Here is a 144,179-nt window from a genome sequence, read left to right on the forward strand (position 1 = left end):
TAGATATTTAGTTTGAATAACTGTTTCTCTCCTTGTTATATGCCTCTTTGGTGTCTGACTACCTGATTGTCCAGAACCACCGTTATGGCCTCAGTATGCTTCAGACAAAGTGCTAGTCGGATCATCTCCACACCATTTTCTTTTTTTTTTATACACATTTTACAAAACTTATGTTTTCTTTTTCATTCAGATACAAGTGCCCATTTTAGTTTTTCTCAGGCTCTAATAAAAATGCTTTTGGGGTGAAGTTTTGGATCCGTTACACCCAATCAGGAGGTTTATGAGTTTAAGAGACTCAACAAAGTCACTTTAGCAGTTTGGAAATTCTTAAGTGGAGGATTTGGATCTCATGAGGATGAGCCTGTTGCATATTTAAAGAAAAAGAAAAGCAGGGCTGATCAGGGTGTGAGGTTCTGAGGTGTATCAGAGTATGGGACATGCTTGATCTGAGGCCATTTAAAGTGCACAGCACTGGGAGAGGTGTTGAACCTCTCACAGTAACATAGAAGCCTTCCTTACTCATTAATTACTCAACTCCATGGTACGGTTGTTGCTGGATTTACAGTTCTGCATGCCTCTCATCTTTCCAAACTCGTTGAAATATTTTCACTACTTGACACAGTCTTGAAGCATATTGAGACCTTGAAGTAGATCGCATCCACAGGGCTTTCACAAGTTTCACTTATGTCAGTGCTGGTTTTAAAAAGTGCATACAAATAAACTGGCAGTTTACCATTTAACCAGTCTTCACAGTCTTTCCTCGCTTTTTTTCATGTCCTTCCCCGCACTTCTGTTCACACCTTTCATATTTTGTACTTTCACATCACCACAAGCACCGGAGCTTTCAGTTTTCTTGCATAAGTGAAAAACCGGATCCGTTCTCTTCAAAATCATCTGTTGCATCTCAAGATCAGCCCTCTCTGGAGCTGAGAAAAACATTAAAATGCTGCACAGGTCTAAATCACACCGGCTCATCTTGTCGGATGCAGGGTGTGATTAATCTGATCTGGTGAATCGGTCAGACGGGGTTTTGCGCCGGTGCCACCGCAGCCTCCACGGACATGTCGGAGTCCACCTGTGCCTCTGGAGACGGGACGGGGGCTGGGGAAACCGGGACCTCCACGGTTTCGTGCCTGCCGTTGCTCATGGTGCTGTGCAAGTTTTTCTCTGGGCAGTTCTGCACGGTGATGATGCGGTTGAAGGCCTTGAGGCGGCGCCAGAGCTGCAGGTAGACTTTACACTGGATGTACATGAAGATGAGGCCGCCTGTAAAGCCAATGCCCACCACGATAAGCTTGGTCCAGAAGGGCCACTCGATTATACCTGTGGACAGACACACACACACACACACACACACAGCTGCTGTCAGTAAGCCTGCAGGACGTTTGAGGCGTCACGATGGTGGTGTGTGCAGAGCTGTGCTTACCCTGCTCCGAATAGAACTTCTGAAGTGAAACTCTCCATAACTCGTCTGCAATCAAGAGTGAGTGTAATTTCTCTTTATTCTTTTAATCTCTTCATTAAAATGCTGTACTCTCTCTTGAACATAATGTAGCTATGTGTCCTGTTTTTAATCTCATTTTTTTTAAACGTTATCACAACACACCACACAGAACACATCAGCCCTGAGGAGTCTGTTCTCACTTCATTAATGAAAAACAATATTAGTCTTATGTGTAAAACTACTCTATAAAAGGTACTTGAGAGTTTATGAACCTGTTTCAGTTTTCATTTCTAGATAAATGGTACCGTACTTAAAACCACAGATTTCTTATTAAAAAAAGTAATCAAAAAATTGTTTGTTCATTTAGGAAAATGATCAAAGACTATGTGGGCTTTTGCTTCCTGTATCTGGTGCGTCAGTTGCAGAATGATGCTGGTGAATGCATCAGACACAGCGCCGCCCTCCTGCTCTTTCCCAATAAGAATCTATCGTTTTCTGCTTCTTTTTTTTTGTAGTTTTGCATGATTTGGCCCATTACCGTAATCAAAAATCCTGCATTACTGAAACTGTCTTCTTCTACTCAACTCCTCCTCCCACTAGTTTCAGTTGACAACCCTGTAATACCCAAATAGTTTTCTGAAGTTTGGAACTTTTTGCATGCAAGGTTTCAGTTGGCGTTGTTCGTTGTTGTGGTATTGAGGTCAGAGGCAGTGAATGTTTAAATTTGCACATCTTAACAGGTGGTTTCTGAGTTTCTCCTAAAGACCAACACTGCAGCTTTTATCTGGATTTAAATGTTCATGTTTCATATTATGAATAAGGAATTTTACACAAATAAATGAACATTTGCAGATCCACACTGATCCGACAGATCTCACATGAAAACACAGGTAACTGACAGCTTCTACAATGCTATTAAAATGTAAGTGGTTAACCTTTAAAAACCTTTGTTAACGAGAAGCAGACGTGACTTAGGGTTGGTGAGTTCAAATATGCCACGTGCTGTCAAACACCTTAATTACAACCATTTATTTTCATATTTAGCAAGTCCAAATACGTGAGAAGTCTGAAGTCATTGAGGTTACATTTGAAATATTTCAAAGGTGTGACTGAATTTTGTGAATGCAGTGAGCATGCTTAATCAAAATGACCACCGTAACAGTAAAATTACAGACTTCGATTTCTCTCCAATTCTTCAAAAACACCTCAGATATAGAAAATTGTTTCTTTAAATTCTGTGCAGGATATATATAATGTGCAGAGGGACACCTGACAGACACCAATGGAGATTTACAGTACCAGTAAAAAGTTCATGGACTTTTTTTTCTTTTCCTTTTGGTTCATTCTGAATGTCAAACTTTCGTCTGGTACTGTATTACTGCACGCTACAATCACGTTTTACTGGATTTGGAAGAAACAAGAAAACAAGAAGCACAGCACAGAAGTAAAACATCCAGAGTCAGACAGGTGTGAAGATCAACAGGTGAACCCTGTGGGGTTCTGGCCACCAGTTTTAGTGGTAATCGAGTTTTAGTGGTAATGAATCATCAGTAAGGAGGTGAAAATGCATATTTAGGGCCCGAGCACTTGCAGTGCGAAGGCCCTATTGTATCTGTAGGAATTCTTCTTCTTCTTCTTCTTCTTCTTATTGTTCTGACAAAATGAAGGCCTTTTTGCCCCCCTAAACATGCCCAAAAAGTCACCAAATTTTGCATGCAAGTCAGGCCTGGCGAAAAATTTGATATTTAATGGTTTGGATTTAATGGGCGTGGCAAAATGGCTCAACAGCTCCCCCTTGAAAACTTTGTGCCTCAAGCCCGACAATGCGGTTTGTCGTACATGCACGAAAATCGGTACACACCTGTATCATGGCGCAACTTAAAGAAAAGTCTCTGGGCGTCATGTCGAGAAACCGAACAGGAAGTCGGCCATTTTGAATTAATCGTGTAATTTTGGCGAAATTTATGCATTCCTTCGGCAATTAATACGGCCCGAACCGTAACGTGCACCCAGGTGTGTTATACCTCTAAATGTGCGTCTCCATCTTGCGACTACGCGCATTACTTTTCTCTTTCAAAAGTGTTACCGTGCCGACGCTAGACGCCAAAAAGCGCGCCTCCCCTTCATCTGATTGATCTCCAAAAGTCACCAAATTTTGCATGCAAGCCAGGCCTGGTGATAAATTTGATATTTCATGGTTTGCATTATTGGGCGTTGCCTAACGGCTCAACAGCGCCCCCTAGAATACTTTTCTCTGCCATAACTTTTGAATGGTTTGACATAAAGAGTCGTGGGTGGTGTCATGGGACTCGGTATTGAGTCCTTGACCATAATTGGTGAAAATTAGCCCCGCCCCTTCTCCTGATTGGTTGTCCCTATTTCCTGCTATAACATTTGAATGTTTTGACATAGAGAGTCGTGGGTGGTGTCATGGGACTCTGTAATGAGTCCATGAGCTTCTTTGGCCTTAATTAGCCCCGCCCCTTCTTCTGATTGGTTGTCCCTTTTTTCTGCTATAACTTTTGAATGGTTTGACATAGATAGTCGTGGGTGGTGTCATTTCTGATATGCTTATGGGGGGCGGTGGCCGTGAGTGCGAGGGCCAGTTCATCGCTGCTTGCAGCTTTAATTGTGTTTGGAATTGGTTCTATTTGAATACCGTGTAGCCTCAGATTCAACGCAAGCTATAATTCTCTTATTGTTAACCCCATCCCTCCGTATCCACCTATTGCTGTTCAGGGTCACGGGTTCCTCTGGAGGTTAGGAAAGGCAGGGGAACACTAAGTGATTACTTATTTCCATCTATACTTTAGCAACGTATATTCCCTTTAAGGAGTCATAAGGTGTTACTGAATTAAACTAAAAATTAACATGTAACATTGAAGTTTCATCAAACCTTTTACATGTCTGCCACAAAGATTAGAAGCTGCCATATACTTCTTCAAAATACAGCTGCAGAGTGGCAGAAATAGACCTTAGGATCTAGTGTTTCTCATCTATAAATTCAAACTTGTGCTCTATGCTCCCATAGTAGGAATTCAATGACCAATTCAACAACCAAAACCTTTTTTTTTTTAGCTGTTGATATATTAACTCTCTGATTAAGCTTTATTGTTTGTTTAATACGGTAAGAAATCGCATCAAACGTGGTGAGTGTGAAGGAAACCCCACAGGGTAACACTGAACTGCCCGTCTTTCTGCTGCTTCACTAAAAACTAAAGGTCTCAGACTTCACTCTGCATGTTTCTGCTACGGTATGTGAGTAGGAGACGTAGGAAAGTACTCACCGTTCCTCCCAAGTCTGAGCTCTTCAGTCGTTCTCCTCACCAGAATGTAAACAGACCACAACATACACACTATTGCTATCAGGTGAAACAACACTGAACAGAAGATCTTTCTCCTTTCACTCTTGGTCATGTGCAGCTCCTCCCACTGCAAGATGGAGAGATGGAGGCAGGACAGATGGAAGGAGAGAAAGAAATTGTGTTCATAAGTGTAGTTTGAAACTGTTGTCTTGATGTTAACAAATGGGCATCGTTACGAGGATCTGCATACCGTGTTTAAAGGTTTGAGCCTCGTCTCCATGATGAAGTCAAACTTGCAGAGTTCACAGCAGCGAGTGTCTGAGGACTTGATCCACTGGTTGAGGCAGTCCTGATGGACAAAGCTCAGGCTTCCTGTGCAGTGACATGGTGTTATTAGAGGGCAGTCGTCATCCCCCTCGCAGTGGCAAATCCTTAATGAAAAACACAGGAGAGATGTATATTGATAAGAGAAAAGAAATAATGGGGAGAATTTTCTGTTTTCATTCTTCCTGTTTTGTATTTGCCTTTCTGCCAGTTATTCCTCTACGTCAGTGATTCCCAACCTGTGGGCCGCGGCCCCCTGGTGGGCCGCGAAGGTATTGCAAGTGGGCCGCCAAATCATTTCCAAAAAAGTATGATTTTTGTGGGGGGGAATATAATTATATAAAAATATACAGAATCATTTTTTAAATGTTAAAACTCAGTTATGTTTAAAATGATATTAAAAATGATTAAATATTATTTTCATTATTTTGTTTTGTTTTCCTTCAAGTATTAGATATGTGACAAGCAAATGAGCGATAGGAACTTTTGTTGTTATCGGTCGGACCACTTTGCAGCGGGACTGCATTGCACTTGACTTACTTACGTTTGATGCTGATACCTTTCAATAAAAAAGTGCTCTGAGAACGCATTATATGGCCTTTGTATTTATTGGGTCGGAGGTGGGCCGCGAATATTTTTGAGACATAAAAGTGGGCCCTGAGTTGGAAAAGGTTGGGAACCACTGCTCTACGTGATTGGTGCTCACACACTAACCTGCAGACCTCCAGCTCAGAGTCCTCTGAGCAGTGTCGCAATGAGGTCCCATTCATACCGCAGTGTTTCTGTGGTGTGGGCACTGACATGTCCCCACCACCAGACCCCCTCTCCTGGTATCTCTTAGTGATGAGCTCCTCGCCATCTTCTGCCAGTGAGGAGCTGCCTCTTGGGCTCCTTGACTTGTGGCTCTGCTTCTCTTTCTCTCTGCTCCGTGATCTCTCCCTCTCTGACACACGGCCTTCTCTCTTCATTGAACTCGTGATCTGGTGCCGCTTCTTAAGGCCGTTGCTGTCTTCCATCAGATGCTGATTCTCCTTCCCTTCATCCGAGCCTACTGACTGCAGCTCCATTAACTCGGCTTTGTCTTCTCCTTTACGGCAGTTTGTTGCATCTCTCTCTCTGCTGCTCACGCTGCGCCGGCGGGCTCTTCGAGCTTTCTCTTTGCTCCAGCTACGGGAGCCACGGCCCGCTTCTTCCTCGGTGGAGGAGTCGGAGTGGGGGGCGCCGGAGCAGCGGAGGCGGGGAGCGAGCTCCCTGCGGTTCCTGAAGGAACGCTCTCTCTTCTCGCCCAGCTCGGCGCGCTCAGAGCTGGGGCTGCGGTCACTCTGCTCCTGTCGGCCGTTGGCCTCCACGCAGTCCACGGTGGTGCAGCTGCTCCTCTTACGCCGGTGACGCCTCTTCACCTGCTTTTTCTGGGCCTGAGCCGACGAGCTCACCGCTGTGCTGGCGACCGTCATTGCAGGGTTATTGCGTGTGTGCTTGTTGTGTTTGCGGGACTCAGAAGCATCTCCCTCTAACCGGGTCTGCTGGCCAGAACTAAACACACACAGACACATGCAGATGGTCATGAGTAAAGATGGGTTAAAAAAAAAAAGATGGAAAACACATGAAGAAAAAAAAAACTACTGTATATCTTTTTACTCATGTTTCCAAATGCCCATCTATGTCATCTAGTCCTGTAACACAATAGTAAATAAAACCTGCACTACTTTCCTCTACTGCGATGTAAAGAATTTCAGTTAGCAAAGTTGTAATCCTTGTTATACATCACATTTTCTTCTGACTTATGGAAATGTTGTGATTAAAGAGATCTATTTCCTGTTTCAACATTTAAAAATAATATATAAATGTGAAAAACCTCTACACTTCATCCAATTATACTTTATATTGTAAGCAATTTATAGTGTCAATCATTACTAATCCAAAAGAAATGACTGTTCCAAAACAGAAGATAAAAGACACGGAAAATGAGTCAATGACACAAATGATGAGGAATTATGGGATGAACTGAAATGCCAAATGGCAGCTGAGGCACTCACACACTTATTATTGTCCGCTCTTCTGTCTGATAGTTTTTCAGCTCTGTGGACTGAGCCTGTCAATCAAGTCGCTAATAAGTTGGAGGATTTCAATTCTGCATCACCGTGGACACCAAAGACTTTCAGCATCCATTTGAAGTTTGTTATGCCCTGAAGGTGCGGCAGGCGATACTAATTCAGTCTCCAACGCACTGGAGAGGAGACTAAACTCTGCATACTAATTCAACAGAGACAACACTGACCGTTTTTACTTTACAAACACCACAGTTTCTTCTGCTTCAACTGTGTTCCTTGCAGAGAGCCGTCTTACCTACATATGTCCTGAACCGATGGGGTTATCGACGTCCTTGAGGCCGTGGCATGTGCAGCTGTGGTGTTGCTCGCCTGAAACAACCAACATCCTCAGTTTAGCTCCAGTGCTCCCAGGCAAATACAAAAATATGTCAAGAGTGTCCAGTATAACCATAGAATTTGAATATTTTATTTAAATGTGCTGTATCTGCTGTGGTTGTTGTTTGATTCAAGCATGAACATTTCCTTCTTGGGCTGAAGTAGATCCCCAACACACTGGGAGGATTTTTATGAAAGACTTCACAGTGTATTATACTGTACACAGAAACAACTAAAACTCAAAGGGTTTGCAGCACTCCCCCGATATGTAGTATTTACATAAAAAATACTGTAAATACTATAAAGTATCATTTATTTATCATTTCCACAATAATGATCATTTGTTTTTCATACATGTAGTTTCCTCCAATGCACCCGCATTCAAGAACCAGTGAAGATGATGATTTGTGTTAAAAAGCTTTTTTTTGTCCAAGTGTTCATTTTTTCATCAATTTTTTCATCTATCAGCATAAGGGAAAAAATAGAGTTTTATTTCTCTCTGCATGATAAATAAAGATGATGTATATTGCAAGAAAGTAGTCTCTCCTTTTAGCTCAGCTTTGGTTTCAAGCATTTCCTAAAAAGGTTTGTGACTAATTAGGTGCCGATGTTACTGATAGATGCCATTTTCTGTTAAGAACTGAGTTAAAAGCTCTGATATATTCTGTATATTTGATGCAAAAAATGTCGATCAGTAAAGCGTAACTCATGAATGTGGTGCGTGTAACACTCAGAGAAACCTTCCTCTACTGTGTATTCATGATTTGCATGCGTTTGTTTCACCCTGACACATGGGATCCTTCTTGGAAAAGTGAATCACAATATCCACAATATAAACGTTTCCCTGAATCTTGGCTCTGTGAATATTTGACAGTTACCTTGGAGATGTTGCTGTGTCGGCTCCCCGAGCGCCCAGGTGCCTTCCTGCCCTGCTGTGAGAAAGAGAGACAGAAAATCATTAGTCAAAAAACACAGAGGCAAATGCGATGTTTTAAATTCACGGGGAGGTTGTACACACCCAGGTTTTAAAATCATCAGTTTCTCTACCAGACACAAAATATAATTAAATTAAATATATTATTGAAAAAAAAAACAAGTATTTCCCTGTACTTATGTCAACCAAAGTTGAGGACTCTTTAATCTCATAAGCTTTTAGTCCAAATCAGCAGCATAAAGCAATGGAACAATTTAAAATGTCAAGAGTCAGGGGTGATCTTTTCAAATGTCACAATTAGTAAGATATTCTCATTGTAAGAAGATTGTTTAATTTTCAATCTGCTGCCAGTTTCACCCTTTTAAATGAAAATGCTGCTGTTACCTTTCAATTGAGATTTCCAGCTGTCCAACATCTATGACATCAGTAAAATATGAGAAATGTGGGTTCATTTTATACGTTTAACTTTATTTCAAACTAAAGACAAACTATGGATGCCAATGTTCTGAGTCTGATATGAAAGAAATGTTACTGAAACTGTTCTACAGTTTCTGAGTTGAGTGATCCTGCTGTATTTACTATTTAAAATACCGAGTTAGAGGTAGCATGACCTTGCTATTTCACTGTGACCTAAGCCAAAGCTTGCAATCCTATAATCTGGCTGTCCCGCTACATGGGCATGATGCTGCCCTGCAATGTGTTGCTATTTTAAGCCAACTTAAGGCACTTTTCTTGAGAACTTCCCAGAGTGCCGATCATCTCAATTCAACTGCCAGGCCTTGATCTCTACCGTTATTGTCTTGTCTCAGTTCTTTCCTGCAGCACTTTACATATTCTCAGTTAAAGGTGATGAAGTTTGGACGTATTGAGTGATGTGGCAAGTTATTTCTAACTAATGTTTGAACACTACTGAGTCAAAACATTCGTCAAAGGTTTTCAAATTCTTCTCAACCAGTCCAAGTGACATTGATGTTTTATTGCATGAGCAGTCTTGTTTTAATCCATCATTTTCTGTGTTCTCTGGTTGCTGTTTTTGTATAATGCCATCAAGCAAATACTGAAAAATATCAATTCACTTTGTCTTCAAGAAAAATATTTCTTTTGAAATTGGTATTTCTTTTGTCCATGTGTACCAACAAATCAAGTTTAGTTACTGGATTCAAATAAGTGAAATAACTCATGTTTTCAACCCTGAAATACATGAGTTGATGGTGCTTATGGTGGCTGAGGGGATTTGGTCCCCACAGTGTGAAGTAGTTTCCTTCTCTACTCTGGTCTTTAAACGTTAACGTATTAAAATCTCTTAGCATCTGTCTGAACATAGAATATTGAAATTTGATCTTATGTAGTTTTAAAAGTTCAAAGTCTATTCCTCTATAAATGAGAATTTGGAACTGGTTTAATAGGAAACTGGTTGAATACTGTTCAAATTATTTTATCTACATCAATACCGTTGGCTTTTATGCCCGTCACATAGTTGATGGTACTAGGGTGGTTGGATTATTCAAGCCTTTCTCCCAGTACTGTGTATTCACTCACTGTTGCAATGCATTATTGATATTCCTCTTAACAACCAATCAGAGAGGAGTGTGAATAAACCCCTTACACACAGACACTCACCATCAACAAACATCCAAGAAATAAAAGCTAAATGCTGTAACAGTTTATTCCCAGGATGCACATAGTTGTCGATGCTTTTCTTTTAACTAGGGTTTGAGGGTTTGAGAAGCTGCAACATCCCAACTTTCACTCATATATTGGATCTAAATGGGTTAAATGGCCAGAATGATCAAACGTGGGCAGATTGATGGTTAATCCTGTTGAAAATAATGTGGCGATGGACAGTACAAGTCTCCAGTCCATTACAAGGTTGACAGATTGAGAGGAAAAGACAAGCAACAATACATCATTAATTTACAAAAACCAATCAACTAAACAACAATACTTTTGGACTGTTGGAGGAGGCTGCAGGATGTGCAAACACGAGAGGTCTTTCCCTTGGATTGAATGAGAACGCTTTTTGCTGTGAGATGATCACGCTAACCAACACCTGTTCAGAACAACAGTATGCAAAAAAACTTTTGCTGTTTGTTACGAAAGATTTACTTTATAAAAAGAACACAAACACAACTCTTAAGACTTTGATATCAATACAGAGAGAAAATGAATGGTGTTCTGGATGAACAAGTTGCAGCAGTGCATAATACATATTTTTATTCCTGTTTGTATTCATAGCATATATACAGATATATATTTTTACATTTGGCAATTAGTATTTACACATAGCAACTGCAGCAAATACAACAACAAACAATATGAATGTTTAAATTTGACACAATTAAGCTTGAAACCTTTAATCTAGTTAAAGAATATGTAAAAAACTTTGTAGCTTTTCTATTTAAACACTGGCGTGTCAGAGGTGTATGGACTTGCATAAAATCACAGTTGCCAGAACACTCTGTGCAAATGGTTAAATAAACAAGAGTGCGTCTCACAAGCAGGAGACTGGATCATCTAAGCTGATCAAGGGATTTTCTGATAGCCACATTTAAATCAGTAGTCATGGTTGGAGTGGAACCAAATGCTCCTCTCAGCCGCCTCCTCCAGGTGTCAGGGGAGGTGGACACATGTACTCAGTCTTGGGCGCACGTTTGTGTGGAGTTTAGTCCTGCAGGACTGATCCACTACTCATCATGAATCAAGAAACTACTAATCCATCAAACCGGCAACGCTAAAACCTTCACCGTTTACAACAAAGTTTTATTTGTGGTTAAAATGATTATTGCAAAAAGATTATTGCATGGGCTCATAAAAAAATAAGTGCAAATATTTTTTCCATTCTTGACTGTTTGAGCATTTTAAATTAAACAAGGCTGAGCTGTCAGCTGGTTGAGAGATTGAGCTTCCACAAACACATAAACCCAAACACATCCCAACCAGCAGCAGCTGCACGTTCACAGGTTTGTCTTTCAAGCTCTAAAACTGTAATTTTATGTCACGTGTGAGAAGTGAGTGTTTGACATGGCCTCATTTATTTGGAGATGAGAGAATTGTTCGTGATATTTCTCTGATGTGCAGAACTCTCGGTCCAAAAGAAGCACAGAATCTGTCAGCTTTGTATGCAGAGAAGCTCGCTCAGATACATCTGAACAGCTTTAGACAAAAGAAAGCAGGAGACGTGGCCAGATTTCACATAAGGGCTTTGAATTAAGCAAATAAATAAGTAAAGCTGATCACAGAGTGCTTCACGATAAAATACAGCAATGTGAATAAAAATATAACAATAAAAAAACGTACAAAAAAAAGAAACATCTGTACATGACACCTAACAGGGCCCTTGTCCTCTGTTGCAACTGATCAGCTAATAACGAAATATTTATATGATTTAAAACACTTGGTAACAAAGCAAAGGCCAACTTACTTTAAATGCATTTTTATTCAGACCTGACACCTTCTCAATGAGACAAAATCAAAAATAAAATGTAATATGTTCAAGCAGCCCACAACCTGTTGCCAGCAGGGGTTTGATTTCATATCTCAGGGCAGCGGTTACAAGTTGGCCTTTTCCATTTTGTTCAACTTCCCCTCGTCTCAACATGTATGATGTTGCAACGTCAGAGATGTGTGGTAAACCCTGGCCACCGAGAGGATTTCATTTCAGCACCTTCACTGGAAATGATGATGAAAATGCTTAAGAAAGGATCAAACTGCTCAACCCCTTTTTAAGTGTAAGAACTGAACACCTGCAGTTGCCATTTTTGAAGTACAAGAAAAACTTAACCAAAATTAAACGAAACATCACCAAAACAACATGCAGTCAAGTCCATCCTGAATGAGGCCCAAACTATAGTTTGGTGCAAAGTTCTTACTGCCTGAGTCTCTGCTCCTCTGCTCATAGTCTGATTCTGAGAGACGGCAGAGACTCTAGTGTGCCTGTGCGAGCACATGTGCATGTTTCTGCAGAGGGGATTAAGGACGTGCCGTGGACTGAGGGATGTATTTTGGTTTTGTACTCTGGCTTACGACCAGAAGCACCTAGAGCCATAATTAGAAGAGCAACCATGAGGAGGCAACTGCATACGTCCTATTTTATTCAGATTTGCTTATCTTCTAAGATAACATTTCTTCCAAGCCACGAAATAACAACAACTTAGTGAAGTTATACGGACTCATTACTGCTGAGGAAGGTTGTGCAGCTGTACCAGGTTGGATTTACAACCTGTAGCTCTTTGCTGCATGCTTTCCCCTCTCATTCCTGTCTCATAACTCTCAATACAGGACACGAAATCCAGAAAATCTTTTACTTAAAAAGGCCTTGAGATATTTATGACATCAAAAGTGTCTTAAAAAGTGTGTTAGGTCACACCATGTACCAAAGTGGACAAATGAAAATGAATGAAAAAAAAGAAATCATCCCCAGTCATGCTCAGGGCCAAAATATTCAAAGTTGCTGTACAAGCAGGAAAAGAAGGACAATGCAACACAGAGGATACTGAAAAACCAATAAATAGTTTTCAGACAAACATAAACACAGATCTGTTGCAGAGAGTACGCCTGTCTGAATAAACGAGTTTTGGAGGTAGAGAATCTGAGTTTTTGATTTGTGGTGGGAAGGTGCTCCATTGAACTAACCAACCTAAAGATCTAACGTGATATGACATCAGTTCCATGACAATGACATGACAATGACTGTCAGGAAATGGATAGAGAGAGGGGAAGACATGCAGTGAAGAGGGACTTGAACCTGCGCTGCCTGCACGAGGAAAACAGCTTTTGTAAATGGCGCCCGCTCAACCCATTGAAGAATCCAGGGCCCCTCATATTTGTATTGTTAACATGAGTATTATTATTCACTTTTTTTCTACATTATTTTATCTTCATCACCAATTTAGATTCCTTGCTTGCACAAACTTTAGATATGAAGGTATGAAAGGCACCTCAATTTTGGAAGATGCTAACGGTAAAATGACAGACCATAAAGCCTGCAGTATTTGTGATATTGATTATAGGTATGAATTAAATTAGCTTGACTTGAGTTAACCATATAGTATTTATAAACTATAAGCTTTACTGCTTTGCCTCGTGGACTTGAATTAAGCATTTAATTGTTGTCATGTTAGCCTTCGGCAGCAATACCCTTCTGTAAATATGCAGAATTTTAAGTCTGTGCAAACAACTTTTATGTAAACCTTCTTCACTTATAAATCTGAAACAGAAAAAAGCATCTTTAGGTGGCATTGCACAAAGGAACTTCTGCAATTTTTAGCTCAGAAGTTCCCCGTGTTGGCGTATCGATGAAGTTCCATTGACAACATTGTCCAAGATGTTCTCTCGTTTGGTCGTGCTCTCATCTTTTCTTCCACCATTAGTCCCTTGAGTCCCTTGTGCCGACCATACACCAGGCAACTCTGAACAAACTTTAGAAAGATTTTTAAAACAAAACAAAAAAGAAAACACTAACAGAACACTCCTTCAGGGCTAAAGACTTTTATAAAGCAAGAGTTTTAAATCACAGACTTAAATTTAGTAATCTTGCAAGGTCACTATTTACACAACTAGTACCAGATGTCTTTGTGAAACAAAGGACAACAAAGCTCCTAATTGGTCACTCACGGTGATTGCGTAATGAAACGACACAGTTTGCATGGCAAGACTTGAAGACATGCAATCACTTCAGAAATCATTGATTTTGTTGTAATGCCAAGATGCAGAAAAGATTCCCTCTGGTTGCCATCTTAAGGAACGAAGGAAACTCCTCCAGATTTTCTTCCAACTATGGAAATTTGTCTTCAACCTTAAAATCACTTGTAGAACTGTTAAGTATAAGGCTGGCATAAGACAACCCAACAGTGTGAGTTTCGTCATTGCCAAAAAAAAACCAACAACATTATGCAGAAACAACTAGGATGGGAGCACAGTTACTTTGGGTGTTTTTTGCCAATAACATTACACTTTTAAAGTTTTACATCACTTTCCAAAAGTCATTTAATATTCCTCCAAATAAAATCTTTGGTTTGCGTTTTGAGTAAGGCCTCTCTGTTTAGAGTTTATACAAACAGCTGCTGGGACAGTGTGGGGTTCAGGTCCTGTCCCGGGAGACTTTGGCTTCTGGTGGGATTAATTCAGCCAACTCTACCCACTACACCACCACCAATCCCTGCCTCTATTTGATTTGATTGGACAGCAAGCATAGCGTTGCCTAAGACTACTGTATATCTGTTTGATACATTTTTGGTTGCATTTTGTCTCCGTGTATTGTCTGTCAACATTAGTGGTAAAATAAAGGCAAAATAAAGGATTTACTTGTAAATTATTTATCAAAATGTATGGTCTTTTTTTCCCATAATGTAGACGTAGAGGGAACTAAGGAACCATGAAACCTGCCGAGACATTATTTATGCTTCTCTGTAGTATGTACATTGTCAGGTGGCCTGTTTTTTTTAGTTTTTTTGTTTTTTTTTAATACTGTGATCATTTTATTTGGTTGACCAGAAAAATAATAGTTTGGACACAACAATTATAGTTAAACTAGAGGGTCATTTCTTTTGTCTTTTTTAAGTGGTCATGAACTATACTTTATGATTTGGCTTGCTTCCAAAATGAATTTTTAGAGATTACAGGAAGTATTTCAAGCATTTAGTTATAATAGCCTACCTCTGGGTAGCCATAAAAAAATGGGTGAATGAACAGCTAAAAGGTCATCAAACCAGTTCCTTGCTACAACTATATCACAAAACACATAAACTGATTCAAGTCCAGCTCAAACCTTCATCAGTTGCTGTTTGAATTGCAGTATAAATATTAACCTGGAAACAACCATCCCACCATTTCCATAATTCTTGGAACCATATTGATTTGAAGAACCCAACTTTTTATTTTTTCAGTGCCATGATGATCTCGTGTCTCATACTGGCATCTACATTTAATCCTCTCTGCTGACAAAGTAGAGCAGCTCAACGCCTGGTGAAGTTATACAGTATGAAGTGAAGCAAAGTTGCGAGATGTGAAGCTGAGATAGACTGTGATGTGACTGAACACACCAAACTTTAACGCTCAATGAGAAATCAGTGATAAAGGATTGGCAAGCACATCCATAATAAACGTGATGGAGCAGGAAATGCTGTCAGCTGGCTCTCAAAGCTGATACAGAGACACTCATACAGGTGCACTGATGCAGCCTGTCCTGCAGCGCAGACATCCACACATATATATTCATATATAAATATGCACAGAGCAATCATTTTATCTGCAGAGGTTTGAGACCAGAATTATATGCTGAGAAACTCACCTCATTCTTGTCTTTGGAGCGAGGCGTGCTCTTGACATTGGTAGCCGCTTCCCTTGCCGGAACCACAGTTATCTGCTGCACTGGCATGTTGCTGTTTCCAAGCAACGTCTCTGTGCTACTCCCGCAGCATTCCCGCCACGCTGCTCCCTCCTGTCCACCAATCTGCGTCCCTGCCTGGAATCCGCTGTCCCATCCACAAGCTGTTCTTAGAGAAATAAGATGTCTCTCCTGGATTGTTCTTCTTTATCAGCCCAATCCAGATCTTCAATAGCAGCAGAGATGGAACGGGATCAGGTCACCGTAGCAACAAGACGACAGCTCTGTAGATGGAGGGGTGTGAGGTAGTCATAGCGACTGGGAAACTACTCAACAGTGCGCACCACTTCCTCCCTTTTCCTCCCCTTCCACCGACTTCCTGCTGAGAGATAAGAGAGGAAGAGTTGAGATGGGTGGAGCAGTAAACATGTTAGGGAAAAGGTGCGTTGTTGTGACATGCGTGTCTGTATGTGTGGATCTGTCCTGGGGGGGTGGAGCCAGGATTTTGCACTTGCTGTATAAGAAGCACAAGGTCCACGAGGATTAGGGCTTAGACTAACCCCAATCTCCTCTTCTGACCAGTGGTGTAGCTAATAAGCTTACACAACTTGTGCACATGTACAGTGCTCACTCAATCTGGTGTGAAATGATGTGTTAATACAAGTGAAGCCAGCTCCTTTACTCTGTCATGTTAAAGCAGAAATAAAGGCACTTTACTCGTCTCAGTTGACACTTGACATGATGTGAAAAACAAACCAAAACCATAAACAGCCACAGTAGTGTGCGTGTGTGTGTGGTCAGGGTGTAATCCTATTTTAAAGTGTCTCAGGTCATGAGGCTTACGATTGATATAAATGGAAAAAGTATATGCTAATTTAAAAGTACTCTTCTATATTTAAAATTACCTTCATGTTCACTTTGATTTTCATGTTATTTAAATTGGCATCAAATGCGTCAAACTGTGTCTCCATTCTTATCTCATACCTGTTGGATTTCCTGAAATCCATGTCACGCTGACACTTCTTATGCAGAGTTCACCAGAAATAAACACCATAAATCATATCAAAAGTATAGTAATCATGTTACGTTGACTTTAGTTAGGCTTTTTTAATGAGAGCTGAGGAGTATGGGCTGAGTACTTGCAAAGACCCTTTGTTTCCAGCAACAACTTTAGTTCTGTAAGCCACCACTAAGAGAAGTGGTCAGATAGCTGTCCTAGATTTCCTCGCCCTCCCACATCCTTTTCACACATGCAAACAAGCATCTGAACTTAAACATCATGCCAATGCCATTTAACACAAACAAAATGAGGAACTCAGAGAACACTTTTTTTATGATAGATTTTTGTGGCAAGCGTAGTTAGTTCTTTAACATTTACTGGGAGGATATGTGCGTATGTATGATGGTGTACATAAATCAATAGGAGTTTTCACAAACAAGTTCTATTGCAAAGAATAGTCATCAGATCATATCACAGGATTTCTTGCAGCAAACAACAAAGTAACTGTTTTGAGTGGAGACTTCTGTTTCTTTCTAATTCTCAATTCTCATTCTCACACACACAAAAACACACACGGCCTATTTATAATTAGAGTTAACTTGAGCTCATCTAAATGCAAGAGAAGATAAATAAGTCAGCCCTCTCTCAGTTTCTTCCTCCCCGTAACTGTGAATAGAGTAGAAAGATGAAAAAGAGAGAGAGACAGGCACACACATCAAACACAGTGTGTGTCATGGTACATGACACTGTTGTGTGATAGCTGGTGTGTAAACGCTCCTGTAACAGACTGGGTGAGTTTTTAATTCTGATTTTGTTTAAGTGTGTGATGATATCTGATCTTTGTGAAGCAAGTTTTTTTTTTTTTTTCTTTTTTTTTTTTAAATGATTTTACTTCCACTGTACAGATCTGGCAGTGGATTTAAGAGAGATGGTTTCTCTAACAACGGAGCTTGAGCTGTTGACGATTGTGTTTTCCATCCTGGTCTTCACCCTCTTCACACTCACCGGGATGATCAAAGAGGAATATCCACACTGGAATGGTACGGATGTTAAAACATGCAAACAAAATCAACCGGGTTTTTGTTTTAATTATTAATTCCATTTGCACAAATGCTTGCTGCAATAATATGTTATCTATCACCGGTACAACATGATATAACATTATCTGGCTCCATCTGTTCCTGTAAAATCTGCACAGGACAGTCAGCATTTATAATGTCTTGTCAGATGTGCAAGTTCGCTATGTCATGTGAACTACTGAAGCTGATATCTTCATGTCTCTCCTTCTGATCTCTGAGTTTGCAGGAAAGCAAAGAAACCAAATAATTCCTTGCAACTTTAGCTCAGAAGTTCCAGCACATTAAAAGTTTACAATTTTGACTGATCAGACCTGAGGACATGTTTCCACTTTGCTTTAATCCGTCTTAAATTTCTCAGAACCTAAGAAGGCAGCTGTTTTTTGGAACATGTTTCTTTTCTCTTTTTTCATAATCTGGTTTTAACTCATGTTCGAGCATGCATCGACAAAGTAAAAATAATTCACTTAGAATATATCTCAGAAAAGAAAAGTGGGCCATAATTCCTCCACAACAATACAAGAAACTGGTCACACTAAACGCTACTGTTTCAATAACTCCAGTAGCAGAAACAACACATCATCAGTAAGGTTTCACTAACCCATCTCACACCAACCTAAACCCAGAGCACCTTCCTTTAATGGGTAAATGGTCTAAGGACTGCTGGGTTCTGCATGATAGGAAGAGACAAAAAAGATGGGTCAAAAAGGGACACCAGCAATAACCTGTTGCCTACTGCTAAAGTTTCTTCTACAGAATACTGAATACAACTTATTCAATTCATTTAATGATTGAGCAGATGGAAGCAAGGAAGTATTCATTACCTTTGTGATAGCTGGCACAACAAACGGAGCTATGGCTTGGAGACGTCTCGTATGGGATCCAGTTGACATGCAGGCTACAACTGGGGACTTTAGATACTTTACTGCCACAAAACTCTAATATGTTTTTCATTTGATGAAGCATCCTTTCTGATGGCGTGGTGCAATATATCATAGTGTTTTTGATCCTCCAAGGTTGTACTAACCTAATCTAAGTCCTAACAACAACACATGCATATAATTGTATTATTTAATTCTCAGTTTAAAGTTTTAAAATGTTGTCTTTTTATAATTAAATTAAGTACGTTAAGGACTTCCGTATCATAACACGTTTATAAAATTATCTCTACAGTGTGGCCACTTTTAGGGATATTAGCTTGTATAAGGAGAGAGGAAACATAAAAACTGTTTGGATTAACCTAAATTGGAACAAAATACTGTACAGTGAGAAAATATTCTCCTTTTCAAAACTTTCTCCATCAACGTGGTTTGTTTAAAAGCCAGATGTTTTATAATTCAAACTTAAATGATAGAAAGGCAGTCATTATTCATTTGAACCACTTTGTAATTACTGCCTAGACCTAACCTTTCCAAGTTCTGTGTTTAAGCTACGACACAAACTAGTTTCCACAGTGAAGAAATACTTACAATGTACAGTATACCCCAGGTATAGTAAATTATTTTTTTCAGTATATTCTACCTTTGTTGATATTCGAAGTACTCATCAATAGTTTTTGGTTTTTAAATTACATTTTAGTGATATTAAAAAACTCCTTGCTTTTAATCTTTACAAAAAATCTCTGAGAGCCATAAATAATTCACTAAACTGCCTGGGCGTGCATTGGTAATAATGATAAGCTTACTTATTTATTTATTTTTACATTTTATGAAAAAATAATTTGTAAAAAAAAAAAAAAAACTAACTTAATAACTAGCTATGTAACTAGTAATCACACCCATTAATATTGTTGTAAAAATATTTTACACTGTACATACATTTAAAATAATAGACTGTTCTTTTTAAATCAGGTCAGGTAATTGTTTGGGAGATAAATTCATTGACAAAACCCAAAACAAATGACTTTCTGTACTTTTTTCCTCTGCAGAGATGAATGTGAAACCACAGAGTGAGGAGGTGACGGTGTGAGGGGCCTGAGAACTGAGGCGGAAACCTCAGAAGATAACGAAATGTTTTTACTGTTCAGTTCCTCAGAAGCACACATTATCAACAGCCTTGAGTCTGACTGTAAGGTTTTATCAGTTCCTAGAACAAAGCCTGTCAGAGTGACCTCTGAACATGCCTGTGTGTGTGTGTGAGTGTGTGTGTGTTTGTGTGCTTTGTTAGAGGATCTAAGGAGTGGCCTACGTTATGTACTGTAAAAAAAAAAAAATCATTAAAGGATCACCTGCTTCCACAAACCAATACAAAACAGTCTCTCATTCCTGCTGTTGATCCTTGTTTGAATGTGAAGACAGGAATAAAAAAAAAAAGAGCTCTTGGAACAGGAACCGATTGTGCAAATCTTCTACCAGTAAGTCCCAAAAACGAACTTATTTTCTTTATATTTTTGTTGAAAATAAAAGTGAGACACGATATCTGTCTCACTTTTCTGTTTCTGAGGAGACTGTTCAAAATCTGGATCAGAACGAAAACGTCAGCTGCTATTAGAGTAATCACTCAAATGATGGTAAAGAAATAAGTTGTGTGTCTTAGTCAGAGACCATGAGATAAGTTTGTGTGGATGTATCTACAGCAGGAAGAAAATGTGTCAATATTCAGCCATCTATGTTATGCGATAATTATTTAAAACTACACAGTCAAACATGATGCTTGTTTGGGGGATTACTTAAAATAAAAATAGTCAAAGGATCACACAGTTATTTACCCTATGCCGTTTCTCTGCAGTCTGGGACCTCCTTTCACTTGATGATTGCCTTCTTTTCCTTAAAATGTCTATATAAAAATTCACATCATAATTAAATGAAACATTTTGGTAGAATATTTAGATTGTCAAGTAGTTCTGAAAATTACAATTCAAGCTAAAAGAGACATTTTTATTCAGTGATGTCAAGTTTCCAGGAAGTTCTCAAAAGCATGAGCCTTCAAACGCTTCATTGATTTCAGTAGTATTCTATTCATGTGAGCCAATTCCTCCAGGTCCATCCAAAACACCACGATAGTAGGCTACTACACATTTCGTGGAGTGACTGCTCAAGTCGCATGAACTGGATAGAATATTAAAATGTTTCAGGGTTCAGTGCAGTCACTAATGAAATACTATTGCTCATTAACCTATTTCCAAGCCATGGACAGTTATTCAGTTTTTCTTACATTGGAGAATGGAGATCTTTTAAAAAAAAGTTTTTACACTAAACTATACCGGATTGACCGGCATTATTTCCAAATTTGACGGCAGGATACTAAACTAACAGGATTAAATACATGGTTACACAACGGCCTCTGGTGGGGAAGTTTGGTACTGCATCTTCCTAAAGCGTTCCTATGGTTCATATAACGCAAACAAAAGCATAATAATAATAATAATAATAATAATAATAATAATAATAATAATAATAATAATAATAATAATAATAATAATAATAATAATAACCTTTTTTAAATATTTTTTGAAACTGTAGAAATTGAAGTTAGAATTGAAAAATGTAAAAAAATAAATAAAAAAATTGAAAGAATAGCTGCATTCAAATTTGCATCTAAACTATATGTAAAATGCACTGCATTTAAACTGTTTATCTGTAAAGGTTTCCAAACAAGTCATCTCAACAATCGCTGTGTTTGTACAGACATGGATTCATGTAGTTTCCTTACATGGCCAGGGCAAAATGGGCATTAAGTAAGAAAGTAAGCATAAATGTACAAACACATTTATAAAAGTTGATTTGACAGTTTTCATTCATCAATAAAACAAGGGAATACAAAAGTATGATATGAACAGTGGTCACAATCAAATCGAATTAAATTTCATAATGATTGAGAGGCGATGATATTTTATAATTAGAGTTTGTTGTGAATTTTGCATCTTAATGCGGGACATATTTTAACACGTGCTGCTGTTGTGTAGTTGTGTAGATGGAAGTGCCATTCACTGGCTTTGAGCTGACGTTCATCATCATAGCCTTTGTCATTTTCACCCTTTTCGGTCTGGCCTCATTCTGCTTCCAGGAACAGGGCACCCAGCCAGGTACAGTCATCGTCTGTCATCACATACACAGCGACAAATGTCAGCTTCTGTAATGCACCTTATTTTTTTCTTTCTTTTTCAGAAGAAACCATCAATGAAGTTAAACCACAAACATGTTACAGGAAACACAGGGTGATCAGCAAAAAAACTGGACGAAAACAATAGAAACAAAAAAATCTTATCAGGTGAATGAAACAGAAAAATCATGCTCCAATGAATGATGTTGAAGCCTCATTGTTTTATTTTGTGCAATAGCTGACTTTATGAACAGGAATTGTGTTCATATGCATTTAGTCTATTCTGACATAAAAAGGATAAGGCTATTGACAGATATATGTTCGGAAGGAACAGATTTCCATTCAGTAAAAGTACAAACTCTGAGGTATTTATTGTTGACTTCAGATTTTAAATGTTCTGTTTTCTGTAGCTGTTCAAAAAGTTATTGATTGTCTGATCTGATCTTGCTGACCTGCTGCTTCAGGCGACCACAAATTTCCTTTTTGTAGCATCATGAAACATTTGCTCTTTAGCCCCTTGTGCAGTTTCGACTCAAATAAGACTGAAAAAGGACCAGGGCTGATGGATCGACAAAATGAAGCTCAAATATGCCCAAAAACTTGACAGATATTGTTAGTTCGGCGTTCTTTTCTTTTTAGAACTGCTTTGTTGCTGAAGAACCAAATGGATCCACACGCTGCTCTTCAAAACAACCAGACGACAGCCCGTGTGGCCAGAGAAGCCGCTATGTCTGAGTTAGGATTTAACAAACTAAGTGACTTTTGGCCTCTGGAGCCTTTGCGGGCTGGCATCCCAGGGGGGTGAGGGGCTGCTCTCTGTTGAGTCTGCCCCTCGACCCCTGAGCCCTCCGTCATCCCTCTGCAGTCACCCACCAAGCTAATGACAGAGAGGAACAGAAGCTCTATATGAAAGTACATCAGCTGTTCGACCCTAATTTTTAAAATAAATTGAAGAAAGAAATCCTGATCGATTGTGTTGTGACTCTGCTTATGTGATGTGTTCTGATGGCCCATACCCTTCATGTGTATTTGCTGTTCATTTTTTTAATTGTCCATTGGGGTCTGCATTGGACGATTGGAGATAAAGGGTCTTAAGAGTAATTAAACCCTGGCTGGCTGTGGCGCAAATTAACACTGACGACCTTTTGGCATGACAACAGACCTGCTATCAATCTAACGATGGACAGCTAACTGGCCCATCAGATTACAATCAACACGTGCACACATACACATGCATAGAGACAGCAGGACTACACCCAACAGCCTTCAGACACTGCGGTGCATTTAATCTCCAGTACTTTAGTGAGTCAGTTTGAAGGAGTTCTTCCATTCACAGCGTAAAGGATGGCCGTGGCTGCATAATATGACTGACAACTTCATACGCACGTACTCGTACAGTCTAATGGTAAAGTTAAAATACTTGGATAATCTATTCCAAGGAAGGTGATCTGGAGGCTTTTAATGGCAAACACCTTTCCATAAAACCATTTTCTTGGTCCACTATCTGTACAAATATTTGCATAAGTTAAGTGCGCAGGTATATGCAGTAATGTTCACCTGAGTGGAAAAATAACAATGATTTTATGAGGCACTGTTCTGCTCAGCAAGTTTTATCACAGAGGAAGTTCCTTATCTAAAGATCCTGGTTAGGTGATGATTGAAGACATATAGAAGAAGGTGAAAATCCAGGAGAAAAGCAGAGGTTCGGGTTTCAATTGCAGCCGTAGATATCACAACTTCTGTGAAGCTCACAGCTCCTGGGACATGAACACAAAGGGCATTTCTGCACCTAACTACTCCTTCAGTAGAATCCTCCATAATGATGAGAAAAAAAAAAATTTGTAAAAGAAAATGAAGAAACAAGAGCAACAATTTAGACAGAAGGCCCTTGTGATCATCAGGTAAATCTGAACACAGTGCCTGTTGAGTTCATCTAATCTAAAGAGAGAAAGTCTTGAAGGGCGGTTTGATCACGGTGAGGAGTCAGATTAAAAATGTACAGCTGGTACATCTGAGTATTTTTCTTGTCAAGTTTAAAGTTGCAACTGATGATTATATACGTCTAACAATAATGTTATAGTTATCTCTTCAAATCTTCTATTAGCTGCCGACTCTGTTAAGTGTCAAATAACTGTGGAAACCACTATTGAAGTTTTCTTTTCATAAAGGTGATCGAAAACGTTCTATGAAGTCACAACATTTCCAACAGTGCAACACAAACAAATCCACAAATGGTCTGTCTAATTAGAAATGCTAAAAAAAAAAAACTAGAACTTTGACAAATATCAGAAAATGTTGTGGTTGCCATGGATCAGTGGGCGGAATCATTTGCCGAGCCCCTTCGCGTGCTGAAGTCTCTTTGAACAGAACACTGTACCCCACATTGCCTCAAACTGCAAAAAAAATGCAGTGTTCAAGAGGTCACAAGCCAGTGTTCTCATTGTCCACATAAATAAGAGGGAGTTGTGTCAGGAACGGCATCTGACGTGAAAAACCAATACCAAATCAACACGTGGAACATGATGATCCGCTGTGGCAATCCCTAAAGGGAAAAGTCGAAAAATGTTGCTTACCATAAGTGAAGTTTATTTCACCACAACTCTGCAAAGCCTAAAGAATTTCAACTTTCAATACTGGCACCTGCATGCATGCACACACGCAAATACACACACTCCCAGTTGGTACTTTTCCAATTTGATTTTGAGAATTACAGAACGGTTCAGGTCATTTCATGTAACAAAAACATCTGCAAACTGACAGAGTGCTGCTTTTCTGTTTGACATCGTTATAAAACGGTTTCCCAGCAGGGTTTGCATCGTTAAGGTCATGTCGCCTTGGACTCACCTGGCCAATTTTCATGGTTTATTGACATTTTACAAAGTAACCAACAAGGTGGATATACACTCACTGGTCACTTTATTGGGTACTTTGTCAGGTACACCTGGTAGACCTAATGAAGGGGCTGGTGAGCGTATTCTTTTTTAAGTGCTGAAAATGTCCTACAACTAAACATCCAAAGCTAAATCCCAGGATAGGAAAAGGTTCTTTTTAAATAATGAAGTTGGGTTCCTTTGCAGCTCTGCCAAAGTTGTGAAGCTGTTTATTGAGCGGTTGCCCTGTGTGTGTATGAGTGCGTGTGTTTCTCTCATTGGGGATTGTTTGAGCGGCCTGGGTAATCCTTGTAAAGACGTAAAATCAGCAGGAAGAGCAAATATTACAACATGCTCTAATCAGTCACACAGAAAACCTGGTGAGAGAATTTGGTACAACTCCTTTTTTTTCTTCTTCTATTTTGAAGAGCAGACAGAGAAAAATGGAGAGACACAGCGGAGCAGAGGTCTGGCAGCAGATAGTGGGCAGTGAATACAGCATGGCTGTGAATGACAATTGAGACCAAATTAGCATATTCAAATTGGGAAAATAAAAGTTTTTAAAAGACAATAGCCACTGCTATGCAAAGAGCAGCTCACCAAGTAACACACTACATACCTCAACGGAGTGTTTGCAGCAGGATGAATGTGTGTGTACGCGAATGTGTTCGTCTGCGCTCTGGCCAAATCCATGAGGAATCTCTGTCGTCTCAAGCAGCATTTTTGCAAACACCATAAAGCAATAAAGGAGTTTTTTAAGGGCATGATGACACTGATGTATAAACACACCACTAGAATGAAAATAAAACTTGAAACAACTTTACTCCGGCCTCTTTCGACTGGTTTTAAGAGCAAAGAAAGACGATGGTGCAGATGTCTGTTCAAAGTCACAGACTATTTCGAGCCCTGTGTTCCATTAGTGTCCTGCTGCTTCTCTAATCCTCATTCACATGTAATGGCTGACATTTCATCTTAATGTGTTAATTCATTAGCTGCGTGCTGAATGGAGAATCTCAGTCCACAGAGACAGCCGTAAGCAGACACACTAATGAGCCCCCCACACCAAGCGGCAACCGCAGACCTAATGCCAAGTGAAGTGGGTTACCCATCAGCTGAACCTGGGTGACGTGCAGAGAAAAGCTTTGTTTGGATTTTAATATAGTAATAAAAGTGAAAATGCAACATTCTTATACGGACACTGATAATAATTATACTAATGAGAATTTTTAAAAAATTAAAAAGTTGGTGTCTCTCTTAAAGAAAAAAAAGTTTTCCCCTTTAAATATCTAAAAAAGAAATAACGGACAAGCTGTTCACAATAACTTAGATCTATAAATCTATAAATATATTTGATGAAACATAACCTGGTGAACACAAGTAACACTTCAAATTCTTAGTCAAAAATAATCAGTCCTAAAATGTATTGAGCTCATCTCCCGGCACCACTGAGGCGGACCAAATAAAATTAGAATAAGGCACTCCAGTTTCTGACTCCACGCCCAATTTGGAAGACAATTATAAGGGATATTCTTTAGAAAAGTCCAGAAACTCAAAGCAAATAAACTATAGGCTACTCTTCCAAGACGACGACAGCTCAACAAGCAGACAATCGGAGACAGTAGATGGCATCCCAGCCAGACATTCAGACTTCTTGGGCTGGTTCAGCGCATCTCTGGATTTCATTGTCAGGACTGCTGCCCCCTGAATGCTTGATGCAAACACAAACACACCCCACCCTCACAGCAACACCCACAAGCCCCAGATGTGTGCCCTGCTCAGTGTGGTGGTGGGGGTGAACTGAGGGGAGAGAGCTGGCTCACCAAGGACCTGCTTCTTCCAGTCACAGCTTCCTAAACTTGTGCTCGTATGTTTCAGCTAATAAATCAATTCCTCTGCCTCTTCTTTTTCAGGAAATCGCTACACTGGTTTCCAGTGAGTCAAATAATAGAGTTTAAAGTCCTACTGCTGGTCTACAAAGCACTGAATGGTCTTGGACCAAAATACATGGTTGATCTGTTAGTTCCTATGAAGCTCCCAGACCCCTGAGATTCATCTGGATCTGGTTTGTTGTGGTTCCCAAGAACCAGAACCAAGCAAGATGAGGCAGCGTTCAGTTATTCTGCTCCTCACCGGTGGAACAAACTTCCTGTAGACCTGAGGTCTGCTCACACTGTCAGCTCCTTTAAATCAGGACTAAAAACACCACTGTTTACTGAAGCGTACTCTTAAATTAAATACTTACCTGCTGTACTCTACTGCCCTTACTTTTTAACAACTTATACTTATTATTTTACCTCTTTTCTAATCATTTGATTTGTTATTTACTGTTTAATGTCTGCCTCACTCTGCTGCACCTCTCATCTTTTGTATTTTTTGTATAATTTGCTTTGTAAAATGGTAAAATTGTAAATAGGTTATTTTATTTTATTTTATTCATAGCTGTCCTTTTTTTTCTTTTTCCCTACCTCAAACTGCTGCACCTTAGATGTTTATTCTGTACATATGTCAAAAATACCACATTTGTTTATTTACTGCGAAAGAGCAAAATTACCAGAGTCAAATTCCTTGTTGGACAATGTTCGAACCTGGCCAATAAAGCTGATTCTGATTCAGATTTTGATTCTGATGTGTCTTGCTGCTTTTAATGTTGATGTAAAGCACTATGAATTACCGTGTGTTGAATTGTGCTATACAAATAAACTTGCCTTTCCCTGCCTTTAGATTTTTAAGTCACTTACAGATGTATACACATGTGCACAAAATATGAAACAGGAGTGTGTTTGCGAGGATCAGTTAGGGTGCAGGGCTTCCTGTCACTAGAATAACCCTCTACATGTGGGGTCAATATGTGCAGTCCTGAAGTGTGTGTGTGTGTGTGTGTGTGTGTGTGTGTGTGTGTGTGTGTGTGTGTGTGTGTGTGTGTGTGTGTGTGTGTGTGGTGGGAGGATCACAAGCCCCCCAGCTCTTAAAAGGCGATGTAAAGGAGATGAGGGGGAGAGTTTACCTTCGTCACTTTGCTCACAGAGACGGAGGACAATCACACTTTCTCTCCACCGACTATCTGGAAACAAGAGGCGCTTCTACTTCTAGTGAACTGGACTGACTGCAAAAAAAACAAACAAAACAAAAACAGGACGAAACACACCGAGCATCAGCAGTCCGACCCGGATCAAAACGCGGAGGACTTGTCCGCCCTGTAGAAAGAGATCTTTCCTCTCCATCCCGTGCTGCTGCGGCCATGAGGGTGTTCAGCCTGCTGTACCTGCTGCTGCTGCTGCTGCTGGCTGCGGCCGTGGCTCCGCTCTCAGCCCGGCCAGGTAAGCCTCCAAAAACCTCACCGTCCACGGAGCTGAACCTAATAAGGAAACTCTGAGGTCCTACTATTAAAGTCATTTTTTTTTAACTTTTAACTATGGGACTAAAGCCTGAATTATGGTTCCGCGTTAAATCGACGCAGAGCCTACCCTTCCCCATCAGTGTAACCATGGAAATGAGATCATTCTTTTTTTTTAGCCACACTTTATTCGCGTGAAACGTTTCTAACGGTTCCAGACTTTCAAAAAAATAATTAAACGTGGTTTAAAAAAAAAAAAAAACTAAGCCAGTTAAATGTTTCACATTTTTCTTTATATAAAATAAACACGTGTCAATGACCGCGGGAGGTAAAGTTCCCAAAGTCTATAACTTTCTCTCGCACATGCTGTAACCTACGTGTTGTACAAAATTAAACACGAAAAAAGTTAAAAAGAAATATTGGGAGTACTTTGCAATTTTTTTTAACACGTTGCACCCCTGCGGTAGTCTCGTCGTGTCCAGAAGCGAGCTATTTTATTTGAATTTATTTTGTTTTTTTTGTTTGTTAGTTTCGTTTTAATTCGACTTTTTTCTCTTTTTTTACCTGCATATATATTAATGGTTAATACCAAGTTTGGTAAAAAACTAAAGCATATAAATGCATTTTAATATATGATTAATTTAATAGGCTATATAACACATATTGGCTTTTTTTGTTAGTTTTGTTTTAATCCTCCTTTTTTTCTCTTTTTGAAATGCTATATTAATGGTTAATACCAAGTTTGGCAAAAAAAAAAAAAACCTAAAGCATATATATGCATTTTAATATATAATCAATTTAATATAACATATAATGGCTTTTTATTTTTGTGTTTTGTTTTAATTATCCTTTTTTTCTTCTTTTTTGTCTTCATATATATTAATGGTTAATACCAAGTTTGGTAAAAAAAAAACAAAAAAAAAAAAACTAAAGCATATATATGCATTTTAATATATAATCAATTTAATATCATATAATGGCTTTCTTTTTTTTGTTAGTTTTGTTTTAATTCTCCTTTTTTTCTTCTTTTTTGTCTTCATATATATTAATGGTTAATAGTTACCAAGTTTGGTAAAAAATAAATAAAAAAAACTAAAGCATTTTAATATATAATCAATTGAATATACAATGGCTTTTTTTATTTTTAATTCTCCTAAAACCAGACTGGGTGGTGGTCATCTGCAAGACAAACAGCTGTTGTTGGAGAGGGGAGGGTTGAGGTCGTGATGGATTTCATGTAGTGATGGGGAGCAGTGATGGAGGGAGGAAGGGAAGGGAAGGCAGGCCTCGCAGCGCCGCCGGGGATCGCACAGCGGCCACAGGGACAGCCTTTGTCCCCGGCTGCAAGGCACACCGGCGGGCTTTTGTTAATCACGGTGTTAAACGCCATGCAAATACCCGAGGTTTATTAACATGACATGGACCAGCAGTGCCAAGTGTAAAAAAAAAAAAAAAAAAAAAAAAGCCTACCTTCAGGCGTGGGGGGCAGTTTCTTTTTGCAGGGGGCGAAGGCGGTGGGAAGGGGGTGTCATAAAGTCATCTGGCAGTTTATCTCTTCCTGGGCTTTGCTGGCAGCCTCCCCACTAAACTCCAAGTGGATTTATTAGAGACGTTAAAAATAATCACGTGTAAGGTCTGCGTTCCCAGGTTTGTGCAGCTGTTTGTAAATAGCTTTCAATAATACGATTTTTAAAGTGGTCAAGAGGGGTTAAACGATGTCTGTAATTATATCACAGGAGACAGAGCTTTTTGTTTTTTAAATATCTCAGAGTTACATGCATGTCTATCTGGGAACATACATCTTGCTTGGAAGAACTTCTGCATGCATTTCAAAAAGAGAAAAAAAAGGAGAATTAAAACAAAACTACCGGTAACAAAAAAAGCCAATATGTGTTATATAGCCTATTAAATTAATCATATATTAAAATGCATTTATTTGCTTTAGTTTTTTACCAAACTTAGTATTAACCATTAATATATATGCAGGTAAAAAAAGAGAGAAAAAAGTAGAATTAAAACAAAACTAACAAAAAAAAATAAAATAAAATATAAATAAATATATATATATATATATATATTTTTTTTTTTACAGAAGCATGAATTCACAGTTGACATACTAAGTCGCAACAATGTTATGTATATTTTGGAAGATTTAATATTCTAATAAAAAAACGCCATCTCCTTTCAGATTTCTTGAATTTGAGGAGAAAATACCACAGACACCACTGCCTACAAAGACGCTGCGTACCTCTCCACTCAAGAGTACCCTTCCCCTAAGGTAAGCTGTGTGTGCACAGACTTGTTTATGTGCAGCAGGTTATGAGTGAACTGCAGGAGGCTTTGCAGGTGGCAGTTAAGAGGGTGCATGTGATGGGTGACAGCAGTGTAGGTTCATTTAGAACAGGGGTGCAGGTGGGAAAAGGTTAAGACATAAATCTCAGTAATGATGAACAGGAAAGGCTTTAGCGCCAGTGTGGGGGTGTCTGAACAGAAATGTGGGTGAGGATCTTCTGTTGGTTCCTGGGTAGTTCTAAAAAAATAAAATAAGTGGTTGAACTCATCATGGCAGGATACTAAAACACTGTTTTTCCATTACAGTAACGAGGATGTCCTGGTGGAGAAAAAATACGGATATGGACTACCGTGTATGGCACAGATACGATGGATGGATTGCAGTGCCAAGAACTAGATGGACACTGAAGCAGAAACAGCGTGCCACCCAAAGACTATTATGTGAATGTAGCTGCTCCTACACGCATCCTGCCAAAAAGCTACCAGTACCTGTTCAAAAATCAACCCCAGCTTAAGGTTTTGGATTAACAACTACAAAAAAAAAAACAACTATTCAATGTTACTGCAGTCCAAATGGGCTTAGAGCTTGCAGGCTCTGTCCCATAATGTTCTTATATTCAACATTTGACAGACCAAAGAGATGGAATATCTTCCTACAAAGTGTTTATAATGTATGTGTGCACTTCAAATGTTTATAAAATTAACTTTTTAATAAAACTGTACAGATGTAGTCTTGCTGAAATTGATTGTCTATTTGGTGAAAACCTTGATATTTAGTCACATTTTTGTACTGAAGAGAAAAGAAAGACTACATGTGCAGCTTGGAAGCATAATTTTAATCAGGGATCCCAGGAGTCGTTGCCTGGGTTTCTGGCCGAAGCCTCGCGGGAAAGGAGTCAAAAGCTGAACTACCTGTTGAATTACGGACACCAGAAGCACAACAGGAGTACATATCCAGAACTCAAATATTAACACCAGCTACAATGTCTGTATTATTTGCACCCTTTTCTGGGGATATCAAAGTATATTATGATAGATAATTACTTCTCAAATCTCAACAGTAGCTGATTACCTGGGTTTGCATGAATATTCTCAGCTTGAAAAAGCTTGAATTAAATTCAACAAAGGATAACAATTTCAATGATTTTATTCGGACCTAATCACAAATACACAAAACCCATGATAGAACAGGTCAAAAAAGAAGGAAAAAAAAACAAACTTTGAGAAAATAACATACAGACAGATAAAACAGCAGGATTTAACCCCACTCATCTGACCCAGGATAAGTGATAACCTCACTTTCCTCCGTGCAGTCAATCTTACCTCGGTTTCTTTCAAATCAACAAAAGCGGCAGCGCACATGGGTCACCGGAGGTCATAACACAGTGATAAAAACCCTCACCTCTGATCTGTGACCCACGACTCCTCCCCTCTACTTCCAGTTCTCTCCCATGTTCTCCACTTTCAGATCACTCTTGTGTTATCTGTTCATCTGAGGTGAGGGTGCCTCAAAGAGGAGCCGGCTCAGTCTGTGTGTACAGGTGCATCTGCTTACTTTAGTCTTTCATCCAGTGTGTCATGCAGCATCAGTCCTCCCTTAAACTCACAGATGTTTAGCGAGAGCGGTAAACCGATGAGGCTCTTTCTCTAAAGTGTCATCGGGTTGGTGGGGAGACGGAGGACGTGCTGTGATTAATGCTGAGCAGTGAGGTTGAGCAGCCTCTTACTCAGTAATGTGTTGTGCTGTTTTAGGTACTCTATCAGGTCAGCCTGCTTCTCCACCACTTCTTCCAGACTAGATCCCCCTCTGGAACACAAATAATAGTGAAACCGTTTAGAGAGAAACATACTGTAAAACAACAACACAATCACGACACGAGGTAACCCCAAAATGTGTTAAATTGGTCTGACATCTGGTCAGCATTAAGGCCATAGATTATGATAATCGTCATGCTCATTGAACTATTAAGTCACCTTTTGTACACTATGAATCAATACAATGCCATCCTGCATAATGCAATGCCACACAGGAGAAAGAAGATAGGTGTTTCTTTCAATTTGTCTCTTGCAATACAATGCTTGTTCAATATTTGTTGTTGGAAAACAAAAGGAAGCTGTAGCACATCTGGAGAACAGTAGCAGGAGGAGGGTTCTGTCCCAAAGGCTCAAACAGTGTTGGATCATCAAGTTGTATTTTACATTAAAGTGCCAAAGAGTTTCTCACATAACCAATTTCTACTGAATCCTTTGACAATTGGTCACCAATTTCAGATTTCCTTGGATACAAAATATTTGACCGGCTAAGATAGTCTTAATGAGGAAATTATAAGTATTCCAAGTGAAACTAGTTTTGGCGAGGACTCATAAAACCAAAAGAAATGCACCAAATTTATGTTTAAAATTAACGCTGACAAAACTAACATAACATGTCAAACAGTAACTATGGATTGGGTGAGTGCTAAATGTGTGTACCTAAATCCAGTTTCAGTTGGTAGGCTTGTCACACTGTAGTTGTGTGAAAGTTCTTCTTGGCTCACGTCTGGTGCGGCCCGTTGGCTGTTGAACTGCATTACCTTGACTAGAAACACACACAGACACATAACCCTACTTTACAAACCCAGAAATAAAAGACAGCTTGGTTAGCTGGTGGCACATAAAGACATACAGACGCTATGGAGTAGTTAGTGAGACGCAGCAACATATTTGCAGTTTTATTGTTTTCCATCCCTCTCTCTCTCTCTCTTAAACCCACACAAACTGTTATATCCTGCACTTAGTGCTTATGGGCTGCCATATCCTGCACTCAAGGCTCTAATTCTAACACCCTAAACATACACCTTTACACAAGGGGAAGGGCTAGCACTGAAGCGTGGGTGTGGTGTAGCAATAAGAGCACTAGGAGTCAAAATTCATGTTGGCGATGTGAATGGTGATAAGGGTGCAGACTTTGGATGTGTGAAGAAGGACAGATGGAGTCGTTGGCTAAGTATTGATAAGAGTCTTGTGTCATTAGCCAGAGGAAATTGTCAGGGAGGTTCTAAAAAGCCCGGCCTTTACCTTTCTACAGTTCACCACTGAGGCATCCACACACACATTCCAAAGAAATGCTGCACATTCCTGCATAATGAGACACTAAATCTGTGTGTTTTTGTGTGTGTGAGAGTAAATAAAGCAATAGCAAGCAAGTACGTGTGAGAAAGAAACATTCCTGAAAAGCAGTTCAATCATAAGAAAAAAACTGTCAAAAAGGTGATAGAAGAGTTTGTTGGATTAAAAAAGCTGAAAAAGCTAATTTTCTGAGTTTATTACATCTTAAACTGACTCAAAAATACTTTAAAGAAAAAAAACAAACATCACAGAGAGTAATAATTCAATGTAAATATTTTAAAACTTTACTACATTATTATTTTCTTCACAGTTCTTTTTCTTTAAATTATCAGTGAGAAAAATAACATTATTATTCAACATATGGAAAGAATATATTTCAGCCAGCAGGAAACATCCTATAAGCATTAAGAAGTAATTAATTTATTATAACACATTTATAACTCATGATAAATGATGTGCCATCTACCAAAATGACTGATAAAGGAAAGATAAATAAAATACAACACATCCTTAATGAACAATGTAGGTGTGTTTTTTCTGATGCTGGCAGAATATTTAGAAACAAAATATTGTAATATTGTATTTATCATTTTCTTGTCTTTTAATTTGAAAAGACAAACAGCAATGCTGAGTGTATCAAAATTAGGTTATGTGTAAATGTTTACATTCCCTGATCCCATGATTTCAACTATATCCAAGTTTCTCAGTTCATGTTTACTCTAATTTGACCTTTGCTTGTTTAATCCCAAAGTAATTTACACTACAACCATTTTTATTTTTGCTGTTTGAATATACGTAATTCAAATGTAATGTAATTTTGTTCACTACCATAGGTCTGCTGTTACCAGCTGAACCAAAGAGTTATCTGTTGCTCTGGTGAGTGGCGTAATAAGTCAACTGGAAAAACACATTTTTTTTAAAAGCTGACAGAGGGCACTAACAGCACCTATCCAGGCGGTATGTGACATACTTTGATCAGTAAATGTATTCTCTTTATATTGGGGAAAGAACAAAGTTCAATTAAACAGTACAGTCAAACCATAGGTGTAGCTTTCTTTAAAGACTGCAACGTCATCCTGCTCCCTCCACCAGTTTCCAGCTCGGACAAGGTTTTGGTGCTGGTGTACATACAGACTCAACCTTTGTCTAATTCAATGACAAACTACCAAGGAAGTGGTTTTCAGAAATGAGATCTGAGCTGTAGGTTTTTTTGTTCCCTTTTCTTGATTCTGAACAGAAGGTTTATTTGATTGTATACTTCCAGTAGCACGAGTGCTGAGGGTTTCCCCCACATTCACAGCAGCCCTGAAACTTTCTAGAGAATCTGCATCGTAAAAAAACACAAATGTTCCCTTCACTTGTTCCAGAAGAGCAAAGTTTACTGTGCAAAGTTTAGTCTGCCAGATCCCCGAGCTGTTTTAACACATGAACAACAGAGATTTTTCAGGGCAATACGGGGAGAATTAAGTCCAGACCTTCATTGCAGCTGTGGCCATACATGCCCTTGAGAGCAGAAGAATTCCAGTCAGAGATGTTCTAACAAGTAATACTATGAGGTGCCTGGATCAAGAGCACAGAAGGGAGGACATGATGAAAAAGGAGCACTATTTAAATCACAGATTTTGTTGTCTCACAATACTATTTATAGATTAAGGTTCGCTTGATATCTCTAACTATGTTTCGTTGTGTCACAGATTATGTCCTACAGTGGAGCTTGGGAGTATAGAAATAACTGGGAGATAGAAAAAAAACCCATCTCAATCCAGTTTAGTTTTTTGGGACGGTTTACGGCTTACTGTTTTTCTCATGGTGTACCGTATGCATCAAGATGTTTTGATTATCTGGAGTTTTTGTTTTGTCTTTTTTAAATTCCCACCTCATTCAGGATAGCATGTTGTACTTTTGATGTGATCTTTTCCAAGAAGAGAATAGTTATCTTGTCACTGTAGAGGTGCTTTTGCATCCTCCTGACTTTCTGTGATGCTTCTCCTGAAGTCCTGCAACAGTAGTTTTAATCCAGGGATGGTTCACACCAACCAGTCTCTGTCCCAAGACAGACTTTGACACTTTACTTGTAAGCAGCCTGACTGTAGAGAAGAAAGGCTTGCAAATTAACTAAAGAAGAGAAAATTTACATGCATTTGACTGGATTTGTCCACTTTTTGCTGTTGTTTGTTCTGAATACATATTTTACAGTTATTCAGTTTGAGATATTTGTGATATTTCTGAAACAAATGTATATCTATAAATGCAAATAAGGTTAGTCATGATAAGTCTATAAAGAACAGAGTTAAAATGGATCGATGTACTAGAATTAATGGAGGGCTCATAGGATAGGAGTAGTGTAAAGGAAGTGAAACATTTCACACTTTCCTGTGACAGACTCTCACATGGCTGGACAGACGGTGCTCAGACTTGCTACCGTCTCATCAGGGAGGCGGCAACCAAAAAGTGCATGTTTCCAGGTGATAATAGTGGAGCTGCAGAGGTGATAACAGCTAATGGCACTACATATTAAGCAGTGCTTGCAATGATATTTAGGAACCGGAGGAAAACTGATCCCAGGGACCACACATCTAGTCTTTTGTGGGGGGTGGGGTAGGGAAAAAGAAAAGCAGTGTTGCTCTTTTTTATGAGAACTCTATACAAACCGTATTATGAGTACTTGAATACTCAAAATGATATGAGATCTTTATAAACACACTTAACATAAAAAAAATCTTAACATAAAAAAAAAAATTAAGTCATTAATACCTCACGTGTACCTCAAAATTATTTTCAGAGTTACATAGATGCACACAGTAATGTGCTACTTATGTACAGGCAGCTATAGCTCATAAAGACAGATGGTCTCTCAGCTTACAAGCCATGGAAAAAGATACAGAATGACTTGCTTTGGCTGTTGAATGTGTGGTACCACAGCCACAACTCTGATACGGGTCATAAACAGTTCTGAATGTGCTAAGAGTTCACAAAGTAAGAAAACCCAGTTCACTTAGGCCCCATCCATAAGAAGACTAGCTCAGGCCTAAACTCTAAAGTGTTTAATAAAAGCAGCGTATCATCCATACGAAGCCAGCGTTTTGGGGGTCTGTAAAAGGTCATTTAGTAGAAAGTTTTGAAGACGCCGTTTACGTGGCGTCGTTGTTACTGCCTCTCCGCAACTTTTCTGAAACGCTTGTGTCATGCACGTCAGTTGTACTTCTCTGTTAACAGATTTCTGCGCAAGTTTAAATACACACAAAGTACTAGTACATAACTAGGCTACTTACTCTTTGGTCTGGCTTTTATGTAGCATCACATTTTATAGTTTTAGTTTTATTCCGTTTAAACATTTTTAAAGGTATCTGTTTTATTTATTTATCTATCTCTTATAATGTTTTTACTATTTTTATTGTTGTGGACTGATTATTTTTTTTTAGCCTTAATCCTTGAACCTTTATCTCTTTATAAATTTTATATATTTTATATTGTATGTCAGGGTGCATTGGTCTCCCAGTTTTTATCTTTTTGGTCTCCCAGTTTTTATTTGTTTATTATGCTTATTTTTCAATCAAAATGTCAAAGCACCTTGTATTTCATGTACTTGGACGAAAGGTGCTATATAAATAAAATTTGATTGATAGTATTTGATTCAACACAAAAGAAGTTTAGGGCATATTTTGCAGTTGTCACATTACAATAGTTTAAAATTATCAGCTTTGGGATTAAGAAAAACATTTAATGCTTGAATGAGAATTATGTTTGTTCAGAAGAGAAAATAACAAAAACATTTTAGTGTACAAATAATGCTGTGATTCCTAGTCCATTATTGAGGTCCTGCAAAAAAAATATAAACCAGAGAAAGCAAATAGTAAAAAATGACAACACGTTATTAAGACTTATATTTTCATGTTTGTAAGTAATGTGACTTGAAACAAACATGACATCAGTCATTATTCACTTCTCTCATGTCCTTTATCAGGGTTTGTGAGGGATCTAGGTATCGGCATGTGTGTGTGTTTCTGTGTGTGTGTTAATAATGTGCCCTGCAGTGCTTACACTAGGTTCTAGCCAGGCGCTGTGTAAGAAAGAGATGTATTTTAAGTTGACCCTTTGAAGACCATGCCGTGGCTTTGATGTGCATGGAGCTCTACAGAGGGAGTGCATTCATGTTAAAATGAGAGAGAAAGAAACATATAGAAAACCTCAAAGACTCACACACACACACACAAGCACAGACACATGCACACACACATTTACAATCAGCATGCACTTCAAAGAGCAGTTGAACGAGGCCTTCCTGTATGGACTTCATAGCTGCAGGCACTATATGTCCCCGTGTCTCCCTTCTAAAAAGTATCTTCTTTTCATGACCTCCCTGATGTCACCTTGACTCAGCATCTGAGAGTATGTGGGTGCATGACTGTGCTTAGTTTGCACTGCAAGGCGTCGCTCGGTTTGCGTCGTGCCTGACTGCTCTGATCTGAGCAGGAATGCAACAAGCGAACAGGGATGCCCCCCTCATACACTGGATCACCAGCACTGTAAACATGGGGACAATGCATGCGTCTTTCCCCCGTGAAGGGGGATGAGGGCTACCCCTTGGCTAAGTTAAATCCTACTGCTTCTTATCTCTTCTCCTTGGCCCCTTGGTATCTCCACCTGCAATCTGTGCCCCTCAGCTGCCAAACACACCTTTAATATAGATTTCCTTTCAATACAGATTCCACAATATCAATATCCTCTGAGGCAGCATTTTTAACAGCAGGTTGTATTTATGCAGAGAGAAAAGATGATGCATTTTTGGCTATACAAATTTGGTTAATGTGAATAATATTTGTTTACCATCATTTGCAGACTTAATGTGATAGTACTTTTGAATGTCACGCTTTAAAGGGACATATTTTGGTTTATATTTAATTGAAAAAGGGTTGAATGCCCCACAATATATTAAAATAATGGCATAAAGGCACATAGTTTCTTAAAGTGCCCAACTAATTCCAGTAGGTTTAAACTTGTTTATTAATTTCCCATACCTGCTTGATTCCTATTTAGGGTCACAGGGGATTCAAGCAAGCAGTCATTAGACGAGAAGTAGATAGACCCTGGAAAAACAACCAGCCCATCACTAGATAACAGGTTCTAAACCAAGTTTGTAGTCCGAAGGTCAATTTTCTGCCTTACTCGGCATACTGAGGATTTATCAACCAATCCCACAAAAATGGGAAACAGCTGATGAATAAATAAAAAAACTTTACAAAGATGAATTTAGAGAAAATAAGCAGATGAATGCAACAAAATGTGCTTTTATACATTTTTCCTTTTGCCAATATTTGAATGGATTATAACTTGAAAAACTACACATATTGAAAGGATGTGATTTTTATGCTTTCTACAGGAAATAAAAATGTCTCGTCTCTGGTGTTAAATGTAGGTTATAGTAAAAACCATATCAGCAGCATCATTTAAGACTGATAATAGAAATTCTAGTAAATCTTTTCTGACACTTTGGCTTTGTTGAACAGCAGAATGCAGACTGAACTTCACTGAAATGCCAATAGTATTTAAAATGTTAATGACATTTAATTATATTCACTATAAACCAATATTCCATTCAATTAAATGCTTTTTCAGATTGTTCATTTCAAAATAGCTGATGTGAATGGAGGGCGGTGCCAATTAACTAACCAATTCTAGAGCTTTTTTGGGAGCGCGTGAATTCCCCTTCTTCTATTTTTACAGAAGACATATACATATGTGAATATAAAGAGCATTCTCCCAACTGTTTAACAGACATTTTAAGGGTTTTCTGGAAGTAGAAGGAAAAATGAAGATCAATTATTTGTTATAAGGTTATTTCAGAGCTAATGCTGGTAAAACCTTCAGATTAATTAAAGAACGAGTCAGTTTTTCTTTAAACTCATCCTAACTCGTGACATTTGCTGTTATCAAACGATAGCATGAAAACTAGAGCTAACTGGCTTGTAAGCACTGAGGCATCAGCTTCATTCAGGAACATATGAAAGGTGTGTTAAGACCAATTAGCGTTTTATTTATGTCATAAGTGGTTTATGATAACTGAATTTGTGGTGGACTTCACACTTCCCTTAATCCACAACTCAAAGCTTTTTTAATAGATTCAAACATCCATAATCTATAGATATGACAGCAAAACTGTATCCGATAAATCATTGTGTTAAATAATTTGCCATGTGCAATTTTTTAAATTTAAAATAACACACACTTTTTAGAATTTCACCGCAAAGATGTTTGCTTGGAAGACATAAATACACATTACAAGTTTTTGGGTAGCTTCTGGTTATTGATTTTTTGTAATCTTTGAAGAATCCCAAACTGTCAAATGAATCTGTCCCTTTCCCACAGTCTCATTCATGCTATGACTTAAACGAAAAAAAGAGTAAAAGGAGTTTATGGGTTTTATATGAGCATTTCAAAAGAAGTGTTTTTTCCAGATAATGCATGTTACTTTACGTCAGTTTCCACAAAGCAAATCAACCAAAGCTCCACTGACTCAAGCAAAACTTAACCGATTCGTTCTTGAGCTCTAAGAACTTGGGGAGGAAAGACAATAGACACACAGATAGCCATGGGTATCATCCAGCAAAGTCTGCATGGTGTTTGTGTCAGAAGCAAAGAATCAGCAGATAAGCAGAGAGAGGGAGGATGGACAGGGAGCTGAATGGTTGATTGTCATGCTGTCGAGTCTGAAAAGGGCAGGGCTGGTATTGTGATGCAAATATTCTCAGACAGAGAGTGGGGGGTATAGTGTGTGTGTGTGTGTGTGTTTTTTGGGGGGAGAATACAAGGTGTGTCTCTCCATCTGATATTACAGCAATCATGCCCAGAAAAATTAAACAATCGGTTAATTTGCAATACTGGAAAAACCAGCACATGTGGCTTGCAAACTGGAGAACATTAACCAAATGGAAAACTGTCTCATAAGGGCCCTTTCAGGCCCCGTTTACACATAGCCGGGTATTTACAAAAACTGATATTTCCCCCTCTACGTTTTGAAAAATTCCATCGTTTACACGAGATCGTTTTCAAAATCTCTTCGTTTACACAAATCTGCATAAATAGGCTGTTAACGTCATGGCAGCCAATCAGAATCCTGGAAAAACATCAACAAATGACACGTGACGTGTAACTTCCAGTTAAGGCTGATTTATGGTTCCGCGTTACACCAACGCAGAGCCTACGGCGTAGGGTACGCGGCGACGCACACCGTACGGCGCGCATCGCAGCGTACCCTACGCCGTAGGCTCTGCGTCGATTTAACGCGGGACCATAATTCAGGCTTTACTTCCAAGACGGAACGAGAGTCTTTCGTTTGGAGTGACAGAGAAGTGGAGTTACTTTTAAGTGTGACTTTAGAATATAAAACAGGTAAAATACAACTAAATCTCCGGTTTCCTCTGTTTAGACGCAAACGTGAAAACTGAGTTTTTGAAAATCTCCACTTTGGCCGGAGTTTTCAGAAATGATCGTTTTTGGTGACTTTGAGCTCCGTTTTCGTGTAAACGAACGGCCAAAACGCATGAAAACGCCTCAGTTTTTGCTCCGTGTAAACGGGGCCTCAGAGATGCACTAATTTCTAATAACTTGGATGTAACTAAACATTCATGTCTAAATGACCTCTCTACTTCTTTGTAAGATTTTACAAAATTAACTAGGCTATGTTGGCCCTAGTAGCATATATGCATCACTTTTAGCACAACACAGGTTTGAACCAAATTGGTATATTAATAAACAAACATGGGGGTGGAGGTTAATTTGACATGTGATCCGTTCAGGGGAATCTGACACCTTGCATTATGACATACAACATAATAGCAATATTCAGTATTTTATGCACTGCAGTGCCAAATGCTTTCATTTCCACAAAATTTATGTCAGATGAACAAGACAAAACTTTTGTTTTCCAGAGTTTTTGAGCGGCATATGAAGCTGAAGTGTCTGCTCTTTGTGTGGTTATATTTTCACCTGCTTCCATCCACCACTGATTTTACCCAATACAGCATGCTTCTTGGGCTTATATAAAGTCTTGTAGCAAGAAGAGGGTTTCAAGTATTTGTTGACTGAAGTTTTCTGTTACAGATGAAGTAGAGAAGATCAAATATTGCCCAAGTTACTGTTACTGTAATGTAATTAAATGTTCACAAATAAGATGCCAGTTAGACACTTGTTGCTGCATCACTACAACATCATTACAATATACTCTACTATTGTATAATATATCAATTCAGCTTGAATAACACGCGTCTTACACATATGGTAGAATAGTGCCTGTAGAAACAGTTACTCTGATCATGAGCACTACATTTAAAGCCTACAAACTGTTGGTCAATAAAAAGAAAATGAACGTGAATTCAGTGTGATTATCTTTCAAAATGCTTTGAATTTTGAAAGCAATTGTCTTTTTTGTAACTATTTGCTTCAGTTTGTTGTCCTTTTTTTTTCTTCTTTGCATAACTAATTAATTTTCTTTCTGGTTTTTTTTTTTTGTTAATCTGGTGAGGGTCCCTTACTGAAAGAAGAGTAATTGGCAAGAAACGGCATGCATACTGATAGTGTAGGAGGAGATAATATGTGCCTTGATGAGATGGCAACAATGGATCGATCAGATGTTTTGCATTTCATTGAATTTGTCTTTGTGAAGCTTTTAGTGGGGATAAACTTGTACATATCTGTGCAGTTCTTTAAAAGTATATCCTATATCTACCCTAGAGCCATAAGATCATTAAATACTCTAAATATACTACTAAGGTAAAAATAAGTGATATCATTTACCTGTGTAAAACAACAGACATGGCACAGCTACCAAGAGCTCCAACCCCAGAACACTGAGCAGCATATAGGTGTGTACAGTCTGTGGTAATCTTGTGCCCATAAGAACCAGCAGAAAGACATTTCCTGTTCACAGAAGGAAACAAATAAAGAAAAGATAAATAAATCAATCTTTACTGCCACCTTGTGGAGAATACAAACATTTACTGAGCAACAACTTGAAATACGGTATCCTGAAGTGTGCTGTCCTACCTGCAGAGTGTATGGTGAGCGGCAGCTGTTTCAATCTCTGTGTCTGTCTGTAAAATTGCAGATATCCTCGGCTCCGGACTTGATTGTGGTGGTGCTGCACGCAGCCAGTGAACAATAGCACCAGCACCCACAAACACACTTTCCCAAAGACGATGGCACTGCTGCCATCCACGTTACCCAAAACCTTCATGCATACCTCCTCCTGGCCGAGCTTCAGCACACACAGCACAGCCACACAAATAGACAGCACGACATAGAGAATCTTAAAAGAAAGAGAGCAAAGAAAGTGACACAAATGCATAGTTATTTTAGTACAGACCACGAGGATATGATCTTGATAATGCTATGTACAGACAAAATAAAAAGACTGTGGTGTGAGTTACCAGATTTTTGAAAATCATTACAACAATATGTTTGCATATCATACATGCAGAAGAGACAGGAGGCCAGCTTGGTAGGATGTTGGTACAGTCTGAAACTCTCTCCTGATAACTGAATGGAGGGCGTCAGATGAGATCAGCGGTCCATCTACCAAAGAGTCTTCCTCAGTGCTCCGGGTCATATCTACCGATGGACCGTCCTGTCAAAATGACCACATTATCACAGTGAGCTGGATTTTGACCTTTTCCCCCCTTTAGAATTAAAATAGAATAGAAAGCCTTTATTATCAATGTACAGGTACAGTGAAATTAGGCAGCAGCTCCGTCAAAGTGCACACATGCAAAGACTATGTAAACAAGGAAACATAAATGTATATATATATACACAAACTATAAACAAGAGTGAATGGGAGGATAAAAAATGTACATGGATGGGTGGGGGGATATTGCACTTAAATGGATGGAAGAATAATATCGCCATTGAAAGGATGGGAGTATTGCACATAGATAGTAGAATATTGGGACATTGTGGATAGAAGGTAGAAAATATTGCACAGAAAATGGAATTTAAATTGAAAACGTGCACCAGCCCCACCACCCAACTTGTTATCTCTGTGTATGTGTGTGTGGTTTGGTGGTATGGAGGGGGGGCCACCACCACCACCTTCCCAAAATCATTGCAAATCACTAGTTAACAACAGAATAAGTAGCTGAGACTAAAGATGTAGAGATGTCTAGAGTAGGGTTGCCAACCGTCCCTTGAAAGACGGAATCGTCCCGTATTTATAAACTAAAGTACTCGTCCCGTATTGAGCTGAAAAGGGACGCACTTTGTCCCGTATTACTGTGAGAGTCGAAAAATAGTCAGAAAATGCCGAAGGAAAATGGCATTGAGCTGTTGAGTTCATAAGTTTTTTTTTCTGTTTTACTACAACTGTAGCCTACAGTCATGGCTTTTGAGGTTTTCTACAGACTTTCTTTTTGCACTAAAAATGTGCACTATTACAGAATGGAGGTTCTGTTTTCTTTCTATTGTTTTATATTAATTTATACATTTTTAAGTTAAGCAGGACAGGTTTCTGTTTAAGAAAGATACTTATTTTATTCAGTTGATTTTGTTAATTTGTACTAAAGTGAATTGCTGGATAATAATTTGTTTTCCATGTGTTCATGGCATTAAAAAATATGCATCTAATTCAATTCTGGTTCGAGTCAAATAGTTAAAAAATCGTTTCACTCACAAAAATAAGGGGCGAAAAAAATTCACCAAACCAGGAAGGGTGAAGGCAATCGTGTTGTTCGGCCCTGCAGATGAGGTGTCCCTTATTTATTTTTCAGGGAGTTGGCAACCCTAGTCTAGAGTAAAGTACGTGTAATTATCAATATCCTGTTGCTACTGTACATCCTAGTTGAGCAATGGTAATTATTTAGTGTCCTGTTTAACTATCACCTGTTAAACATGACCTCAGGGGAACAGCAATGGTAAATGGTAAATGGCTTACACTTATATAGCGCTTTCCAGCTGTATTCCTACAGCCCCAAAGCGCTTTACACTGCAAACATTCACCCACACATGCACACATTCACACACCGGTCGTCGGCGGAGCTGCCATAGACAACGGCGCTGGCCTGACAACCGGGAGCAACCGGGGGATTCAGTGTCTTGCCCAAGGACACTTTGGTGGACACAGGTGGAACTAGGGTTCGAACCACTGACCTTCAGGTTCATGGGCGAACGCTCTACCAACTGAGCCACCTTCCCACAATGTTTAAGACAACAACAGTAAGAACAAATACAAAGGGCAGATGTTTATCCGTTTTAGGAGTAAAACTGTGGAACTCAATAGATAACAACCATAAATTAGCAAACTCAATAAAAGCATACAAGATATTATTCAAAGCAAAGGTAATGGACACATATACAGGACTGTCTCAGAAAATTTGAATATTGTGATAAAGTTCTTTATTTTCTGTAATGCAATTAAAAAAACAAAAATGTCATACATTCTGGATTCATTACAAATCAACTATTGCAATATTGCAAGCCTTTTATTATTTTAATATTGCTGATCATGGCTTACAGCTTAAGAAAACTCAAATATCCTATCTCAAAAAATTAGAATATTCTGGGAATCTAAATCTTAAACTGTAAGCCATGATCAGCAATATTAAAATAATAAAAGGCTTGCAATATTTCAGTTGGTTTGTAATGAATCCAGAATGTATGACATTTTTGTTTTTGTAATTGCATTACAGAAAATCACAATATTCTAATTTTCTGAGACAGTCCTGTATAGAAGCACAATAAGCAAACGAAGAAGAATGTACACATGCATGAGATGAAATGACAACCTACTGTACATTTGTTTTGTCGGTTTCTTTAGCATCTTTTCACTTTCTGTTTTCAGAGCTATCATTATTATTATTATTATCATTATTATTACTATTATTACAGCTATTATTATTATTATTATTATTATAATTATTACTATTATTATTATGTGTAGCCTCATGATACTTCATTTGTTCTTTTTGTATATTCTATTATGTTAAAAGGTGGGCAAGATAAGCTTTATGCTTCAAGTCCAGACCTTTTTGGTCAAAATAATCACAATGTTGACCAGGGAAAAACCTGTGGGTGTTTGTTATCTTGTTTGTTGATTTTTATGCTTGTGATTGACCGAAATAAATAATAACTAACTAACTAACTAACACAAATGCTGTCACACGGGGTTAAGAGTACAAACTGCTATTTGTACAGAATCCAGCAAATATGAACAGCTATATTAACAAACAGGCCAAATATAGCCCAAGTATATAGCCTAAAATAAGTACAGATCACATTACAGATCCATTTAGAGGTGATATTTTGCTAATGCGAGCTTCTGAAGAAGAAAACAGAGCGATGCTAATAATGTAGAGCGTTAATCGTCTTTATCGCTACAGGTGATGTTTCTGTTTTTAGCCGATCCAGCGGCTAGCTTGTGTAGCCGTTGGCATGGTAACTGGTTAAGGTTGAACGACGGGTACGTACTGCAAACAGCGTCGGCCCCTCTGAGTCCATTCCCTTCTGCGGGTCTTATCGCCACACGGAACAAAAATAAAACATATACAACCTCTTTTTCTTTCCTTTTTTTTCTTCCTTTATTTTTTTTTTTACATCCTGTAAAAGTGCGGGAAAATTTCCGGTTCGTTTTATGGACTTCCCCCGTTTTCTGTTAATAGTTGGTTCCTAGCTCGATGGTTCCGGGGTAACAGGAGAACAGGCGACACGTCCATTTCTTCACTGATTTATCAGATTCTGAACGACAATTTCTAATCTTTCGCCCCATTGTTGCCATGCCTCTGAATTAAATGTACAAGACGTTTCTTCTGGGGTCATAATTTGGAGAATTTCATTGGTCACGAATGAGTAATGTGAGAAAGTGGAGACCAAATTTGAGTTATCAATCCAATCATTTTCTCCACTTCCTTTTTAAGGATTGCAGGGAACCGGCTAATCTCTCCCTCTACTACAATTTAGAGTTATCACTCAACCTCACAAGTATGTAATTTGTTTAATGGGAGGAGGCTTTATAATGCTGAGCAAGCCCTTCTTTTTTATACTCAGAAAAACCTATAAGCTGCACTAGAGTTGTTAGAGATTGCATGGGGATAAAGACAAAATATAATAAACATGTATTTCTTATGCTTATCTTTACTTTTCTTAAAATATAGGGTCATAACGTTGTTATCAATTTTAATTCACCAGGTTTAATTAAACAAGTAAATGAAAAAACCCATTTAAAATGTTTTATTGATAAACATACAGTTACTATAAAATACAACAAACTGAGCTCTGCTTTCTTGGGAGATGAAGATGCTTGTCAGGCGTCTGAACAGAGACAAAGCAAAACAAAGGAAAGTAATTCTCTGACGAGGCAACACTTGTGATAGAGGCAGATGAAGAGGTTTTAGGACACTAAATTGTCATAAAATGAAATAATTAAAAAGGGAAGCAGCAATCAATTTGTGTTCATTGGTTTAGTTCATAGGAGGAGTTGGAAGAGGACACAAGGTTATTAGGAAATGCTTGTTCATTTAACTTTTTCTTTTGCTGGTATGTAACTGTGCTTCAAGTCAAATCACACACTGCATTCATATCTATACATGTACATGGTCATAAAAGACAAACATACATTCATCGCACGTAAACAAGAACACACACACACACACACATAATGTGCCTAGACCCAAAGGTCAGAGTAAGCGTAAAATCCTCACCCCCTTGCATTCATTACATAAGGCACTGATATGCAGACAGTCTAAGAGAGGAAAGAAAAGCTAGAACATCCTAAGAGGAAAAATAATTAAAATCTAAAGAGTGAGTAATATTACTAAATAACATGCATTCTTATTCCTGTAAAATTAAATATTAAGAAAAACTGTGAGTTAGAGTCCCAAAACAAAGAAATAATCATAAAAACTTGCAACATAAAAGACAGATCAACTTCCACTGTTGAAAAAGAAAGAACTCACTGTCCATCTGAGCAATACTCACAATAACTTATATAATAACTTTTTTCATGCAAAACTGTAAACACAAAGCCAAAAAGGAAGTTTACAATGTGTAAGGCATTAAAAAGGTCAAGCTACTTCAGTTTATCCCACCTGAACCACTTTGTATCATACTTAGAGAGTGCAGAAGCAGAAGAAGCAACATGTTTAGCTCATGACGGAGAAGATCATGGGATGGATGTGCAAAGGCTTAAACATGGTGTTTTCTCGATTATATCCATGCAGCACATATCCAAAAGACTTGTATACATGTGTTTAGTTAAGAAGTACATCAACTGTACTGTGTGAGTAAGTCCACGTGTCAGTCCAGTTGGTCTGTCAGGAACAATAATCTAAGCTGTTTTGTGCATTTCTGCAAAACAAAGAACAATTCTAAGATTCTGAAAATTCCAAGATTTTTCCAGATTTTCCAGTATGTGACGCCAGGTTCTACAATTGTTCTCTGTCCGATATTCCCCCTAGATGGTAAGGATCCGGTGGCGAAAAAAGATCATCATAGTGTGGTGGGCTGACCTCTGCCTGCAAACAAACAAAATACATTCTGTTTTCAACACCAAAACCCTTTGATCTTAATTGTAAAAACATACAATTATAGTAAAAGTAGTGGTGTATTCTTACATCTGTTGTAAGAGGAAACACGTCTAACAGCCTGTTTTTTATGTGTTCTCACCCCGAGATGCAATGTAGCACTCATGACAGCTCAGCAGTCCGTTGCGGATCCGTACGTCTGTCCCTGCCGATGCGTCACCCAGCTGCCCTTTGCACACGCCACACTGAGGACAGAAATACAAACATAAGAGCCAACAGTTTTTAGAAATTGAACAAGTATCTTTATTAACTAATTTTTTCTCCCATGATCTATACATGTACTTCCTCATGGGTAAATATGATGTACCAAATGTTTGCACATCCACATGTTGAATGATGCCTTTGTGAAGATTTTCCAAATGATTGTACGCATGTGCTGCTATAAAACCGCACCTTGAAACACTGCATGTGGAAAAACAGTCCCAGAGTATCAATGATCATTGCAGCTCCTTTTCCCAGAGGTTGCGAGCAGCCTGAACACAGTCGCTTTCCACTAACACACCTGCACAAAGACGCGCAGAGAACAGTTACTCCAATAAAAGCACTGCCTTCCCATATGAATACACCTATTGATTTCTAGTAAGCTATCAGATACTTATTTGTTTATACCACATGTGTGCTCACATCCTTACCTGCTAGGTGACGGAGGCTGAGTTGCTGGCAGGGAGGACTGTGGTTTACTTGTTACACCGTCATGTGATCCGGACCTGAGTTACATAATTAATTAAGGAGGTGATATTAGAAACAGTATTTGGTGAATTCATGAGTGTATTTATAAGATATATCAGTGTTTAACTGTAAAACAATGTAATATTTCCTTTCGTATATGGGTGCACGTTTATGTTAAAATGTGCTTCATACATAATTTATTTGGGCAGCTGTTCTTGCTATGCTGCTGATCAAAAGATGTGGTTTTTTGGTTGAAAATAAAGCTGTTTTTTTTTTCTCAAGGGAAAACATGTTGTTGAATCTCACTAAGACTATTCTGCTTTTTTAGTTCGTCAGAAGGGCTCAGAAATGATTACCTGTATAGCAGAAACATTTTTTAGGGTATAAAACATGTTAACAGCTTTAACAGCTATTTATTTTCTATTAAAATTGTGACCTTACGGCAGCACATAACAGCACTGATTTACACACACCTTTTAACAGTTTCTGTTTGGATCTGTTCAAGGTTGCGATCCAGGGAGGCTGTTTTCCACAGTTCAGACTTTTTTGAAGGTTCGCCATCACATGAAGAATCTGGAAAAAGTAGCGTGTAAAATGATGAGTGAGACGTGCATAAACACATATGGGCACCTTCACCGTATCACTGAGGGCATTTGTATCACGCTCACCCTGGAAGAAATGCAACTTTGATGAATGCTGGCCCTCGCTGCCTGTGGAGGTTTTTTGTCCGTTCTGCTGCGGCGGCACACTTCCTCCTCTTGTGTCATTGGTTTCTGGGGCAGACGTAGCAGTCGCTGTGTGTCCTGACTGCTGGTGCAACAAACCAGTGGGACTGAGGGGTGCGACGGTCTCCTCTAGAATCCGCCTCTCCTGGAAGAAGTACCATAGTTACCAAAAAACAAGGAGAAAAATGTACCGTAAGATAAACAAACCAGGAATCACTGATTTTTTTATTTTTATTTATTTTTTATTTTATTAATCGGAGCTTGTTGTACCTCTTCATTGTGCTTCCTCTCCTCCTCCGCCACCTCCAGCTGTGCTTTCTCCCACTCCTTCTTCAGCTTCTCTTGTTCTTTTTGGTATTGTTCCTGAGGAGAAATTCAACTTCAATTTAACCACTACACACATACAAACACTATTACACACAAAAAATACACCCATAGATACACACACATCCAGTAAGTGGCTCCTGTTTTCTGCAAAGCATTCGCGGAGCCATGCACATACAGACAGTACCTGTAGGAGGCGTTCCTGCTCCTGTTGCCACCTTTCCAAGCGTGTACGCTCCTCATTGGGGTCCCAGACCCAGTGATTAACACGTTTAGCCAAGTTCAACATGGGGGTCTCAATCTACCCAGACCCAACCAACAATCACACAAACACACATATATACGGACCAAAAGGGACAGAAAGAAAGGAAAGGTGAAGATACATGTCTGACTACAGCAAGTACAGTGACCACTGAAGACAAGAGGGTCAAAGGAGGATCAAAATTGAGGGATGAAGTAGAAGCACAGAGAAGGAACTGGAGTTGCTCTGAGATACTCACAGTCACACTGCTCTCCTCAAGTCCCTCTGTGGAACAGGACACACACACACAAACACGTTAAAAACAATTACAACTACTAAGACACAGAATACAGAGTATATCCAGAGAATTAAACTAAATGTTTTTACCCGTGACGGTGGGGGAATAGACTTGCATACTGCTGGGAGACGCAGCTGGCTGAGTATTTTCCTGCTCCACTGGTGCCCCGAACAACCCAGCGCTCTCGGCCTAAAGGTTGAATTTTTAACAAAATTGAAGAGACTTTTGAAACTGAATGTGCTCTCAGGATGTCTTTGAATATTTTAACAAAATTAAATGAAGTACAAATCCGACTTTTCTGCTGATCCTTTAAATTCAATGTTTGCGCTACAAGCAGGCGCTGGTTTCTGCCCATGTAAATGTCTAGTAAAATGCACTAGAAGAAGGACGTAACTTGCTTTACATAAAAGATCCATTACAGGATAGGAATTCAAGATTGAGGTCAGGTCCACGTTGCTCATCCATAGAGGATTTTTCAAAAAGGTTCTCTACTTGAAATATCAATTTAAAATTTGTTGGGGATTGCTAAATGCAAATAAAATAGGCCAGATGTTTCCAAGATCATAGATTGAAGTTTCATTGCAATATTTTAATTTAGTGATTGCTTGCAATTAGGAGACACTAACCAGAGACTCACTGTGATGGAGTATTCTTGAAAAACATACTTTTTTCTGTCTTTCAACCCACATTGATATTTAGATACAGATTTAGTACAGATTTTAGAGTACAGACATTACAACCACCAGATTTGATGACGTACTTGGATTCAAGTCTATACTGGCTAAAAAACATATTCAGAAATCTACAAATCAGCTAATTTGATAGGAATGTAAACAAAGTGCAGTCTTGTTGTTTTTTTTAAACAAGCCACATCTACTATTACCTGTTTAGTGCTCTGGATATCCGGGTGAAGTGGCTCCACACAGGTCTGAGTGAGTTCTGTCACAATGGTGGTTTTGATGATGCAGTTGCGTCCTCCAATCAGAGAGCTGATGGCAGAAGCAGAGGATGGTGTAGATGTATCAGTCTGTGGAGATGCCACCTGCTCTGCAGTCTGTGGACTTCCCACAGCCTCCTCTGGAGGAGGATCTTCTTCCACCTGCTTGGAGGAAACAACTTCCTGAGGGGAGGTAGGCGGCGAGGAAGCAGTGAAGTCCTCGGTTGCCTCTCCGTTCACTCGCACCAACCCATCCATCTGAACAGCAGACAAAAGCTACATGTTACTTTTACCCCCAAGTAATATCTATAAATAGAATACAATAGTTTAATGAAAAAGTTAAGGATTATATCATTCGTTCATACATAAAAATTGGTACATGGTGCACACATTATAGATTATAAATATGAGTCATCTATACAGGATATACAGTATACAGGCTTAACCCTTTAGGGCCTGACATATTAAATAACAAAAATTTAAATCAAAAAGATTTCTAATTTAACAATTTCAAAGTAAATATTTTTCTTATCATTATGAATCCATGGATAAGGAATTTTTTTTTTTAAATAATTCTTTGGTTTGTTTAAAACCTTTTTTTCTTTTTTGATTGTGGGGGTGCTACAGAGATTTCAGAAATTCTGGGGTTCAGTAAAAAGAACATCCGCATTCATGTATTCAATATGGGAAAAGGAGGCAGGTCTATATTGTCAAGACATATTAATGTTTATTAAGGTAAAAAATTATTCCAAATGTTCTTTATATTGCTGTTAACTCTTGTTTTACAGCAGCTTCATATTAAATGTGCCTACAATAGCAATGATACTTGTGGTGATACATACATTATATACTCATAAATCCTTATTGGCTTATAAATACACTAAAATGTGCCATAAATCCTAAACTGCCAATTTAATAATATAAATTAATCTATATTCAAGAAAATACATTCTAAATTGGTATACTATTTGTTCAACGATGTGAACAAAAAGGAAAGATCAGGTTTTTAGGGAGAGTTTGGTCTAAAGTTGTGGGTTAGCCTTTTCTATCTATGGGTTCTTACTAAAGTGAAACCCTATCCCTCCCTGGCAAAAGTAATTTGTTTTTGTCACGTCTCAGTTGGTTTAAACCCATATTTTCTGCGACGCCTGCAATTGGCTCAGAACACAGCAGCTCATCTTTTTACTGGCACCAAGAAGCGTGATCACATATAACATAATAACTTCAGCATCCCTCCATCAGCTCCCCATCTGATTCCAAACAGAGTTTTATTGTCTAATTTGATTGTCTTATTTTAATGTTTGAAATGGATTGGCACCTTCTTATTGGACAGATCTTTTACACATCCACGCACCAGTAAGGGCCCTGCCGTCAACCGGTCAGTTGCTTCTAGCTGATCAAGATTAAAACATGGAGGCAGTGGCAACCTCAAGGCTGTAGAATGGCTTGCAATTTCATATTCACACTGCTCAAACCTTAGATATGTTCAAGTCACCGTTAAAAAAAGACATACAGTATTCTCTTTGGTTTTCAATTCTGAGTAAAGTATGACACAGACCTTTTGATTTATTGTTTTATTGTTTATTGTGCTATATACTTAAATTTGACCTTGACCTTAAATTCTTAGATTAGGTACAGATGGTGACAACATTTATTTTTGTCTTCTTCGTTTTTCCGACTTGCTAAGACCTTCTGGACAATTGTCTTAAATAGTAAGGGCTTCCCACTCTCCTTTCTCGCGTACCTACTCAAAAGTTTAAAATTCAATCACAATACTTGGTACCTGGCACACAAACTACAGAACATAATTATGAGTCATCGATCCAGAAAAAGATATCTCTATTTGTTTGTATTAAATATGAGGAAATGGGTCAAATGTAGAGAATTACTTCTAAGTCAGTTGTAGATTAAAATCATTGTTTATGTATTTATCATAAGTACGTTTTTTGAAAAATACGAAGACTTGAACGGGTTTCTCATGTAATGTGTTCCCAAAATGTATGAGAAAAAAACGAAAAGCATTTTAGTAAATTACTGTCATGTTAAGTTAAGATGGTTAAAGTACAACTGAGTACACATAAGTAAGTTAAACCCAACTCCTATGAACATAAGCACAAATGATGAGGTCGAATAATAACTATAATATTCTAGTCTGTTGCGACGGATGTGGAGGCCTACCTTGATGGGTTTATGTCCAGAGGCCGTGCTGCTGGGCTGGCAGTAGGGCTTGGCCACCAGCAGGGGGACAGGTCTGGTAGGTGCAGGTGCAGGTGAAGATGCAGGTGCAGATGCAGATGCAGGTGCATGTGCAGGTGCAGGTGCAGGTGCAGATGCAGGTGCAGATGCGGGTGCAGGTGCAGGTGCAGGTGCAGGTGCAGGTGCAGGTGCAGATGCAGATGCAGATGCAGATGCAGGTGCAGATGCAGGTGCAGGTGCAGGTGCAGGTACAGGTGCAAGTGCATGTGCAGGTGCAGATGCGGGTGCATGTGCAGGTGCAGGTGTAAGTGGAGAAGAAGAGAGCATGTGTGCGGGCTGTGTCGGCAGAGGATCCGTTTGTTCATCCTGAGATGAAGTATGTTTGATCTGGGGCTGTGCTTCCTCTGTAATTGGTTGTTTCTGCTTTGTAGCTGGAGACTCTGTTGGTCGGGCTGGTGGTTCATGCAGCTGTGGGGACTGAGGCGGTATGTCCTGAGAGTTTGTGTCTGCAGAAAGTGGGCTGTTTGATGCTGTAGAGCTAGTGGTGACGGTGAACGACCCCTCTTGTTCTTGAGATGATGCCTCTGTCTCTGTGTCGTCAGGTTTTGTGCATTTCTCATTTATTTCAACAGTTAATTCTGGTTTGTGCAGGTGCTCCATCACCTCTGAGTGATTAATGGGTGACGCTGGTTTGTGCTCCTGTTCTACCAAGTTCAGCTCTTGTTTGGGTTTTAAGGTTGATCTGGGTAGCTTTAGGCTGTCCAGTGTTGCATCGCTGATGGTGAAGCGGAGAGCGTAACGCTGCAAAACCACGGCTGCCTCCTCTGGAGTTGCTGCATTCCTGTAAGCCTCACACAACTCAGCTTCTCTGCGCTCCCTTGAAAAAATGAACATAGGTAAAAACAATGAGGCGTGACAACAGCATTTGTCAAAACCACCTTATTTCACTGAATATTATGTTTGAGGACAAATTTAAAAACACTAAAAAGAGGTTCTTCTCACGCTAAAGACAACATCAGAAACATCCTTACTTGTCTTCCACAATCTCTTTGTAAGTTTTAATGCTTTTCCTTTTATTTCCGTCGCCTCCCTCCTCCTTCATCCATTTCTCTATTTTCTTCCTCTCCTCCTCTTTTTTGATTAGCTCCTGTGATGCACTGCGGCGTCGACTCTTCCAACGCGCCAAGTCCTGTCACAGATTCACAGAATTAATTTGGGTTAATTCAGTTACATCAATGGACCATGAACAATGTCCTACTTTACTTCGATACTATAAAGTCCCTTACATCCTGCCAGTGATCCTCCTCTTCTTGGAAACTGTTGTACTGCTCGAGCATTCGTTCATATCTGGATTGGCTCAGTGATGGCAAGTTTCCGGCCTCTTCCTCATTAACCATGTCACTCATACTCACACTCCTACAATGTAAGAAGCCATAAATATGTTGGTTGTTTTTTTTCAAATTTTTCAACTCAGTTTTTCATCAAATCAGTCACTAATGCTTGTAACATAAAATTTCAAACATGCATCTGCCATAAAAAAAACAACATGATGCATCACTAAAACGCAGCAGAACAAAAATAATAAGAAAGCAATTTGACATCTAACAATGGTTTCTTGGCAAACATATTTTTTAAGATAAGATGAGACAACATACATCTTCTACATAGGTAGTAAATGTATATATTAGTTGTGTATATGCTCCATTGCTGGTCCTTTACTTTAAAAGGGAAGTTGGGAAACACAGGAGGTCAAAAGATTCTTGTAGAGACGCCTGTTAGTATTTCAACGATGAAGTTAAAAGAGAAAAAGCAGCACACAAGATAAACTTCACAATGAAATGTTTGATGTTATGACATGACGAACAGCGATGTGCATCATGTTGGCATGTATGCAGTTCTGACACGGTTTTGGACTGAACTCTTGAAATATGGCGTGCAGAGCACATATTCGTCGTCATGCAGAAGCTCTTACAGATTCAGTTGTAAACACTTACTCGTTGTCTAAGAGAAAAGCAACTCGGCGGCTCACCCTACAACAACAGCAGATTATAGAGTGAAGACAGGTACTGGCGGACTTCACACATGAGGTGTAGTCACTCACGGGTATTTACAGATATCAGGATTACAGGTTAATTCAAAAGACACTGGGAGATACTGTCCTGTTTAGGGGTTAAAAGAGAAGGAAAGTAGTGAAGAAACATGCAAAAGTGGCATCTCACATCCTTGGAGGTAGTTCATCCTCCAGCCCAAAGGGTTTCTTTTGTGGTTTTTCATTAACATCCCTCTTTTTCTCCTCCACCTCAGCTTTCTCCTCCAGTCTCTGCCCCTCCAACTCTGGCCCTTCTCCACTCATCTGGAGGGAAGGAGCAGGACTGGGTTGAGATATGAGTGAAGGACAAGAGGGGGGTTCAGGCCCCCCGCTGACATCAGTGTCAGGTAGAGTCCCCAGATCTCCCTTTTCTTGCTTGTCCTCCTCTCGTCTGTCCCTCATCCTGGGACATGTGGGACTGGTTAGGGCTTTGGGGGTCGGGGCTTGATGTTCTGCTGCCATGGTTACAATGTTGCTGAAACAACGATCCAGTGACAAGGCCAGAATTAACGGGAAATATGCTTAAAGAGTAAATAAAACCACTTTAATGTATTAAAGACTGCAGCTGAACTGCTCTGCTCTGAGGGCAAGGGACACTCGGAGAGCCTCAGCAGAATCAGTTCACTTAAATTTAAAAAAATAAATTCTTACACGTTTTATGGTAGCTAATTTTGAAGATTTCTTTTTTTCCAAGTTTTTGAGAAGTCATAGATCTTTAATGTCTGTCTCATCATCACTACGGTAAAGGTGGTTGGCGACTAAGTACAAAATACAGTTTATTTTGAACTCTGAAGAGAGACTTTCATTCTGTCGTTTTAGTTCATATTTATTTCAACACTTGCAAAAATAAGGATACCATAAACCACCCAAAACATATTTTCATAGTAATGTCTTTGAGAAAGTTCTTGTTGTGTAATAACCTTTTTCTGAGTACTTTTAGTACATTTTCAATTCAACAAGCAAAAATGTGTTTGTCAATTCAGCAAATATGGGGGCTTTAGGAGAGTTTCTTTCCCCTAAAATTAGTACCAAATTACTTATCTCCATAAAATGTTTGGGGCAATCATTGAATGCTTACATATCTGTTAAAGTGTCTGTTTTGTGTGTTTTTCATTAACACTTCAGAGTAAACCAGCAGCAGTTGATTTGTACATAAAATGCAACGATAACACCCAGCTGTTTCATACTCAAACAGAACGTAACAACCAATATCATTCCCAAGCAAGCTAAAGATAAACATCATATATAAAAAGAAAAGAATAAATAATAAAAATAAAGATTAGTCCAAACAAAGCACAAGTCGAGCCAAATTATGTGGGAAACAGAGCTGCAAAGTTCTGACTAAAACAATTATAAATGTATCAGTCCTTTTGCAGAATTGAAGCCACATCAGGGATCAAGTCATAGATATTAACACATGCCAACAGAGAACCTAAACCACACAAGACTGTCACATCAGGACCAACTCAAAAACACCAAAAAACATCCTGAGGTTAGTGCCTCAAGTCATTTAAAGTACTCATGATCACAAATCCTCTAGTCTGTGTTAATTGTGGTAGTTGAGTCACAGCACACCCTTGGCTTCATTCCAGCACAATAAATACCTGGCTCTGTCCAGCCTCTCTGTGAGTTTAGGTCTGCTCTGTAGCGGCTTCGTGGCAGACGTTGGGCTGACGTTACATTTGACCGACCCCGGTACAGGGAGAAACTGATTGAAGGACTGATTTGTTTTGACCACGGTTGATTTTTGGAACAATCTGGTCCTTCGAGCCATCATGTCATCTTTCTCCAGGTCAGGCACAGACTCATCTTGATCAGAATCATTTCCATCATAGTCAGCCTCGGTGTGAGAAGTTGCCTTCATCACTGTGAACTCACGTTCTTGCTGAGGTGTTTCCACAGGAACTTTGGGATGCAGATGCTCCGCTCTGAGGCAAAAAAGGTCTACAAATGAAACAACTAAAAGCCAAGCAGAACAATCTCAGAAGAAGCAAACATGGCATGGATTCAGTGACTCCTGAACCGCGTCAGACACAGTGACGTTCAAATCTCAGCCCACCTGAAGCCCAAATTCTTGCTTCTGTCTGCCTGCACGTTCTTTTTGTTCCGCGGAGCAGCGTCAACGGTGACTTCACCTAGTGTGCAGCGCTTGGTGCCAGGCAGAGGCAAGAAACGGTTGTAAGTGGATGGAGCAGAGCTTTGTTTGTGGAAAACTCCTGTCCTCCTCGCCATCATGTCGTCCTTCTGAAGATCTGGGACTCTCTCCTCTTCGTCTTCCTCATCCTCCTCCATTCTTCGTTCATATTCAGCGAGCCGGGCATCTAGCTCAGCGACGGTAGGGGTGGCCTCAGGCGTCCAGGGTTGAAGGTGCGCAGAAGTAGAGGAAGACTGATTGGGCTCAGCTTCATCTATGTGGCTGTTGTAGTATTGCGTAAAGCACAAACCACAGCAACAAAGATGTTCAATACTTCTAAATCATTGCTAAAACTGTTGCAAAATCCAGGTGAACATACAGAACAGCAGAGTACAGAAGTAAAGGACATTCCAAAAAGGTAAAAAAAAACATTACATTTGTGTTTCTTCAAACTAGGGCTGGGCGATTTTGGACAAAAATAAAATCCAGATTTTTTTCTCTGAAAACCCGATTTTCGATTTCGATTTTTTTGGTAAAACTACAAAAGACTATGGAATAAATTGTTTAAAATATTTTATCTTTATTTTTAAAGAAAAATAGCAAACAAATTTCCCTATTGGGAATGAAGTGCAATTGAAAGATACTGTTAATCCTCCTTGAGTTTAATAAAGTGACAACATTTACAATTTTCTTGACCAAACAAAGATGACTAGACGAGCTCTGTCTGTAATGCAGCCAGCTGCAAAAAAGGAAAATCGATTTTCCGATTTTCCTTTTTTAACATCGATTTTGATTCTATAAATCCGATTTAGATTTAAAATTGATTAATCGCACAGCCCTACTTCAAACTCTAAGTGAGGGAAAACTGAAACAAACTACATAAATGCACCAATGGTGCACTCATTAAGCTCAAGCTGAATATCAGAAGCTTAAAACAATGTTTAAGACAATGATGTACATTTGAGAGGCATTTTATGGATCTTTTTAATAGCTAGAAGAGAATAGCAGCAAATAAGAAGAGGGCGGGGGGCATTTTATGTACATTGTAGATTTCAAAGGAAAGCTGATATTTGAGTTTTAATAAAATCCACACACATATTAAATGTAACACTGGTTAACATTGGTTATGGAGGTGTGGCTATGATATCTTCTGAACTGAATCCTTTCTTGTTGATGCTCTCTGGTAAACTATGCTGGTTAACTTATTTAGCTCTGTATTGATGCAGGTTTGTGTACCAGCAAATCAGTACAACGGATAAGTGAATTGAATCTGCCTAAAATAATAACTCAAATCAGAGTAATAAGGGTTTGAAAAGTAAAAGAAACTGCAGACAAATGCAATTCAGATGACTGTCTCAATAAGCGCTGCCGTGGAAAAGGGCCTATTGGTCGTCAGGGCAGTCCAGACTCAGAGTAACAAGGGCAACTTTGGGTTTGAGCCACCGATGTAAGCCGTCTTGTATTTGGCCTCGTCCATACCTGCGTTCCCGCTCTGAAAGCTGGGAGCCCAGGCCAATGGTAGGCATGGCTACCGTTGCCTTGGAAAGGAGTCGTCTAAGCAACTTTGTCTCCTCCCCTTCACTTGACATGACTGTGTCTACAGGCTGCTGGATCTCAGTCACACCACCAAAGGTCACAACTTTGCTGTGACCTCGTCCAGCCTTTGCTGATCCGCCGCGAGGGCTTCCATAATTTTTCTCCAGACAAGCCTGACACATAGTTGCTGGTCTATCCTCACTGTAAATGCAGTCTCACCCATTTAGACAGGCCCACAAACACACATACGGACACAAACAACAACCAGCAAAAGAGCAAAGGGGAAAAAAGAAACAAGGTGGAAAACAAATCATGAACAGGAAGATCAGACTGTGAAGACAAAGGAAGGATGATGTTAGAATGTCGGGTCAGACGGGAAGTATGGATGGACAGAAAGAGGACAAAGCATGCTGTTGTGTATTTGGATCACTTCAGCACACAGAAACACACTTAGCATTTTATCTTCTCTTCTGTAGGTAGCCACATTTTCCTACTCAGTGCTGCTCCTCTGGGAACACAAAACACTCTTTATCCTTTCCCTCATGGCCTAATGACATCAGCATAGAGAAAAGAAAAGAAAGCCGAAGCAGCACCCACAGCCAACAGTCGTCCTTTTTCTTTTTTTTCCTGGTCACACACAAACACACTGTCTCATACACATCGGCCAATTCCCTGCTCTGTTTCAATGCCAGTCAAAGGAGAATAGAGACGGCTGAATCGCACAATAATGAGGAGAAAAGAAACAAGAGATGAGAACACGAGAATACCGCAAAGAGGTAAAACTGAAGCATTTATCTCCAGTAGAGGGAGATGTAAAGACCATTTATTTACAAGGAACACAGCTATTTTGTCAACCGAATAATTGTTTAAGAAACAAAGTTCTTCTTCCTCTTATATTTGAATGATTTTTTGTTTCTTTGTTCATCTATGACTAAACTGAATAGGTTTGTTTTGTGGAAAAACATTTACCTTGAGATTTGAAAGTATAATGCGTAGAATTTTTTTTTTTAAATGAGAGCAAATAACCAAATGATTAATGGATCAAGAAAAAGATAAACAGATTACTAAATTCCTAAGCTGCAGATGCAACTACTCCTGCAGACGGAATAATCTGTTTATTCATTCCCAATTATAAAAGACAAGAAAATATAAGTAATATCTTTATTTGTTGTTGTTCATGCTCTGACTGGGTCATCATAAAAAACAGAAAGTACAGATTTAACAGCTTTACCTAAATATAAATGAAATTAAATGCTCTCATAAGTGGGACTAAAAATGTTCACAAAACAGTATGCTTTATTTAATCTACAAACTAAGAAAAAATATTGCATTTATTCCTCGCTTAAGTGTTTCCTTTTTTAAATTGCTTATTAAACATTATTTTTATTATTCAATCAATGTATTATATAGCTTGTATGATGGAAAAATGTAAATTGGGTCTTACAAAAGCTCGAGCAAACATTTTAACACTCAACAAAATAATGCTGGGGTTAATAAATGACTGGGTGTTTGACTTATTGGTGTGCTTATGTTTGTCCAATTAAAACAAGTTCTATGTAACAATAATATCTGTTCTGTACAATAACTGCACCATAACCTGCTAAATTATTGCTTTAACATTAATTAATTTTCCTCTCTATTGTTATCATTCTGTCTCTATATCACTGTAATCTGTGATCAAAATCACTGAATATTCACTCATTCCCATATAATTCTTGAATAAGCATCCCATTCAGCGCTCAACCATATGAATTACAAACTGAAAAACAAGTTACACAAATAGGTCTTACCGAACTCTTAAAAACAGATATTCCCTGCTTCTTGCCAAAAAGAAAGAATTCCTCTAAGTGGTTTGGTGTAAATCTCCCTATTATGCCATTCTGCATCACAAAACTGTTACAAAAAAAAGCTGTCATGTTTCCACCAATTTATGAATTATAGTGGTGTATTGAGGATTCAACAAGTAGCCAGTCTGGAGAGTGTTTTAAAAGATGAAAAATATTTTAAATGAATAAATGAAGACCTTTAGGTTGTAACTTTGCATGGAAAACCTCTGTGTAGATTAATGACCCTTGTGTGTAGTGACTGCAAGACATCTAAACACACCACACACCAGCTTACAGCAGCGTTAAATGCATTGTACTGCATGGGTGCTCAGAGTGTGAGTGTGAGTGTGAGTGTGTGTCGGGGCACCTTGGTTCAGTCATCTTGAGTCTCTCCCACTTCTGCACATCTGCCTGGCTCATGCTGGATGAAACAATGTTCATTGGTCCATCCCTCTGAGAGAAGGGCCTACTCTCAGCCCGCCTATGAGCCAGGTCATCCCTCTGTTTATTAGGTATAACCTTTGCCTCCTCTCCCTCACTCTCTTCTTTCACATCTTCCTTCAGAAAGGGGTTGTCTCTGCGAGTAAGGATGTTAGGGACGTCTTCCTTTACACTGTCCAATCACAGAGCCGGAACAGAGGCATCATGTGGCACATGTTACCCATTAAAGCAGAGACCAAAGACATGATAAGCCACAAGCCAATGAGAAAATGAGAAATTTAGAATCAGTAAGAGGTGTTGGGATGAAAAAAATTAAATCAAATCAAATCAAATGAACAACGCTAACCTGATATCTTTCTCCCGCAGTGTTTGCTGGGAGGCTTGTCTGATTCCCTCCCAGCGCTCCCGGTCTTTGTTGCTGCACACAGGAGATGGAACAAACTGATGCACATTGGGAACAACAGGCCGGTGATGAGCTCGCCTGGATGCCAGATCATCTCTGTGAACATCTGGAACTTTCCGTTTCTCTGCTTCCTCTTCACCATCAGAGGAATCCCACGCAGATTTATGCGAGTTTAGAAAGTCATTATCGCAGCGAAGGATGATATTCGGGGATGGTGACCTCACTTCCTTTTCCTCTACTGCGGGACTGCTGGGACTGAAGATGGATGGATGGTGTCGCAAGGTCATTTCAGAGAAGATTACAAATCCACCGTACCATTTTTTTAAACAGAAACAGCAACGTGCAGGTTTGACTTGACGTGTGGCTTAAAATATAGGCAGCTTAGTCTGACTGGTCAGTCAACATTTTCCGTCAGATGCTTTGTTAAATCTTTAAGAAAGTCTGCAAATTTCACACAATCCAAAGCAGATACTTAGTTAGGGGACAGCACTGTTCATTTAACCTCTATCACAAGACTCATAACCTTTTGTACACATCTCTTTCCCATTTTACCAGCAATAAATCAGTCTGCTTCCAGCCTCAACACATGCCAAGATGCTATGACCCAAAAGTCACCACAAAGATGAAATACGACTTCACTCAGCACAAGTGTCACTCCGCAGCAGTGTAAGTGGAGCAGAAACTATAAACTTGCCAACACAACTTGCTGTTAGAGAATGCAAACAATGGGGAAGAACCACTGCTTGAGCAGCACCAGCTCTCATGCCTGCCCTCCCTGACCTGCTATAGCGAACAGCAGCAGGAAGAACTTTGATTCCCGCCTTCTCCAACTTCTGCAACCTCCTCTGCGCCAACAGTTCCTGGGTGTCCACCTCCTCTTCCTGTTTTAGTTTTTCACCATTGTTCTCGACTGCCCAAGTGACAGTCTTGAGAGTTTTCTGGTGCAGTCCAGGGTTTTTGCTTTGTTCTGGATTGGCTTGAGAGTGACTGGGGAACGGCGTATGAAGGCAGGAAAAGATCAGGGATGAAGAATGTTATGTTTCTGTACATCCATGTTTGTGTTCTTACCGTTTTTCTTTTTCTTTCACACAACCCTTTCAGCTCAGTTTTGGATTTTGTGTTTAGGTCTTAAAAACTTAGGGGCCATGTACATTTTAAAGACTGCTTAAGAGCGTGTTGGTCATTACCTCCGCTGTTCTAGCTCTTCTGTATGTTTTTTTCTCCGTGGGGTCGGGATGTAAGCGCTGGCGTTGGTTCGATTAGGGAGGAACTGGTTGAAGGGAATGGAGCTTCTTGATTCACCGCTGGCAGTCCGTCTCGCCAACATGTCATCCTTCCGCACATCTGGCTTCCTGCCGGCGGCATCAGCCTCAGAGTCGCTTCCTCGCCCTGCAGTTCGTGTCAGATAGGAAAATGTGTCCTCATCTCAGCAGAACCGTACCACCTAACACTAGTTACTGCTCTCTCTATTTACCCAAATAGTAACATTGTTTGGATACACTGACCTTCAAAATAAAATAAGGATTAGTACCAATTTTTAGTATAAGTAAAATCAAATGCCATTATCAAAGTAAAAGAGCATTAAGAAACAGATCACATGTAAATACAATTTTCAAATTTTTCCAGTTGTCAAAACAAATAGCTCAATATTTATTTATTTTTTTTTTAATAAAAATTTCAACTTCTAATTGCACTTTTCTTCCTGTCGCTATGTCAAGACTTTGAATTAAACAGGTCTCAACGTCATATTTTTTATGACCCAGTTAAAAATGATGAAAGTAGTCGATGAGTAGTTAACTTTATTTCCAAAGAGACAAGTGAAGGTGAGATTATAATCCATGTTCACATTGTTTTGACAATGGTGGCCCACTTCCTTTGTGACCTGCAGGGAACGTAGAGAATGAGGCTATTCCTAGCTCTGTGACAGCATTTGTCTCGTCGTCCTGCTGGACTTTTATCATACTCTGAGCATAAAAGACACAAACAGGATGCCTCTGATAACCTTCCACATAAACACAAAGTGACATTTAACAGCCGGGATGCTGAAGTCACTATGCGTTTCCCTGCTCCAAATCTCTAATGATTGATATTTAAGTCAGAAGTTGCTGCTTATAAGGCACAGCACACACACACACACACACACACACACACACACACACACACACACACACACACACACACACACACACACACACACACACACACACACACACACACACACACACACACACACACAGGCCATGATCTTCAGCTGTTGTCTAAACACAGCCTCATGCTAAAAAAACTACAGTCTGTCTGTTTATGGGTGGGCCTTTTTTTAAAGGACCAGTCCAAAACTCTTGAAAATTATTTTTCAAATCTTTAAAGCGATATTACTACAACCTCATTCCCGTTAAAGCGGCATAAGGCATGAAAGCGTAGATGAGCAGTAGGCAGCTGGCTTGGCTCCTCTCGTTAAAATAAATAGAACCAACCGTCAATGTTGCTTCGATTCACCACATCAGGAGAAGGACTTTGCTGTGAGCGCGAGCCAAACGAATCCAGACTGAAAAATAAGAAAATAGACAAATCTAAATAAAAACACATCAGAATACATATTGAAGTTTTGAGACCGGAAACTTAGGTCACATGTGTGGGGCATTTCTATGAACATAAAAAGTTTGGCTTTCTGTCAACAGCTAAAATGAGTTTCCTGTGAGTGGTTTTAAATACCCTCGAGTGTGCAACCACATATAAAACGGGTGCCCATGTGTTGCCGGACGTCTCTCACCTGTCTAGGGAGTTGTCTCTAGTATGTCTCGGTGGAGAAAGAGATTCACTCCTCTCCGAGTCCCAACAGTCATAGCCGCTGTCTCTCACACTGCGGATCAGTGTAGTGTCCCCTCCCTCCTCAGTCTCCTACACGAGAAGCACATCAGACAACAGGATGACATGCAAAACACTGCTGCATGTGAGGGATTTGCACCCTCACTTGCAGCTTTGGGATAGTGTCCAGAAGAGAGTTCGGAGCTAAAGCACATGTGTGAAAATAATATCACAGCGTTCACTCACCACCTTCATTTGAGCAAGAAGCCCTTCAAACTCTTTTAGGTTGAGTGTAGGACCACTGTAAGATGCACAGCCATTGGCGGCCTTCCCAAGCCAGAACACCGTGTTTAACACCTGACAGACAGAGATATAAGGTTTGGTTTGTATTCATACGTGTTAAAAATACTACCAGTGAGGATCATGCAAACAAAATTATAATAATAGTTGGAACAACAACTCACATTTTTTAGTTTGCGGTTGCAGTCAGAGTCTCTAATAAAAGGAAAGCAAGTCATTTTATTTGCCATATCCCTTTGATGTAGACATATATTGAAATAAAAAAACAGATACAGTCACACATGGGGGCTCATTTACTTGAGGTTAGCTCGCATGGACGTGTCTTGTAAGTCCCCTGGATCAAAGAGCTGGGAGCCCTTCAGGCCCAACTCCTCGCAGCCTCGCAGGAAGACTGACAGGTTGTCCTAGAGGAAATAGCAGACACCACAGAGCGTCAGCTTGCACGTTCACTGAGCTTCATGTTTCATTGAAGGCAAGTTTCTTACCAGCCCAGCAATGGGAGTGGGCAGTCTGTTGATTTTCTTAACCAGCCCGGGTTTGATGGCACTCAACAGCCTGCATAGAGCGAGGGGAGGAAAATCAGACAACTCCTCTGGAGTTCATGCGTGTTGCTGCCAGTTCATACATCAGAAACATAAGTGGAAAGATGTCACCGACTTACTCGCATAACAGGATGCCGTTCTCCAATGCACTACGGAAGTCTTTGTCGCCAAAGCTCTTCCCTGTTACAGCCTGAGGAAGGAGGACAGGAAGAGACCAATGTAAAAGCAGGTTGAGGAGAAGTAGGCCAGGCGGCTATCAAATGTCAGCTGCATATTTTTCTAACACCCAACGCGAAGTCTAAAAGCCCAGAGATGTTCTGTGTTACCAGTGACTGTTAACAAAAACTGAGAGCAGAGATTATTTGGCATTTGCTGAGTTAAAACTATAAATCAAAATATTTGTAATTCATTTTTAGATGTGGTTGGTCTTCTTTATCCCATGGAAAAAAATAGAGCCATGTACTGCATGGACTGGAATTGTGTGTCTTTTAAAAGACACACAATTCAATGTTATCTACAAAAAAACGTCACTACAGACAATCATTTAACAGACTCATTAAACAAAAATGGCAAAGGTACTTCTCATTCCTTCTGCCTTGGTGACTGTGACGTAATGTTAATAGTATTGAATGTCACACTAAATTAGCAGTGTCCAATAATGTTACAAGACACAGACAGGCTGCTCTGTGTCCTCATTCCTGTTTATTCAAAATGTTACAATAAATCATAAAAATAGCCTAAATCCTAAAACTTGAACTGCAATTTGGATTCTTTCCTATAAACACAGGGGAGGCAGAGGGAATCACTCACAAACTCATACACATTAACACACGCACACAAAGAGTGAGATATTTCAGAAGCTGTTGTGTAACCAGCAGCTAAAGATTAAGGGAAAATGAGAGAGGGTTGACTGATGCTGTTTAGACGCCTAATCCAGATTAGCAGAGATTACTGTTAGCACCCAAACTGGTAACCCCTGGCCCACAGACCCGGATTCTCCTGCTCAAATACATCTGTGGTGACGTGTCTATGGGTTTTTAAGTGGATGATGCAAATTAGTGAGAGAGCAGGGCGAGGTGAAGGCCATCATACAGCATCATCTTATGATATCTTACAATAGAAATGTTCATACAATGAGAGACGTGGTTTAAATGACCAGTATTTGAGTACTAAAATATCTGCATTTATGCTGTTTACTGAAGGATGTGTATTCTGCAACCAGTCAACAGTTTATTTACTGAAAAGTAGTACTTGTGATCAAAACCAGTTTTACTGCAGACAAAGTGAAGAGGCTAAGATTTTTTATGCATGCATGTTTGTACAACCTCACCCATCTATGCATTATTTAAAACTATACTGTATATAAAATAAAGAATAATAATGTTTATTTATTCATAAAATAATGAGGTTTGTGACTTCAAGGTAAAAAGGGTCTGCTGGAAGCTATGCAGTATTATTACATCACACATCATTTTGCAGATCTTGAATCACTGCAAAGGGCAAATGTCAGGTGACTCATTATTTTAGTGCATATTGCTCTAACTGGTGATTTACACACACATACACACAAACACTACCAGTGCATCTGTAGCAACAAAAAAGAAGTCTGTTTTCTGTTACACAACAGAAGACCAGATGTTTCCTAGTTGCATCCCCTTCATTCTCTTGTCTGTCATCACACACACACACACACACACACACACACACACACACACACACACACACACACACACACACACACACACACACACACACACACACACACACACACATAAACAAAGTTTGTACGCCTATCTCTGTGAGAACTCTAGACATCTATACGCCATGCCGAAGACTTATCACTAAAGCCGTATCTGGGGGGAAAAAAAGATTCTGGAAAAAACGTCCTAATGTTCCAGAAAAGTACTAACCAGAGTTCAAATTGGTATTTTCTCAGTATTAAACAGAGTCCAGGTCTTTTTTTTTTATCCCGGATGTTTCCCATTTTCTATCAGCGCCCCGGCTGGCCAGAGGGGGCATGTATAGCCCAGGACTGTGTGCATGTTTTTGTGAGGATAGCTCACATTAGCTACACGGGGAGAACATGCAAACTCCACACAGAAAGGCCCCTTCGCCAACCCCACCCAGGGTGTGGGCACTGAAGTCATGGGGGAACTAACACGCACTTCAGCGCCCACAGTGTCCCCGGCGGGAATCGAACCCAGGACCTTCTTGCTGTGAGACGGCTGCACTACCAGCTGCCACCGTACCCCCAGACTCCAGGTCTTTGAAACATTTATAGTGCGATCATGCATAATTTACTCTGAAGAGCACTGTATTGAGGTGAGAGCAGGACTAGTGTCTTGTGTTGGTGGTGTATGCGCAACATGCCAGACACAGACATTGAGAGAGGTGGAGGTTAATGACTAGTTATGTGTCCTAAAACTGAAACATAACATTTAAACTTGGTGAGGGTGTGCATGTTTTCGATACAGAGGTCATGAACATGTGCAGGAAAAATATATAATCATGAATGCAAGTGTTGAAACGAGGAATCTTTTGTTTGTATGAAGAAATGTCTGCTATAAACCCCAGTTCAAGAAGTTGGGGGTATTTCAATGCCAGTAATGGTAATTTGAGAGGCGTCTTTCCACCTTCGTGGCAGATTGCTGTGCCCAGCTGGGTGAATGGCAGCAGGAGCTACCATTTAAACACAGATGTGAGGATGTGTGTAGTCATGTCTCAATGTAGCAGCAAATCCAGCTTCAGAAGTATTTACAAAAACAAACTTGTGAAATATTGCACATAAAAGCAATACTTGATCTCAGCAGCTAAAAACATAAACAAAATACAAACGAATGGAACAACAATGAAACTTAGGGTTTATGGAGTCAATATGCTACCAAAGAATTATGACATGATTTTGAAAAGGGTGCAAAACCTCTGACTGGCTATTAGTTAACTAAGGTGTTAAGTTTTAACAACCTCAGGCGATGCAACACCTGACTGGTGAGGAGATTCTGACAAAATAAGGAATCAGTACTGACTGCGTATAAATGAAAAACTGCAAGCTAAGTACATTTTGTATTTGTATTAGTTTAAGTTTTGGTATTTTATTGTATTTCTATCATTATTTTATCAGTATGGCATGTAGTGTTGTGCTATAAGTAACCATTTTTTAACAACTTTAAGAGAATGGCAAGAATATGAAGGTACAAAATCAGAAAACAGAAGAAAAAGAAACGCAAGAAATAAAGTGAACGCTGGCATTGTAAAAATAAAGATGAAGATTGTAAGTTTAGTTGAAGGAAAAAACAAGACTTTTAAAGCCCAGATGTCAGGTGAATGAACTACAGAAATGATCATGATAAATGCCAGTGTATTTTAAAGTATTTAAATATTTTTTTTAATTTTCCCTCTATAATTACTCTTTTCATTGCTTAGTTTTTAAAACACAAAAGACATGATATATAATCAAAACGGGACGCGACCAGGTTGTTAACTAGATTGGCAGTACTATTAGGTGAAAGGTATGAACGGAGAGGGGAGATGCTGTGCAGGTGGAAATCATCATCGAGGATGACAAGAAGACTCTTCACACTGGAAGAAGGGTAAAGTAAGGAGTTGTCAATGGAAATAGAGAAATTATACATTTTTTAAAAAGGGTGGATTTCGGGCCATTGAGTCAAAATTCAGTTTTATTACTGTTACGTTTTGGAGATGGAGGGAGAACCCAGATGTGATATTCTGTAAACATCCGAGAGGGAAGTAGGTGGGAGAATGAAGTTGGTTTGGTGGACAGAGAGCTGGGTATCATCCACGTGGAAATGGAAATAATTTTGGAACAAAAAGGCAGATTCAAAATTCGATGAAGATCATCTCATCAAGAAAGAGCCAGTATAGCAGAACCAGAACATGCCACTCTAGAAACTGATAATGTCGTCACTCCTCAGATTCCACGTCAACGTCTTTTTACCCAAGCATGAAGGGGGAGAGTCATCATGCTGGAGTCAGGATTTATAAAACTTTGAAACTTGCTAGACTGTACTTCCAATACAACAAGTCTTAAAATTATTTTCATTATCTTGCTAAACTCTATTTGATAAGATCGGCGGTGCTGAGTTGGTCGAGGGGAACAAGTGGTGAGAAGGCTTTGGAGTGTGTCACCATTATGCCACCACAGCCCTGCCACTCAGTCTGGGTTTTGAGGGTTTGGTAGCACTCACACATACTCTTGCTAATCAGTAAGTTAGAAAACAGCCTAACTTCACATCCACACTGCCAAACACGGTTGGGGTTTAGGGATCTGAGGATACTTGGCACTGACACACACACACACACACACACACACACACACACACACACACACACACACACACACACACGCACACACACACACACACACACACACACACAGTTTTAGGACACTTTTAGGACAAAATGCACACAACGGACCACTAAATTCACTTGGGTTATTAAAGTCTCATTCTAAAATAATCTCAATTATTTTAATGGATATGTTCATCCTTTGTTTCATGAGCTGGGAGCATTTATTGTGAAGAATATGCAGACATTTCTATTATTATGATTTTGTGCAGACATGGTATTACTGTAAAATCATGTTTCATTGATCAGATCACAAGTGGACAGCTAAAGGTGCATGTGTGAATGCATCATGGACACACTCGTGGTGGGGGGTCAAAATATGCCACTTATGTTGACATATCAAATCAGTTCTTGATAACAAGTGAGGGATCAGGTGTAATAGTAATTTATGAAGTTTAAGGCTGACGGTGGTTTTCAAAACTAGACCTATTCAGGACTCTGCAAGCAGAATCAATGTGAAGTAAAATCAAATAATGTGGTCTCTCGGATGCACTTTCGTGCAACGTGGGAGTAGAGGGACCAAGTATTAACTTGTGACTGGATCATCCACAACATGTTAATGTCAGCTATAGAAAAGAGACACTGAACATGAACAAGAAGACGCAACATTTACACAATACAGTCCGATGTGTTTTTATTAAACTATTAAAATATTTTATTGACAATCGCTTATCTGCAGCCCTGTCTTTATTCAGCAAAACCCATATAGAGAACAGCGCACAAAAAAAGAGCTAAAATTGAGATAAGGACGGAGATAAAACTGTAATCCGGATGAAGTGTGGAGTAATCTAGATTAGAGTAATTAACCACAATTAAATCAACAACACTATAAAAACAGTACACCCTTTATATTATTAGCCATGCAAAACAGATATTTAAAAAACACTTCCTGGATGTACTTCCTAGTTCAAGTTCTTTTATGGCTAAAAATATTTTAAAATGGTACTTGTATTATGCTTTTCCAGCGGAGTACAGCATATAAATCACACATAAATCTACAGGATTAGGAGCGGGCATAGCATTATTATCACTGCAAGATAGGGATTTGTTGCCATAAAATATATTGTTTAAAAATGGTATCTTTGACCTAACTGTCGAACCAGAAAGTCTGGATCATGCCTGGATCATGCCACATTGCCCCACATTTACATCCTGAAATGTAGTATAGTATAAATGTAGTATAGTTAATGTACTCAGTCAATACACAGCTCATTGATAAACATATGCACAAATCACAACTATTGTGCACAATTCACAAAAAAAAAAAAAAAACACACAGTGTGTTCAACTTTGTTTGCAGTTAACCGCAACAACCCAAAATCTTTCAGGCATTAAAACCATGTTTGCCAACAGCAAGTCTTTGTCATCTTTGGTTCACACTCTTTCATTCGGCACTTGATGCATGGGAAATCCACAACCCTTTCCTTCACACTCTCCCTCATACAGACACAGCTGGCTGTCTGGGACTATAGGAGTTAATCCGCCTTGGACAGCTGTGACATCTGGCATGCACACACACACACACACACACACACACACACACACACACACACACACACACACACACACACACACACACACACACACACACACACACACACACACACACACACACACACATACACACACTTATTTAGCCACATATATTATGGTGTTAATTCTGTATGTACAAGTCATAACTCTTGCCATGTGCTGTATGTCAGTAAGCGCAGGGGTCAAGTACTAACCTTGAATCTAACTTTGTGTTTCTCTGTGCGTAAATCAATCAGCTGAATGTCACTTTTAAAGAACCTTGGACTGCGTGCATCACCTTGAAGTGCAGCCTAATCCCAGCCTCGTCTTGTCTATTTACAGAGTTCTGTCTGTGCCAGTCTAATTTCCTGTGCAGGTCAGTAGATGATATATAGCCCGCTCTACTGCCCCCTTGAAAGCAGTGACACCAGAGAGCCTGACCGTGTTATGTTCCCATAGTGACCGGTGTCACCCAACCGGGGCGTGTCTGGGGTGTGTGCGAATCCTGGACTGCTGACTGGCATGTGTGAGTGTGCATACACTTTGCATACTTTACAGACAGGGCGACCACACACTGGGGCCTACATGGTGCAGCTCGGTTAACCCTGAATCATCCCCCACCTGTGACAGCATATAAATACAATGCTGGAAACAGCCTCGGCCTGACCTGCCTGAAAATAACTAGAGAATTAGGAAGCAGGAAGACGACAAAACAAAGACACAGCAGGGGAGAATAACATTTAGATGACGGCATTAGCCCAGACTAGACAGTGCTCAATTTTGATAGGAGACATTGGTACTTTTTTGTGCAGACTGAAATCTGCCCATGACACATAGGCCAAAACTACCAAGCATATAATATATACAGGTCTCTCTTGAAAACAAAACCCCACATCTCAATGAGCCCAAACTTTAGAATGAAAGAAATAATAATAATAATAATAATAATAATAAAATGAAACATGTCTACTTGTGGATTAGAAAAAATACTATAGTATACTTTTCTGTAGATTCTGATTTCCAATCTTTTTAAAAGTCTAATCTGTCCAGCTATTTTTAGCTGATTACAATTTTCTTGCTTAAATCAACAGCCTACATTAAAGGGGACCTATTATGGCATCTAATACCTATTTCAAACAGGCCCTGAATTTCTTAAAAACAAGCTTTTGATTGTTTTTGCTAAATAAATTAGAAATCCAGCCTCTGAGCCATGTCTTTATCTTCCCATTCTCTAACCTCATTATCTATGCAGGATTCTGAGTGGGCGGGACTATGATAATGAGGCACTGTGCTGATTGGCTGCCTGAATAACGCGATACTCCGGCGGAGTTGTTGTTGTTCCGGCCAGAGTTATTTGTGGGCGTGGTTTCACGCATCGGAGGCCAACCGATGCAAATCGCTCCCGTCGTTACGTAACGACGGGCGCAGAATCTGAACGGCTCGTAGAAGATAATCAACAATGAAAGGTAGCAGAGGTTGAAGGCTGTAAACTTTACTTGCTTTGTTTTTAGACTCTTAACCCTTGTTAGCTTCATGACATCCACCTTACTGAGCATGCTCAGTAGGGTGATACTGTTATACGAGTTGGATTAAGTTCGGTGTTTCAAATATTTTTGTTTGTAGTTTTTCCATGAACAAATGTTTTGCCTTACTGATGGTGGGGGGTTCTGAGTATTCAGAAGCTTTTAGGTTGATGCAAAATAAATACATAAATAAAATAAAAATGTTCAAGGCATTGCATATGATCCATGTAGGGAATTTAAACAAAAGAAAAAACTAAGGAAAACAGCCAATATCCGGAACAAACACTGGTCGACACCAGTCACAGTCGATCAGATAGAAATTGACCAATTCTAATAAATTGACGCACCTCTTGCTAAAAATAAGGCAAAAATAGAAAATGTGTCAATGTATGTTAATATCACAGTTTTACCTTAAATTTTAATTAAGCTCCATTAAGACATATTTTTAGGCGGTGAAACTTGCAATCAGTGGCTGTGAGCATTAACTGATTGTCAACACCCACTTCATTCTTTCCCTGTTGGCAGAATCACATATTATACAGAGTACATTTGAGCCAACAGAAGGACAAGCACCAGTACCTATGACCTACTCAGATTAACCTCTGAACCTTGCACGCCTGTCTTTGATGTGTGAGGAGAAAACAGACACAGGTACATGGATAGCACACAAACTGGACACAAAAAGCCCCCGGTCAATCAGCAGCTTAACCCAGAACCTTTTTGCTGAGATGGGTCAATGCTTATCCACTGGACAAAGTGCTGTGTTGTGTTAACTAAAAAGTGATTCTGGTAAAAAGGTCAATACATCCCTAACCTGTTTATTATTTTTAGTCCTTTCTTCCTTGTGGTGAGTACAAATAGTTGAAATCACATTTAATCTCTGACTCAATTTCAGGATTATCTATATAGAAGTTACTGATGAAAAACATTACTGGTTTCCAAGCCCTTGGAAAAGATTAAGCAATCAATATTTGTCCCGTTCCATTTTCGTTTTTTTAAGTTTCACATCTTTAATTGTTCCACCCTGTCAAAGTACTACCCCGTGTCATTTTAAAAGGTTTCAGATGTTGGCACATTTATGAAGAAGCGAGTAACAATTGCATTTTTGTTCTGTTCCATCTAAAGTGGGTGGTCAATTGTTGTACTTGACCCCCACTGCATCATACTTGGCAGATATAGTTGAGCATTTTCAACACACTGAGCTCATGTTCAAAATAAAGGTGTCACTTATTCTATTATTCAGAGTTTAAGTGGAGACTTTAAAAAAAAGACTGACAGAGTTTTGATTGATCAATCTGTGGCTTGATGATAGGGACAATAAGTCTAACTGAACTCAAAAATCCATTGTGCTTCTGCAGTCGTGGAGCCATTACTGACCGTCTCAGCAGGGGGATCTTTCCAAGTTGAATTTAAAAAGACTAGTTGTTGGATCATTCCATCTGGGGCCTATGGAGTTTGCACATTGTCCATGTGCTTGCATGTGTCTTTGTCCTTCTCATAGGTCATTGGTCTGGTTTCCTCCCATAGTCCAAAAAATACCAGACATGCATGTCAGCTAAACTGGTGATTCTGCATTGTCCATGAGAGTGAGCGTGGTTGGTTGTCTGTATATAACCCTGTGATGGACTGGTGAGCTATAGGGTGTACTCCCGCCTTTCGCTTGAAGAGAGCAGCAGCTCCAGCAGATCGCCATGATCCTAAATAGGAATAAGCGGGTATAGATAATGGATGGTATTAATTGCATGCCCATTCTCCATCTTTCCAGTAATTTCTGCATCTCTACCAGCGCTTGTAGTGAAATGGTTAAGGACGCCACAACCAGAGTTTGTGGGACTCTGGTTAAAACACAAAAAATGTGAGAAGGTACAGCCAAAACACCAGGAAACTGGACCATATTACACCGGTCATGAAATCGCTATACTGGCTTCCAGTGACTCAAAGGGCAAATCCCAATGTTCACCCTACTCACTACCACTAGCCCTCACCCACTAATACTAGCCCTCACTCACTACCACTAGCCCTCACTCACTACCACTAGCCCTCACTCACTACCACTAGCCCTCACTCACTACCACTAGCCCTCACTCACTACCACTAGCCCTCAATCACTACCACTAGCCCTCACTCACTACCACTAGCCCTCACCCACTACCACTTCACCCTCAAAATGAAGCCACAAGGGGTAGGGCCCTTGTAATCTTCCCTAGGGATTGGGACACCACTTGCTACTTCACTGCGTGGTCACGTTCGGGTACGTAAGCGACTGCGTAGTTACGTTTGCACATACGTCACACCATATCAGGAAGCCGAGAGCTAAGAGCAAGCTAGAAGCTGTTTTAATTTCCGCTGTAGCGCTATTAATATGCCACTTTATTAAGTTTTAATATTTTTTCAGGTGTAAAAGTAACCGTTAAGATCCCCAACCTGGGCTCAGTTTATCCAAATAACGCCTGTTAAGAAATTTGCTCTGATGTTTTCGGGGATGACAAGAGCCACCGGCTCGGGAGCAGCAGCAGCTCACGGCCAGAGTACAGACATGATCGCTGGGTCAACCTACGCCGTCGTCCGTGGGAGAAAGTAATCCAACGAACTGACCTGCAGCTCTGTGGCTGAAATAAATCATTTAGGAAGATAAATGTTGGTTTAATAGATGAAATCTAACAGTTGTAGCTGCCACATTAGTTTGTCTGAATATAAAGTGAAGCAATAAAAAATATAATATAATATATTATAAAGTGATAATAATATAAAGTGAATATAAAGTGAAATTTTCTCTGGCCCTCCAGAAGTTGCAAAGTTTTTTTAGATCTCGCCAGAATAAAGGCTGATTTATGGTTCCGCGTTAAATCGACGCAGAGCCTACGGCATAGGGTACGGCGTAGGGTACGGCGTAGGGTACGGCGTAGGGTACGGCGTAGGGTACGGCGTAGGGTACAGTGTAGGGTACGGCGTAGGGTACGGCGTAGGGTACGGCGTAGGGTACGGCGTAGGGTACAGTGTAGGGTACGGCGTAGGGTACGGCGTAGGGTACGGCGTAGGGTACGGCGTAGGGTACGGCGTAGGGTACAGTGTAGGGTACGGCGTAGGGTACGGCGTAGGGTACGGCGTAGGGTACGGCGTAGGGTACGGCGTAGGGTACGGCGTAGGGTACAGTGTAGGGTACGGCGTAGGGTACGGTGAAGGGTACGGCATAGGGTGCGCCTCGCCGCGTAACCATGCCGTAGGCTTTGCGTTGGTGTAACGCTGAACCATAAATCAGCCTTTATTCTGGCGAGATCTGAAAAAACAACGCAACAATGCGAGTGATTATGTAAATTCACTGAGTGAATATTATGAAAGTAAAATATATATTTCTCGCTAGAAATGTAATCAAAACGCATTTTTATGCAGAAACTAACTCAAAATATTGATTTTATTCACTAAAAATGAGAAATGTCCGCCATGTTTTTTTGTTTGATTCAGTCTGCAAATGATGACGTAAAGCATTCTGGGAAATTTTCTCTAGCCCTCGGTCAGCAAGTCAGCATCTGAAATCCCTCGCTCTTAAGGGCTAGATTCATACCCCCTACCCCTCGTTATGCCCATTACCCCTACATGCAAAGAGGAATTGGGACACCACTACCCTAACGGGAACGCGCAAAATTTAGGGGTAGGGCTGAAAAGTAGGGCTAGGGGGTGTATTGGGACTGGCCCAAAGGACAGAGTTTAAAATCTTACTGCTGGTCTACAAAGCACTGAATGGTCTTGGACCAAAATACATGCTTGATCTGTTAGTTCCCTATGAAGCTCCCAGACCCCTGAGGTTCATCTGGATCTGGTTTGTTGTGTGTCCCAAGAACAAGAACCAAGCAAGGTGAGGCAGCGTTCAGTTATTCTGCTCCTCACCGGTGGAACAAACTTCCTGTAGACCTGAGGTCTGCTCCAACTGTCAGCTCCTTTAAATCAGGCCTAAAAACATTACTGTTTACTGAACTATTCCTAAATTAAATACTTACCTGCTGTACTCTACTGCCCTTACTTTTTAACAACTTGTGCTTTTTATTATTTTATCATTTTATGTGTCATTTACTGTTTAATTGTGTCTTGCCGCTTTTAATGTTGATGCAAAAGCACTTTGAATGACCTTATGTTGAATTGTGCTATACAAATAAACGTCCATTCAAAGTCATTTTCTCTTTTATACCCACAGGGCTTTATTTCTACAAGACTCTAGTTGGCAGGTAGCTGGGCTGAGGCCCTGATGAGAGAGAAAAAATAGGTCATAATAACGCAGCTCCTCGGGCAAATCATGATTCACCACTCCGGCTTATGGAGGGGGCGTTTTAGCCCAGCAGATGATGCTGGCAGGCAGCAGCGATGCAGCAAACCACGAAACATAATCTCCTCCGATGCCATCAAATGCTGGTACAGTGTTGCGTGAAAGCTGGCCCGGTTTCATAACCATGGCAACCGGAATCCCCTCGCGTCCGAACCAGGGGGCGTTCCTCCTCCAAACGAGTGAAGGCTGATTTATGGTTCCGCGTCACACCAACGCAGAGCCTACGGCGTAGGGTACCGCGGCGACGCGCACCGTGCGCCGTACCCTACGGCGTAAGCTCTGCGTCGATTTAACGCGGACCATAATTCAGTAACGCATCAGTGCTAAACAAACCTATATAGTGCACTATTGCTCTTTAAATGAGTTAAAACACAACACAATGTTGGCTTGTGTATATATAGATATACACATAGGTATGTATGGGTGTATGCGTATGTATGGCTATATATATAGGATATGTGTGTAGGCCTGTGTGTGTGTGTGTGTGTGTGTGTGTGTGTGTGTGTGTGTGTGTGTGTGTGTGTGTGTGTGTGTGTGTGTGTTTGTGTGTGTGTGATTATGTGTGTAAGTAGATATATACATAGATATAGAGCAGTCGATGAGACAGTATAGTGTAAATAAGTATATTTATATAAATATTTATATGGGCATGTGTGTACAAATATATAGAAACATTCAACTATGTGTGTGTATGTATGTATGTATGTATGTATGTATGTATGTGAGTATAATTACAGTATATAACAATAATAATAATAATAATAATAATCATACTGTTATTTAGCAGTTTTAGTGTGTGAGTATTTATAAATACGGGTTAAATGATTAGTGAAAGGGGGTAGGATTAAATAAGTTTACACTTCTTCCTACTACTTTTTTGCACATGTAAATTAATATATCAAGTGCTAAAGGATGGAATTCTTTGTTTTGTTTTCTTAAACTTCTCTTGAAGTGTGTTTTTTTACATGTACAAAAATAAATCAAATCAAACATGAAAACTTTTCTCCGTTGTCCCACACGGTAACCCAAGCCTGCATCGTCCCGCGAACAGGTGACGGTGCGCCGGCCCGGCGGGGTGAGCCCGGGTATTTATATCTGTGGCCACAGTGAGAAAGTATGGCCCATTTCTGCCCCCCTCCCGGGTGCTGGAGCCAGCAGGGCCCCGGAGTCTCTAACCGGACTCACCTCTATCCATTTCTGCGCCTCCTGGCAGGCTGGTTCTGGCTGACTGGGCTCCAGCGAGGACGCACTCGAGACATTTCCACATGCAGTCGGGCTCGCCATCTCTGACCTAGACCAAAGTCAGACGGTGGTGATACGTGATAAACGAACCCGTCCTCCAGTCCAGTTATCTCTCCCCCCTTCCTCCGCTTCTTTCAGTCCCGCAACTCCACGCGCTGCCCGTGCGTCACGCAGCGCCAGGCGGCTCCAACTGCGGCGCTGCAACACGAACTAGGCGCTAAAAATACAAACTCCTGCTCTACTAGCAGATCTGCAGGAGGCTGAGGCTCCTCTCCTCCTCGGTCATCGCTGCTGCTGTTTCTGCTGCTGCCGCCGCCGCGCGTTTCTGCAGGCGTGAACGCGCAGGCAGGAATCTCTGAGGGGGAGGCTGAGAGAGACAGGAGCGGATGGACGAGGGGGAGGGGGCCGCTGCTGAAGATGTGCAGTTATGTCACAGTTCTCACGGATCACCGGCCTGTGCAGGTGCGAGCCTACGGCATGCTACTCTATGGAGGTACAGTAGATGTGTCTTAATTATTCAATCAAAAAAAAGATTGCTTCAATCAAAAAATATATTTTAACTAAAAAAAAATTTCACTCAATTTCACAATATTTGAGACTCAAAAAATGCATTTGAACACTGTTTTTCTTTGATTGGAAATGTTTTCTTTGATAGAAAGTGATTTTTTTTGTTTGAAGCAACTTTTTTGATTGAAGTAGTGTTTTTTTGTGCTTGGGCCATATTATGGGTAGGACATTTGTTTCTTTATCATTTAATCAAAAAAGAAGTTGCTTCAAAAAGAAAAAAATATTTTCAATAAAAAAAAAATCACTTCAATAAAAAACTTTTTCAAAGAAAAAAAATGTTTGAATGAAAAAAAAAAAAAGGAAATTTAAGTCTTTTTTTTGATTGAATCATTTTGACAAACATCCTGCAGTGGGCAGATGCTTCCCCATTGGTCAGCCCAGAGTCAGACATGTTCAACGCAGAGCCTACGGCGTACGGTACGCGGCAACGCGCAACCCTACGCCGTAAGCTCTGCGTCGATTTAACGCGGAACCATAATTCAGGCTTGAGAGACAGGAGCGGATGGACGAGGGGGAGGGGGCCGCTGCTGAAGATGTGCAGTTATGTCACAGTTCTCACGGATCACCGGCCTGTGCAGGTGCGAGCCTACGGCCTGCAACTCTATGGAGGAAGATTTGTGTCTTAATTATTCAATCAAAAAAAAGATTGCTTCAATCAAAAAATATATTTTCAATTAAAAAAAATTTAACTTGCTTTTATTTCACCCAATTTCACAATATTTGAGACTCAGATGCATTTGCATTTGCATTTGAACACTGTTTTTCTTTGATTGGAAATGTTTTCTTTGATAGAAGTGAATTTTCTTTTTGTTTGAAGCAACTTTTTTGAAGCCAATAGGATCAAAGATACGAGCTGATGTCTGCAGCACATTTCTCTTTGTGTTTTTTTTGCTCTTCAAAATGTCCAACAGTCCTTTCATATCAAACACAAAGTCATCCTTCTCTGGTCTCCACACTAACCCCAACACTTTCAGCACATTTCCAACATTGTCTGTCTCGCTTGCATGCTCCACTCCATTTTCTTTCCACTTGGCTCTCAGGTCCGGTGAATTTGTCACCCATTTACACAGGTTCATGCCCGCATGGGACAGGATCTCTTTTGCTGTCTTGGTGACTGAAAAGGCATCATCCACATCCCTTGAGCTGGAGATAAAATCATCAACGTAGAGCGACTCTCTCAGCGCCTCCACTGTCCTCGGCTGCTCCGTTTCATACTGCTTGATGTGTTTTCTTATTGTCGCAGCTAACAGGAAGGGGCTGGGTGAGACTCCAAATACCACCCTACTCATTCTCATGATGCGCAGCTCATTTTCACAGTCTTTGGCTGGAGGTCCATGTAGCCACAGGAACCTAACAGCATCTTTATCCTTTTCTGCCAGAGCTATCTGCAGGAAAGCCTTGGTAATATCTGCAGTAAAGGCTATCTGGTGGAGTCTGAATTTGATTAGCACATCTAGCAGATTTGGGTTCAGGTTTGGCCCGGTCAGTAAACAGTCATTTAGGGATGGGCAGCCCTCCTCGTGTGATGATGCATCAAAAACTACTCTCAGTTTAGTAGTTACCTTATCCTCTCGAAGGACAGCATGATGCGGCATGTAGTATTCCACTGTGTCAGGTGTCTCTGCCGCTGAAGTGCCCTCTGGTACGTCCTCACAGATGCCTTGCTGCAGGTAATCCTGTATGACATCATTGTACCTCATGTACAGAGTTGCATCCGTCTTGAATTTCCTCTTGAGGCTTTCAAACCGTCTTTTTGCGACTCTGAAGTTGTCTGGAAGATGCGATCTGTCAGGTCGCCACGGTAACTCAACTTGATAGCGGCCATCTTTGTGTGTGGTAGTCTGTTCAAAGCTCTGAAGAGCCTCGGTTTCGTCTGGGCTCTGAATTTGCTCATTAACAATGCCCAGTGACTCCACCTCCCAGAAGGCATGTAGCTGTTTTGCGATCTGGGTGTCCTCACTTAAGCTGATGTGCATGCAGGTGGCGTTGGTGACACTGGATGTTGAGACTGGCCCTTGCAAAACCCAGCCAAAGATGCTTTCTATGGCTACTAGTGTCTCTGTGATTCTATGGACCTTGCCGGACACTGTCTTCCAGTAATAGTCTGCTCCAATTAATACTGACAGTTCTGGATCATCAGCACTTTCTAGTGGAAAATCAGCAAGCTGCAGACCATTTCTCTTTAACTCCTCTTGCATGGGTAAGCCTGGGATCTTTATTACAGCACTGCACACTTGAGGGGTTTCCACAGCTTCGATTTCAACTTTTTGCTGCGTGTTCCACACATTTTCCAGTGAAACTCGCACAATATTGCGCTGTGCCTTTACAGGAGTTGTAGATCCAAATACATGTAGCTGCAGTGTCTCTTGTCTCACCACTGGCAGTCTTAGTGCTTTCACTACACCTTCATGAATGAAGCTTCTCTGGCTGCCTCCATCTAACAGACAGCGCACGATTTTTCTCCCTGCTGGGCCCTCTGTCCATGCCTTAACTGTCTGGAGCAGTACTGTGTTCTGAACATTAGCTTTCAGTTTTACTGTGCTGGACACAGAGGATACCACAGCGTCTGTACTGCCACTATCAGCATCTGCTTTAGCTTCACCTTGTTCACAAACTGACTGGTGATGTCTGCGACTACACAGTGCACATGAAACCCCCTTAGCTTTGCAGAATTTAGCTATGTGTTTTGGGCCTAGGCACACGTAGCATCTTCCCAGTTTTCTCAGTTTCTCCTTACGAGCGGCTACAGAGTTGTCTGGACAATGTTCTGGTTTGTGGTTAGCACTGTCACAATATACACATGTCTGAGGACCAGTACTCATTGTGTGCAATGCAGCTGCTGAGGGCATACTCCATTTTTTAGGTCTGGTTTCACTGAAAGATGCTGGCTTGCTGAATGACCTATTATTTGGCGGAATGTCCCTTTGATCGTTACCTGGTCTGGTAAGCTGAAGTGCTCTCTCTCTGCTTTGGACTTCATTTTGCAGGAACTGGATGAGCTCAAGCACTTTCCATTCACCGCTGGGGTCTGAATTGCGCGTGTAGGCTAATGCAATGTCGTCTGGTATGAGCTGCAGTAGTACTGGGCATAGCAGGCAGCCATATGTGTCACTGTAAACCCCTAAGGATTCCAGACTGCGGATCTGTATTTCACATTCATCGTACAGGTGCCTGAGTGCTACAATATCTGAAGACCTTTTCACAGGTGTCAGGTTCAGCAGTTTGGACATGTGTGCACTGACTACAATGTCTTTTCTCCCAAAGCGGGTTTGAAGCATCTTTATTGCTGCATCATAGTTGCCATCTGTCATAGTTAGTCCTGCAATAGCTCTTGCTGCTGCTCCAGTCAAATAGGATTTCAGGTAAGTGAATTTCTCCTTCTTACACAGTGTGTCGTTGTTATGAATAGCCGTTTCATATTGTGACCAGAACTCTTGCCACTGGCTAACTTCTCCACCATATTTCTCTATCACGAGCTTTGGTAGCTTAACAGTCTGTTGATTTAGTGATCTGACTGAGCTTAAACTTGCATTGCTCACCCGCAGACTCACAGTCTCCCGTTCTTTCTGAATAAGCCTGGTGGCACGAGATTTCCATGTGAGAATGCGTTCCTGATAGTCCTGAGCGGCTGCAACTTCTGCTTCTAGGTCATCCAAAGGCATTTCATCCTCAATGCCTTTATCCAAGTCTGTTAAACTCTCTTCTTTTGTTGATAATACTGAAAGCATTTCACAAAGCTTCTCACAGTCTGGTGGATCCTTGTTAACCTCCTCTTCAAGGCGAGTTAACAACTTTGTTGTCGAGGAGCGGATTGTCCTCCGCTTCAGCTTCATCCGTTGACAGCGTTCGGTCATTTCTGCCGTTAGCATTAGCTACAGTTAGCTTCACACTCCAACTTCGTCTAAAGTCTCTGAATTATCTTGACTTTCCCGGGTTTCGGCACCAAAATGTTGTGGAGCAGAAGCTTCTTATAAATGTTGAGAACGTGTGGCTTTAAAAACGGACATTTATTATCCTAAAACAAGTTGTTTACAAAGAAAAACGGGAGAAAACCGATCTTTCTCCGTCAAATCAGCTGTTCGCTGTCAGCTGTCAGTTAGAGTCTAAAGCTACCGGTTGACACACGTTAGACCACTTCCTGTAGACTTCAAAATAAAAGCGAAACCGGAAATAGCGTATTTTCAGTACAATCCATTTAAACGTTTATGTTCATGTTCACTTTACTGTAAATAGCTGTAAATAAACTGTAAATACTAAATGTAAATAAACTGTAAATAATGTAAATAGTTGCATCTTACACATTTTAACTTCTAACATTTTAACATTTAACAGCTCTAAGTAAACAGGAATTATCTGTTTAAATCCCTAAAATTAAAACAATTCACAACAGGTGCGAGCCTACGGCCTGCAACTCTATGGAGGAAGATTTGTGTCTTAATTATTCAATCAAAAAAAAGATTGCTTCAATCAAAAAATATATTTTCAATTAAAAAAAATTTAACTTGCTTTTATTTCACCCAATTTCACAATATTTGAGACTCAGATGCATTTGCATTTGCATTTGAACACTGTTTTTCTTTGATTGGAAATGTTTTCTTTGATAGAAGTGAATTTTCTTTTTGTTTGAAGCAACTTTTTTGATTGAAGTAGTGTTTTTTTGTGCTTGGGCCATATTATGGGTAGGACATTTGTGTCTTTATCATTTAATCAAAAAAGAAGTTGCTTCAAAAAGAAAAAAACATTTTCAATAAAAAAAAATCACTTCAATAAAAAACTTTTTCAAAGAAAAAAAATGTTTGAATGAAAGAAAAAGAAAATTTAAGTCTTTTTTTTTTTTTATTGAATCATTTTGACAAACATCCCGCAGTGGGCGGATGCTTCCCCATTGGTCAGCCCAGAGTCAGACATGTTTGATGTCACAGGGCGTGGTGTTGAGGACCCAAACGCAAGGAGAGAGAGGGAGGCTGGAGGTTTTGGAGTTCTCAAAAAACAGAAGGATTTATTCCACAAAAAAGCCAAACTAAAATGCTGCAGAGCAGGATCAAAAACAACTCACGTATACAGGGATCGAAAAAACCAGGAGTACATGGAGGGAACAAACAGTACGGACCGACAGGCAACAAAGGAATGACAAGACCAGATATACACAGGGGATAACGAGACACGACGAGACAGGTGCAGACACAATCAGGGCAAAGGGGAAACAGGAGGGACAGAACTGAAACTCAAACTGGGGGAAAGTGTCAAACCCTGACAGTACCCCCCCCTCAAGGGACAGATCCCAGATGTCCCAACAGTCCACACCCAAGGCAGGCGGAGGGGGCCCGGAGGAGGGCCCAAACCATACACGGCCAAAGTTCCGGGGGCCGTCCTCGGGACCGAGCAGACCGGCGAGGCTGTTCGGGGGGTCGCCCTTGGGGCGTAACAGGCGGATCCGGGGGTAGGTCTCGGGGCTTGGTAAGCTGGTCAGGGGGTCGGTCTGGGAGCTTGGCAGGCTGGTCTGGGGGTCAGTCTGGGACTGCAGCAGGCTGGTCAGGGGGTCGGTCTGGGACTGCGGCAGGCTGGTCAGGGGGTCGGTCTGGGACTGCGGCAGGCTGGTCAGGGGGTCGGTCTGGGACTGCGGCAGGCTGGTCAGGGGGTCGGTCTGGGGGCTTGACCGATCCATCCAGGATCGCCTCAGGAACTGGGGCCGACAGGATGCGGGGAGCCGGAACAGGGGCAGACAGGATGCGGGGCGCCGGAACAGGGGCAGACAGGATGCGGGGCGCCGGAACAGGGGCAGACAGGATGCGGGGCGCCGGAACAGGGGCAGACAGGATGCGGGGCGCCGGAACAGGGGCAGACAGGCTGCGGGGCGCCGGAACAGGGGCAGACAGGCTGCGGGGCGCCGGAACAGGGGCAGACAGGCTGCGGGGCGCCGGAACAGGGGCAGACAGGCTGCGGGGCGCCGGAACAGGGGCAGACAGGATGCGGGGCGCCGGAACAGGGGCAGACAGGATGCGGGGCGCCGGAACAGGGGCAGACAGGATGCGGGGCGCCGGAACAGGGGCAGACAGGATGCGGGGCGCCGGAACAGGGGCAGACAGGATGCGGGGAGCCGGCGTCGGGGGGCAGAGGATCCCCGGAGCTGCCAGAGTGGGGACCCAGGTCCGTGGCGCTGGCTGCGGGGGTACCTGGGTCCGAGGCGCAGGCTGCGGGGGTACCCGGGTCCGAGGCGCAGGCTGCGGGGGTACCCGGGTCCGAGGCGCAGGCTGCGGGGGTACCCGGGTCCGAGGCGCAGGCTGTGGGGGGTCCGGGACCATCACCGGAGCAGGGGCCGATGCACTCTCTCCTGCTGGGTCCATGCTGGTCGGTCCGTTCTGTCACAGGGCGTGGTGTTGAGGACCCAAACGCAAGGAGAGAGAGGGAGGCTGGAGGTTTTGGAGTTCTCAAAAAACAGAAGGATTTATTCCACAAAAAAGCCAAACTAAAATGCTGCAGAGCAGGATCAAAAACAACTCACGTATACAGGGATCGAAAAAACCAGGAGTACATGGAGGGAACAAACAGTACGGACCGACAGGCAACAAAGGAATGACAAGACCAGATATACACAGGGGATAACGAGACACGACGAGACAGGTGCAGACACAATCAGGGCAAAGGGGAAACAGGAGGGACAGAACTGAAACTCAAACTGGGGGAAAGTGTCAAACCCTGACATTTGAGGATGGACGATGGACAAAAATGATAGCTATGCGATACTTATAATAAAAATGGAAATGGAGAACAGAGGAAGGGAAGAGGAGAGAAGGGTGAGAGGCACCGCCCAGTGGATCATGTCGGTGCCCCCCTGCAGCATAGGCCTATAGCAGCATATCTACCACAAGGCCGATTTTCCTTTTTTTAACATCGTCTTGATTAATAAATCCGATTTAGATTTAAAATCGATTAATCGCACAGCCCTAGCAGAACGCCCGCCCTCCAAATCTACATTTGGAACTATGAGTAAACCTGCACCCTGAGAACGGAGAGCTCTGCCAGGAACATAAGGCACTATCAGGGGCCTCATCTATAAATCTTGCTTGCGCAGAAAAAGCGCCTGAAAGTTGCGGAAGCCGCCATCTACGCAAAGCCTCGGATCTAAAAAGAAAAAACTAACCGAAAAATCTGCTTATCTTTACGGCAACTACGACCCTCCCGTAAGAATTTACTTAAGACACGGGGAACTGGCGACGCAGGCTGTGAGGTGGTGAAATGAAGCCAGACTCATGTCATACTCTTAATGTCATCACATATCACAAAATATATCAGACTTATAATAAAATAGCGCTGATCGTGTTCCTCTGTGTTTGAAACACAGCGTCAGTCAGGACTCTGCTGCTGCTGCTGCAACCTCCTCTTCACCCACCGCTTTAGGATAGAACAAATGAGGGGTTCCATAGAGCGTTTAGGGGCTCCACGGAGCCCCTCATTTCTTCCCTAAAGGGACACAGATTTTTTTTATATATAAGAGTTCTACGCGCGCGTGAAACCTTTAGGTGCGGGTGTAAGCCTAAATTAGGGTCCTGCGTTAAAACGATGCAGAGCCTACGGCGTAGGGTATGCGGCGACACGCACCTACGCCGTAGGCTCTGCGTTGGTGATGCGGAACCATAAACCTTCCCTGAGCAGCTCTGAGGGGAGACGGGAGGGCAGGAGGGGGAGCGGGGGGTGAAGCGGGGCTGCCGGGCCCTTCGCACAGGGTGTGATTTGCAGTTAATGGCTGATCCTACCGTTAGTTTTTAAACTATAAAAATTGGGGGGGGGACAAAAACATGATTTTGAAAAGACGGGGGGACATGCCCCCCCGTTGCGCCGGGGCACTCACAGCGTTCCGCGCAGAGCCGGATTAAACAAATGGACTACACTAGGCAGCCTGTGATTTTTGGGCCCCCCTCCATCGATGTTATTTATGAAATCTTAAACTTACCAAAGTTACTAATAAAACTTAATTCACATTTTACATAGCAAAGTCATAGTCAAGTTGGTTCTTTGTATTCCAAAATAAGTCATGTGTTTATATTAAACAGTCTATCAGACTATTTTTAGATTTTTATTATTTATACGTTATTACAATGCTCTATTAAATGCTATTAAATTATCCTTATCTTATCGATTGTGAGCATTTTGCAGAAAATCTTAATTAAATGTGTTGATTAAATTGAATAGTTAAATAAGAAGTAAAATCTACAAAGACCAATACAATTTGCAGTAAGACAAAGTGTGCCGTAGTATGTACCGTATGTCTGTATGTGTATATGTATGTGTATGCGTATGCAGAACCGTTTGAGAGATTTGCGAGGCCCTGTGGGAAATAGCCAGGGGGGCCCTTGGGCGAAATTTTGGGGTTTTTCGGGTCGGATCGGGTGTCTATATGCGCAATTTTAACTCTCCAATTAGCAAAATACTGGATACCTTCCCCTGCCTCATCATCATCTGGGCTTGCCTCGATGCGGGGCCCCATGGCTGCTTGAGACCCGGGCGGATCGGTGATTTTTGTAACAAATTTATCGTGCCTTTCAGAGAGGCATTAAACTCTTCCATTTTCTTTTGTTTTTTTCTTTTTTCATCCCCTGATGGAAATTTCCTGAATCTGTCTCGTTCTCTTGACATTGTGTGACAGTTTGTTCCAACTCCACCCGTCTGGATCAGACTAGCTTGTGTCCGCGCTTGGTCTGATCAGTTGTATTGAACAACAGACACGCGTCATCATTGCACATATATTTATTGATATGCACAGACTAGTACACATTTAGGTCTGTAATGGAACGTGACTGTTGATATTTATAAGGAAAAAAAAATAAAAAATTGGGGGAAAAAAAACGGCCCATAGCGCCAGGCCCCTTGGGGCGCCAGGCCCCTTGGGGCGCCAGGCCCCGTGCGGTCGCACGGTTCGCACATCCCTTGCGTATGTATGCGTATATATATATGTATGTATACTAAATATAGTAATAATGCACATATATATATATATGCCTTAGGTTTTTACCGGCATGTTATCAACCATTAATATGTGTGCAGACAAAAAAAAAAAAAAAAAAAAAAAAAAATTTTTTTTTTTTTTTTTTTTTGTCCCTCTGTCTGGGCCCCCCCCCTGTCGGGCCCTAGGCACGTGCCTAGTCTGCCTTTGCGTTAATCCGGCTCTGGTTCCGCGCAGCAACGGCGTGCTGCCACACACTCACTGTATTTTATACTATTTATTTTTCTACTTTTACTGTGACCACAAAATGTCGTTTTCCTGTCCTCCACCTCATCCACAACATCTCGATCTCAGTGAAATTCAGTGGCACCGTGGCTCGACACGTTCATTCTGACGCCAAACAGGCTGCAGGAAGCCACTGCGCATGCTCATTCATATGCAGAAACATACCATTTTTGGTATGAAGTGGGCGTGTAGAGGGCAGGATATGAGGCGGATTCAGCTGCGCAGCCTTCCAGCTGGATTGTGATTTATAAAAGAGAACATTGCGTGGAAGTCTGCGTGCACGCGGTTTTATAGATCCAGATTTTTTTTTGCGCCCACCCTTTTCTGCTTTTGGGTGTACGTGCACTTTTAGTATGAATTCTACGCCCTACATTTTAAATGAGGCCCCAGGTCTTGCAAATAATGCAGAGCTAAGCCATTTTGGGCTTTATACACAAGTTTAAAAAAAAAATAAAAATTGGATTCTGAATTTTACAGGTAGCCAATGGAGCGACGGTAACACTGGAGAGACGTGGTCTCTCCTGCTGGTTTGAGTTTGTATGTACATTATCCAAAAATTCCAGCACAAGAATGGATATTCTCAGCCAGGTCCATAACAAGAGATTAAAGGACTAAGTGAAGTTATTCTCATCGTAAATATTTTTTCATCATTTGAACTATCTACTATTTTCCAAAAAATGTGTTCACGTAATCCATCAGTGTATGGATGTTCAGACGTATCTGTTGAAATACTAAATCCTCACTGATCACATTCAAAACAAAAGTTATGTGGGAATTTAAGTAAATTTTTCTTCAACATTGCATGTTACACTAAAAAGGGTATTAAAAAAAAAAATCTGATCCCTAATAAAATCTTTAAATACAAAGTTAGATCAAATGTACACATTACACTGTCAATATTAATCTAACAGAAATTAGGCCAAGATGCAAAAGCCATGTGCAAATACTAAGGGATTAAGCAGATTAACCACATTTTCAATTTGTTTGGGAACAGTATTGTGTTAACCACTTTTTCACCTCGTGAATGAAAAGGCTGACTTGGGTGTCAGCAAAAAGAGACTTACGGACGGACTTTATAAAAAAAAAAAAATATATTAAAAAAAAAGGGTTTAAATGGCAGATGAAAAAGTATAATCTAATCCGCACTTATGATCCTTTGTCAAAATGATTTGATCAAATATTTTAGCGCCTTTAATTTGTGATGTCTTTGAAGACAAAAAGTAAAAGCACAAACAAACTCAAAATTAAAGCAATTTGTTCACACCCAGGCATGCTTGTTCAATGACAAATAAAGAACTTATCGTGAAATGAATTACACATTAAAAACGCTGACATTAAGTGAAATAAAAAAAAAAAAAACCACACCTACACAGATTTTTTTCCTGATAGAGACATGTTTACAGCTTTATTGAATTCCCATAGCTGTACTACCACAACTACAGCAACACAGGATTTGGAAAGTGCACAAAGGTAAACAGATTAAACACAGATTTGATGCAGTAGTCACGCTGCACAACACAACATACAAAAGCTCTTCATTTGAATGACTATTCCTTTCTTAGCTAGATGTTCTGTATCATCTGCGAACAATATCCAAGCCATTTGTGGATCGTTACCTGACCAGCCATTTTCAAATAAAGTGCATTTTTAAATATCCGAGAACAGTGACCCAAAAGAAAAATGATGCTGTATTACTTCAAACAAGTAAACCTCGCTTTTTTTTTTCCAGAGAAATGTAAAAGTATCACAGAAGAAAACAAAACATTTGAACATCCTGTAAAACAATGGTTAAATTATTCCTACAGATACATTTGCAAGGAATCTCAGATGTCAAAGACACCCACAAAGCAACTGAGGGTAGGCAGAAAAATCAAGACAGAACATTTCCTTTAAATAGTTTTGCTCCACTTTTGTCTTCCCCTTGTTTACTTAAAAAGGCATTCAAGTGGTCTTAGTGTGATATATGCACAAATATTAGAAATAAAAAACATGTGCAGATGAAAGCTGACCATAGGTTGTTTTAAAGCTGAACGTTACACAAAAACAGTTGACAGGCTTGTACTGATAAGTGCTAGCAGAACAACGGGCTTGGGTTTGGGTTGAACGAGCGTGTGCTAATAGAGAATGCTCTGCTCATTAGCTGAGAGAGCTAATTGTGTCTTTTGTAGTGCACAGTGTCTGCAGATGTATGTATACACAGATTCCTGTGGGGACCTGTTGAATGTGTGCCATGTGAATGTCCCGGAGCAATTTTGGTTTACAATTTAACTGATCTGGAGTCTTGCAGCACATTTAACTCTGGCAAAGAGCCACAGCAGAGAAACGGACTTCACCTTTCTCCCTCTGCATGAATCCATGGCAAACTGCAGCTGCATCCTGCAAGTGATTAACAGAAAAGAACTATCAACACAGGTTTATTCTAAAATATCCTATACAACAACACTACAAGATGTTTAAGATTAGTAGTTACAAAAGAGACTGCGAAATGAAGATGTCATGAAATTGATGCATCATAACATCTGCAATTTAAAAAAATAGCCATCTATATTTCCCCCTTTTTCCTGGACATTTCAAGCTCCTGAGTATAACAGTCAATACAGATGGTGGCATACACTCATATATATTTAAATAAAGCCAATGAAAGATCATAGTTTTTCTCACCGCTATGAAGGACCCGTCAGTGGTAGCTCCGTGGCTCACAGCTCCATTCATTTTCCCATCTTAACAAATGAGGCAGTTAGGACCCACAATGTGAGAACTGCATAAAAAGGAATGAGGGATGCATACTTACCACATTCATAAAGTTTTCCATTTACGTTGACAAAGGCAATAAAGTGAAAGTTGACTTTGTCAGCTTCAGGCTGTGAAAGTTAGATCATGAATTAGATAATAAATTGGTGATGAAAAGGTACACTGAATCAAACAAAAGAGCAGTATATAGTGTATATTTTTCAATTTATGTCTCATCCCTTAAAATGTCCCAAACCAATTAGTTAATAAGTTATAAGACCAAGATGAGCCAAGGTGATGAAACTGAGAAATGAATGACAATTATTCAAATTAATTTAAATAAATGGAATCCAAAGCAAAAGAAAACGGTAATGAGCAAGGCAACAGTTGTTTCATCATGAATGACAAACAATTGCATGTGAAATATGCACCATGAAGAGAAATGTCTCATGTGCCTGATGTAATGCAAGCTGTAAGACATACATGATGCCAATACTCTTACCCGACACTGTCCCTGCATAGCAACTTCATTATGAGCCTCACAGATTTCCTATAAAAAAAAAAAAAAAATTCAGCAGCAATAATTAATACAAATTTTAAATATACAGCATAAAATGTAGCCAAGTCTTTTACAACAGTATTTAAACAAGGTATCTGGCACCCCCAAGTGGCACCAAAGCAGCATGAAAGTTAACCAAGAGAAAATGTTTTAGATCCGTTTGATCACTCTCCTTTTTTACAGCATTTTTGTTGAATCCTAAACTAAACCCATCATGTCAACTAAGACAACATATGCAAAGTACCGTTATATCCGATAAGTTAAACCTCCCCCCCAAAAATAAAATGCAAGTCATGCATAGTCACTTTAATATGAACATGATACATAATCTTATGTAATAAGATTATGTAATACAACACCCATTTAAAATGTTACCAGTCTCCTAAACTAATCATTTCTTACCTTGTTTTTCTCCAGAAAACTGGCACGATCATCAGGGGACATGTTTGCAGTCTCATCTAGAAACTTCTTCAAGGCAGAGCCACCATCTGAAAAAAAAATATTATAAAAAAAAAAACAAACGCGCAGTCAGCAAGAGTATTCATATCTAGCTATACCCATCTCAAACATCCTTTTTTCCCCCCAAAGAGACCATTTGAGATCAGAGCAGCACCATCCATCCATCCCAAACCCTCAATTTCCATCTGTACACCAGTATTCCAGCACCTTTAAATTGCAGTTTTTTTACCTACTTAAGTACATATAACCAAAGAAGTTATTTCATTTATAGTTGCCATCTTTAGAGTAGCAATGTTAACCAGCTACAACAGTAAAAACAGTTAGCCTGTAACTGTGTGTGCATGTTCTGTGTCAAACTTAACATCGGCATGAACCATGTGTAAAGCACTTGCTTTTATAAAGATGATTTTTGTAATTGTCTTCATCCTGTAGTTTTGGCATTATGAACAGTCTAATATTTTACTTATACTCATAACAGTATGATAACATGTATGTAATTTCATAATTCAGCAAGCCATACTGAACGAGTAAACAAGGTTAAGTTATAAAACGTAGACTGAAATGTTTAATTACTGTATGCATTTCAATTAAAAAAAAAAACCCACCACAACACAAAAAATGAACAAACCATGGGCAGAAAGTTAGGACAGCAAATTATGTGCCATTTCACAGAGTTTCACAAATAACATTAACCAATACTCAAAGGCTAACATTTCTCAACACTGTATGAGGCAATGAGGGCAGCAACACGGTTCATCCACAGTTCAGGGAACTGGAAGGATCCTTAGAACATTGTAGAAGTAATGCAATTTTAAAGAGGGGAAAGGGAAGAAGGAAAAAAAAAAAAAAGCAGCATGTGCTTAAATGTCCCTGGGTGGCTTAGTGGTTAGCACTGTTGCCTCACAGAAAGAAGGTTCCTGGTTCAACTCCCTGGCCCGGGGGGAGTCTTTTCTGTGTGGAGTTTGCATGTTCTCCCCGTGCTTGCGTGGGTTCCCTCCGGTTACCTCCCACAGTCCAAAAACATGCATACTAGGTTAATTGATGATTCTAAATTGCCTATAGGTGTGAGTGTGTATGGTTGTCTGTCTGTAGGTGTGGCCCTGTGTTAGACTGGCAACCCGTCTATCGCCAGTCTAGCAGAACCCTGTGGCCCTGCAAAGGATAAACAGGTATAGAATGGATGGATTGATGAATAGCCCTGCACCAGTGCTAGATCAGTTTTCCCTTTTATGCATAAACCAATTTTAACCTGGTTCAGCCAATCTAACCTTTGTGGACTCATAAGAAAACAGCTAAAGATTAAAAACGAATAACTAAAGCTAAACATGAAACTTATCACATAAAATTATATTTGACAATTTTGAAAAAACAAAAAGTTCCCATTTCATAATTTTCCTTTAGACATCTTTAAATTAAAAAAAAAAAAAAAAAAAAGTTGTACTGTACCTGTGCTCATTTCACTCACCAAAATTCAATTTGTCTTTATTGTTTGCCACAGCATGCACCAGGGCGATGGTGCCACATGAATTGGATGCCATCTGCTTCAGGAAGTAAACTTCAGAGCCTTTTGCAACCTTATTCGCCTGCTGAGCTCTGAAAGACTCATGCTACCGTCCACACAAATACACAGAATAAAAGTATCACTTGCACATCTTCTAGACAATGGGGATAAAACAATAGTGTTTAAATCAAAGGCTTCTTCAGATCTTCTGCATCAAGGCCCACAAGACGACATGCCTGCTTTCAATGACTCTTACAGGTTGCCTTTATGTGACAATTTTCAAATATTTAAAAAAAAAAAAAAAGATTAAAAACTTTAGAATGGGAATATCTGTTATGTGTCATTCCATTGATTTCCCAGCAGTACCAACAGTTACACTAAAAAAAAAAAAACTAAGCGCATGTAAATATAACATTTTTAAATATGTGATATTAACAATTAAAAATTAAGTTTGTTGCTTTACATGAATACATCTAGTTTTGAAATTAATCTGCATTTGTTCAAAAAACAAAACATTGTGCACATTTTTCTTAACAAGCAGTATTTATGTAATTCCAGGCAATCTTTTCATTTACACACAAACAAGCAATGATCTTGTTGTATTTACTTTTCCTTTAACAATTTTAATCTATTGGGCAGATTGACCAACGTTTAGATGAAACATGCTTTATTTGTTTAAGTAGAACACCACAGTAAAAAATATCTTGCTTGATATACTTTTAAAAAAATTATGCAACTTTTTGCATGAGATTTTTATGTAGATCAAGAAAGACTAGTCTTTGTATAAACTACTTAATTTTTAGTATGTACAAAATTCATTTGCAAGTAAAGTCAACCTAATTTTGGCAAGTAAAGTCAACTTAATTTTGATAAATAAAGTAAACTTAGCACAATTAAGTTGACTGTACTTGCAAAATGTATTATTTACATACAAAAAAATAAGTAGTTCATACAAAGACTAGTCTTTCTTGATCTACATAATAATCTCATGCAAAAAAATAACTTTTTTTTTTTTTTAAAGTAGATTAAGCACAATATTTGTATCAGTGTACTGCTTTGCTATGAAATTTACCAACTGAGTTGGAGGGTTTTGAATAAATGATCAGAAAGGAGCAGCGAGCTTCTGCTGATTCATTGTCTTGCCACCATCACAGTCTCCACAAGCCTTCCCACTTCAAGACATCACTGCCCTTTCCTCATCCATGCCTTCCTGCACCACACAACCACCCTGCTCTGGGAGCATCCCTCGCTGCCCCACCCCACCCTGGTGCCACCCTACCCAGGGTATTGAATTGTCTTTATTTCGGTCATTATACAAGTTATTTACAAACCAAGAAGAAAAAAGTAAAATAAACATTGCTTTTGCCGAAAAGGTGTAGGCTGAAGTCGTAGCTTATAGTGCCTACCCTTTTTCTCTTGTGATCAGCTTAAATCTGAAACATTAGCATTAATCCGTGGAAACAAAGAATGCATAAAGACGACAAAAAATAAGACAATATAAAATTGACGTTTCACATTCTAGAATGTTCTTGATAATATACTTTATAGTTAGTGTTTTATATTTATTTACAATATTTTCTTAAAACTTGTAGATAGAACTGCAAATTTTTAGGTCGTCACAAATATTCCATATTTCTCTTGCCTTAATTGATGTACATCTCTTTAATATTTGTTCTAGCTGTCGTCATCTCAAACATGAGTTTTCCCCTCAGGTCATAGCAGGTTTATTTGGAACAAATCCTGAATGTTTGGAAGCAGTTTCTGCTGGGCTTTAAAGGCAAATAAAACAGTTTTCTGCTCTACTATATCATGGAATACAGCTTTGGTGCTGCTACCTTGCTACAGCCAAAGGAGCAGCCTAAACAATACCTGTTGTGTAAGTGGGAAGAGCAGCATCATGGCACAGCATGGTTTCGGGACAGCAGACAGTTGCTCCCCCTCCAGCCCCAGCACGTCAACAAAGCGCCAGCTTTCGCCCACGCCAAGTTTGCTCATAATCTAAAAAAAAAAAACAAAAAAAAACACAAACAGAAAAATAAAATAAATATACCACGCCAAAGTGGATTGACGCAATAGTTTAATATGGAAAAGTAAGGTTGTTCCGAGGCCGCTCAAGGATGCTGCGTGGCCTTGGTCCAGGCAGACCACACCCTGTAAAGGCGGATTTATGGTTCCGCGTTACACCAACGCAGAGCCTACGCCGTAGGTTACGCGACGACGCGCGCCGTACGCCAGAGGCTCTGCGTTGGTGTAACGCGGAACCATAAATCAGCCTTAACCCAGACACTGAGGAGAGGATGCTGCCACCCATCAAAACACATCACTTCTCCTGCTGCACAATGACTTTCCTACAAGACGACCATTTCAGCTAAACTGCATCAAGATGCTGCTTACTGGCCTAGAAACATTATAGCATTGAGCTCCTGAGCAGCTATGATGAAACTTACCTGACCGTCATGAAAACTTATAACTGTTACCAACCTGTCGCCATTAGTCTGCGTTTATGTTTGTCACCCACCTTGTTCAGCATCTGAAAAGACATGGGTGGAGATTAAAAAAACAGTGAGTTTATTAACTCTGCAAGCATGACCATCTCAATTTAGTACTTATTTCAGCACCTCGGGGTTTATTTCCATTGGTGTCCACTCCATTTTCGCAGTGTTTTGCAGGTTTCAGCAGCGTCTGTGCAGGGCTGTGCTCCCACCGTGATGACTCAGTCGCTGTCAGCTGCGGGCGGCTCGGGTTTTATGATTCCGATCATACCATTTACCGGCAGACGCGGGGGTGTGTGTGCGGATCAAATCAATGCTGAAGCACGGATTTAACTCCATTCCTTAAATCGTCACCTACAAAAACACCTTCAAACGTAACATTTGGTATATTTAAAGAAAAAAAGTAGATATACCGGTAAGTAAAATATCACCCCTAAGAGTGGATATATCACGTTCTTTCTGGAAACAAAGGTGTGACGTATTGATTGCTTATCGACTTCAGCTAAAGTAATAGTTTTTACATTTCTCAACATACTAACTTTTCACACCGTAACCATTTTTCTCTAAAATCATATATATATATATATATATATATATATATATATATATATATATATATATATATATATATATATATATATGAAAACATAATATATACAATATAATTCATTTCATATATAATATATATGAAAATAAATAAACACTGTGTGTGTGTGTGTGTGTGTGTGTGTGTGTGTGTGTGTGTGTGTGTGTGTGTGTGTGTGTGTGTGTGTGTGTATATAATATATATATATATATATATATATATATATATATATATATATATATATATATATATATATATATATACATACATACATACATACATACATACATACATACATACATACATACATACATACATACATACATATACACACACACACACACACAATTTAATTATATTGTAAACTGATGGTGGATTCATATCAGATAGTCATTTATATGTTAATTTGATTTTCTATTATAACCTAATCATAATAATGAGCTCTTATTTAAAAATGACAAACAAGACAAACAAAAAAAAGAAACCTAGTTTAAATTGATCACAATGTGCCATACATGTTATAATGAACGCATTGCTTTGAAAGTTGTTAAATTTGATACATTTACTGAGATTAGATAATCTTTAAAGAAAAAAAAATGTTTTCATGCAATAAAAGATGCAATTTGAACATCTTTGTGTGTGAAATGGAAGGTGGACAAAGGTGCATTCGATTGGACAAGAACTTCACACAAACATGTTTTTACTGGCTATATCCATTCATCCATCCATTTTCTATACCCGCTTTATCCTTTGCAGGGTCACGGGGGTCTGCTGGAGCCTATGCCAACTAATTTTCAGGTGAGAGGCAGTGGTCCACCCTGGACAGGTCATCAGTCCATCGCAGGGCCACATATATACAAGCAACCAGATACACTCACACTCACACTTACGTTAAGATGGTGATTATTCTAGAAATTTCCTGTAGTAACAGAAGTATGCAAACAATCTTCTGCCAAAATTTCAGCAAATGTAATATTTAACTTGTATTGCCATTAGATTTTTTAATGCTAAATTTTATTTTCCGAGTCTTTGGAGTTATAAGAAGGTAAATTGAATGGAAATTCAATTATAATTTCACTGAAATTTCATTCAATACTGCCACATGGTCTATATTTGGCATCTGTCTGTGTTTTAAATTATACAGTGTCACAATAGAGAAAAAGTAAAAGAGCTGAGTGATTCTATCTTCCCACCAACTGCTGTTGATGTGCTGTGATAGACTGGTGACCTGTCCAGGTGTAACCCCTGCCTCTCGCCTGTGATGAGCTGGGTTAGGCTCCAGCAGACCCCCATGACCCTGCAAAAGGATAAAACAGGCATAGAAAATAGATGGAGGGATGGATGTTGTTGATGTCAAGATGTGGATTCCTAATCTTTTGACTTCTTAATGAGTTAGGACTTTAAACTGACAATTTGTTTCCAATCTTATGTCAGTTTACCGTACATACTGTACATTGAATATGCTGTTTCAACTGGCGTCAGAAGTATTTCTTTTTGTTTCTTATGTTCCCTGTATTTAATGAGTCCCCGGTGGCGCAGCTGAAGGTCCTGGGTTCATTCCCGCCGGGGACGTTGTGTGTGCTGAGGGCGTGTTAAGTTCAAAACAATACAAATCACATGTATTTATCTGTAGGATCATTCTTCATCAAGTGAAGTGGTGTTCGTCTCTCCTCATACCAGAACCTACAGTCCACTTGAGGTCTATTCATCTGGCAGTTTGTTCCCAAAAGATTATTAGATGCACTTTATTAGTCATTATCATGTTTACATTTGTGGGAACCACAATATTTAACTTGAAGCAATGTATTGGCATTTCATCTTTGTCTTTACAAATATAGCTTTCTCCCCAGTGTCAGTTACAGACAACTGCCTCGGATGGCGGCCAATCATCTGATGTCCTTAAACATGAGCCGACCTTTGGTCACAATTACAGTAAAGTCACTAAATGAAACCAGTATTTGACTGAAAACAATGTAATACATTTAGTTCATGTTAATTAGTGTTGTCTAGTGCATTAAATGGTGGGTAGGGGCAAAGTAGTAAAAGTAATTGATATTTTGATAGCAAACAATTAAAGTGCAACCACCTTCTTTTAAACCTGTCTCCAAAGCTAGATCTCTAAAGCATATGAACAAACAATGCAATTTCACTAGAACAGGGGTATTCAACTAGATTCGGCCAGGGGCCAGATCTGCAAAAGGACTGTATGGACAGGGCCGCACAATTTGAAAATTTGGGGGTTTTCAAAATGTATTTTGCACTCAAAGACGAAGACTTATGTATATATAATACATTTGTATTATACATTTGAATATATCTAGTTTACATATGAATTATGTATTAATTGTCTCCAGATTTAGTAATTGTGAATGTTAAATATAATATTCAGATAAAGAAATATTATTTTAAATGCAAGTTCATTTTGAAACCATGCATTGTGCAAACTGAAATTGAAATTGATATTGACCTACTTTTAATAAAACACGCCATAATGACAAAGCACCACTTTCCACCAAGATTTCCTTATTTGAATATTATATTAAGCACTGAGCACAAGCATTTCAGTCCATAGTAGCCAGTTTGATGTTATAAATTAACCAAAATATTAACCATAAGCTCCTTATGACACAAAAAAAAAAAAAAAAAAAAAAAAAAAACATTTTTAATCAAACACCCCCTTTTTTGAAATATGACCAGGGGCCACATAAAAGCTCCTGGCGGGCCGCATGTGGCCCGCGGGCCGCCAGTTGAATATCCCTGCACTAGAAGGAAGGGAGACTTTGGCAAAAAATCTGCCTTTGCTATGGTCCTTCTCAATTGGTTGGTGTTTTTATATGCCTGTCACTTCTACAGGTGATTAGTATGTTTTCTTTTAATGAATTTTCTTGCTATCACGATTTCAGGAGAAATTAACGTATACTTCAAGTGATAACTTCCGACTTATGAATGATACTGTGGAAAAAGGGTCTAGTTTTAAATGTGCTGCAGTGTAGTACAACCACTCATTCTGACATCACTTGAAGTGGGAGGGTTTGATGAGTTTGCATATATTTCCATAAAGTGTTCTGTTTTACAGGGATTTCTGGATTTCTGGATCTCTGTTGTTCTGGGTTTTTATTTTAACCTCTCTTTTTGCATCATAGACTGAACCTGGTTTCACCTGCCTGTTCAGGTTGATATGCTTCTGTGCCAACTAGGGATGTGCGGTATGGACTTAAAAATGTATCACGATAATTTCATGCATTTATCCCGATAACGATAAAAATGATGATAAAAAAAATACCAATTCAACTCCACCTTTGTAACTATAAATCTATCACCACATTCAGTCTTTGGAGCCCCCAAAACACTGCACCAAATTGAATTAAATTTAATTGATAAAAACCAATTAAATGAGTACACCTGTTTTGCAAAACTGTAATGACTCAAACTCCTCGCTCTCAGATCCGCCTTCCGTCATCAACGGGAATTTATCCCCTTCCTTCCTTCCTTCCTTCCTTCCTTCCTTCCTTCCTTCCTTCCATCCTTCCTTCCTTCCTTCCTTCCTTCCTTCCTTCCTTCCTGTACGTTGTGCGTGGATTTAACGCAGAACCATAAATCCGGCTTTACACAAAAACATCATCAACGGGAATTTATCGTTTTTATCGTGAGATGACAAATTCTTACCCTGGGGAATTTTTTTGACGGTTTATCGTGAACGGTAAAATATCGCCCATTCCTAGTGCCAACCCAGTGAGTAAATCAGTGTCTTCTGTGCATTTCCTTCTAACTCTGCCTTTCTTGTGGCAGCTTCCAGCTCCTCACTCTCCCTGCCACTTGGAGGCACTATAACTCTAAAATGAATGAACTGTGAAAGGTAATGATGTGATGTTATATATATGTGATACACTGTGGTTAGAGAACACCTTTTATTTATGCAGAATGGACCGTAAAACTATGTTTTAATCTGAAATGACGGTTAAGAAGTATTATCTGCAGCCGGGTATGTTGAGGTTTGTGACAGAAAGTATGGGATATTACCAGCAGGTTGATTGGTTCAGAGTGACTGAAATGACTGGCTGTTGATAGGTTTATTTGTATGGTTGACTGTTCAAGTTATGATCTGAGTTCATACCACATTCTATTGTGTTTACTGTATGTGGTTGCTATGTGAAAGAGAGATAGGAAATATTGAAAAATTAATGTCTCCAGTCTTTGCACGGTTCTGCTGTTTAATCATTAAAATAACTTCATGTAGTCACAATGTTATGTACCTAGTAAGAGGAGGTCATATCTCACCTGAGTTCCACAGGATAATTAAAAAATAAGAAAAATATTCACCTGTTGAAACCTGAACAGGAAGACTTTGACATCATGACTGTACACTACCATCACTCCTGGAGTTCATTTGTCAGTTTTTAGCCAGCCAAGTGTCTGATTATCTCTTTGTCTTACTTTGGTTTATTATGGTTTCTGTATTTCCTATTTAAAGAGTCTCAGTGCCAAAGAAACAAAAAGTGACCACCCCTCATGATTTGACAGCTCATCCAATCCAACTGGTTTATGTGGGCCTGTTTTATAATATTTATTTTCCTTTTCTTGTTGTTATACCCTTTTTGTCCATTCTATAATATTGTCAATAGTAAATCTGTTATGTAGTATACATCAATTACCCATAACATTATGATCATCGCCTTAATAATGACAAGTCATTGTAATTCCACCAAAATAGCTCTAACTAGTCAGAGGCATCTGAGAGAGGTCTGATTTGTCTGGGGAAGACATTTTTAGCTTGGTTGCAAGTGTCAAAGTGTCCATGTTAAAATTTTGGTCATACCAAATACATGCCTGCTCTTGCCTGCCTTATCTTCAGTGTTATGTAAATATATAATAATCTGTTCATCTTAAATTCTCTCTCTTTATAACCAAGTTGTTATTGTAAAGCATGAATATGACCATCTGTTACTACCAGTTATCTGCAACTCAACATTAAGGCAAATATCGTTCTTGAAATGTTTAATGAATCAGACCTTTCACCACAAATGTGACTTATCCCCAGAGGAACGAGAAAAGTGTTTCTGCTGGCAGATGTGACTGTCCTTTGCAGTGAGTTCATCTGCTCTGCTCACAGGTAAGCTATACTGAATAAATGCAAGTTTAAACCTCCATTCCTATCAAACATTTAAACATTTTTATTGTATAACTTTGGATGTCTCTCTCTCTCTCTCTCTCTCTCTCTCTCGCTCTCTCTCTCTCGCTCTCCCCATATAGCTTTCCGTGTGCATGTGTTTAGTAGACTCTTTGTCTGAACTAATCTCCTGCCCTCAGTTAAAATGATGATTCAGTGGCATGAAGATTCCTCACATGCCAAGCCAGAAGGCAACAGAAAAAATAGTGTTCATGTTAAAAACAGTTCAAATCAAATTTATCTGTTTTGGGGCATACTTCATTGAATGTTGGTGTTCTTCTCCCCACATACCAGGTACCTACAATTCACTTTTTTGTCCATTTGCGTGATCCATTTGTTTGTCCCCACAACATTTTTATATGCATTTACTATCACTGTCGTGTGTACATTTTTAGGAAATAACTACTTCTTCTTCTTCTTCTTCTTTTGTTTTTTTTTGTTTTTTATATTGCAGCAACATTAAATTTGAATCCACGTATTGAGATTTCTTTTAACTTTTCAAACATAGTTTCCTCTCCAGTATCAGATAGACAACTACCTTAGATGCAGTTCCAAAACTTCTGATGACTTTCATTGCAATCAAGCAGATAAGTGATATATTTGATATTTCAGTTTATACAGTATACTACAAGACTAACTTTACCTTCAGACAATCTCTCTATGTCTGACGCCTGATTACCCCCCCACCCACTGTGTATACTGTATTCTTCAATTTGGAAGTGCTTTCTAATGTCTATAACTAATTCACTCTTATGTACTGGCCATTAAAGATACACTAATCAATATTTGAAAAACAGTAAAGGGTCATATGTCTGTGTGTAATGTTACAGCTAGAGTCTTGTAGCATGGGTCAGGTCTTGTTTCATGCCGGGCACCAAACAATATACAGTACAGACAAAAAGAGCAACTAAAATGCTCTGGCTTCATGAATTTTTTATCATTGAAGTATGACCCCACAATAAGAGACTATTTTTTACCTTCAGTCATCAAAAGACACAACATGTGACCCAAGAATGACATAGGAGATGTGTGTAGATATAATCATCGAAAACATTTTTTGTGAAACAGGCCCTTCTGGAGCACAATGGAGCCTTTTGCAGCTTGAGTGCAAGAACACTCCCTCGGGATCAGATGGATTAAAAATATATTAGGCTTAAAAGGGAAAAAAGATTAATTTTTTATGTTCATAAGAGCATATATTTGGGTATGTGATGTGTCTGTCAAATCAAGAATGCTGACATAACACAACCCTGTCAGTTTTGTTGGGCCACATTGTGCATCAAATATTTCATTCAGTGAGCCTTTTGCTCACTGAGTTATGTGATCAGAGCAGAATTATCAGGTATACCAATCTTTATCTCATCCCATCATGCAACGTTTGGTGTAGCTTGGAAGAGGCAGCTGGCACAAACATGTATGAAACAATTCAAAAGAGGGACTTTCTGGGGAAGAGGGAGGTTGAGCCGAGACAAGTGACAGTATCTCTGTAGTGTTTTGACTAAATCTTGTCACAGACATTTAACTTTGTAAAGCAGGAAAATTGTATCTACTTATCAAAAAACAACAACAACAACAAAAAACACATAATATATTGTGTATTTTAGTTTTGCTTAGAATTCCAAATTTCCATACAAGTTCCATGTCCAAAATATCAACTGCTCAGTGACGTTGGTAATCCATCTAAAAAAAAAATGAGAAAGTTTGGCTTCTCATACTTTAGAATCCATCACAGCTGTAACACACATGAACCAAGTAAAAACAACTAGGAAATCTTAGGGAAATCTTATCTAAGTCAGACATACACATAGTACCATTTGGTTTTTATCAGTTGACATGTTGCTATGCTGTTTGATTATGCTAAATACCATGTGCAACACTGATATAATAGTGCTGCTAAAGATGGCTAGCAGCAGTAACAGCTAGTCCAAAGGTTAATTTTCTGACTCTGCATTTTGAGACAAACATTCCAATATCTGGGTTGAAGCCAAAGTGGAAATAAGAAATACTGCAATTCCTAACCACCAGGGGCTAATCCTAAAAGCAAGTACATCTCCACTCACGCCCATATTATGATACCCAGCTTTGCTGCAGAAATAAACATTTACAGTCTGATCCATAGTTAGATTTCGCATCCATGACAACTGTATGGAGAGTGATTTTTTTTTGTACCTCATCAGGTACAATGATATAAAGCAACAAATATATATATTCCATGTAGTGCATGGACTTTTAGCCAGCACAGTCAATGACTAGCTGTAATTACTTTTGCTTTTTAGAGGTTAGCAGCAGGGGTTAATTTGTGCCGGATCCTGCCGGAACAAGATCCGGCACCTCTCGATTTTGGCCTCCCTGTGTTCCGGGACTTATTTGGGCAGATCCGGCACCTCTCGTATATATAAAACAATAATAATATAAAAAAGTTTTTTTTTAATGTATAAAAAATAATAATATGCATAAATTCATTTACAGAACAAATCCCAAGCATTTCATGTTGTTTATAAAGATTTAACGTCATTTGAAAGAGTCGGAGATTTGTTGATGCAATGAAAAGATGGGCCAGCAAACCACGCCCCTTACCAAAAAAACTTTGGAAATTTGCTGGATCTGGGGAGCCAGCAGCGAGCAACGCAAACATGTCAAAAAGACAGCTGAATTTACTGTCTTTTTTCAAAAAGAAGGAAGAGTTGCATGATTCTTTAAAACGAATCAGAAAAGCAACAAGCGGCGATGAGGGCAGCTGCAGCACAATCAATGTGGTCCTTGCGCCGCGGAGCACATACACATGAATGGATTTGTGTCGGTTGCTGTGGATTATGTTCTCACCAGAGCCGGATTAACGGAGAGGCAGAGTAGGCACGTGCCTAGGGCCCGACAGGGGGGGGGCCCAGACAGAGGGGAAAAAAAAAAAAAAAAAAAAAAAAAAAATTTTTTTTTTTTTTTTTTTTTTTTTTTTTTGTCTGCACACATATTAATGGTTGATAACATGCCGGTAAAAACCTAAGGCATATATATATATATGTGCATTATTACTATATTTAGTATACATACATATATATATACGCATACATACGCACAGGGCCGCCGCAAGGGATGTGCGAACCGTGCGACCGCACGGGGCCTGGCGCCCCAAGGGGCCTGGCGCCCCAAGGGGCCTGGCGCCCCAAGGGGCCTGGCGCTATGGGCCGTTTTTTTTTCCCCTATTTTTTTTTTTTTTTCTTTATAAATATCAACAGTCACGTTCCATTACAGACCTAAATGTGTACTAGTCTGTGCATATCAATAAATATATGTGCAATGATGACGCGTGTCTGTTGTTCAATCCAATGATCAGACCAAGCGCAGACACAAGCTGCTCTGATCCAGACGGGTGGAGGTGGAACAAACTGTCACACAATGTCGAGAAAACGAGACAGATTCAGGAAATTTCCATCAGGGGATGAAAAAAGAAAAAAACTAAAGACAATGGAAGAGTTTAATGCCTCTCTGAAAGGCACGTTTGATAAATTTGTTACAAAAATCACCGATCCGCTCGGGTCTCAAGCAGCCGTGGGGCCCCGCGTCGAGGTAAGCCCAGATGATGATGAGGCAGGGGAAGGTATCCAGTATTTTGCTAATTGGAGAGTTAAAATTGCGCATAGAGACACCAGATCCGACCCGAAAAACCCAAAAATTTCGCGCGCGCTCGCTACGCTCACGCGCGAGGGCCACCCTGGCTATTTCACACAGGGCCTCGCAAATCTCTCTAACGGCTCTGCATACGCATACACATACATACGCATACACATACATACATATACACATACAGACATACAGACTACAGCACACTTTGTCTTACTGCAAATTGTATTGGTCTTTGTAGATTTGACTTCTTATTTAACTATTCAATTTAATCAACACATTTAATTAAGATTTTCTGCTAAATGCTCACAATCGATAAGATAAGGATAATTTAATAGCATTTAATAGAGCATTGTAATAACGTATAAATAATAAAAATCTAAAAATAGTCTGATAGACTGTTTAATATACAACACATGACTTATTTTGGAATACAAAGAACCAACTTGACTATGACTTTGCTATGTAAAATGTGAATTAAGTTTTATTAGTAACTTTGGTAAGTTTAAGATTTCATAAATAACATCGATGGAGGGGGGCCCGAAAATCACAGTCTGCCTAGTGTAGTCCATTTATTTAATCCGGCTCTGGTTCTCACTACAAATAAAAAAACGGGCTGAAGCCCCCCATAATTTGATCTCAGCCCCCCCAAAATTAAGAGGACATTTTTCCCTTTCCAAGATACCAATATTGTGTTTGTACAATTTAAAACTGCGTTATTTTGGGGTTGATGCAGCCGCGTCTCTGCCTGCAGTCACTGCACTGTGTCCAGCAATGTCCCGCCCACAGCACCATCTGATTGGTTAGACAGAGAGACAGGCACGGGAAACAGCCAATCAGCGGTGAAGGCTGTGCATACTCTGTGCTCACACAAACAGAAGAGGAGAGAATAAGTTTAGAGAAGCTCCAGAGAGGATATGTTTCCAAGGTAAGTTAAGGCAGCAGACACCCTATTATTGTTATTCTAGCTTCCAAAGTGCACCAGATTGATGCATTTAAAAGCATTATGCTCAAAAAATAATAATAATAATAAATTTAACTTGTAATGCACTTTCCATTCAATGAATCTCAAAGTGCTACACTTAGATCATTATTCATTCATACACATTCTCTCTGGTGGTGGTAAGCTACGTATTGTAGCCACAGCTGCCCTTGGGTAGACTGACAGAAGCGTGGCTGCCATTCCGCGCCAAACGGCCCCTCCGACCACCACCAACATTCATACACATTCACACACATTCACACGGGGCAAGGTGGGTAAGGTGTCTTGCCCAAGGACACTACGACAGCAACTGGGACAGAGCGGGATTCGAACCGCCGACCTTCCAATCATTGGACGACCTGCTCTACCACCTGAGCTACTGCCGCACAAATGGCACAGAAGCCATTTGTGCCACAATATTGCCACGTTGCCACATCCAACACTCGCACTGTTTGGCAGAAACATACTCATGCTACCACTGAACTCCATTATTAACTAAGGCTACAAACAGGGGAAGGTGAGACTTGTTTTCCAACTGAGAGACTCAGCCAATCACATTGTTTGAAACACTAATCTCTAGGTTCGAACAGGACATACTGTAAGTGGGATGTAGGCCAAACGATGGAGAAAACTATTAGCTGTTTAAAGCACGAGAGATTATAGGAGTGTTGCTACCAGGCAGGGGCGCCCCAAGATGTGCTCCAAAGCCAAAGCAAAGGAGGGGCAGAAACTAAAATCTGTAAGGTGGAAAAGAGTCATATAAGAGCAAAGCTGGCTGCCAGCCAAGGGAGGTGGACAACCTGGGAGCCAATGATAAACAGGACAGTCCCCTGAGCTGACATGTGGAGTATACCCCAAGTCTATGACACTCTCCCAAGCCCCCAGAACATCAACATCTGATATGACACTGAGGGGAACCCCCAGCCACATATCCCCTACAGTTGCAAGGCAACGCAAACAAATCCTGGTAAAAACAGGTTTGAAGCAAATAAGGCCAGACCAGCACCAGCGTGGTCTCTACTGACACTGGGAGCTGAGTGGAACATAATGGCTGACCTCTACAAGCTGCTGAGATTCCTCAAGAGATCACCCCACCCTCCTTATGAATCAACATATCCCTCTTTTCCTCCCTCACCGAGGCGTTCTTGGCTGAGCTGATCATTTGGAGAACGGAGTAGACGCTGTCTTCAAGAGGAAGAAAGACAAGTAACAGAGCTGCATGCTCACATGATGGGTTGAGGGCACTCACATTCTCACTGATGGCTTGGTGCAGAGGCCACGCAACAATATCTACTCAGTCCCACTTTGAGTTCTTGGGCATGAGAGGTGCCAACCTGAATATGGCCATGAAAGGCATTGCTGAGGAAGTAGAGCAGGGAAGCTCTGGCTTTGCCTCCACTGTACGAACAAACTGTGGGGGGAGCAGGGATCTTGGATCCAGCATTAACACAGTCTATGGGTGGAGCATGACCTGTTAACTGTAACATTGTTTTGTGTTTCTAATTCCAACTTCTGAGGTAATGTGTTTTCAAGTTCTACTTGACTATGAAGAGATAAAACTTCCAGAGTTAAAAACTCCAATAAAATACACACGCATACACACTACAGTGCTTTGCGTTGCATTTTTTATTTGTATGAAAAGCGCTATACAAATAAAGTTTGATATGATTTGATTTGATACTAAATAACTGCTTCTTCTTCTTCTTCTTCTTTTTTTCTTTTGTTTTTTTGTTTTTTATATAGTGCCAAATCATGATAAATGTCATCTCAAGGCGCAGGTCAACTTGTTCCTAAGTAGTCCAATTAAACAGCAAATTTGAAGCCACGTATTGAGATTTCTTTTAACTTTTCAAACATAGTTTCCTCTCCAGTATCAGTTAGACAACTGTTCAAATCCTCTGATGCCTTTCATTGCTATTACAGTAAAGTCTTTAAATTAAATCAGTATTTGATTGAAAGTGCAGCACATATTATTGCATCAGTATACAAGATTATATTTTCCGCATATGTCTGACACCTGATTACCACACACACACACACACACACACACACACACACACACACACACACACACACACACACACACACACACACACACACACACACACACACACACACACACACACACACACACACACACACACACACACACACCTGGATCTGAATGTCAACAAGACCATAGAGGTCATCATGGACCCCAGAAAGTACCAGCCTACACACACCCCTCTCTTCATAGGTGGAGCTGCTGTGGAGATCGCCCAGAGTACAAAGTTTCTGGGGGTTCACATTTCCAGTGACTTTTCCTGGTCCACGCATACAGCCTCACTATCAAAGAAAGCCAACCAGAGGCAGCACTTCCTACGTCGGCTGAGGAGAGCACACCTACCACCGCCCATCCTCACCACCTTCTATAGGGGCACGATCGAGAACATAGTGACCAACTGCATCTCCATCTGGCATGAAAGCTGTACAGCAGCCGATAGGAAAGCCCTGCAGAGAGTGGTGGATGCTGCAGCCAAAGTCACCGGCACTTCCCTCACATCCATTTCGGACATCACACACAGCCGTTGTCTATCAAGGGCAAACAAAATCCCGGTGGATCCCACCCATCCTGACCATGGAAAGTTCACCCTCCTGCCCTCAGGCAGAAGGTTTCTGAACGACAGGTGCAGAACAGCCAGGCCCCATGACAGTTTTTTCCCCCACTCCATAAGACTTTTAAATAAACAGTACCCGTTTCCTGTCTACCCTCGACAATGTACAATCTACAGTACTGCACCAAGCTCTTTAATCTCTGTATATCCTTATGCACTTTTGAGTGCGCAGCGTTTTAGTCTTTAGCCTAGTGTCCTTATCTTTTAGTGTTTAGAGTTTTTAGTGTTTTAATTGTTTTTATTGCTTGCTTTGAGCCAGTGGCAACGAAATTTCGTTCCACTTGTACTTGGACTTTTGGAATGACAATAAAATGAACCTTGAACCTTGAACCTTAAACCTTAAACCTTGAACACACACATTGATTATTCGAACAACAATAATAAATATATAATTGGATATATGAGAACCAGTGGTGTAAAGTAACGAAGTACAAGTACTTCATTATTGTACTTAAGTAAGATTTTTGAGAATTTGTACTTTTATTGATACTTTCATTTTTCTGTACTTTTACTTTTACTTCGTTAAATTTTCAAGGAAAAAATCGTACTTTTAATCCGCTATATTTAAAATTGGACACGTCGTTACTCACTACAAATTACCTGCCAGCGGGGCCAATGGGGTACAGCAGCAGTGATGAGCAAAGGGAGAAATTAAAATGGGGTAATGGAGACAAACGCTAAAGGGGTCAGAATAATATCACCATTATTTAGAGTTGTAAGCAAATTCTTGGATTCTTAATTTCTTTGCAATCCTTTTGAAAATAATTTTGTACTTTGAATTTTGTACTTTGTACTTTGTACTTTTTACTTTTGTACTTAAGTACATTTTACACCATGTACTTTTGGTACTTTATTATATTTAAGTTGAGGTACCCTTATACTTTTACTTAAGTAATGTTCTTAATGGGTACTTTTTACTTTTACTTAAGTAATTTTCAAGCAGAAAAATTTGTACTTTTACTTAAGTACAATATTTTTGTACTTTTTCCACCTCTGATGAGAACTTCTCCTCCTTTCACTCCTTTTATGTTGGGCTCTTTACCTCCAAACAGCATTTCCCAGAGTGCTTCACTGTCGGCAGCCGCAGTGGTGGGACGCACCAGGGTGTGGTCCTGCAAGCGCGACGGATAGTTTATAGTTTAGGGTTTCCTCTCTTTCTCCTCCTTCTACTCTGCGCTTCTCCTCCTGCCGGATCTCCCTGCCTGCTTACGGACCGCTGCATCTATAGCGGTAAGTTTCCATTAAGGTCCGCAGCCGCTTCACGGGACAAACTTTCATAAGACCAAAGTCTGAATCCGCCAGGTAAGAGGAGATAACATCCGTTTATACCTGTGGACTAAAGGCGGATGTCTGCTCCACGGTCATTTGACTACGGCTATGAGTGTAGGGTATGAAAGCAGGAAACGTAATTGCTTAAAGGTAACTTGAGATACCTTTTTGCCATCAATCTGTCTTGATATGTTTTTTTCTTCTTCCACAGACTTCCTGCTTTCTGCTCCAAAAGTAATCGTCCAAGACCGTGAAAATGGTAAGTCATTTTTCATGTCACCAGTTTCTCAGCTGCTGTCATTTAAAAGCCTTAAAAGGAAACATGGATATTGATCAAACACATTTGCCAGAAGTTGAGGATAAAATCCGTTATTTATGCAAATCTCATAGGTTTTCACCCTCTAAACCCAGAGACAACGCCCACTCCACTCTTTATTATGTAACGCACATTTAAAGGAAAAACATCTGTTTAGTGAAAGTAGCTTATTCAAATCGGCCATTTATACTTTTTTTTTCATTTTTATACTAGACATAATAGACATCAATCATCTTTAAATGTTTGCTTCAGTAGAAGATATAGCAGTGTATATGTTTAGAATCTAAGAAAAAGTACAGTCTAGTTCATTAATTTACTTGGAACTTTAAAAGTGGTTTTTAACTTAGTGTTTGTAAAATTAACATTTTACACACTAAACCGTAAAGTTTCATAACTTTTTCTGTAAGGGTGTGTTTGCGCATGCTTGTGGGCCTGCAAAGATGTTTAGTTTGGGGAAGTTTATTGTATGACTCATGTGGGCTCCATCCGGGTGCCAGCTGTGTGTCTCCACCTCTCACTGGCTTTATTGCACTCATTTCCACGTCTAGCCTGGAATTCAAAGGAGCCCTCCCTCTCTTAAAGAGGAACTGACTCTTTTTCCTCATCAGAACGGAGTTATGGCTCTGCCATCCAATCTGAGAACGGAAAGATAAACTGATTGTAATCTGCTGTTATGAACTCCTGAGTGAAGTGTTGTCTGATTTTTGTTATTTTTGTGTGGTCTGTGCTCTAGATTTACGTCATTGTCCATGTACTTGACTGGATTTCATCCTCCATCTAGTTATTTTGTGTGGCCTAATTACTGTATACTGTATCGCACATGTTTCTGACAACACAAAACATAATTGCCGGCTGCAGCCAGATTACAATAAAGTCTCTCTTCCTTCCTGTTTGGACAGCAGTGCCCCTCCTATATGTTTTAGCAAATTACTGAATCTTTCATTAAAGGCTCAACTAGATACATGACCTACATGGTACACACTTAATACCAAAATAAAACATTTAGACTAAATATTTAACTATGTGTGTCAACACTGACCAAATAGTTATTGTTTACATTTGAGAAGTTCACCATGTACAACTTTAAACTATCAAAATAAACACTTTTAAGTCCTAAATAAGAAGGCTCTGTGGTGATAAAAACAAAATGGAAAGATGTACTGACAAATAGTTGGTAGGGATGTGTTGGCAGCCTAAAGCCTTAGTCTTTGCAGGATGAAACAGTAAAATGTGTTTTATGACGATCTAATGAGGCAATTCCCTTCATGTAAGCTTGTCTAGGGAGATTGTGTGTAGTTTCCATGGTGACCGCAGACATTAAACATTTGCAGGGAAATGATAGGATGTGTTAATAAGAAATGACACTACTAGAGGCAGGCGGCCGGTGTTTACATGTGACAGATCGGTGTATCTCATGAGGAGTCCCATGTCTGGACCTGCTCTCAGAACTCAACTTACAACGACCGTGAACTTGTGCTAGACATTCCAAAAAAAGAGAACCCGTATTTTTGCTGAATTATCTCTGTGTTCAGATGTTTTCCTGAGCAGCCAGATAACTGATTTGATTTGATTTAGTTCAGCCGGTAGAGCTGAGTCTCCCTATGGAGAAAGATTTCTTTTTTCTTTTGAATATCTCACTTTTTTCTCTCCTGATTTGCAGAGACAGATTCCAGAGACATTCCAGTAGTTTTCCTCTCTAAATTGCAGCTTGACAGACCGTCTGGAATCAATACATGACCGCAACAAGTTTTGGGATTTTTCTGATCTTTGATATAGATCAGTCTGATGGGATGCAGCTCCATACAAATACATAGATTCACTGATAAGCACACTGAATCCTCATTTAATTTCACTTGCTTTTTTAAAAATTTAATAACCATGGTTTCTTTTAAAATAAAATAAAATTAGAAGAGGAAAAAAAAACTAAATGTCAGAGTTAAAATATTCCTGTGTTCCTTAATAGAATTATTGGTGCTTGAAAAAGCATGGAAAATGTATAGTTTTTTTTAAATACAGTAACAATACAATATTGTGATGTCAAATGTCACTAATGTGTGCAAACTAAAACTGTTTTAATGTGGTGTAACATAAAGCTTCAAGTTATCTGCAATGTTTTCAAGTGTTATAAAAGATCATTTTAAAGTGTTATCTCCAGGAATACAATCAGATTCCATAGAAAAGAGTAATTTGTTAAAAAAGGATGAGTAACCTTTGAAATTATACAAAAAAAGTTACCTTTCTCCATCCACTATCTTCCTGGTTGCAGGCCTGCAGAGGAACTATTAAGGCGAGTCCTAACTTCAACGCCAGCGGTGATGCAGAGGTCCTGTACAAGGCCATGAAAGGGCTGGGTAAGAACCATATGTTTATCCATCTCTGCTCCGGAAAAATGATCTGGTAGGCAGGAACTACTACGCCAAAAGCTCAATGAGTGCTTTTGAGAAGTCTCTTTTGGCAGGCACCGTAACATTGACTTGAATTTCCACCTACACACGTAGTCGTGACTCATAAACAGTAGTAGAGGTGAAACCTGAGATGTGTCACTGTGAATAAGCAGATCGGCTGACGTCGACTTAAAGCTCATGGTTATGTGGTTTAAATGGAGTGAGCTGAGTGGCTTGGTAACCTTGGGGCTTGTTGTCATAGGGACCGATGAGGATTCCATCTTGCAGCTGCTGACTGATCGCAGCAACGCCCAGAGGCAGGAGATCAAGGCCACCTACAAGACTCTGTATGGAAAGGTGAGAATGCATCTTCAGTGGAAGTTGAAACGTTCTTTCAGAGCTCCACATTTAACTTGTGTGTACTTCAGACAAACAAAAATAAAAAAAAACTCAACTGCCTGTTTGTTAAAACAACACACTGTTGATTGGAACTATGAGGTAACATCCTACATGCTCCTTCATGTATGAGTTCAGGTTGTCCCAACTTTACTGCTGGTTCAGTCCTCTGTGCTTTGAATTTTAGACACTGACAGTCCAAACTGTTGTTCGGAGAGAGTTTACCGCTGCTACAAGGTTGTTTTTGTAACAGTGGGTTCTGATGTAATGCTATGTTCAGTAGCAAATAGGAACTCGGAACTTCTATCTTCTGACTGATGGAAAAAATATGAGAAAATGCCAATTTTCTTGTTGGAATACAAACTGTTGGAGTATTATTAGCTCATGAAGTTAACTCAAAGCAAAAAAAAAGACAAAAAAAGGACTTTCACTTCCCAATTTTGTGCCACAGTAAATGCATCATTTGGAGATAAAGTTGAGGAGGCTGGAAAATTCAGCTTGTATGGGTCTCTGATGTAATAGTACCCTGCAAGTCTGAGCAGCTCATTGGCATGTTTTCAAACCCCTAACATAGTCACAGGGTTGTGCTTTATCAGAATTTTTATATATAACATATCTCCTTGAGGTGCATTGCTTTACAGTACAATCAAAGCTGTATCTTTGCTGCTGTGTCTTCATGGCAGGATCTGATAGATGACCTGAAAGGAGAGCTGGGTGGCAAATTTGAGACACTGATTGTGGCTCTGATGACTCCACCCATTGCTTATGATGTGACATTACTTCGCAATGCCATCAAGGTAGGTGCTGACGTTAAAAGACATCATGCTGAAAAAAATGTTTCCACAAAGTAAATTCCCAAATCAGCTTTTACCCAGTAAACATTGTTTTTTTTTTAGTCAGACAAGTTAAAATGTGTAGGAAATGTGACGTTATGGACATTTCCTCCTTTGACTTGTAGGGGGCAGGAACGGATGAGAAGGTCCTGGTTGAGGTACTTGCTTCCAGAACTTCTCACCAGGTGAAGGACATTGTTGCCGCTTACAGACAAGGTAGCACATTCACAAATACACATGATTTACAGATCACTCATTATATGGCATCCTTAACATGGTTTATGATTAACAGGTACATTTATTAGCTTCTCACTTGAAAAAGCACATCATACACGCATTAAATCACTTTTTTCCACGCAAATGCCTTAGCTTTCAGACTGACAGAATCTTTCTGTCAGTCCTGGTCCAGTTATTTAGTGCTTTAGTAGATTTCACACCTGCACAAAGAAGCAGTACACCAACCGTGCAAATCCTTCAGGGCTGTTTTCAGCCGAACCAAAAGCATTAACTGTGAAGCAAAGAGGGATGCCACAAAAAATTCACCATGCTAAAAGATTTTTCACAATTTTTTTTCTAAATGAAAACTATCTGAAATGCAAGCTTCATTAAAGGGTCCTGTATGTGTTGCCTGTCTGTGCTTGCTTACCTAAGAGTATGATGCCGACCTGGAGGAGGATGTATGTGGTGACACTTCTGGTCACTTTCAGAGGCTTCTGGTTATTCTGCTCCAGGTATGTCTCTTTAACGCTTCTCCTTTCCTTTGAGTGTCTTTTTCCCTTTTAACAGAAATGTGTTTTTCCCCCCAGGCAAACAGGCAGACAGGAATCCAGCAGGGAAACCTTGAGAGCGATGCACAGGTGAGTCAGTAAATATTTCTGGTCTTCAGCATCAATGGCATCTTTGTCTGTTCATCGGAGTGTGTGACTGTCACATGTTTTTGGTGAAATATACAACCCATTTGAAATGATGACTGTATACTACCCCCTAGTGGATGGATAAAGTAAAACTCCTTTAATGTTTTTGGGGTGCATCAAATTGAATAAAACACAACGGTTTTCAAATGTTTCCCTCTAGTTGTTTTTACCTCTTTCTTACTTTCCTAAACAAAAGTAGCTCACTGAACAGTTTCATTCTGTGTGAGTGACTACAAAAAGAGGCTCATTGAGATCCTCATCTATTACCTCAGTCCAGCAGAATTTCTCTGATAAATTATGAGTTGTAGTTTAGTGCCTTCATATGTTGGGAAAACCTGAAAAAGACATGAAAAATCTTCAATAATTTTGCAGCAGAAGCTGAGATGTCCTGACCTCAACTCCATTCTACATCTCCAATTAGTCCTAATACAGGCAGCTCTCTCCTCCCATTATGCATCATGATTGCATTTGTTATTGTTCTGTATTATTTATTTATGATAAATATTAGTAAATGTTATATTATTTTGCTACTTATTCTTATTTCATACATCTTGAGAGATCTGATCACAAGTCTGATCATACATCTGATCACCTAGCAGTAAAAACAGTAGAAAAATGCATCTCCAGTGATAAGATCTGACCATCGCGCTCTATATGCAAATAAACCTGCACATCATTTTTGCTTACTAATATAAAATGTTGTTGTTTTGCATTCAGATCTTTCATTAATGCCGGCCACTGGTGATCAAATCTCTCTGAATGCATTTAATGTGAGGTCTGAATAGGGTCTAAGATGTGTGCACAAGAAAATAAATCTCTCTGTGCAAGTTCTAACACCTACAGAGACTGTCAGCTTTGTCCATGACAGCTTTTTCAGCGTGGCTCAAAGATGGAAAATAACCAAAACCTTAGGTGTTTACATCAAAAAGATTGTCCAGACTATGGTCAAATAGAGCAGATGAGTAATCAGGGTTTTTCAGCTTTGATGAAGTTCTCCTAGAGCCAATAAAGACATTCAAGCAGTCCTTTTCATCACAACATGTAACACTGCAGTAGTGGAGGATGTCAGGTATGCATATCAATCAGTGAGTAACCTGCTGGGTTTTTTTGTGCCTGCAGGCTCTCTTTAAGGCAGGAGAGGAGAAGTTTGGCACCGATGAGCAATCATTTGTTACCATCCTGGGAAACCGCAGCGCCGAACATCTGAGAAAAGGTTTGTGTTTGACACATGAAAATGTTGAACTGACTTGCAGTATGATGTCATAGTGGTGACTGTGTGGAACCACTAGTACATGGTGTGTTTCACTCATGAGAATGAATGAGACATGCAGGTTAATACCTTTACCTGATCTGAGGTGTCATATAAAACATTTACTCTTGCTCTCCCCCACTTCTATGTATGATTTACAGTCACAGTGGTTAAAAAAAATCTAAAAAATGATATCATCTGAGACTATTATTTTCTTATTTTTGATATAATTGTGGTAAATAACATGAGCAAATGTCCCTGTTCGAGTTGTTAGGTTACTTACCTACAGAGCGTCCAGGCAGTCAGACTAATTCTGAGTTTGTTTTTCAGTATTTGAGGGTTATATGAAGCTGTCCGGATACGAGATGGAGGAGAGTATCCAGAGAGAAACATCTGGTAACCTGAGAGACCTGCTTCTAGCTGTTGGTACGAAAACTAGACAGCCCTTCAAGTTTACTCATGTCCGTTGTTTTGAACCTTTTTTCACCGTGTCCTGATTTACAATCATTTCCTGTTCTTTCTGCTTTTCTTGTTATAAAAGTAAAGTGTGCCAAGAGTGTTCCAGCCTACTTCGCTGAGACCCTGTACTATGCCATGAAGGTAAGAAAACAAACATTCGTGGTAATTTATCTTCAGGGTTTCTGAAGATTGATTCAAATAATTAATATACTGTAACACCGCACGATGTTTGTCATACGATTTAACATGACACTCCGGTATCAAGTTTAATTTAGATTGATTAACTGATTACTTACACAAACACTTTCATGTTTACAACTATTCGAAAAATTTATGAAAGCTACTCGTCTGATGTTTATTAGAAATGGTTCCTGAATATGCAGCATTGTGCTGAGTGGTTTTATAATATTCGCAGGGTTTCAGGTGACAAATCATTCACATGCTGTGAACTGCTGTAGGTGACTATTGTAGAAATGGTTTTAGAAGACTTTTAGAGCACGTTCAGGCCTCTATTTGGACATCGGTGTGTCTGGATTATTTTGCAGTGCGTAAAAATTGTAAAAATGTAAAAAAAATAAATGTTTGTTTATTTTTAGAGATCAAAGTGGTATAAAATATCTTTTATATTAAATATCATATCATACAAAAGCCTTTGAATTGCTGTACTTATTATTCATCACACAATAAAATTCATAAATCGTGAATTATGTCTTTTACGTACAAGAAACTGGAATCTTATTTGCCATTTTGTGTCTTTTGTGGATTTCTGGTTCTGACCAACAAATATCTACGTAAATAATACCATTATTAATAAATCAACACTTTTCTTTTTGTTTTATATATTTATTATCGCCTTTTCAGGGATCACGTTGTGTGCTGCAGACGGTGAAGGAATGTCTGCCTGTTACGTGAAGATGTTTCAGAGGTGGACCCTCGTTACAGTCTGTGTTTGTCTTTGATTCAGGGTGCTGGTACTGACGATGACACCCTGATCAGGGCGATGGTGACTCGTAGTGAAGTGGACTTGATGGAGGTCAGGTCTGAGTTCAGGAGGCTGTTTGCTTGTTCTCTCCACTCAATGATCAAGGTACATACATGCGTTTTAAAATCTACCACAAATACACCAAATCATTGAGTCCCTCTTTTCTATAATAATTCCTGTGCTGGTTTGTTACAGGGTGATACCGGTGGTGACTACCGCAAGGCTTTACTGTTGCTCTGTGGTGGAGATGATGCATAACCGTGGCAACAAGTAATAATAGTAACACACCTGCAGTGCCTCCTCTCTTCGTGGACCCAGTGGGCCATCAGCTCGCTGAAACAACAAGCTAACCCAAAGTTGTTTTTCTTTTGTTTTGTAAGAACAAGACAATACATCAGGTCTTTAAAACTATGATTCCAAACAATGTCTTTGACAGGTAGCTAACATTTTGTCAACCTTAATGGAGCTTTTAAATGATAATTTTTCCATAACTTGTGTAATATCTTTCATTTATAATTTTGAAGTACCAGACAACCGTTGTTTTGTTTGCACTTTGTATGGCAGAACCAATATATGCAATATTAAATGTTTCAGTTAATGAAGGACAGTGATGAGTTTCTCGTGTGTGTTTCTAACGGCATCCTGCTCCACTGGTTTCTGGTAAATATGCACTGGTGTTTTATGGCCACTAGGGGGAGACAGAGCAGTTTGGAAGGGAGGTAGAAAGTTGGCTCCTATCTGTCACCTGAACAGAGCTAGATGGGAACAAGCAGGGATAGATGTTAAGTTGGGATGTCTTCTTTTGCTCCCCTGTGTCAGACCGAGGTGGGAATTCACTCAATACTAGTTTCCAACACGTGCTCCATTGCTTTTTTACAGGCTGATGTGATGTATTTTCTGTTTCAATGCATTGATTCTTAATTACATTTGAAAATCAGATATTGATGTGTTGCTACTTCCACTCATGCAGCATAAGGGTTTCACTGAATTTAAATGAGGCAACGGGGACATTTTAAGTAAACTACTAAATATGGCTTACACTTATAAAACAATCATTTATTAAAACATCAGACAACTCATACAAAATGGTTAGCAACAGACAGTTGCTTTTTCAAGATTTATACAGTATAAAAGTAATTCTGTTATAAAACTTCAACTTATTAAGATATAAAGACTGAAAAAAAAACAACAGTCACATTATTAGACCTGTTACATCTTTAATGTGATCGTCCAACAAAATCCAGAGGAAAAATAATAATGATAATAATTGTGAAGATTTTAAATGATTAAATAAATAAACTTACAACACCCTGATTGCCAAAGGCTTCATAATCAGGGCTCTAAGTTAAAATTAATCTTGTAAATAAATGGGACACCTACCATCAGTTAAAGTGAGTCCAGTTAAAACCAAACAAAAGTCTGGTCCTGTATTTGCTCGTACGTTAGTTGCTGCATTGTGCTGAGAACCAGCAACTGCAAATGGCTGCGGGAAAAAAAACAACCAAACAAAAAACTGTAAACTTAATTGTTGATTGCCAGTCGGGGATATAAAATAATTAAAGGCACTGAATGTAATAGTATCAAAACCACCATAAGTAAGTGGAGAAAATGTGGTACCTTAGACACATTTTAAAGTTCTGCGCAATCCTTGAAATACCAAGCTATTTTTGCAGAAAACCCTTCTGTTCTCTGTCAAAAAGCTGAAAGTGAAGAGGAATCCTCACCAAAAGCACACACCAAACTCAACCAAGACTTGAAGTCAGAAACCAAAAATCACAATGTGTCGGAGTGGCCCTCCTCGATCCATATACAAACCTCTAGATTGATGTAAAGACAGCCAGATGCGGGAGATACCCTCACAATTTGAAGGAACTTGAACTTTTTTGCAAGTAATATAACATACCAAAGTCGAGACGAAAGATCTTAATAGAGTCTTATTAACAAAGATTTTGTGCTGTAATAATGTAATCTAAGCTGTGCTTATTTTTTATTTTACTTTATTATTTCATAGATATTTATTTAATATTCCTAATAATTAAGTATTGTCTCCCCTGGATATCTATTCGTTTGAATATTGCAATAAAGATGTAAGTCAGATAATTTTGTTATTTTTGTCTTCATATTTAAAAAACCTCCAATTTCATGAGTGTGTTTGTGCACCTTATAAATCCACTGTATGTGATAACACCACCTGAATCTGTATGTGGTAGTTATCATCTTGTAGTGTGTTAATGACTTGCTAGCAGACGCTAGTTTGCTCACTATTCTTTAAGCAATACAAAAATTAGGTGTTGGTAAAAAAGATAAATGGTTCTAACTAAATAAAATAAAAACAAATATATTACTGATAGATTTGGTGTGTGTCTATCTGTTTGTGTGTGAGCTTGAATGAGGGGTCACCTCAGGTTTTGTTGCACCACTCCACCACTTTCTGTTATTCTTTTCACTGAAGCAGTTGCTGCTGATTGTTGCCACGGAAACGGGCAGCCAATAAAGTGGTCCGTACAGCAGGGTGTGTGGTCAGACCACCTCGAGCCACAGGAAGACAATACCTCTGACTCCTCCCACCTGGTTGCCCTGTGTGTTTTTAGGGTGTTGGAGAGTGTGGGTGGGTATGCGCTTAGACAGCTTTGTAGGTCAGATCTCCGAAAGTTAGTGGAGCGCAGAGTTGTGTTTTGATAATTTTCTTTTTCTTTTGTGATTCTGACATGCAGCCCCTCCTGTCTGCTACGGCCTGAGGCTCTGTGAGGCCAAGCAGCAGTTCACATTCAAGATGATGAGAAGCGTTCTCCAGCGAGGATTACACTCTAGTAGATATACAGTTGTGTAATAACTTTAAACTGTTGCTGACTCACAAAACTTTTGCATTATATAATTCTAACTTTTCCTGATTAGGGGATGTAGTACATCTACTGCTACCTTTAAGATGAAAACGCTAATGTTCGGTCACTTGTCCTGCTTTCTGGATCTAAATTGAAACCTGAAGAAAGTGAACACTTGGATTTATAGTTTTCTATCTTAAACAAAATTGCATAAGTCTCAACCCGACCATCTGCTGCTGCCTTTATGAAGCATGACGCTGATCTTCACACCTGTTTTCATGACCCAACATGAAGTTGTTACTGCATATTTGCAGATTTTAGAGCAATCTTGTGATTGAAATTCCTCAAAACCTCCCAGCCTTGCTACAGTACTTTCAGAGATAGCTTCAAGGCTTTTTATAGATTATTATCTTTCACTTGTCTTTTTGCTCCATCACAGTTTCCAATGATATTTGAAGGAGTTTGGCAAAAACAGCTCTAACAGGTCCTGAACAGGTTTTCACAAAACTTTACAATAATCATTAAGACCTGCAGGGAAGTACACAAGGCTCCCAAAACAGGAGTTTACCACACACTTGTTATGTGCATTCAGCTCGTCTCTGGTGTTGAAACAACAAAGTCTGAAAAACTTCCCTGAGGTACCGGTAGTCTTTTGGTGCTTTATGCAAATGTCTCCTTAATTTCAAATGCTGTTGTGTTCTGACTATAATAGATTAAATGCACAGTGAGAAGCACAGAGACAGCCATAAACCACAACTGAATTCAAGTCAATACAACACAATATTAATAACGGCACTTTTAAATTCCAATGGAATATATAAGCAGCTTTTTATAAGAATATGTTACTGTTTTTCATATGTGACATGACATGTTTTGTATGTGTGTGCAGATATCACAGACTCTGATTACTCTGGCACACCATTTACAATAATTACAAATCTTTTGGAAGAAATAGATCATCCAAAATACACAAGTTTTAGTTATCTTTTGTTTGGAGCACGTGGACTAAAGCTAAGGAGTAAGTGTTCCAATTGAAGCATGACACTGCTCCTTGAGGCTGCTGGAACATGATGTCGAAACAAAACGTAATTTTGTGATTCTAAATGTGTGTCATCATTTCATCACTTTATCTTGAGTCAAAGGCAAGTTTATTCAGAATCAAAATGAGGCTTGCTGTGGCTTTATAATTCTTATGCGGAGCATATGAATATGATATAACTAGAACAACTGTTATTACTAAGAATAACTGCAATGACTAAAACTATAACTACAATTATTCATTTAATTTTGTTCATTTTTACTTATTTTTCATTTTATTTTAAATTGAAACAACACTAAATGTTTCTTCATAACAATAAAGGAACCATATCCAACTAAAATAGCAGCTGTAATGTATCAACTTAAGTGCATTTCAGTGTAATTTACACCTCAAAACATTTAAGCCATTGCATTGTTGCACATATTATTTTTGCAATAACCTATACTGTTAATTAATGGAAAATTAAAATAAAATAGAAAATGACAGCATAATAGGATAATAAACATAAACTAGTATGGTGAAATATATTCTGTTATCTATCATTATCAATAGGATATGTCTTGTGCAGCCAAAAAAAGTACACTTTACTGTTAAAAACAACAACAAATGTAACTATATATACACAACATTTTTAAAAGTTGACATTTATTAAAGGCACAGTATGTAATGATACAACTCCTGACTAAATGGCGGCACCATATAAAGACGCACAGTAGGTAACATTATAGTTTTACTGACAATATTAGCATACATTAACATTACTAGCTTAATGTTCTTACCAGTCTAGGAAAAGTTATGCCACTTCTGCATCATTTTTCATTCCTTCATTTGCTGATTTACCACTATCAATTAGCGATGGATCAGCCCCAGATCTAGAGATATGTAGGGTCTAAAAATGATCCATAGGACCTCCCCATCCAAGGGTCGGCACCAATCTGCCTTTTGCATGCAGTTGGTTATTGCTACGACCAATCAGAGCAACAAACAAGGTGACGTATTCAGAGCAACTGAAAGGGAGAGTGTGTTGAGAGTGTGTGTAGAGAGGCTGGTCCTCCACCACTTGCGCCCCCTGGTGAGTTCCTCTGCGGTCGCCTACCAGGCGAGCATCTGGGTTGAGGATGCCGTCATCTTCCTGATGCAGAGGTCCTTGTCCCACCTGGAGCGGGCTGGAAACACCATGAGGATCATGTTCTATGATTTCTACAGTGCCTTCAACACCATCCAGCCAGAACGTCTGAGGGACAAACTGGACCATGCTGGGGTCTGCAAGCCGCTGACATCATGGGTCCTGGATTTACTCACCAACAGACCACAGTTTGTGAGGACAAGATGCTGTGTGTCTGACACGGTGGTCTGCAGCACAGGAGCGCCACAGGGGGCTGTCCTGGCTCCCCTCCTCTTCACCGTGTACACGGCCGACTTCACCCACCACACACCACACAAGACATAGAGATATTGGACTCTTACAAGTACCTGGGTGTTCACCTGAAAAAAAAACTGGACTGGACCATAAACACTCAGGCACTTTATAAGAAAGGCCAAAGCAGCTGCATCAGCGATCACTGAGAGGCATCGCAGGTCCTTCCTCCCCGCTGCCGTCAGACTCCACAACCAGGCTCACACTAGCAACGGACAATAACAACAAGATGTGCAATATCTTTATACCTCATACAAATCCTACCTGCTTTTTTTTGCACTACTTTTATTTTAATTCCACTGTATATACTGTTTATATTTTGTAATTATTACTTTTTATTCCCTCCCTTTTGCTGCATGTGTGTGTTGTGTGTACTGCTGCTGCGCAACGTGAATTTCCCCACTGAGGGATTAACAAACGACTATCTAATCTAATCTAATCTAATCTTGTTTAGAAGAGTAAATTAAGCTTTTACTGTTGCCTGTCGACAAAACAGCATATACATCTACCTAGCAAAGAAATTATTTGAGGGCCGTCTTCTGCTCAATTTTTGGAGACAAAGTCTGACTGTCAATACCAAAGCTGATTGGAACGAGCGTTTATCCCCAGCTGCAGCCATCGACACTGTTTACATTCCGATTACGTCATTGTCGTAATCTCTGATGATCTGTCATTGTTGTGTTAGGCCAGTCCAGTGTCGCTCTCTACAAGGATAAACACAGTTGATTGGCTCTGCAAGACTTTTGGTCATTGTTAATGAGGTCCAATGGATGGTAGCGAGATGAACCTGCGAAGCAAATTTACGTGTACATTTCTAAGTTAACCATCAAAGAAAATCAACACTAATGTTGACTAATCTCACTAATGTCCGACTCTGTTCGATCTGCAGGGTCTGTACCTACTTTTAAGAGCAAGCTAAAGACTCAGGTCTTTAAGGAGCACTTCTGCATCTAGTAGCTGCACGCACTTTAAGACGTAGCTTTCTTATATATATATTAAAAAAAATAATAATAATTATATTCTAGCACTAGCATGGCAGCACCTGTGTCCAACTCTCAGCAGTCTGACCAGCACTTATCCAGCTGGACCCTCCTATGTGATTTTGTGCTTGTGTTTGTTCTCCTAGATGTAAGTCACTTTGGATAAAAGCGTCTGCTAAATGACAGTAGTAGTAGTAGTAGTAGTAGTAGTAATGTTTCTTAACAACAAAAAATGTTTTTGTTGTTGTTGTCATTTTTATTTTTAAGGAATATGGTGCTGGTGATGATTAGGCGATCCACAGCGTACTGTACATGTTAGCATGTAGATCAGCATGCTGTAGGACACTGATCTTGGCAAGTATTGCAATCATTTATTTCAGTTCCGTCGCACCCACAATCCCACAAAGACTTACAGCTTTGATGTCAAGGTTTAAATGCTTAAAGGAGGAATTTCAAAAAACATAAACAAATCTCAGAGACATGTTTGCACTGGTTTGATTTGTCAGGAAGGCTCTTGTGTATACAATTAATTCTTAAAGACTTTGACAGAATGACACTGTTTGACGGGATACCTGCTTTGTGACATTGTGCAAAGATTTAACTTTGAAAAGTGGAGGAAAGATGGTGAAACCTCAAAGGGGATTTTTTTGAAAATATTTCCAACTTAAGTTTACCAAAGCCTGGGGTCTTTACATGTGCCCATATTGTTTGCTAAGCATGTGCAGCTCCTGCCTCAGTGAAAACGGAAACAAGATGAGACATGTACTCTTTATGACAGATACGAGAGGGAAAGGACATACCTGCCTATGACTCAGATGATTATCAACAATAATGAGCGTTTAGCTCTTTTAACCATTACAGGAATTGATGACCTTTTGAGTGAATTTGTCTTGACAGGACTGCTTTGTGTCCCAACAGTCACTGAAGACTGTACAATTGATTAAAGGGGCGCTCTGTGAATTTTACTTGTAAATGTAAGTTAATTAATTGTGAGAAAACAAACAGATGGAGAAAGCATTTTTTCCATAGGGTATGTGAAAGATCCACTATGAGCTTGACTCAAACATTTTGGTGGTCAATATTTAGGATGTGGGTGTATTTGTGAACACAACCACATTTATGGTCCAAGAAAAAACACATACATCTGAATCTGAATCTACATAACTTGAAGGTACCATGCCGCTCTTTTTGCACGTTTTAACCCATAGGCATCCATCCCACTTAACCAGAGAATTTAGTTTTTAATTTCAGTCTATAGAAGATCTTGATACGTTTTCGTTTAAGCCTCTGCAACGTCAAAAATGTCAGAAAACTCCCAGTGATGAAGGTCAAAATCAGTGAGTCATGCAAAGAGCTACAAAATGATTTTGCTGCTTTAGATCTGTTGTGTGAGTTCATGTACGTGTTCAAAAGGTGTGTGGCAACAACATCATATAATGAGCAGAGGCGGTACTCGCTACAGGCGAGTTCCACTGAAAGACCCACTAAATCCTGGCGGGAAATTGTTATGACCCAACATGTCACTAGCCACATTGTGTTAATTATATTTTTTCATGTCTGTTGATTTGTGTTTGTGAAACCAAGACAACTCAAAAGGCAACCTGCTGAAGTAATAATCCATTAACAGTTCCTTGCACGTAATTTTTATCTTAATTATCACACAATTTATCCTTCTGAAACAATGACAAGCACATTTTTCTTTGCTGGATATGTTAAATGGGACTGTGGATCGAATAGGATTGTACTTGAATTGTATTGAACTTGTTTCTTTGTAAAGTACCCTAGAAGGACTTTTGTCATGAATTGGTGTATGAATAAACTGAACTGAATTATTTAATGTGCTTAACTATTTTAGTTGGAAACATGCAGTGAAGACACACTAACCATATAGACAAAATGTTCACAGGTAACCTACACACTGCAAAAACATGACCAAACTTCTTACCTTTCTCCCTGTGATTGATTATTAAGATGTATTGTTTATGACATTGTACTAACTCATAATAGCACATATAATTTTGTAATAGTATTTCCAATCTGAATCAAGTCTTTCTGACTGTTTATGCTGAATAGTAGAAGGGATCAGATCTGACCTGGATGTTGTTGCTGACGAGAGAGAAAAGCGGCTCGGTGTGTCCGCCTTTATCACCGCGAGCTGCCTCCACGAGTGTGTCGTGAATGGTCCAGGGAAGTTAGCTGTTGATTAATTGGAGCTTAACAAGCGAATTTCGGGAGCAGGACCACGCCTCAACCACGCCCCAACCACGCCCCAACCACGCCTCAACCACGCCTCTTCCGGCACTACGCCTGTCATTCATACTTTCAAATAGTAACCGAAACCTCAGTTCATCTTCGCTCTCGTTCTTTGCACCAGAGCCGAAAACCCGTAAAAAACCTGCACTCTTTCTCGAATCTTGAATAGCTCCTTACCTGTTAGTCATGGATCTCGTCTCGTTGTCACCATCTGACGACGATTTGTTTTCAGGCGATATCCAACAAGTTTCAGAGGAGGAAAACTCCTCAGCCGCCGCCGTGCCCGAAACACCGCTCTCCCGAGCCCGACAGCCGCCCAGAACGCCGGCAAGCCGGCCAACTTCTGTCTCCTCAGCCGTCCACATCCCGCCTGGTTCATCCCTTTTGAACATCCGTCATTACTGCAGCTCACCGTCTTCCAGCCCTTCCAGCCCACGTCCGCCATCAGAGGGAAGAGGACGCGGACAATCCGGACCAGCCCATAGCCGTCGTCGCAGGTCTCCCACTCCTTCTCCCATGAGGTTAACTCAAGCTCCGCGCCATCGTCCCGACGACACAGGCTGCACAACCCGCCGGCAGTCCCAGCGTCACCACGCTCCGGCGAGAAAACCTGACGGCCGGCCTGCAGCAAACATCTCCGACTGGACCGTCGCCACACTCCAGAAAACACTCCGGGATAGAAGAATCCCCTTCCACCGAACAGATAACAAAGCCAAACTTTTCAATCACCTCATGTCCGCCTGCCAAGCCAACAGCTCCGCGGAAACCAGCTCACTTCCTGATGACGTCATCATGTCGACTCCGACGGCGCGCTGTGACGTCACCGCCCCCATTAAAGGGCCACTCCAACAAAAGCAAAAAACCAATAAACAGAAGCAAGGTCCGAAAATAGCCAGCAGAACAAGAAACACAGGCAAATCACCTACTTCAGCAGGAGCACACAGCCACATCATCCCTGGAACTTCCACCTCCCATCCGGATTTCCACCCACACCAGCAGTTTCCTCCCTCCATCCCCAAGGTCCCTGGCACCGGGTTGCCACTACAGCAGCCAGTTCCGGCTGGGGTTTCTGGCACCGGGTTGCCACTGCAGCAGCTAGATCCAGCTGGGGTTCCTGGCACCGGGTTGCCACTACAGCAGCTAGTTCCGGCTGGGGTTCCTGGCACCGGGATGCCACTGCCTCTCTCAGCCCACCTCCACCAACTACAGCAGCTAGATCCGGCCGGGGTTTCTGGCACCGGGATGCCAATGCCCTACTCAGCCCACCTCCAGCACCTAATCCACCTCCAGCACCTACAGCAGCTGACTGCAGCCGGCGTTTCTGGCACCGGGATGCCACAACAGCAGCTAGTTCCGGCTGGGGTTCCTGGCACCGGGATGCCACTGCCTCTCTCAGCCCACCTCCACCAACTACAGCAGCTAGATCCGGCCGGGGTTTCTGGCACCGGGATGCCACTGCCCCCCTCAGCCCACCTCCACCAACTACATCAGCTAACTTCGGCCGGGGTCACTAGCACCGGGATGCTAGCAACCCCCGCCATGCCCTTCCAGCAGCCCCCCAGTTTCCTTCCTCAAACCGTTCCGGCCCCGCAGGCAACCGCTCATTTCACCCTGTCCACAGCCAACCCCGCCGTCCGTCATCCCAATACTTTCGCTTCCCGCCCTTCTCCAGTTCCGGCCAACCTGCGTAAGCAAATAATCGATGGTAACTACATCAATCTTGCACTCCTCCTCATGCCTTCCCTCCACCAACCACCCGCAGACAAACAGCTCCAAGACCAGGAAGGGTGTCCCCCCCCGAGAGGAAAGTCATCCACCCTCTCCAAAGAGCTTACACCCACAGAATTCGCATATGCGTTCTCTCTCTACAGAGACGTCATGTGCGCCTCGTTTCCTTTACGTCGCCAGGAACTGGACGACTATCTTTCCAACATCCTCAATCTGGCCCTCCGCTTCGGAGGAAACGGTTTCTATCTCTATCACATCCACTTCGCTTCGGAAGCGGCAGCTCGCCTCCAGCAGTTTAATGAAGCCACATACTGGGGCACACTAGATACCGAGCTTTATTGCCGCATCTTCGCCGCCCGCACAGCCTTAACATGTTCCTTGTGCGGTGCCGCTTCACACCCAGCTTCATCCTGCTCCATTCCCGCCCACGCCGGGCCTCATTCCACCCGAGCGAGACCGTCAGCTTTCTCCCATTTGTCTTCAGCAGCGCCGCCACCACCCCTACTCCCTAAGCACACACCATCCAACCCATCCGTCAGCATTCCCGTTACCAAGGGCATCGATGCCAGAGGCAGGCCCATAATGCATCAGGGAGGCCGCTCCATCTGCAACAATTTTAATGACACCGGCTGCCACATGTCCCAGTGCCGCTTCCTCCACGTCTGCTCTTACTGCGGCGGCGGACACGCCCGCCCCGCCTGCCCGCACAACCCAACTTCGCAGAAACTAGGTGAGCATCTCTCCACACCCATCAACATTCCCGCTCTAGGGGTGGCACTTCGTAACCACCCCAATCCGTGCTTCGTTAAGTTCCTCGTCAAAGGGTTCAGTGAAGGTTTCCACCCCGGCATCATCTCATCTCCATCCTCATCTTACGAATGCAAAAATCTACTGTCCGCCATAAACGAGCCGGAGTCAGTCGATCGCTTGCTCGCCAAGGAAGTCAAAGAAGGCTTCATGATCGGCCCGTTCCCTCATCCCCCCTTCCCGAACTTTCGAATCAGCCCCCTCGGCATTACAACCAGGAAATACTCAGGAAAGAAACGTATCATCGTCGATCTCTCAGCGCCCCATGGAAGTTTCATCCCAAGCATCAATAGCTTGATTCCAAGCGAAGACTTCTCCCTTCACTACGCCACCATCAACCACGCCATCGCCCTCATTAAACTCGCCGGGAAAGGCTCGTGGCTCTCAAAAGCGGATATCACCAGCGCTTTCAAGGTTCTTCCTATTCACCCAGACTTCTGGCAATACTTCGGCGTCCGCTGGCGAGGTGCATACTACTTCGCAGTCAGGCTCACCTTCGGCTGCAAGAGCAGCCCCAAACTTTTCGATACCTTTTCAGAGGCCCTCTGCTGGATCCTCTCCAACAACCACGGCATTCCTTTCCTCGTCCATCTCTTGGACGATTTCCTCGTCATTACCCCTCCCTCATCGCCACCCGCTTCTGGCTTGGTCACCCTGACTTCCGTCTTCTCCGAACTCGGGGTTCCATTGTCCGCCGAGAAAACAGAGGGCCCCTCCACTTCCCTCGAATTCCTCGGAATCACTCTCGACACAGATCTCTTTCAGGCTTCTCTTCCAACCGAAAAGCTCAACCGTATCAGTCTTCTCATTTCCAATTTCCTCTTAGCCCCAGGCTGCACCAAACGCCAACTCCTCTCTCTCCTAGGCCACCTCAATTTCGCCATGCGCATTATTCCCCAAGGGCGGGCCTTCATCTCCCACTTGCTATCCATCGCTTCCGCCGTTCCATCTCTCTTGTCTCCCATCTCCCTAGACAACTCGAGTCGTGCCGAGCTTCGTTTGTGGCTCAACCTCCTTGCCACCTGGAATGGGATCACTTTCTTTTATGATGACCAACTGGCTCACCCCCACGATATCAATCTTTACACCGATGCCGCCCCTTCAATCGGTTTTGGGGGTTTCTACGACGGCAGATGGTTTGCAGCAGGATGGCCCCCAGAGCTCGCAAACGAACACTACACGGCTTCTTCCGCTCTCTACGAGATCTATCCCATTTCAGTGGCCGCCATTCTCTGGGGCCACGAATGGACCCGCAAGTCCATTCTCATCTACTCAGACAACCTTGCAGTAGTCGACATAATCAACAAAGGACGCTCAAACTCCTCATCCATCATGCCCTTCATGCGCCGCCTAGTCTGGCACTCGGTCATACATCAATACATCCTCCGTGCAGCACATGTCCCCGGTCACTCCAACACCATCGCTGACTCTCTTTCCCGTTTCTCATTCCAGAAATTCAGAAGCTTGGCCCCACATGCGGATCCTTCTCCAACACCGGTTCCTCCTTATTCTGCTTTGACCTTCAACGTGTAAACCCAGCACTAAGACCCCTGATCATCGAATCCCAGAACGCCATCATCAACAGCCTATCACCCACTACCTTATCAGCATACTGGACCGCCTGGAGAAGTTTCCGTTCATTTCATATTAGACACAACATAACCTTCCCATCATTCGACCTCATCACCCTGTCTAGCTACATCACCTTCGCCCATTCCGCTATGGCTGTTAAGACACAGACCATCAAAGTCTACCTCTGCGGTATCAATTTTTTCTCCAAGCTCCTAACCGGCAGTCCAAGCCCAGCCTCTAATCATCCTCAGGTCACCGCTCTTCTTAAAGGACTTCTTCGTCAAGAACCAGCCCAGAATCCACGCCGTCTTCCCCTTACTGCTAGTTTATTAACAACATGTATCCACACCATCCGCTCCGGTTACAGCACCCCCCACGTCGCTCGAACACTCGAAGCCATGTTCTTGCTTGCCTTTTATGGCTTCCTTAGATGCTCCGAATTTACTGCGCCCACCATCCACTTCAACCCACGCCGCCACGCATGCATCTCCGACCTGTCTCTTTTCTCCGTCGACACCCTAGTCTTCTACCTGAAGCAAACCAAGACCAATCAATCAGGTCCACCAACACCAGTATTCTACTTTAAAGACCAATCACCTCTTAATACTTTCGAGACCCTGGCCTATTATTTGTCATTCCGGAAATCACAGAGCTCGTCTTCGACAGATCCTCTTTTCGTGTCCGAATCAGGACACGTCGTCACCAGATTCTGGTTTCACCATCACTTCCGTCAGATACTCTCCTTATCCGGTATCTCTCCCACGCACTACTCCGGTCACTCCTTCAGGATCGGAGCCGCCACTTCAGCCTCCCGCAACGGCATCCCAGAGCACCCCATACAGCTCATGGGCCGCTGGTCCTCCCGAACCTACCACCGCTACATTCGTTCCGATCTCAGCGACCTCAGATCCGCTCAGTCCCATCTCCTTAAGTAATCGGTTTTGGGGGTCCGTCGTTGCCCGGGCGCTGCGGCGGATCCCCTACCAGCTTCCCCACAACGCTTCGATCGAACTCCGGATCATCATCACCAATCATCGCCATCATCATCGCCATCATCATCGCCTTCATCATCACCGTCATCATCACCATCAACTCCTAATAAATCTGTTAAACGTATCTCGTTGATGGCGTGGTCCTTGCTAGTGAATTGGAGCTTAACAAGCGAATTTCGGGAGCAGGACCACGCCTCAACCACGCCCCAACCACGCCCCAACCACGCCTCAACCACGCCTCAACCACGCCTCAACCACGCCTCTTCCGGCACTACGCCTGTCATTCATACTTTCAAATAGTAACCGAAACCTCAGTTCATCTTCGCTCTCGTTCTTTGCACCCCTCCCCCCCATCCCTTTCTCTCCTCCTTCTCCCTCTCTTTCTCTATCTCTTAGAGTCCTAGGGGGTCCGTCGTTGCCCGGGCGCTGCGGCGGATCCCCTACCAGCTTCCCCACAACGCTTCGATCGAACTCCGGATCATCATCACCAATCATCGCCATCATCATCGCCATCATCATCGCCTTCATCATCACCGTCATCATCACCATCAACTCCTAATAAATCTGTTAAACGTATCTCGTTGATGGCGTGGTCCTTGCTAGTGAACAGATGAGTCGAACAAGGAAACCCCTTTACATCCATCAATCTGGCAGAAATAGTCATTGTTTGGGTCATTTTGCAAAGGATGAGACGTTTACTGTAAATGGAATCACTTTGGAATTGTGGTTTGAATCCATTTGGTAAAAATTGCATTTAAAGGTATTGTGACATAATTTTTAACATGCTTTTAACACTATTAAAAGTCTTGGCCAATATCCCTCAAATGTGTCTAAAAGGGTGTAACAAGAAAAACTTCACTCCAGTACTCCATGTCTGGCTTTTTTTATGACGGTGTTTTTTGCGCAGTGAAAAACGCGTCCTTTTCCCCCTTTCTGTCAATCATTGCCTCGCTCCTCCTCCCAACCCCCCCACCCCCCGATCCTCCACTCCTCCTCTCCCCCAAACTCCCCGCACACAGCAGACAGTGGATCAATGGTATGTGATTTTGTCTTGCACACCGTCCACGGGCTGAGCCTCGATCAGAAGGACTCAGGCCCCCGACCGAGCAAGCGGTCTTCCGTACGCCACATTTCCCACGCCCGCCGCTCGGACGGGGATTCGGCGCTGAGCTCTTCCCTCTTCGCTCGCCGCTACTGAGGGAATCCTTGTTAGTTTCTTTTCCTCCGCTTAGTAATATGCTTAAATTCAGCGGGTTGTCTCGTCTGATCTGAGGTCGTAGGCGAAAAAAAAAGGAGAGCGCGGGTGGAGAGGAGAGAGGCGGTGGCCGTCTCTCTCCCTCCAGCCTGCGGCTCAGTGCTGATGGGCAGGGAGCTGGGTGGAGGGGGCGGTGATTTAGCCGGTCTATACGTATAGGTCCGCCACCCAACCAGATGCGCCGTTTTTGCATAATTATGCGGAAAATTCCCAGAAAGCACACAATACACTGAATGTTAAAAGTTCGTTTTTTTGGGTGTAATTGATGTCAAGACACCCAACTAAACACAAAAAATCAAGAAAAATTTGTTTTTCATGTCACAATCCCTTTAATGTGGTCTTCAGCTGTTCAGACTGTCAAACAAAACTATCAAAATACAATCTGGATGTGCTAAAAGTTGGAGTTTGGCTAGTAGTGTGAACTTATCTGAGGTCAAGGGATCTCTGACATTGTCTGCCATAATTCAGCTGTTCAGTGTACGACTGCTGATATCATCACATCTTCAATGATGGTCGTCTTTAATCTGGCACAACCCAAAATCACACCAGTGTAGACTAGTATATCTCAGGTCTCAGGGGGAAAAAAAGAAAGAAATGTTAAAATACCTTAGAGTCCACAGGGGAAGTCACATGTTCATCCACCAAAAACACCTGAGCAGATTCTGATGGTGTTTTTACTAAACCACTATCAATTTATTTCGATTTTGTTAGTAGTTGTAGTTCATTTGACAGAAATAGAAGGCGTCAATAAAAGCTGCTGTAAATGCATCAGAGTGAGTGAAGAGCTTTGGTCCTTGGTGTGGTGCCGTGCCAGCCCAAAAACAAAAAACCTCAAGAGTACTGAAATCACAGTCAAAGAGCACAGTAATGAAAATATAATATAATATTAACAAAAATATCATGCAAGGCAGCCTCACAATATTGCATAGAGGATACATAATATTGTTAATGATATTAATGAAGAAACAGATTTACAACTACTTTGTACAATACGAGGAAACACACAGACAAACCCATGAACGCTTGCAGGAACTGTGCATGAAGTAATACCAAGACAGAAAAACAGAATGTTCTGTTCTGGATTAAAGAAAATAGCAGCAGTGAAAGAGTGAGAACACGCAGGTACAACAGGCGTTTTGTTTTGACACAGCTGAGTACCAATTAACCATTTCTGTATTTGGGAAATCTCCAGTAGTCACTGTGATGGAGTCCCGTTCTTAAAAGAGAAAGCAAACTGACCACATTGACTTTAAATTGAAGTATTCCTTTACTTCCACTCAGATCCATTTTTGAGCAGCATGGTATTAATTTTCATTTTTAATCTACTTATACCTTAAAAAGAAAATGGTAGCTCTTTAAAAATTATATTGGTGTGTTAAGAAAAACACATCAAGGCCTACATGGAATTCAAATTGTTACATTTTAATGAACGTACAACGGATATTAAGCCTTTTCAACCCAGTGATGCCTCAAATTTCTAGCACATACAGCTGGACCCCTTCAAATTGTATCTTAAGAATTTGCTTAACAATCATGAATTAAAAACAGATTGCAGTTTATATTTCTTGGGGAAAATAATATAGTTTAATAATAAAACCGTTTTTTTTCCCAAATAGAGCTTCTTTCTGAGCTTAAGCCCTTTTTTTGGGACTTTGAAGAACACACCTAGCCTGATGCACTCTCTGTTCATGTTGGCACTCTATCACAGCTTCTTCATTATGCTGCTGCTCTTCACCTCTCTACAACCGTAAGACCACACTTCCCCTATGGTTGAGTCCTTTTACTGGTTTCCTCTCCATTTCAGGATGAACTATAAGATTGTAGTGTTGGTTTTCAAAGCTCCTCATCTTATATTGCCACCCTCATGCGCTCCTTTAAAATGTGCTTCATAATTTAAGATCTGCTTGTGGACTGGATTGGAGTAACTCCTCTCTGGCTTAAGTCCTAAAATTACATAAATTTGCTATAACTAACTTTGTAAACCCTTTCTGACAGAAAGTGGTGGATCGTCCACCATTTAAAAGAATCAACCTACATGACAAGTAAAGGAATACGTGTGGAGGATACACAGATGCACACATTAAAAAGGTGTCCTCATTTCCTTCCTCCCCCTTGACCTCTAACCTCTAACTACTTCCTGACTGTGTGCTGCTGCTGGAATGTGGCAATATGTCTAGCCTAGCACAATATGTCCACAGACTCCGTTTTTGTGCTGTCAAAGATGTTAAAAGGTGGAAATCATTCTCAAGTTGTCCATCTGGGGGGACAAAGAGCAGGTCAGAGGTGATGAAGGTCAAGACCAGACCGGAAAGCATTGATATCCACATCTGGGGTTGCACTTGTTTAGGGATGACTCATTAACACACACACACACACACACACATTCGTCACACTCCTTCAAATGCAACGAGCTGCTGAGTGTAATGAAACACTGCTGCAGGAAACCAGAGAAGCAAACCTTATGTTTGGCTGCCCAGTTGTGTATTTGAGTCTTTTCATGAGTGTGTGTTGCCTTATCTTTATAACAACAGCTTGACTTAACCTCTTCCGGATGGACTTTTTCCATTCTCCATCCACTCTGTTGTTGTCTGTATGTATATATATATGTATATATATATATAGTTTTTTTTAATCTAGCATATGTGTTTGTGTGTATATGTATACAAATGTAGACGTGTGTATATATATTTATTTTACTTTATTTTTTTCAACCCCGTATATCTATTCTTGTGTAGGTTGCAGTGATACTGGAATTTCCCCCTGGGGGATCAATAAAGTATATCTTTATCTTTATATGCTTTACTCTGTCACTGGTGTGCAGCAGGGCTCTGATGTTGACAACAAAAGGTTTACAATGTGTATATTGTAATCTTAGATTTCAGCTGTTTTAGTCTCAATGGTGTGGCAGGGTTCCTACCATGCTCCTCAAAGTTACATAGTGCCAGTGAAGGCGATACAGACCCCTCAGACCATGACAGAGGTGTCATTAAACCTGTTGGAAGTTGATGTACCATCACAATGACTCTGGAAATATGATATTAAGGTGGAAAAGTTACGTAGTGTCGCTTTAACACTCCATATTATCCTGTATTATATGATAGTAGCCAACAAGCAACACTGTAATAGGAGAAAGTATTTATTTGCGGTGCATAAAAGTGGTGTTGATACAATTTTAGAGTGGTTAAACAGAGGTAGAGGAAAATTATCACAAAAAAATAATCACTTCTGTCTAATAACAAAAGGTAAAATAGCCATTCAAGACTACTTTTCTTTACAGTAAAATATTCATGGTTTGCAGGACAGCATATTTTCTGAACAAAACAGTAACTCTGTAGCAACGCAGGAAGCATAATCAGTGATTAGGGGAAGGTGTCAAATATGAGTCTATAAAATTGAGAATCGTTTGTATTGAGAGTAAATGTGTAATTAAAGCTGTTTAATAGAAATTAAAACTTTATTTGTCAAAATAGATTATTCAAAGAAGAAAGCACAGCCTATTCTGAGACATAATGGATTCCCAATAGAATTGTAAAACAAAAAAACTCCTGAACAGCATGCATTGAAGAGCAGAGCTATCAGTGTTTTTTCCATTGCAATAGATAATTTTTATAGTTTCATGATGTGGTTTTGTTTTATATGTTTATCTGTAAAGACATTATATTCATCTGACAAATCAGACACACACTGAGCACACTGAGAAAAAATGTTGCCAAGATAATATACTTCTAAGGACTATAGGCCTAGTGGTTAAAAAGTAGTATAACTGCTCAGGTACAACTGGTTTCCTTGTAATTATTGAACTAGGCCACCGCCCATAAATTACTACATTTGAAGGAAAATAAAAATAATTTTCAGTTCAGATTTGCTGAGACACGACACCCTTCTGATAAATAAGCACATCTGAGCACAGTAGTGTAATATATTAATATGGGCGCACGTGATACACTGCAAAAACTCAAAATCTTAACAAGAATATTTGTCTTATTTCTAGTTAAAATGTCTAATTTTTAGTCAAAAAAATCTCATTACACTTCAAACAAGACTCATCACTGGAAAAAAACAACAATGTTCATCGGTTTCAAGTAGATTTTCACTTAAAATAAGTAGAAAAATCTGCCAGTGGAACAAGATTTTTTAATGAGAAGATAAATCTTGTCCCACTGGCAGATTTTTCTACTTATTTCAAGTGAAAATGTACTTGAAACAGGTGAAAATGGTCAAATAACAAGTTATTTTTCTGGTAATGACTCTTGTTTTAAGTGTAATGAGATTTTTTGACTAAAAATGAAACATTTTAACTAGAAATAAGACAAATATTCCTGGTAAGATTTTGAGTTTTTGCATAGTTGGAGATAACCACGTTCACGTGTGTTAAATACACAAACTCTGCTTGATTCCACATCAATCAGAGCTGTTGTCTGCCTGAGCTAGCAGTCGTCGCTCTGCAGCATGGACAGGAAGAAGGTGCACACGCTGGCCCAGGAGCTGCTGCAGTACTCCCCCGCGGTCCTGCGGTGGTCCGCGGGCTTGGAGCAGGCCGTCGGCCGGCTGGACGCGGGTCTCGCGGGCGGGTTGGACGCGGTGGGACGCTGCAGCTCCGGTCTCGGCTCCAGAACTCCGGACTGAGCTCCAATGACCGAAGTGGAGACGTCCAGCTTGAAGTGCGCATCCTTTGGCGCCTGCTTGCACATGCCGGCCTTGACGAGAGCGCGCTCGTCCCGGCACACTCTGCCCTGCAGCTTCTTCAGTGCGCGGCCCGCTTGTTTCCAGAAGCCCTTGGGGTCGGAGCGGTAACCCGGGCAGCTCTGGGGTTTGCCCACGTAATTGCAGGCCAGGTCGGTGATTCCGCCCTTGACCCTGGCCTCTGCGTCCTCGCAGGTGACCCGCAGCGTCACCGCGTCTCCGACCTCCTGCGCGCTCCAGGCGCACTGCATGGACCCGCTGGGGAACTTCCCCCGGCCGGAGGCCGCGCTCCTGCGGCCGCTCCTGCTGCCGCTCCGCTGCGCTCTCCCGGAGACCAGAGAGACCTGCTGCTGCAGGAAAACCACCAGCAACCAGGAGGACAGACCCTTCAGCAGCAACATCTCCTCTTAGAGTACACACGTCTTTCACTGAGAGGACACACCAGAAGACAAAATATGATTAGACAAAACAGCATTTAATTTATTTATTTTTTCAAATTAATTTCAATTCAATTAAAATCACTTTATTTATCCCCAAGGGGGAATTTAAAAGGCATGACAGCAGCTTAAGGACATACAAACAAACACACAATTGCACATAACAGATTTTCAACATTTAAAATACGTGTGTTTTAAAGTGCAGTTAGCTTTCTGGGGTCTAAAAAAAGGGTTAAGATGAGTAAAAAAAATTATGTTATTATATAATTATGGTTCTGCGTTAAATCGACGCAGAGACTACGGCGTGGGGTACGCGGCGAGCGCAGCGTACGGTGCGTGTCGCCGCGTACCCTACGCCGTAGGGCTGCGTTGGTGTAACGCGGAACCATAAACCAGCCTTAAGAGTTCTTACAGGCTGCCCGATGATTTTAGAGCAGACCTTCACTGTGTTCAACAGGCGGTTTCTGTACTGCAGTGTGATCGAATAAAACCAACATTTAAAAGAAAAGGTTACCACATTTTCCATAAAAGCATAATAAAATATTGTGAGAATGTTATTTCACCTTTATTTAACCAGATAAAAGACCCATTGAGATCAAGACCTTTTTTTAGGGTGACCTGGCCAAGGAAGGCAGCAAGCACACGTCCACAAATAACACACAAATAACAGCAATCACAAAATAAACATTAAAATGAGAGTGCAAACTGTTTTAGCAGATAAATTGCAGTAGTGGTGACTTCAGTAACATGTAGGAAAAAAACAACAACTTCAGTAATAATTTAAAAACACGGGCACATGTAGTTTAAAAACACATGCACTGCCGAAAGGATTCTCGTTGTCGGTCTTTTAGAAAAGAGCGAAAGGCGAAATAAGTTCAGGCATTTTCAGTTCAAATTGCAGGATATTCCAAGCAGGGAGCGCAGAGAAACTAAAAGTTAGTCCGAACACGAGGAAAAGCCAGGTGCAAAATGTAATTAGATCTAAAAGCATGGCAAAATTAGCAAAATTATGCCATTACATGATTTAGTTGTAAAATATTTAGCTTTTATGTTTTTTAGTCATTGTACAACTAATCATACGCAGTTAGAATGACTTGTGAAAAGATTATAGCCTATACTGTATATGGGGGAAAAAAAGGTAAGGCACAATACTGAGTAACTTACCGGAATGAAGTGTTGAGGTGTGAAAACAGTCTTTTGTGGCTCCCCGTGCTCTGGCACATGGCTTTCATACATGCTTTTATGTGTAACACGCCCACCATTCAGCGCACGCTCTCAGGTACGCATGTCCGAGCAAACTCATTGACAAAAATCTTGGCAGTAGCTTCCAAAGGGAATGCCTTTGTGTGGCCTGACCTGACGTGCCCACAACCGAACTGGCGCCTTCAACGGCTATGGAGCCGGAGATATAAAGAGAGCCAGAGCTGGTGGTTTATCTGCGTGTCTGAACAGCCTTAATGATTTATTAGAATGTCATTTTAACAACATATGCTCTACTGTAGCTACTCCAATATTTCCCCCAATCTTTTTTTCCTGCATTAAGTCATCAGGAGTTTAAACTCAGATCAGCATGATGTTTTCAGGCTGATTTTGTCTATAACAGAGGGAACAACTCCTGTTGTGATGACATAAGATCTCTGACAAAGACCCAGAGCAAAAAACAAAAACAAGGGAACAAGATTCCAACTGAGCAAATGTATCCATAATAAAAAAAAGGTTTTGAAAAGGTATAACGAAACAATTATATACCAACAACACAATTAATTAATTTTTTTCATCATAAAATTGAGACTTTTGTTTTCATGGCTTCAAAAAACCCTTAGCCTGTTTTACACTCTCAGTTTCACTAATGGTTGGTTGATTGACATTAAAAAGGACTTTTTTTTTTAATTTCTTTGCTCAAGAGCATACATTTGGATGCCTGAATTTGTTTAAATGATAAAAAAAGACCCATATATAACACAACCCTGTCACTTTGTGTCCACTGGAGTCTAAAAATGTGTCATCAATGAGCCATTCAGATTGGAAGGAACTGGGACATCACAAACCCAGTTCAGAGTAGAACTACCCATCTTACTCTTCTTCATCTCCCATATTTACATCCTGTTGAATTTCCTGCATCTGGGTAGTGGGCAGTGCAAGTTTGTAACTTCAGTATTAAAAGATGAATTCCCACCAGAGAGGGGTGGAGTCTAGTTTAGCATCTGACTCTGCCCTCCCGAGAAAATAAGCTGCAACCAAAGGGCTACATCCAGTTTGCTAGTCTGTCATCAACATGGAAAACAAATACCTTGCAGTTGTTCAAACAACAGAGTGAATCCATCTCCACCACTGACCACCACATTAACATATCCAGCTTTACAACAGAAATAAACAAGTTTAACAGCTTTTATCTCCAGAGTTCACATCATTGACAACTGTAAGGAAGGTGAGAGAGAGTCACTGCTACATTGCAGTCAATGGTGTCAAACAGATAGAGTCCTCCCGTTGAGCCACCTTTGGCCCTGGACCATTCCAAGACCCTTCCAGGATGACTAACCGGACCACTAGCCAACTGGTTTATGGCCAGCTTTGCCACAGGTTATAAAATTGTTACGAGGGCCAAATGTGGCCCAAAGGCCCAAAGACAATGCAGATGTGGGCTACTGCTAGTGGACATGTGGCTGAGTTTAAGAAGGCACCAGGAGTCAGCACAGTTAAGCCAAAGAACACTACAGATGGGGAACATGTTTGGACCAGAGAATATTTGTAATTCGGGTTTTACCTGTTACACCAAGACATTTTCCCTTGGAGTTGGTGGTGACCAAAATTGACCTTAAAGAGCGTTACATCAGTGACTCAAGGTGAATAGAACAATTTCTCCTAATTATTTACGTATTGAATAACTGCTGAAGAGTTTCATACAGTAAAATTCAGTGTTTAACACATTTATAATCTTTTTTCCAGCATCACTTCTCATAAATCCTAAATTGTTATTAACAAACTTGACATCAGTGTAAATATGTTTTTTTACATTAAGTTTTACTATAAAGTTGTTTTATAACTACAGTGCCAACGCAGACACAGCACCGACCATCACATGCACTTTTACTTTTATGACAAAATAAAACATTGTTCTCGATGAACAACTGCTGCAGATTTCTTTTCTCACTGACCACACCGTCAGATCTAACCGTCTTTATTCTGTCTTTAGCACCAATATTGATTGTGGAGTAACACATTTACTAGAGGACAGTTCCTTTTCTCCTCATAAATCTTTTTTTTTTTGGACAGTCTTCTTCCTTTGAAATCCACCTGACTTTAAAGCCACGCTGTTCAATGTGTACTTAGTACAGCAGTATGTGTTGGCTGTTTCCTGCTGTATTAATCTCTGTTTTATGTATCTTAGTTTGTACTGTGGTTTAGGTTCTTTTCTCTTATTTTCCACTTTCTTCAGGTTCCCATTTTGCTGCGTTGTCAAGTCCTGCTTGACATTCAACATCTGCTCCCTCAGTCTAGTTACCTCCCCTGCATTCAGTCAGTTAATCTCTTCCAGTGCGTACACTCCTTAGTTGCCATTGTTCCTCATCGGGCCTTCTGTTTATGTTGAGTTAAAACTACCAGTCTTTTTTTCCCGACTCTTTTTGCCAGCCACTTTGAACTTTTAGATCTTTTGTTAGCTAGTTATTGGACTTCCTGCACAACGTTTGTTTGTTTGACAACGTTTTTGAACAAAATCTGTTCAAATTTGCCTTTACAGGAAATGTAACATAAACATTTTGTTTTTAGAACACAAATCAGCCTGTTTGACATTTTTGCTTATGATTAAATGTAGAAATGATGCCAGGTCGACCATACAAAAGTCTAACAGGAATAGATTTCCATAGCATCATAAGTTGTTGAAATATCAGAAGACTTCAGCAAATATTTGTTTATGATGTATATACATAAAACTTTAACAGTTTCTGCTCCATTTTCAGCTAATTTCTCAAATCCTGGCTAAATTGATGATGTATTGTCAGAAGAAGGTTCTGGTTTCACCCTCTGAAAGTTTAGATTTTTTGAACGCACAGAATACCTCAAAGGAAACCTATGCAGGTGCTGGATTTTGTCAAAGTTGCTGATTATGCAGAATGGATTCAAAAATACTTATGAAAGTACAAATCCTGTTCTTACACATATACAGTTCCACGAAACTTGGCGAAAGTAGCGACTCTGTTGTCAAAACTGACCAGAAAACCATATAGAATCAGCTGGCAAACATGAATCCTTAGGTTTGACATATTCAGAGATGGGAAGAAATCCTCTGGAAAGTTAGATACATTCAACCTCAGTTACACAACACCATGGCGTCTAAATTTCAGATAAATGAAGGCCATTTACAGGAGCTGTTTGTGAAAACTTTACAGTATGTGCTCTTACTACGTTCATAGTAATTAAGAGTGTAAGAGGTAGCTTATCATCGAAGCTGAACCTCTGTAGGTGATAGGACATTGGCAAAGGCATACCTGGATTGTGATGGTAAATAAGAAGCCCACTTTACTCACTGATCTCACAGTTTTACAATAGTATATTGCTCTGAGTCACTGTGTGGGATAATCAGTGACAGAAAACAGGAACAAGGAAGCTGAGCTAATGTGGTGGGTGTGGAGGGACTGAATCATTTCTCAGTGACATTTTCAGGACCAGAGACTGATTTGAAATCAGCGACTGCAAATAAATAATACTTTTTTGAGAAGATATGCATTTACTAGAATTATTTACTGACGTTTTAGCTAATTAAATTACATGAGAAAGTGATTAAAGCATGACTCCATGTGTGTAAAATTGTTTTAATCAATTATTTAGCTTAAATCTGGTATCAAGAACACATTGTCTTCACAGTGATCTTTTGCCTGGTTTCTAGAAACCTGTAGTGTTTCTATAATAAGACATGAGGCATATTATAATTATCTATCCTCAAAAGTATAAAATTAAATTTTTTTTATACATATACTAGAAGATCCAGAAGACCTCACTCCATGTCCTCTTGGAGACAACACAAGCACCATCTTGTGTTCATAAGAGGCTCTACAGTTTCAATTATTTTACGGCCTTTAAATTACTCCAGGGAATTTGTGTCACTCATATTATTTTTTTTTTTTAATGTAAGATTTTACGTGATATAAAGTTAATGATAGTACCAAACACAAAGCAAATCATTACATTTTTGTTGTTACACTGGACAACACTGTAAACAATACATGCTGGTTACCATCCCTGTGGGTTGTTTTTAGTTTCAACAAAGTCAGATTCCATCTCTAAATCTGTCAGGTGTCTTTGAATAAACAATTACTCAAAGAGAGAAAAGACAAAAATGATCAATTACCGTATTTTCGCGACCATTCGGCGCACCGTGTGGAAAGGCGCACCCTCATTTTTGTGTGTCATTTTTAGATTTAAAACATACATATGGCGCACCGACCCAAAAGGCGCAGTCTACAGAGCAGAGCTGCACACACGCGTGCCGCAAAACACGCCGGCCGGAAAACACACACACCCGCTGCAGAACGCACACACATGCAGAACGCACACACAAGCACACAAGCGCTTATTTAAAAAATAGAGCGGGAGCAAAACCTCTGTTTCTGCATTAAAGAGCTCCGCTAATTCAGCTGCGCCAGTCCGAATTTCCTCGGTGTCAGTCACTTTCTGCACAACAGTAAATAAACTTTTCATACCCCGTTGTGCGGATCCTCCACCGCGCAGAGCCCATCTCTCCCCAGCGGGGTGGAGCAGCGCGCGTCACAGCGGCTTTAACCGGGAATGTGACCTGTTCGGACCGGCTGGGACCGAAGCCATCCACCTGTATGGGAGCAGGGGCTCCCGGGGAAAGACCAGCGGCATTTCGGCCGGATCTGCCCCGGGGATGGTGCGCCCTGGCCCGGCAAACCCGCGGCGGGAGCCTGGCGGCTCCTGAGCGCATCCTCTGCATCTTGGTTACCGGAGATCAAACCGACAGATTTGCCTGAAAATCTCGCAGGTTGAAGTTGATCCGACCTGGGACAGACCCCTGAAATCCCTGCTCCTAAAGCGGGTGGGAACCAGGAGAATTTGATCTGATCCAGCTTCGGGAACCTGGAAGTCGGGTTGCAGCAGCGCGCGTCACAGCGGCTTTAACCGGGAATGTGACCTGTTCGGACCGGCCGACACCGAAGCCATCCACCTGTATGGGAGCAGGGGCTCCCGGGGAAAGACCAGCGGCATTTCGGCCGGATCTGCCCCGGGGATGGTGCGCCCTGGCCCGGCAAACCCGCGGCGGGAGCCTGGCGGCTCCTGAGCGCATCCTCTTCATCTTGGTTACTGGAGATCAAACCGACAGATTTGCCTGAAAATCTCGCAGGTTGAAGTTGATCCGACCT

At 40.5% G+C, this 144,179-nt stretch overlaps 8 protein-coding genes and 1 long non-coding RNA gene across 13 annotated transcripts in view; 4 read left to right on the top strand and 5 right to left on the bottom strand.

The window, feature by feature from the left end:
• The window catches only part of tma16 (translation machinery associated 16 homolog), a 6,153-nt gene extending 5,413 nt beyond the window's left edge, over positions 1–740 (top strand). The window contains exon 7 of the mRNA XM_061718612.1: positions 1–740. This exon is cut by the window's left edge and continues 631 nt beyond it. The gene's annotated coding sequence lies outside the window, so the exon portion shown is untranslated.
• Positions 1–16,223, bottom strand: part of marchf1 (membrane-associated ring finger (C3HC4) 1) — a 17,299-nt gene extending 1,076 nt beyond the window's left edge. Inside the window, exons 1-8 of one of the 2 annotated variants that reach the window (XM_061718610.1) lie at positions 15,722–16,223; positions 8,378–8,431; positions 7,420–7,493; positions 5,788–6,606; positions 5,000–5,180; positions 4,732–4,876; positions 1,427–1,471; positions 1–1,323 (exon numbers count right to left, since the gene is read on the bottom strand). The exon at positions 1–1,323 is cut by the window's left edge and continues 1,076 nt beyond it. In XM_061718610.1, coding sequence (XP_061574594.1) covers positions 1,019–1,323; positions 1,427–1,471; positions 4,732–4,876; positions 5,000–5,180; positions 5,788–6,606; positions 7,420–7,493; positions 8,378–8,431; positions 15,722–15,808 — 1,710 coding nt within the window. In that variant the 5' untranslated portion in view covers positions 15,809–16,223 and the 3' untranslated portion in view covers positions 1–1,018. The remainder of the gene's footprint in view (positions 1,324–1,426; positions 1,472–4,731; positions 4,877–4,999; positions 5,181–5,787; positions 6,607–7,419; positions 7,494–8,377; positions 8,432–15,721) is intronic. The other variant, XM_061718611.1, reaches the window with a different exon arrangement.
• Positions 16,224–17,456: 1,233 nt separating this feature from the next.
• On the top strand, positions 17,457–20,182 carry LOC133451609 (uncharacterized). The gene is made up of 3 exons (XR_009783174.1): positions 17,457–17,548; positions 17,663–17,797; positions 19,761–20,182. It is a non-coding gene; the product is annotated as an uncharacterized LOC133451609 (long non-coding RNA).
• Positions 20,183–31,499: 11,317 nt separating this feature from the next.
• Positions 31,500–46,093, bottom strand: tmem192 (transmembrane protein 192). The gene is made up of 6 exons (XM_061730840.1): positions 45,935–46,093; positions 42,948–43,100; positions 42,521–42,782; positions 42,272–42,394; positions 32,843–32,948; positions 31,500–32,177 (listed from the first exon to the last, which is right to left on the bottom strand). Exons 1-6 carry the CDS (start codon positions 45,962–45,964, stop codon positions 32,063–32,065), a joined length of 789 nt encoding a protein of 262 aa, XP_061586824.1. The 5' UTR covers positions 45,965–46,093; the 3' UTR covers positions 31,500–32,062.
• A 585-nt stretch (positions 46,094–46,678) lies between these two features.
• Positions 46,679–78,793, bottom strand: LOC133441258 (LIM and calponin homology domains-containing protein 1-like). 4 transcript variants are annotated; one of them, XM_061718613.1, is made up of 31 exons: positions 78,415–78,793; positions 65,631–65,701; positions 65,455–65,524; positions 65,267–65,373; positions 65,134–65,164; positions 64,916–65,026; positions 64,635–64,762; positions 64,339–64,409; positions 63,052–63,253; positions 62,645–62,851; positions 61,808–62,119; positions 61,388–61,633; positions 59,138–59,395; positions 57,584–57,940; positions 57,129–57,452; positions 55,655–55,999; positions 55,430–55,465; positions 54,722–54,851; positions 54,467–54,624; positions 53,418–54,312; positions 51,186–51,497; positions 50,392–50,491; positions 50,264–50,289; positions 49,951–50,064; positions 49,710–49,802; positions 49,383–49,584; positions 49,188–49,287; positions 48,678–48,752; positions 48,439–48,547; positions 48,128–48,230; positions 46,679–47,976 (listed from the first exon to the last, which is right to left on the bottom strand). In XM_061718613.1, the coding sequence occupies exons 1-31, from the start codon at positions 78,511–78,513 to the stop codon at positions 47,951–47,953; spliced, it is 5,418 nt and encodes a 1,805-aa protein (XP_061574597.1). In that variant the 5' UTR covers positions 78,514–78,793; the 3' UTR covers positions 46,679–47,950. The 4 variants fall into 4 exon arrangements, with proteins under 4 accessions (XP_061574597.1, XP_061574599.1, XP_061574598.1 ...); XM_061718615.1 differs by lacking the exon at positions 59,138–59,395; XM_061718614.1 differs by lacking the exon at positions 49,951–50,064.
• A 10,851-nt stretch (positions 78,794–89,644) lies between these two features.
• On the bottom strand, positions 89,645–95,528 carry uchl1 (ubiquitin carboxyl-terminal esterase L1 (ubiquitin thiolesterase)). The gene is made up of 7 exons (XM_061730852.1): positions 95,383–95,528; positions 93,478–93,619; positions 91,956–92,041; positions 91,497–91,544; positions 91,056–91,125; positions 90,926–90,984; positions 89,645–90,640 (listed from the first exon to the last, which is right to left on the bottom strand). The coding sequence occupies exons 1-7, from the start codon at positions 95,506–95,508 to the stop codon at positions 90,557–90,559; spliced, it is 615 nt and encodes a 204-aa protein (XP_061586836.1). The 5' UTR covers positions 95,509–95,528; the 3' UTR covers positions 89,645–90,556.
• Positions 95,529–110,096: 14,568 nt separating this feature from the next.
• anxa5b (annexin A5b) lies at positions 110,097–118,425 on the top strand. Its single transcript, XM_061718618.1, has 13 exons — positions 110,097–110,242; positions 110,493–110,540; positions 112,864–112,948; positions 113,244–113,338; positions 114,061–114,174; positions 114,336–114,426; positions 114,862–114,941; positions 115,017–115,067; positions 116,244–116,337; positions 116,704–116,799; positions 116,915–116,973; positions 117,797–117,919; positions 118,010–118,425. Exons 2-13 carry the CDS (start codon positions 110,538–110,540, stop codon positions 118,070–118,072), a joined length of 954 nt encoding a protein of 317 aa, XP_061574602.1. The 5' UTR covers positions 110,097–110,242; positions 110,493–110,537; the 3' UTR covers positions 118,073–118,425.
• A 9,421-nt stretch (positions 118,426–127,846) lies between these two features.
• Positions 127,847–130,393, top strand: LOC133450379 (uncharacterized). The gene has a single exon (XM_061729372.1). It carries the CDS (start codon positions 127,847–127,849, stop codon positions 130,391–130,393), a length of 2,547 nt encoding a protein of 848 aa, XP_061585356.1.
• A 5,417-nt stretch (positions 130,394–135,810) lies between these two features.
• fgfbp1b (fibroblast growth factor binding protein 1b) lies at positions 135,811–137,788 on the bottom strand. Its single transcript, XM_061730858.1, has one exon. It carries the CDS (start codon positions 137,761–137,763, stop codon positions 137,107–137,109), a length of 657 nt encoding a protein of 218 aa, XP_061586842.1. The 5' UTR covers positions 137,764–137,788; the 3' UTR covers positions 135,811–137,106.
• Positions 137,789–144,179: the final 6,391 nt, after the last annotated feature.

This window comes from Cololabis saira, chromosome 1, assembly GCF_033807715.1.
Source record: "Cololabis saira isolate AMF1-May2022 chromosome 1, fColSai1.1, whole genome shotgun sequence".
Classification (NCBI taxonomy): Eukaryota; Metazoa; Chordata; class Actinopteri; order Beloniformes; family Belonidae; genus Cololabis; species Cololabis saira.

What these genes read in the sequence shown, in the direction of transcription:
- tmem192 (XM_061730840.1), bottom strand. Translation starts at nt 45,964, where the DNA reads ATGGACTCAGAGGGGCCGACGCTGTTTGCA. An exon ending in GCTCACCATACACTCTGCAG is followed by an intron (nt 42,395 to 42,520) that starts GTAGGACAGCAC and finishes TTCTGTGAACAG; the next exon opens with GAAATGTCTTTCTGCTGGTT. An exon ending in ATGTCTGTTGTTTTACACAG is followed by an intron (nt 32,949 to 42,271) that starts GTAAATGATATC and finishes GTGTGTTTCTAG; the next exon opens with TCAAGGTAATGCAGTTCAAC.
- LOC133441258 (XM_061718613.1), bottom strand. Translation starts at nt 78,513, where the DNA reads ATGGCGAGCCCGACTGCATGTGGAAATGTCTCGAGTGCGTCCTCGCTG. An exon ending in GAATCGAAGCAACATTGACG is followed by an intron (nt 63,254 to 64,338) that starts GTTGGTTCTATT and finishes CACGAACTGCAG; the next exon opens with GGCGAGGAAGCGACTCTGAG. An exon ending in CAAACAGAAACTGTTAAAAG is followed by an intron (nt 48,753 to 49,187) that starts GTGTGTGTAAAT and finishes TATGTAACTCAG; the next exon opens with GTCCGGATCACATGACGGTG.
- uchl1 (XM_061730852.1), bottom strand. Translation starts at nt 95,508, where the DNA reads ATGAGCAAACTTGGCGTGGGCGAAAGCTGGCGCTTTGTTGACGTGCTG. An exon ending in GTTTTCTGGAGAAAAACAAG is followed by an intron (nt 91,545 to 91,955) that starts GTAAGAAATGAT and finishes TTTTTTTTATAG; the next exon opens with GAAATCTGTGAGGCTCATAA. An exon ending in TGGAAAACTTTATGAATGTG is followed by an intron (nt 90,985 to 91,055) that starts GTAAGTATGCAT and finishes TCATTTGTTAAG; the next exon opens with ATGGGAAAATGAATGGAGCT.
- anxa5b (XM_061718618.1), top strand. An exon ending in CAAGGCCATGAAAGGGCTGG is followed by an intron (nt 112,949 to 113,243) that starts GTAAGAACCATA and finishes TTGTTGTCATAG; the next exon opens with GGACCGATGAGGATTCCATC. An exon ending in TGTTGCCGCTTACAGACAAG is followed by an intron (nt 114,427 to 114,861) that starts GTAGCACATTCA and finishes TGCTTACCTAAG; the next exon opens with AGTATGATGCCGACCTGGAG.
- LOC133450379 (XM_061729372.1), top strand. Translation starts at nt 127,847, where the DNA reads ATGCTAGCAACCCCCGCCATGCCCTTCCAGCAGCCCCCCAGTTTCCTT.
- fgfbp1b (XM_061730858.1), bottom strand. Translation starts at nt 137,763, where the DNA reads ATGTTGCTGCTGAAGGGTCTGTCCTCCTGGTTGCTGGTGGTTTTCCTG.